The sequence below is a fragment of the Mesoplodon mirus genome (genome assembly GCF_964341445.2).
Source record: "Mesoplodon mirus genome assembly, chromosome: 7".
NCBI lineage: Eukaryota > Metazoa > Chordata > Mammalia > Artiodactyla > Ziphiidae > Mesoplodon > Mesoplodon mirus.
Window position 1 is genome coordinate 122116681 of NC_138983.1, and position 143330 is coordinate 122260010.

General features: G+C 47.1%; 3 protein-coding genes across 12 annotated transcripts in view; all 3 read left to right on the forward strand.

Moving 5' to 3' along the window:
* The window catches only part of NCAM1 (neural cell adhesion molecule 1), a 325922-nt gene extending 292600 nt beyond the window's left edge, over nucleotides 1–33322 (forward strand). For 2 of the 10 annotated variants that reach the window (XM_082626843.1, XM_082626840.1), the window contains 6 exons: nucleotides 14431–14555; nucleotides 17935–18112; nucleotides 27921–28128; nucleotides 29323–29439; nucleotides 30428–31234; nucleotides 32685–33322. In XM_082626843.1, coding sequence (XP_082482969.1) covers nucleotides 14431–14555; nucleotides 17935–18112; nucleotides 27921–28128; nucleotides 29323–29439; nucleotides 30428–31234; nucleotides 32685–32805 — 1556 coding nt within the window. In that variant the 3' untranslated portion in view covers nucleotides 32806–33322. Of the gene's footprint in view, nucleotides 1–834; nucleotides 883–2477; nucleotides 2520–14430; nucleotides 14556–17931; nucleotides 18113–19136; nucleotides 19218–20725; nucleotides 23075–27920; nucleotides 28129–29322; nucleotides 29440–30427; nucleotides 31235–32684 lie in introns of those variants that run through there. The other 8 variants (XM_082626844.1, XM_082626835.1, XM_082626842.1 and 5 more) reach the window with 8 other exon arrangements.
* Nucleotides 33323–60571: 27249 nt separating this feature from the next.
* Nucleotides 60572–109752, forward strand: TTC12 (tetratricopeptide repeat domain 12). Its single transcript, XM_082629285.1, has 22 exons — nucleotides 60572–60609; nucleotides 62483–62555; nucleotides 68417–68580; nucleotides 69145–69166; nucleotides 69793–69870; nucleotides 70721–70842; nucleotides 75372–75431; nucleotides 79702–79773; nucleotides 84714–84774; nucleotides 85205–85393; nucleotides 86601–86670; nucleotides 87418–87506; nucleotides 89620–89788; nucleotides 94468–94560; nucleotides 95620–95680; nucleotides 96469–96606; nucleotides 97071–97169; nucleotides 97642–97710; nucleotides 105749–105850; nucleotides 107406–107505; nucleotides 108366–108591; nucleotides 109617–109752. Exons 2-22 carry the CDS (start codon nucleotides 62498–62500, stop codon nucleotides 109690–109692), a joined length of 2118 nt encoding a protein of 705 aa, XP_082485411.1. The 5' UTR covers nucleotides 60572–60609; nucleotides 62483–62497; the 3' UTR covers nucleotides 109693–109752.
* An 18957-nt stretch (nucleotides 109753–128709) lies between these two features.
* Nucleotides 128710–142324, forward strand: ANKK1 (ankyrin repeat and kinase domain containing 1). Its single transcript, XM_082628177.1, has 8 exons — nucleotides 128710–128927; nucleotides 134905–135199; nucleotides 136586–136737; nucleotides 136989–137038; nucleotides 137658–137813; nucleotides 138532–138650; nucleotides 139288–139324; nucleotides 140235–142324. Exons 1-8 carry the CDS (start codon nucleotides 128746–128748, stop codon nucleotides 141446–141448), a joined length of 2205 nt encoding a protein of 734 aa, XP_082484303.1. The 5' UTR covers nucleotides 128710–128745; the 3' UTR covers nucleotides 141449–142324.
* The last annotated feature ends 1006 nt before the right edge of the window (nucleotides 142325–143330 follow it).

The window sequence follows — 143330 nt, forward strand, 5'->3', positions numbered from 1 at the left end:
GGCCAATGAAAAGCTAAAGATCCATTCAGTGTCCCAAATGTCTCAGATGCACCATTTTAAAGGTTCTCCATGCAGAAAGTTGGCTAGCATTACCTTGGTGAGTCCTGGCCCCTCGAACATTCCCTTTCTCTCGAGGGCAAGAATACCACTCGATGTTAATTTGCTTTGCCCTCTGTGCACACAGCAGCAGCCAGAGCATCACATTTCATAGGGTTTGGAGGGCAGCAGTGGCTGTCATACCCTCCAGATGCCAAGCCATCCCTACCTCGCCCAGTCACAAACATTAAGGAGGATAGTTGTTTCTGTTTCATTGGGACCTTGAAATCAGAGAGGGAGGCACACAGGTTCTGCTATAAATACGTGCCATCCACGTAGGTATATGCCTATATATATATACACATGAAGAGGTAGGTAATGGCAAAACCAAAGTGCTTTTCCCCTTTTCTGCTGGTTCACCTTAAGCTGGGGTCCAAGTTCCCTTCCCTCCTGACACCTGATCCTATGGAGACAGCTGGTCCTGCGGCACTGGCTCTCTGTTTTCAGGCAGGGTTGGAGGCCTCTGCAGCTGTTCCTGGCCCAGTCCCTTACCTGAACGGCAGGGCCTGGCAGGCGCACAGGCTCAGGGTTTGAAGTCAGAGAGGCCCTGCTCTCTGCTGGGCCGCCGGCCACCTGTTCTCACGCATGGGGTTCTCCTTCCCACTTATAACTTGCTTCAGCTTCTCTTACTGACACCCCCGGGTTGCCTCTTCCATTTTTCCCTTCAGTATCTGTGTGCCTCGATGATCTTTTTTTTTTTTTTATCTTTTTTTTTCACCTTCATTTTTCTTTCCTCAGCGGCTCCTGCTAGCTCTTCCACCCCTGTTCCATTGTCTCATCCGGATAGTGAGTATCATTTTCTTCATCCATCTCTCTGCAGGTTGCTTGCTCTCTGCCAGCCACAGTGGGTCTGCCTCACATTACCTCCCTTACCAGGTGATAATTCCACTCTGTTGGTGGAAAGCAGCACCGGGTTTTAGAGAAGCAGATGAGAAGTAGGCACAGGTCCCCTCAGATTCATGGGGGACAGCTCTCCCCACAAGAGGAGGCGAGTGGGAAGCGTGGCTCTGGACAGAAAACCCCGCAGACAGGCTCCCTGAGGCTGTGGCAGCCCCAGCCCTGTCCTCGGGATTCATAGTGGGCTGATTATTTGGAGAAGCCAAAGGAATTTCCCAAGAAAAATGTCTATTCTGCAGGGTCATTAGAAATGTTTGGGTCATTGTGTTTTCACCCTTCATTTTAACTGGCATAGTTGGATTCAGACATTGAAATTAGACAGTGAGGTCTGTAGCTTTTGCTTTCTCCATAAATGCATATATTTCTCGTAAATACTTGCGGGAAAAGAAACAGTGTCTGCTTGCAGATGTGCCTGGCCGTAGGCCCTTAGGCACATTATTGAGCCCTTTACCAGGGAGCCTTGTTTTTTCTTCTCTATAAAACGCGAGAAGTCATCATGCCCCCGCCCCCGGCAAATAACAACAAACCTGGCGTTTATCAAGCTGTTTGCCCACCTAGGAGCAGTGCCAGTAAGCCAGCCGTGGTGTCGCCAGTCTCAGGCTTTGTCACCCTGCCTGAGCCTCACTCGTTTACCACCTTATTTTATTCGGCTGCCCTGCCCTTTTGTTCCCCTGAGTCCCCGGGTGTAGGGAGAGCTCTGGGCCTCCCACTGTCCGGCGTTATGAACCCAGCACTCCAAAGGGAAAGAGCAGAGTGAGACAAGCTGCTGAGCGAGACCCGGGTGTCACGCCAGCATGTGCGCAGAGCAGCAGACAGTGCAGCCGGTGGGGCTGCCCGGCTGACCCTAGCCCCTTGGTGCCTCAGAAGCCCTGCACCTTGGGTGGAGCCTCGGGAGTGATTCAAGCCCCAAGCTCAGAGCCCTGTGTGGCATCTACTTGACTTGGAAGCAAGCCCTCCCACCCCACGCACTGCTTTCCAGGCAGTGGACTGTAGCAGCAGGAATTCAGGTTTGGGGACCAGGTTCAAATACCGCTCCACTACTCCTGTATGTAGCTCCATGACCTTGAATGAGTCACCCCACCTCTCCAAACCTCACACTTCTTATCTCCCAAAGGAAGGATAGATTCTACCTACTCTGTAGGTATTGATGATAATTAAAGATTAAGTATGAAAGACACAGAACACAGTGCCCAACACGTAGTAGCTGGAATTCATAGTAAGAACAACTGAGAGTTATGTTACTTCTTGCTGCGTGAGAATAATTTGTCAGCAAAATCACTGATGATCTCTTTAAAATACCTACATTCATATTGATAAATCAGGGACGAAGGAAATGAGAGAATACCTGCTTCACCATCTCTTTTTTTCTTTATAATAATGCCTTAATATATACACACACATATAGATATGTGTTTATGAATTTAATTTATCTCCGTTCCCTCTTTCACCTTTCTGTGCCCTTTCCATCCTTCATGTTTCCATAGCAACCTGGCCTCTTCCTACCCTTACCAGCACCAAACCATCTAGTGAGTACAGAGCTTAGCTGCCCAGGGCCAGACTGCTGCTTGTGGCAGAGCCGACTTCTGGGTCACAGTGCTGTCCCTGGTTCCCCCCCGAGTGCTCAAAGCAACAGTTGTGCATGCACGGAGGCTCCTTGCCTGGTGTGGGTCCCTAAGCATGCTGTCTGCCTGGCCAAGAGAGCAGACCCAGTGTCACCAAAAGACCCGGGGTGATTCTTGAAGAAAAACTCTGTGCACAAGGGGACTTTTCCAAATTTACCCACAAGTTAAAAAACCAGAAAATGATTAGAGAAATGCTGAGGAGACAAAAGGAGAGCATCTCGTCCCAGCTTTCATTGTCTCTCCCCCTCCGACACACACACACACACACACACACACACACACAGGCTAAAGTAGCATAGCTAAAAGACTGAGAACAAGGAGGGAAGGAATAGAAGCTGGCTGCCCCGGGGAAAGGGAGAGGGTGAGGAAGGAGGGAGCCCCTGCTCCCTGACAGCGCGCCCTCCTTTGCCTCCTGCAGAGTGTGGCAGTGTGTGCCCCGAGCACGCGGGGAAGGAGAGGGGCTTCTAGCCTCCCTCGTGCTAGAAAAATTATGGCCTCAAAAAGCATAACCAGGCTCTGTCAAGTTTGTGTGCTGAAAGTGTAGATGAAAGTTCTGGAATTCATCTCCTGATGGCCAAACTGTACCATCTTTCCCATCACGGAAAACGTTACACTTCATCACAATCTGTAACATGTTCCAAGCTAGTCTTTATAACGCTCTAATGACGTGGGCTTGTGTGTTAGGCCTTAAACTCCCTGACAAGTCAACCGGAACGTGTGTGTGTGTGTGTGTGTCCACAGCTGTGTGCGAGGTTTAGATTGTATAATACTTCTGAGTGCACAGGAAAAATGACGTGCGTCCCATTAAGGGTAGTCAGAGCAGAAGGCAGAAAGCAAGAATGCCAAGTACAGCTCCCGCTCTACTCCCTGGGCCAGGGTTTCTGATACATAATTGAACAGAGAAGAAAAGAGTTTCTGCGTGTTGCACGGAGTGGTTCCCTTTTCTACTTCAGAGCATAGCTGAGGCTCCTCTTTCTTGGTGTTCTCTGCGTGTGCGTGCTGCAGTGAATTTTAATTCCTGACGCTTTTGAGGTTACATTTTGTGAGCAGAGCAGGCGACAATGAGCTGCGCTCACATGGGTTTAATTCAGGTGATGGGTTTCTCTGCATTTGGAAAAGGAATGAAATTAACAGCACCCTTTCATCTGCTAACAACGCTGCTCTGGTCCTTTGCCGCTTGAGTGCAGTGTGTGTGCCGTGCAGAGCATAGCGGGAAAAGGCTACGTAATGCATTTGCACAACTTGGGTCATATTTAAGGTGTCTCACTGTAGGTTGTTCTTCTCTGGAAGGAAAACCATCTTGGATCCAGATTTTTCCTTAAGGGAGGAATTAGGTGTCTCTCCCCTGACATAGGTTTAATTTTTAAACATCAGGCATTTCTTCCCACAGGTAAAATGATGAGCAGTGACATCCAAAGAGAAGAAAGTTTGAGTCTTCTTTATTTTGAACCACTTGACTACTGACCCAAATTGTAGGTCCAAGTGGATCCTGGGATAAAGGAAAGACAGTCACGATTGGGCAGCAGCGTGTATTTAGCATGAACATATTTCTCAACTGTAAGGCAGAATGGAGCACGTGTGAATTGCAGTGAAACTAACAGCAGAGTAGCTGGAAGCATCCAAAAATCCATCAATCTTCTGTCAGTCAGGAGGGTTGAATATAAATGATGTCTTTTATTTTTGCTTCTGTGTGTGTGTATTGATTCATTTATAATTGTGAATGAATGAAGGTGGCCTAAGTCAAATCAAAGGAGAAACTGCTCAGTTGTCTATAATCCCTGTAGGCACCCTTGGTTGGAACGTGCCAGACCCTGTGCAGTGTTGGACAGTGAGAAGCAAACACTCTTATCAGCTCACAGTGGCAAGGGACTGTGTCACTTGGTTGAAGCATTTCTCTCGAATCAGTTTTAAACACTGGTGTGCTTTGGGCAGAAAGGTATCTTCACCTTCCTTCTTTGCCCTCCTTCTCTCTTAGCGGCAACGGGTAATAGCCAAAATGCCCCTTAGCCTGTGCAAGTTAAGGTGGGCAACCCAAAAGGCCTTTTGTTGAAGCAGAATCACCCAGTAACAAATCAGATGTAAATATAACATAGGACAAAAAGGAGTATAGGCAAATGCAAACAAGAAAGCTGTTTTTTTCATTGTAAAAATCAAACTCGTGTCTTATCCATTCACCACAAGTCTAAAGAGATAACTGTATCCACAAATGCCCGAACATGTGTTTAATGTCAAATTCTTAGCTCATTGAGCCAGGGGTTCAGTGTCTGCTGTTTAGTGTTGACAGAGCCATGGTCTCAACCTCCGGAAGGAAACCTATTCCCTTCTGCACTGGCCTCTTTTTTTTTTTATTATTTTGTTAGAATCTTTATTATACTACTTCATCGTTCTTTACTTAACTGTTTTTTTCATTGAAGTATAGTTGCTGTACAATATTATATAAGTTACAGGTATACAATATAGTGATTCACAATTTTTAAAGGTTATACTTCATTTATAGCTATTATAAAATATTGGCTATATTCCCTGTGTTGTATAATCTATCCTTGTAGCTTATTTTAAGCCAAATAGTTTGTACCTCTTCCCCACTGGTACCCATTGTGCTCAGTGAAATAAGTCAGACAGAGAAAGACAAATACTGTATGATGTCACTTATATGTGGAGTCTAAAAACTACAACAAACTAGTGAATCTAACAGAAAAGAAGCAGACTCACAGATGGAGAGAACAAAATGCTGGCCTCTTCTTTTATATGTGTCTTGATTGGGGTTATCTCATGGTGGCCCCTAGGATAACATGGGTAGACGAATACGGCAGTGAGATGAGATCCCTGGCCACCTCCTCTGCCTGCATCCTCCGACCCTCGCTCATCCCACACCTGCCTCCTCATTGCACCAAAGGAAACGTGAAATGACTCCTTAATGTAATGTAATATTTTGTTCTTCCAGGGCACACGGTCTGCGCCTTAAAAATCATGGGACTCTTCCTTCATGACCATGCTCTGTTTCATTGCCCTTGTTTTCCAAGGATGCCGAGACATTTCTGGAATCTGTGAAGAATAACTTGCCTTGTTCTTCTCCTTCAACAGTCTCCTGGATTGACTTTGGCATCTGGGTCCTGACAGAGACACCTCCCCATTTCAAAACAAGTTTCCATGCTCCTCCTTGACGTGGTATTAATATGCAGTGTTGCAGCTGTAGCTAATGCTTATTGGTGTTGTTAACCAAATGCTCTTTATGATTTGTTAGTCTTCTATTTCCGGGCAGTTTTACTGCCCTTCCAATGTTTCCTATATATGCTGCTAATTTAATTTAATTTCTCCTTTTATTTAGTCTGTGATTTTGTTGTTGATTTTTCTCCCTGCCCATTGTTTACATCAGTTTTTAATTTTTTTGTATTTTCCATGTGATCTCCTCCACTTTCCTTTCAACCAATCATGTGCGTGCGTATCATGTGACTTTGTCATGTGGCTTGCATGGTGCTGATGATGTCGTCCACGCTGGTGAACAGAAGGTAAAACTCTTTGTTCTGATTAGTGAAATAAATCTGGGACCACAGCCTGGCACATAGGGCCCACTCATTTCTTCCTGTCTCGGATTTCCTAAGCAAAGCCATTTGAGAGATTTCCTCTTGTTCTCAGTCAGTGCAAATCCAGAATTCATCATCTTCGTAGCCTTTACATGACAATTTGATACCATGACAGCCTTCAGTTTAATGGTTTGCTTCAAGAAATTTGGCTACAGTAAAATCACTTTAGCCATGGCAGAATTTGCACCTTTGAATTTTTACCAGATAGTTCATAAACATTATTTCCCAGAAAGCAATGTTGCAAGTGAGCTTTATAGCATTGTTGTTTAATTTTGTAGTTCTACAAACCACAGCTGCTCTAAAATGTCACATTTCCATAAAAACATAACATTGCTACAGAGAGAAACGTATCAATCCCAAAGGTTGTATTTGCTCAAAACCAATGAGAGAGTTTCATAAACTTCATGCAGATTGAGGACTTTCTGAAATGAGAGATTTAAGAATTTGGAATTAGAGCAGTTTGGCTGTGATGGCCGAGGTGTCACTTTTCAAGTGACCCACCTCCCACTCCGGGCAGGAGGGAAGAAAAATCAAAGCAAAGGTCACTTGACAATTACCAGGACTGGAGATCCATGTAATCCAGAAGCACACAATTGACCCTTGCAGCAAAGGCAAAAAAAATTATAGCCTAATTAAGCGCACAGGAGTGACAAAATAATAAGTTAATATTGTGACTGTCACCACCTTTTAAAAACATTTCTTATTTACCATGAAGAGTAAAGGAAGCCTCTGCTCACCACTTCCCCCAGTAAATTCAAACACCCATTCAAACCTACCCTGGGAGTCACATGCGTGACTAACTGAAAATTTGTAGTTCACGTCACAACCTGAGACACACACGGGCTAAACTGATCCCAAAAGCGAAACTAACACCAGTAACCCCCCCAGGGCGCCCGTGCATGCGAGGGGTCCCCGGTGACCTCGCTTCTCTGAGAGCTGATTGGGCCACATCCACACGAACGAAACCATCGGCCATTCGTCTCGCATGTGCTCTGTCCCTGGTCTGTCCTGTGTCCCGTGCACCCCACGTGTGTGAGCCCTGTTTGTGCCACCCCTCGCCCTCCGCATTGACCCCCTCTGAGGACTTCAGCTCTCTGGGTGTGGCCTCCGTGCCCCAGTTTAGTCCCATTTACAGCCAGACTCCTGGACAGGGTCTTGGATGGGAGGCATCCTTGTTCCCAAAAGGAGATGTTTAACATTTACATCGTATGAAATAAAGGAGGGATGTCCCCAAAGCAGGAAACCTCTATAGTGCTAAAAACTTGGACCCAGCTTAAAAAATTATCTTAATCTGTGAGTCTTAGGGCAGAAGAAAGAACATTGGGAACCTATGATTGTATAAACTCCAAGTCCCACACACACAAAAATGTGGTTTCATTATTTCCCTGAGGGAGACAAGCTCTTTTCAGACTTGGGGTGACTGCCCAGAGGCTGAACCTTTCCCCTGACAGCTGAAGTGTAAGCAGATATTGGGTTGAAACCCCTTAGTTTCTTCTGTAAAACCAAGTTGGGTCATTTCTGTGCAATGCTGTGATTCAGAATGAAGCGCAAGGTAGAAGCTCATTCACACCTCTGAGAAGAGATCTCTTGCAGACACTTTAAGCAAGGCTAGAAGTGTTTGAAGGTGTTTCCCACAGTTGCCCTAGAATCACGCCTTAGCAGTGGTCTTGGCTGTCAGTAGAAAATTTGGCCAGTACTAAAAAATCACCTCGGGTGCCTGTGGAATTCCGAAGCGTGATCAAACCACCCCTCTCCTGCCATTTGCAAGGGGGCAGGCAGAGGACGGTTACTCAGATGAGCAACAAGCAGCAGGAAATGGCCTTTAATAATAACATTGAAGAGAGTGGAGAGGCTGGAGCAAATAAAATTGACAGAGGAGAAAAATAAATCTTAGTTAGGGATGGCTCCTCTGGGCATTAGTAAGGGTTTCAGGTGAGCTAAGCCTCATGAAGAGGGTTTAAGTGAACAGTGGGTTGGTTGTATGCCCACAATAGATTAAATCCAGTGTCCACTACCCTCCGCCCTCCCCGCCCCCCCGCAAAATTGCCTACGATGTGATTGACGTATGCCAGGTGTCCGTGCACCTCCAGTTTCCATCCAGAAGAAGGGAGGTGAACACAGGCATTGAGCACCGCCCAGGGCCACCTGGTCCCTGAGCCCACAGAGCTCTGCAGGGAGGGGTCCATGGCAGGGAAGCTCAGACACCTGACCCAAGGGCACAGGCATGGGTTTGTTGGAAGTGTAAATTTGAGAGCCTGGTGCCAAAGTTTATTTCTGGTATCATGACATCACAAAGCTGCGGGTCCCGCTTCCTCCATGCCTCCATCAGCTACCGAGGACTCTGCATAAATGGGACGCCCTTCCCAGCAGCATGCATGTGATGAGATGCCCCCTGCACCCCCCTGTTCGTGTGCTGCATGTTTGAGCATGGATCCCTCCCCACCCATTTATAATGATCTTTTTTTCTTTAGCTACTGACACTGACTTGTACTAGGAAATGCTGATTCTGATGAACTAAACTCTTTAACACCCACTCTTCCTTCTTAGATCGAAAACATCACTAACCATCCCTTCCACCGCCCCCTCCTTTATTTTTTACAGCTGTGTGTCTGGATTGCCACGGTCTTTGGCAGGTCGACATAGACTTTTCACCAGGGGTTCTGCTCTAATTGCCTTTATTCCTAAGGATTCCCAGCACTGGTGGTTACCAGGATAGAAAGCTAGCGTGAAGAGACCAAGGCAGTGATGTATATCAGCCCGAATCCTGTGGGCAGGGACCGCGGGGTTCAGAAAGTGCCCATTTCCCTAGGGTTTACCAGTATGAGGGCTAAAACCTCCCAGGAGCCTCATACTTTTAATAACGAATCTCACGTTCATGAAATAGTGTTGGAGATGTTCACGCACCCACCTTGTGACCTCGGAGGCAGGAGCCAAGTTAATTGTTGGTGACGCCAGTTATTTCTGTCTTAACTTCCTCAGCCTGGATCAGCCCCCATAACCACAAGCCATACCTTCGTGGTCGTATTTTCTTTTTAGGATGATAAAACAAAGATAATTGATCAATGAACCTGTTGGTGTTTTCATGACACCCACGAGAAGGGAATTGGTACTTTTGTGGTTCGGTCTGTCGGAGTTCATTTGTTGCTGTTTAACTCATCCCCAGTGCTGCCAGGCCTCCCCCACCAGCATGCACTCCCATTCACAATTCCCAAGAAAACTCACGCTGGGAAGATTTGTGTACTGGATGCCTCCATGAGCCTGGCCACAGAGAGCCAAGCATCCTTTCTCTGTAGAAGTGGGGGACCTGGCCACGCCCATACCCGCTTGTTCTGTACCCCAGCACTCCCCAGAGCCAGGGACTAGGATGGCAAAAAGTCAGGTCATGCTAGCCCAGCAAATCCTTAACAGTTAAGAGACAAGTGCTCAGGAGAAAAAGAACGCTTTACTCCAAAGGCCTGATTTGGGGGAGCGATGCTCGAGACAAATGGATGCCAGTCCAAGCACTGCAGGCTGCTGTTTGGGAGTACTGGAAAACCACCTTAGACTAGAATAGCCAGGTAGGCTGCCAAAGCGGCATCAGGGAGATGTTGAGGGTCCAGGAGTGTGTGTGGCATAGGTCACATTCGTCTGTTTGACATTAGGGCTAAGAGGCTGGTCTGAGGAAGGAGAGTTGGTGGTCTAATAACTAAGTCCTGATTCCCTTTGGTAATTTGCTGATCCCATAAGGACCGATCAAGCTTCGAACTTCTTGATGTAATTTTAAATGTTCTTGAATTGGGAACATCAAACAAGCGTCATATCAGAACAGCTTAATCATACATTTTGGACTTTTTAGAACAGTTTCAAATTGCTTATAAGAAATAATCAGTAAAGGGGAACAGGCATTAGGAGAAACAGAACAAACAGTATTTTTAATGCCAGGCAATCCTTTTTGGTAGTAAAAGATTCTAATGCAGGCTCTACAACCATCATTGGGTTCTTCTCAGATGCACCAAACCCTGTGTGGGTCCTGATGGGAGAGAAAACAAAGTGGGTGAAGACAGAACCCAGGTCCAGCCTGTCTCAGCCTATTGGCCCCTCAGCATTTCATTCAGAACACACAACTCTTGGTCCTTGGGCTTTTTGAGTGAGAAGTAGAATATTGTTTTCCTTCCAGAATTCATAGTTGCTGTTCAAAGGCCCTGGGTTTGCTAGAATTTTTGTTGTGGAATTCAGATATCCAGCAGTAGTCTTCTGATCCCAGGGCTTCTGCTGACGAGGAGAAAGACATGAAGCTGACTCTGATTTTAGGGCCAGTAGCACCATAATTACAAAGAAGAACCTGCAATCTACATGGCCAGAAATACACATTTCAATTACGGTTTCTAAGGGGAATTTATAGGACCTGCCAGTAATACTTTTGACTGTATGCGGTCTCTCTGGTACATTCTTTTTTTTTTTTTCTTGCGTACACAATTTACATTCTTCTAGAAAATACCAGAACTGCCTGATATTTCATATTTGTTATTGACAAGGTTTATTTTTACGAATACCACTGTTTTAGTCTTTACATAAAATATTTAGGGGAAAAAATTTGACTCATGGCTGAAGCTAAACTCAGAAGGTATAATTAACCCTAGGGGTTTTCTTGAAGCCACCTGCCGATTGCTGCTGAATTGCAAACCAACATTTACAAATAATTACAATATTGGTTTTGCTGAAATTACCCACAATGATTTCAATCAGAGCAGCCATCTCAGAACAGAGTGTAGGCTGGGACCCTCTAAATAATTTCCTCTCTTAATGTGTTCAATAAAGCAGCAAGCCTCCTGAATGCCAGGCCCGTTTCTTTGGTGTCAGCCCCCTCCCTCCTCAGGCGTGACTGGAACATTCTTTCTGCAGAGAGCTTAGGAAATCGTTTCTTTAACCCCATTTCTAATCTTTAAAAAAATTGGCTGTCAATAAACATTTGAGTAAGACAATTGATTAAACAAATATTGCTCTTTCCACATCTGTATGTACTTAAAACAAGTTGCATGGCCATAACGTTGGTCCAGATCTCTATGATATTAGTTGAATAGGATCATCCTTTGGAAATACTGTCATAGGAAGTGTTAGATTTCTGTACAAGGGCCCCACCATGCAAAAAATTGAATAATACTTGAGTAACTAAGTTATTTCATTTGGCAAACAAAATCTTGTCTTAATCACCTTTGAAACTCGAAAGCCTAATGGACTACCCAGTACTTAGTATGTACTGAATGTGCATTTGATGAATACATTATCTTTAAAGTACTCTAAATGATATGATATAAAATACTCTAAATTCTATGAGAAAGCAATACACATCAGAGTTACGTGGTAGTCACTCAGCTAAAATGGTGGCAAATTATAGTGTTCTAACGTCTATAAATGTTAGAATTATGTTCGAACTATGGTATAATTTTTAGTGGTTGCTCTGTGATTCCCGCTATATTTTTTTTGAAACAAATCCAAAAATAGGACAGCACCTTCATCAGGGCTCTTGGTTTTTGCAGGGATTCCTTGGCTAGATTTTTGTTCATATGTCTTTGAAGACTCTTGGGGTCTGTTTTTCAAAGACAGGAATTTTTTGAGATAACTTTTTTTAAATTGTAGGAAAAAAATGGGCTTCTCTGTGCCTAAGTGCTATGGAATTGTTGATCTTGAGGTGCATCTCCCTAAAATTGACTGAACATCCTAGATTTGGGGTTCTGTGTTTTACAGCCTCATGAAAATAGCCAAGGTGTTCTTGACAGCTCATCCTAGCCCAGTAACTGTCACAGTGTCATGGTGATATCAGAGTGAGGAGAAGCCCTCGGGAGCATCTAGTATTTTGCAAATGTGGAGACTGAGGCAGTGACCTAGCCAAGGCACTAGACCCCCTGAGCTCCACTGTGGCATCCTTAGCATTCAGTTCTAAAGGGAGCTTCACAACATTGGAGAAAGCCCCTCTTCTAAGTAGACACTCCCCCCAAAGCAGGGTTCAGTGTTTTGCGGTATTGATTCAGCCTTGGAGAGCCATATGGCTCAAATCTGAGAGAAAATAGTAAGGAAGGTACAGACAGAGCAGCCCCGGTGGAATAATCTCTATCTCCCTTCCTAGGAGGCCTCTGGGGAAGGACAAGGTCCTTGCCTGGTGGGTGTATTGGAAGGACCGCGGATGCCACCTCCTTCCCTGCTTCTTAAGGCAAAGAGACCATTAATCCCAGAGTCAGTGTTGCAATTCTGAATACAGAAAGTTGTAATGATGAATGTAAGTCTTCATTCAGTCCAGGGTCACCAACATCCCGTTTCACCTGGGACTAAGGGTTTGTCCGTGGTAAAGGACTTGCAGTGCTAATGCCTGGAAAGTCACAGGCTAACCAGGACGAGGTGGTCACTCTAACTGAGCAAGAGAGTAGAATTTGTAAAGTTCTACTGCATCTCCTATTCCATTGTTCAGCATTGTTGAATCTACACAGACCTCCTTCCCTACTCTAAAATATACTCCACTTTGAATTTCTTTTTGGCACTGGATATCTCTAATGGTATAAGACATAATTGAAATATCATCTAAGACTTAGAGTGGTCCAAAAGAATTTGAGAAGCGTACGCACCTTGACATTATCTAAACCAAATCTCTAAGTATTTTCCACTGAATAGTTGGCGCTGGTGGCTAGATAGTGGCGTAAAAGCAGGACAGGTCTTCGCCTGAAGCCCATTTATCTTTTGTTTTTCTTTTTCCTTAATTACTGATTGAAGAAAACAAATAATAAGCACAAATTTTCCTAAATACTTTATCCCTCAGACATTAAGATTACACAGCCTCCCTGTTGTTGCTTTTATGTGTCCCCATGACTAGTACGTGTGCACCAAGATCGCCTTGCGATCCTGTTAATTGAGCTTGCAGGTGGTGTGTGTGCTGCCGACCCAGGCCGAGTAGCAGGGCTCTCGTTAGCTTTGTCTCTGGTTCCTCCTTGTCTCAAAGGGAAAAGTAGGACACTCGGCCACTGTAGGTTCTCAGAGTAGCTGAGTGAGGACGGTGGGCTGGACTGACCTTACCAGCAGCCTTCTCATTAAATTACCAAAGGTACACGGTGGGCGATGAGGCCCAAAGCCAGGTGACAAGCCTCCCCTGGCTCTCCTATCCCATGTCTGTGATTCTGTCTTCCAGAGAACAAGCGAGGACCATCCACCCAGAAGGTAACTGTTTTATAGGCTCTCCCAATTTTCTGCCTGAGGTCATGATATAGATACAGAGATGCTTTCCACAGGAAGTACAGGGTTCCCAAGTGTTTTAAATCTTCATTTTAACTTTTTATAACAGATGTTCTCTCATCTCATTGCTTTCAACATATACTAATGAAATAGTTTCTCTTAAAGTAAATCGGCATCTTCCTGAAGAACCATCCCAGCCCTGGTAGTTTGTCACATACAAGCTCATCTTTCTTGTCGACCTTGGATTCAGAGTTCTACTGCAAGGAAGAGAGAGAAACATTGACTTTTTTCTGCTGAGAAATGCTAAAGACATATTTCCCTCGCTCTTCTCACAAATAAAAAGACTTTAATGATCGTTCCATTAATACAAGGTACCAAGGATTATCACTCAGGCTGTTGAGCCGCAAATGCAGTATACTTACAAGAAATTTGCCTACAGCAACCCGTGCTTTACTTAATCACAACTGGAAACTCGTTATTTTTTTAATGAATCTAAGTAATAAAATTTAATTCATGCAAAGATGGTCACAAGAATGCAGCATCATTCCACCCCAGTTAGGGATTAGACCGCTGGGATGAATCGTATATCCAGGGAAAAATAACTGGGCTGCTTTGAAAAATTATTTGATGGGTGTAAGTTTTCTCCTTAAATGCTTACATTTTCCCATATTTCAGGCTGTTCCTCAAAATGTACCAGGTTCATAAAAGTTAAATCTACAGTTATAAGAGCAGCTAAAAGAACATACAAGCACGTGACAGAAAAAAAAAAAAAAAAACACTTCGCTCTAAAATGGTAAAAGAACTATGCTAGTAGGGAGGGCGGTTTCCCAGAACATTCCCAAAAGGCATTCTCAGTTTGGGCTAAGTCTGAGGCATCCAACTGGAATTCAGAGTTTTATATGTATTGCTTTTTAACTATTTGAATTGCTGAGAAAGCAAGAGGCCAGCCCCAGCCCATCACTACCTCCCATTCTGATGGATTGGATTTTCATTTTGTGGATGAAAATGTCATGTGAATTACGTGGCTGTTTCAGGGGAACCCAGTGCACCTAAGCTCGAAGGGCAGATGGGAGAGGATGGAAACTCTATTAAGGTGAACCTGATCAAGCAGGATGACGGCGGCTCCCCGATCCGACACTACCTGGTCAAGTACCGAGCGGTGAGTGGCCTCCTTCCCAGGCTTCATACCACCCCGCAACCCTGACACCTGCCTTCTTGGAGCAACAGCGTGCAAAGCTCAGGGGGGCAGGGGCGGCCTCTGTGCCTGGCAGGTGGCTCCTGGGTCCAGGTTAGGGTTTTACATTCCAAGATTGACTTGCAGCCTTTAGGTCATGTCTACACTGAAACCATTTTTTTTTCAGTCCCCTATTTTATATTTTTTAATTGAAATACAGTTGATTTACAGTGTTGTGTTCATTACTTCTGTACAGCAAAGTGACTGCAGTATACATATATGTACATTCTTTTTCTAATACTCTTTTCCATTATGGTTTATCATAGGATATTGAATATGGTCCTCTGTGCTACGTATAGCATGGATAAACACACTGAGACCATTTTAAAACCTCTAAAATGATTTTGGTGATGACAAATCCATACCATGACTGATTTTTCTGCTTCCTACATTTTTCTACAAAGTTATCTTACCATCACCCAGTACTTTTTGCAAATAACATACTGATATCTGATCATCACACTTGGATAAAGTGTGTATCATAGGCCAGGCATGCAGGCCCATGATCACATGCATTTTCTTCTCCCCAAGAACCCTACGAAGTTGGTCTTAATGATTATCCCCACTTTACAGAGGAAGTAAGTGAGGCTTATGCAGTCAGTGACGGCATGACTCATACAGCCAGGCAGCCACGGTTTGAATCCAGGTCTGTGTGCCTGAAGAGACGGGGTCCTTAGCCCCCGGCCTGGGCTGCCTCAGGTCCTAAAGCAGCTCCTTCCCTCACCCCACCCCCAGGGCTCGTGCAGCCCACCTGAGCTCTTGTCACCCTGCTGTCCGGCTACCAGTGAGCCTGGCCTTAAGCCTTTTCTTCTGGGTTTGCCCACCACCCATCTAAGATTTCTGACATTCCACCTGTCATCCCCGGCCCCCAAACTGAAAATCACCCCACTGTGTTTTTTTGGGTTTTTTTTGGTTTTAGAATGACCCTTGACCATTGCCTTCCACAACCAATTGCTGAGAGGTTTACAGGCAGCATCTGAGCATTGGAAATAGCCTCTTGCTAGGATTTCTTGCCCGTAGAAAATAATGAACTTGAGAGGAGTTTTCTTTGTTCAGATAGCCCCCAAAATAGGCTTTTCCCAGGAAGTTTGACTTACTCCCTCTCTGCCTTTTGATCAGCCCTGCTTGAAGTGCCGTGGGAGCCCTAACCCAGTTATGTTTACAGAGAGTCCGTACAGCACAGAGCCCTCCCGGGCACACGTCTCAGCCGCTGGGCAGCCTGTCAGTCCACTCAGCCCTCTCCTCCTTAACTGTGTAGTCAGGTGTGAGCCTGATGTTGGAGGAGGAGCCTCAGTTGACTTTCCTAAGGCCCAGCCCAGAGGCACCACCATCTGAGAGGTCCCTGTGGTTTCCTTGCTATGGAGTAGGATGCAGGGACTGGGCAGGTGGTCCCATGGAGCCCACTGGAAGTGGGCAGTGTGGGGGGAGGATATTATTATGTGTTGTTATGCTGATGTGGCCCAACAGACATGGGACCCAATTCCAGCTTTACCATTTAGCAGCGTGAGACCTGAATAGGTCACCCAGTCTTCCATAATCTCCATCTCTCCATCAATAAAATGGGGAGAGCCTATCGAGCTGTTGTAAAGATTAGTTATAACATAAGCAAAGAACCTGAAATGTGCCTGATACTTGGAAAACTCTGTACATGGTAACTGTGATAATCACTGGTATGATGCAGGCTGGGGCTGGAAGTATCTCCCTTAAGAGGCCACATCAGGTGTCAGTGTTCCAGCAGAGCCGTCCCAGCTGTGCCAGGCAGGCCTGCATTACAAAGACAACTGGGGCAAAACACTGGGATATGTTAGACTTCGACAACCTTAACTGTCCTCTCTCTTCCACCTCAAAATCCTAATATTTGCTGAGCATTACTATTATTATATATTATTAATATGTATTACGTAACATAATGTTTGCTTTATATTCTGGCTCTCTCTTTTGTAATGATGTTTGCCAAGGAAAGAAGCCTTTCATAGAAAGAGGACAAAAAGAGCTGAATTTCTTCATTTTAAATGAAAATGGGGCACATGCTGACACGCTCAGGAGCCAACTTAGAGCCATAGCCTGGCTTCCAGTTAGACTCTGAGGACATGATCACCCCCCTTCCACCATTTCCCCACACTGGTCATGGCCATGACACGAGTGCTATCCCATTCCTAAAGGTATCTCTTTGGCTGGTACAAAGCATTTTTCTGGGAAGACGGCTGGCTTTCCTGTAACGTAACTCTTCCTCCAGCCTCAGCCACGGGCTAGACCACCTTCCAGGTGACACTGCTAGCATGTTCTGCTCTTCCGGGGAGCAGCCCATCATCCAGTAGACATGTGTCAACGGCTCCCACCCAGAACAAACTCACTGGCAAACGTGTAGGAAAGAACTGGAAAGAACATTTGAGAAAAGAGGGGCACCGATAACTCCAGCTTCGTGCCTGAAATCATGCCCTGGGCAGTGTTCTGCTGAGCTGAGTGTACCTTGTAGGCACTCTGGGCACCTCAGCCCTGGACCTGACAGAAGAATTCACACCTGTGACACCTCCAGCTCCCGTCTCAGAGACCAGGTCACACTGCATGGAACAGGACAGTCCAGTTCAGTGCAGTAGATGTGTGTTGAGCTCCCTTCTATGAAAGGCTTTGGGCGCAGAGGCTCTTGGCCACAGCTCGACTGCCCATGTGGCTTGGGGAAGTCACCTGACCTCTCCCTCCCTTCCCCGTCATCAGCTTTAGTAAGGGCCTGGCAAAAGCGCTGGCAGGCTTGTTGTAGGGATGCAGTGAGAAAATGTGCAGAAAGCCTTTAGTCCAATGCCTGGCACGTAGTGGGTGCTCCATAAATGATAGTTTTTATTTTTAATAAAAGTAGAATCTGTGCCGTGTTCCCATGTCAGGAAGGTGAGTCACACACCTGAGTGTGACCAACATTCTGAAACAGGACAAGAAACACAGTTGTTGGATTACTCTTCTAGGTCATCCTTAGGCCATGGGCCAGCATTCCAGAGTGTAGCTTGGGTCCCTGCATGCTCTCAAGGTGATGCACAGAACATTGAAGAGTTGGCCCCATGCCACACTGGCGGTCTGCCGCTGTTTGAATTTGCAGGCACGCAAGGTTGACCTCCTGACCTGCGTGATCATTTACCTTTGGGTTTTTCAGGCTGGTTAAGAATAAAGCCCACGTCCTATCTTTGGTTTTTATTTCTGTTTTGCACCAATCGTTACTGACTCCCTTATGTTTCTTCTGTTAGCTGGTCTTAGCAGCTATTTCATCTAAAGCTTTCTGGTGTCTTGTATCTTTCTTGCCGATTTCTCCCAGAAGCTCTCCTCCGAATGGAAACCAGAGATCAGGCTCCCATCTGGCAGTGACCACGTCATGCTCAAGTCCCTGGACTGGAATGCCGAGTACGAGGTCTATGTGGTGGCTGAGAACCAGCAGGGAAAGTCCAAAGCAGCTCACTTTGTGTTCAGGACCTCGGCCCAGCCCACAGCCATCCCAGGTATGACGGCTTTGCTTTCTGTGAGTTTCCTGCTTTGAATTAATGCACAAGTGCCGCACCTCCTAATGTGCCTGAACAGCCCCTGACAACTCGCTTGCTTACAGCCATCCTCATGATCGGTTGCCCATGCAAAGCTTAGTTTTGCTTTGTACCTAGCTGTGCAGTAGGTTGAGATGGACTGGACCCCCAGGAAGGCTTGGCCAAGCCTCCTGAGTGCAGGTCCTGTGTCATTCAGCCTTGGAGGACTGATGATAAGCCAGTCCGTGGGACCCCTCAGATGGGAAAGACCCCAGCTCCAGCCAAGCTTTGGATGCTGGTGGAGGAAGGATCCTTTTTCGAGACCTTATCTGCTATCTACCATTTCATACAAGGACCACGTAACAGTTTTTAAGCACTTTCTATCTGATGCTTGCTTACCTGCACAACTGTGGTCCAAATCTCTTCTCTGTGGGAACCCCAAGAGAAGGAATATATGGTGCCCAGTTAGTTAGCTAAAAATCCTCTCTGCCAAGGGCCTCTCAATTGAAACAAAGATTAAATTGAGCCACTTGAAACAGAACAAGTGGAGAAAGTAGACGCTGGAAGCCCCCATCCATGAAAGGCAGTCCAGTCTGCTAGAGGCCGGGATGGGAGCAGCTCTCCCAGGAGATGCAGATCTGTCTCTAGGGATCCAGGACCAACTCAAGTGTGGGAATAAAGTGAGAGTTCTGCTTTCTGGCCCAGCTGCCTTGCTGCTGATGGCCATTCTCCTCAATGACCTCATTCCTCGGAGCAGAAAGAGATCTTCATCGTCCCTCTCTGCTTTTCCAGAGCAGCCATATGCCAACCACAGGCAGGAGAGGTGGGCATAGAACATACAGTTACAGCCTAGTGGAGGGGTCCCCATAAACGCTCTGCAGTGTCCAAGTATGGTAGGAAGATGCTCCAACCTCCCAGTGGCCTTCGTCTGGCCTCCATTGTGCCTGTCCTGTCTAGAGTGCTTGCCCCCAGCTCTCAGCTCAGTGATCATGATTGCTCTTTCCAGAGGGAGAGAGGCCAGCAAGGACATGGGCTACCGTGACACAGGGCTGTGTGTGTGGAAGTGCGTTGGTCGAGCAGCAACAAAGTAAGATCAGTGTGTGCTTCCTGATGGTTGGCTGTGCATGAGTGTGTGTGTGTCTGATAGATGTGTGCGGGCCCCCAGGGAGTCGGCGGCCATAGATGAGAACTGTCTGTGGTCCTCCCCTCTGCACTGACAGGGAGGCCCCTTAGCATAGGCTAAGATGGGTGTCTCTCTGCAGGCACTGGTCACGTGGTCAGTGATGAAGCCAAGGCATCTGGTTGTGGCTGTAAACAGTGTTCTCCTCACTGCTCTCCTCACAGCCTGTCCAAATAGAGGTGGCCCTCCCTATTCTCTGCCCCCTCTTTCTCTGCGTTCTGCCCCCTCTTTCTCTGCGTTCTTGGGTCAGTTTTTCCCTGAAATTGACAGTCTGGTGGGAGTGTCCAGATCTGCTCAGCTTTTATGGGGCACTTAGGTGATGGGGGAGTGAGAAGCCTTGAGTGATTCTTTTGCAGTGAGACAGATTTCTACTGGTATCTATTTCCTCGGGTGAGACTTCGTAGGTGGTGATTCCAACACACTGCGTTCCCAGGCTGGGTACTGCCAGCGGCATCAGCTTCTGGGGTTGGAGAAGTTGGGGCCACTGTGTGTCAGATACAGAAATTCTTGGAAGACCAGTCCCCCGAGTCCTGCCCACCGGAGTTGTCAGAGTCCTTCTGGCTAATCTCCCAGGCTCCCAGTTAAAGGGGAGGGTTGGAGGGGCCACTCACCTCCCCAAGAGGGCTTCGGGCTCTACTGCATAGATTTTAGAAGGAGGTTGCTTGGTTGGACTTCTCTGGGACCTGCGAATAAAACCTCTGAATTACGAGATGTACGTTCACGGTGGAATTCTGTGGTCAGTGGGTGGTGGAGGTGAGAGGTGTAGAACTAGATTCTCTTTAAGAGCACTGTGGGTGGGGGGATTGTACAATAGGAAGAAGAGTCCGATGTATTGCTGAAAAGGTGGCCCCCATCCTTGCATACAGTTTGCTGCACATACTGCGGTGATCAGATGCATCTCTCCCCCAACGTGTAAAACGCTCTAGAGGCTAGAAGGCTGTGGGGAGACTCCTGACTGCATCTTAGAGACCTCCCCTTATCAAAGGTAACACTTTCCTAATCAGACTCTTGTATTTGCCTGTGGAGGCTTCTGTTCTCTCACTTTAATTTCATTTGCTCGCTGACCCCTAACCCCTGAATTCACCCCGCTGTGCTGCTTCTGGCCTTGCTGAGCTTCGGAACTGGCCTTATGGTGATAATGCGGCACTGAACTCTTCTCTAACCTTTGTCAGTTTAATTTACAAAGTTGAATTAACCTTTGATTCCTGCATTTTCTATATTTGACCTATTTTTTTTTCTTTTTATCTATTTTTTTTCTCTGTTTCTGTCTCTTCCTTCTCTTTCCTCCTTCCCCCTCCCCTTCCTGTGTCTGTCGTCACACATATCACCTTGGACGTCACTGGGACATCCCCACGGCCACATTTGTTTTTAAACAACCACATTCTCTCTGGGGACCCATTGCTTGGCACCTGCAGCGACCTTGGGAGGCTCCACCACGTCCCCCACCTTTGTCTCATTGCTTTTCTCTGCAGTGACTCTTCTCTTGCTCTGTTAGGAACTTGAATGCCAAAAAACTAAGTTTGCCTAAAGGCCCAGTTCCTATGAGAATGATCAGTGCCCCCTTTGGAAGAATCTGTCAGGACTGTCATGGCCACAGCACCACGCTCTCTGTGGAAGAGGAAGGTTTGGCAATTGGAAAAAGCTGGACCTCCAGACTTATTACCCTTCACAGATACTTTTGTGCCACTTCATAAGGAGTTTGCCCCCTTTTTCATAGCAGTATAAAAATGTTTGGGAGGTCTTCTCTTTAAACTCTCTCTCTCTATATATATATATAAAAAAAACAGAAACCATTACACTAGGCTTACAGAAAAGTTTCTGCACATCTGCTACTGGTTGCATTTTTGGTTCTTACCTGAAAATGATGTAGCAGAGAAGCATTTCTAAGCACTCTCTAAAGCTTGCCTCAGATATTGAAATCACCCTGTGTCCCCATTGTAACCCTGTGCTCCTCTGCTGTCCTTCAATAAGTAGCTGGCTTCGCTTGCATTTCAGTGCCCCTGGTAAGTCCACTGCGATTCACCAGAGCATTTTGCTGGCATGATGGGCAAAGTAAGTCACCCTGTTGCCCATGCAGCGGAAGAACTCGGATTTGTTGAGTATTTTCTGGGGCTGATCCAACATCCTGGGAGCCGCTTTGGTCCTGGTAGTATAACCAGAACCCGACGCTGGCTCTGTGAACAGGGCCAACCTAGGATGTGCCCAGCACCTACGGGCTCTGGAAGGTGCATGTCTCCCAGTCAGGGTGATACCGGCTGCATGGCTACAGATCAGCCACAGACCTCGTGTCTTGGCAGATGTGGCCCAACGGTGACCCACGTTATCGCGTAAGCATCAGTCCCCCAGGTTGGAAGCATCCCCTGTGAGCCTGGCGCGAGTCGCGCCCCCTCCCCACACGTGCTCAGTAGAGCGCAAGGCAGGGCCAGCCCGGAGTGCCCATACGTTGGAACCCAGCCAGCCTGTCATACTGCCCGAGTGCCCTGACCCCCTGTCGGCCAGTGGCTTCAATGACATTTTAAAAATTCTGGTGGAAGCCAGCTGCCCCTCTGCTGTTGGGGGTACCCCCTGACATGCCCAGGAGAGGAGGTGAGGTGTGTTTGTTAAAGTTCCCCATAGAGACTCGGGCGAATCCTGCTCAGTGGCGTCAGTGTCTGAGCTCGGGGGTACCTTCTCCTGAATAAAAACTGCCCCCTCCGTTGTGGTCACATATCATTCCACATATCTCATCTCTGAGCATCTCCACAGAAGTTTGATTTGTGTTCATTTTGGTTTCTTTACTTTTTGGTTCTGTTGTTAGTTTTTAATGTTCAAAGACGAGCCTTTCTCTTTGGGAATCCAAATGATCCTGTGGTCTGCAGGGCAGAGCTGCCTGTGTCAGTGGGCACAGGCCCGTGTCCCCAGCGCTGGCAGTTTAGAGGGTCAGGTACACACACCAGAGGCCACAGGCTACCCACCAGCTCAGCCAGGCAGCGCCTCTCGCCCTAGTCCCATTGGCCTCCAGCCCCGCCATGAACCTCTCCGCCGGGATCCCCGATCTCCCGTCCCACCATGGCAGCAGGAGCAGACACGATGCTTAGGCACAAGACAGAGTATCAAGAAGAGGCCCATGGTGCCTCCGGGCCCGGCATAGAATCCCAGGGCCATTAGGAAGGCAAAGGAGGGAGAGATGGTCCTCACGCAGGTCACCCATCACTGTCCCCTGACTCCCGGCAGGCTCTTGGTATCATCTTCGGCAGAAGTTGCATATTCACCCAGGAGGGCCCATCTCAGAGGTCTGCCCCACCCTGGTCCCAGTGCCATAGGCAAGGGCCTATGTCTGTGTTTCTGAAGATCTGGCCCAGAGTGTGGGGAGGCCTGACATCCATGACCCTGTCCCCTCAGCTCATTCTGGGCCAGGCAGGCCTCAGCTGAAGCAACTTTGGGGTCATTGCATTGGCCCCATTCGGATAGGCCCGTGGTTTGTAAGGGATGCCCTTCGGGAGACAGCATTGAGGCACGCCCGCCCCCACTGGACACTGAGTTCTCTCATGGTGGCTGCAGCCCTCAGCCCCGCCGGGAACCCCTAAGACAGGCCCTGAAGGAGGGAACGCTCGCTGCCCCGCTCAGCCACCCTGCCCCCACACCCTGTCTCAGTGCTGCCTACTCTCGACACGCCACAGGGCTTCTCTGCTTGTTTTTTGGAATATTTATACAGCAGGTTTGGATGACGTTTTTCTACTAATAAGAATGCTAACATTCTTGTGTAGATAATCAGCGAGGCCTTGATGAAGTTTACACCTTTGCATTATTAAAGGAAATAACAGTTCATGTGAACTCACCAGCGTGTTTGGATTTTATTTGATAGTTGTGTATCCTACAAAGTGCCAAAATCCCTTTGCCTCCACCTCACAGGTACCTGGATTACTTTGATTGCCCCAGAGAGCCCTTTAAATTGGACCCCAGACTCGTAGCTTGCTGAGTGGAGTTCTAGCCAAAGGAATCGCTTTCCCTTCCTCATGAGGAGTGACGCAGTTTTCTCAGCTCTCCTAAGAGCTGCTGTGGGTCACCGCCTCCTTGGACTTTCCCCAGCAGACAGGGCGAGGGGAAAGTGCCTTTGCAGAGCCAGAAGGTGGTCACCTTGGGATCAGGGGCACACTCTGGGCCACCAGAACCACAACTCTGTTGCAAGTTCTCCCGATTGCACGGCTCCCTTCACGACTTCCTATCAGAGGCTTCTCAGAGTGACGTGGTGACAGAGAGAATCTAAGAGAAGGGTCTCATTGGCAAGCCCTATTCTGTTTATAATCACACTTAGTTGGATGCCTCCTGAAAGCCCCAAGACCAGCTGTCTATTCAGCAGGAACAAGCAGACGAGTGAACCAGAACCTCAGCTTAATGGTTCCGAGAGTCGGAGGCTGGAGGGGGCACTTCTGCACTGATGTCCCGTGACACAGTGACTTGGGCCCCCTCAACTGCAAGGTGGGAGATGTCTTCCCATTTTGAGGCATTTATGAGCATAGGCACTTGTCGGTCTCAGTCTTGGGCAAGCCAGGTGTTCAGTGCCAACACCTCCCAGACCAGGAACCACAGAGGATGGGCAGCCCCAGCTTCATAGCCCTACCGTTCAGCACAGCGCTAAGCCCAGAGGTTGTGGAGGAACTGCTCCCAAGAAGCACTCTATGTATGCAGGTGTGCAGATGGGGTAGCCAGGAGAGGTCAGGGGAAGGTCATGCAAAGATAGACCCCAAAGTTGTTTTCTTTTCCTTTTGTAAAATGTTAAGCAGGATGCAGGAGATAACCTTTGTCCTTCTAGTTTCCTGGACTAAACAATTCTGTAACAGCCACCAAGAGGTAATGAATGTTGGCTTGACTTGGATACCCTTTCATGTGCATCCGGTGTTTCCTTTATTTACAGTTTTTTGTAAAAGCTTCACACATCCTTTCTCCAGCTTGAGGGGTACCTCACTTCCTCTGGAAGTCTAGACTCTTCATGGTGAACTGGGTGGTCCCTTGGGGATAAGTCTTTGCTCTCTCTCCACCCATCAAGTACATCAGTTAGGTCAGGGCCACCAGGTTGGACTGCACAGCTCAACCTTGGGTGGGGAGTCATAGGAACAGCTGTTATTCATTGTAATGTAGGCAGAAAACTTAGAAACAGTGGTCCTCAAAGTCTGGGGTGCATAAGAATCACTGGGGTGCTCCATCAAATTCTGAGCCTCACCCCCAGAGATTCTGACTTGATAGAATGGGGAAACCCCAGAATCTGAATTCTTAACAAAGCACCCCAGGAATTCTGCTGCAGGTGGAGAAACATTATGCTAAAAGGTATTTATTTTTCAACTAAAGATAAAATCATAAGAATCAATGAATAAAGATGGGACCTACCAACTGTCTTGCAGGAAAAGGTCCTGCTCGGTACACACTGTGGAGGACATGGACGTTAGGGAATCTGTACCCTGTGCTGGGGACTGTAGGACATCTAACATGCAATGACAGGCTCTTAGAGTTGAAGAGGACCTGAAGACATCCTCTATCCTAAGCTCTGCCCAGTGCAGGAACCTCATCCAGAGCATTACGGTATCCCGGCCAAGGGATTTTCCAGCCTCTGCTTGAATGCCTCTGGCAACAGGGAGCTCTTCCAAGGCAGCTCACACCACACTTAAATAGCTCTTTGTGTGTTAGTTCTGTCTCATGTGAGCTCAGGTTTGCCTCCTAACCCCATAGTTGCCATCCACTAGGGACACTGAATAAGACTACTTCCTTCTCATGACACACGTTTAAGTATTTGGAGACAGTGTTCTCATCTCCAAGGCTAAATACTGTTCCTTTGTTCAACAAATATCCTTTGAACATTTCTTATAAGTTGGGTTGTCCTAGATGCTGGGGAGACAAGAGACAGACAGGGTACCTGCCAGGATATTCTAGAGGGCGGGGCAGCCAGATAAAAAGCATGTCAATGAACAGAAAATGGCAGGTAGTAGTAAGAAGAGAATAAAACAGGGTAATGTGGTAGGTACTGGGTAGACATGCCTGAGTAGATAAGAGATCGGGGCAGGGGAGGGGGGAACCTCTGCAAGAAGGTGACATTTGAGCTGAACCTGCAGGAAAACAAAGAGCCACCACAGGGTGACGGGGCTGGAGGGTTCCAGGCAAGGCATCAGCCAGGCACTATGACAGGAACGGGCTGGGCATGGTGAGCAGATAGAATGGAGTCCCTCCCGGCTAGAGCACAGGGATGGGAGGCAGGACTCAGTGCCCTGAGTTATGATGGACAGAGGAGTGGGAGAGTCCACAGCACGTGTAGCACCTTTTAGACCAAGGGCAAGAATTTGAATTTTATATCAAATGAGAGAGAAGACCATTGCCCTACCTTCTGTTTTATATCAGTCTCGTTGCCCTCCTGGCCCTTGGAGGTGTTGGCCTTGGCCTTCAGAGCAGTGCAGCCCTCTGATGGGTCTGCTGAGCCCAGAGCACAGGTGGATAACGGCTGCTTCTCCCACACGGAGCAGCTTTGCAGTGGTTTGTTTTTCTTCCTTAGAGACCTGACTAGTTCCCTAAAACCATATTTATGTGTAAACCTCAAAACGTGGTGTTAGCGCCTTTGAGTCCAAACATACAGACATTCTTTCCCCACAAAAGTACCTTAGGCTCCTTCTGCAGGAAGGAGACACTTAACACCTATTGGGTATGGGTGTCAGGTGGCCTCCAGCCCTGAGTCATGGGATGGGAAGGAAGCCCAAGGCCGTATTTCTTCCCTGTTCAGGGAAGCAGCTTTGGTATTCTGAAGACCAGGAAGGCCTGCATGTCTTTCTTTGCTTTTGTGTGTGGATGTGTGAGCACCACGGGGAAGCAGAGTGGACGGTGTGCTACTAGGGAGATGACCGGCTCTAGCTGACCGCAGGGACCCGTGGCCGGTTTCCTGCTGCCAAAGCCCAGAGACAGAGTGGCCAGAGCTGGGTCCTCTGAGCATGGAGCCCGTTGCCAGACTCAGGTCTTCCTGGGGAACAGGCTGTGTCTTCAGTGTGGGGTTGAAAGGGACCAGTGGGGGAGCCTGAGGAGGGGCTGGGAAGCAAAAACAAGGTCCCAAGGAGCCAAAAATATTCAAGATCCTAGGAGGCTCCTCCTGCGCAGGCTCAGCTGAGCCCTGGGTGCCAGGAATTAGGTTGTGAGTGGTCGTCTCTTATGTGCTGGCCACTGGCCTATACCCTGCATTGAAGTTAGAAATCAGGGCCATCAGAATAGGACAGCAGTTGAAGGAGCCCTGCCACGCCTGAGCAGGGCCCCTGGGACACACAGAGGGCCTCCCAGGAGCACAGACCACATGGAGACAGAGTGTGTGGCCCATCTGTGTCACCTTGGGTTACCTGTTCTTTCGATTATTTGGCACGTGATGTGGCCAGAGGCTCCTGGGCCTGGCCCAGATTCAGCAAAGGCCCAGTGAGACCCAGGTTGTGTTGGCCACAGTTCCTGCCTCCAGTCAACAGGCCTGGGTGACCCAAGTGGGCCCGGAGGACACAGGAAGCTTCAGACAAGGTCTGGTGGTACGATGGGGCTGCCCCTTCTGGAACCCTGTCCTCCCAGAAGAAGAAAAATGAAGCAGGGTACCCACTTTTCAGCCTGGGGTCATGGTTTCCACACTGGCTTCCACAGAGCTCCGCATGGGTCCTTGCTTCCCCCAGCACAGCTTTCCGCGTCCCAGATGCTGGTGGGAATCACCAAGTGGTCAGGGGTCCACCGCAGGCACCTAGCACCAATCACGAGAGGGCCCTATGGAGCCGAGCCTGGGGTCCTCCTGTGATACCATCAGTAGCCCAGGGCCCCCAGGGGATTCTGGATGGACACCAGGGAGTAAGACACAGAGGTTGAGTCATTCAAGTGAGTCCAGCTAGAGCGGGGATGCTGGGTGCTGCTCAAAGATGAGAATGTGTGTCCGTCTGTGGTGGGCACGTGTCCTGTGTGAGTGAGCCTGTCGTGGGTGGGTGCATCTCTGGGTGAGTCGGCTGGGTTTCCTGAAATCTGATCCAAGCGTGCCTGGCTCCCAGATGGTGAGTATTCCCAGACCTTCCACCTTGCCCTCTGGGCCTAGCGAGGCCCCCGTATCTCCAGAGTAAGTGAGCCTCATTCGTCTTCCTGCTGCAATGAAGAAGGATATGGTCCAAAGTCGGGATCCTCCGGAGTGGCGCCTAAAGAGGGGGAAGGAAGCACGGACGTGCACGGGGCATCTTGTGCCTGACGTCACCACAAGCCCAAAGGAAGCCTGGGAACCCTCTGTCGCCCCATCTGGGACCCTGTCCCTGGCAGCTCCCAGGGCTCATGGGGAGACCAGCTGAGTGTGGGTTGAGAGCAGGGATGGAGACACATTGCCCAGTCTCCTCCTGACTTGTGGGTGCCTTGTGCCCTTGTCCCCTGGTCTGTGAGAGGAGGCTGCCATCCCTCCCTCCTGAAGATAGAAAGAGACCCTGTTGTCTCAACACTTGGGGGTAGAAAGGCCCCAGGGACAGTGTCACTCTGAACACAGATGCCACAGCCGTCCTGTGAGCTGTACTCCACCCCCAGGGCTGTTGCTCGGCAGGTCCAAGTCTGCAACTCAGTGTACTAACCAACACCATCCCTCTCTCCCTCCCCCCCAAGCCAACGGCAGCCCCACCTCAGGCCTGAGCACAGGCGCCATTGTGGGCATCCTCGTCGTCACCTTCGTCCTGCTCCTGGTGGCCGTGGACGTCACCTGCTACTTCCTGAACAAGTGTGGCCTGCTTATGTGCATCGCCGTCAACCTGTGCGGAAAAGCCGGGCCTGGAGCCAAGGGCAAGGACATGGAGGAGGGCAAAGCCGCCTTCTCGTGAGTGCAGACCCGCCCACTGCTGCGACGCGCTAGACTCTGCCCCGGCCTGGGGCCCAGCGAGGGAGACACCTTAGCTTCCCCATTGGAAACCCCGAGGGGGGCAGAACATTAGAGAACTGTCTCTCAAAGCATGGTCTTCAGGGGTACCTGTTTTAAAAGCAGACAGCTGGACCCAACCCCACATCTAGAATCGCATAGATGTTTGAAATCCCTCCGTAGGTTAAAATGAGGGGAGTTGTCAGAGCTAAGCCTGAAGGGGAACTACCATGGAGGGGTCAGCATTTGGGAGACACACTTGCCTTGCTGCCATTCACGCATCCATCATTCAACAAATATTTATGGTGCAGCCGCTATGGGTACGGCACCATCCCCAGGTGTTAGGGGACAGCAGTGAACAAAGCAGATGAAAATACCTGTCCTCCTGGAGGACGATCCAGCATCCTCCTGCAGGATGTGCTCCAGCATCTCTGGAGAAACAGATCCTGAGCCAAATAGCAGGAACCTTCACAGACTGTCACTGGGTGGGGCTGAGGTGGAGCAAGGCGAGAAGGGACGGAGCAAGGAAATAAGTTGTTAGCACCACCCCGTGCCAGGCACTGTATATACACACACATACATCATATACTTATACATGTAGGTACATGCATATACACATACGTATACGTGTTTTACTTACATATACGTATAGCTATACTTATACATGTATGTACTTTCATATACGTATACACTTATACATACATCGATACTTACACATATACATACTTACACATACGTACACGTATACTTATATATACATCATATACTTATCCGTGTTCGTACTTACGTATACATATACACATATGTGTACATACTTACGTGTATACAAATATAGATGACTTGAGCACTGGACTGTGCCAGGCACTGTGCTAAGCACTTTATATCCATAACTCAGTTAATGTTCATAACGTCTAGGCAAGGTAGAAACTGTTATTTGCCCCATTTTCCAGGTGAGGAAACAGAGGTATGAGTGAGCAGGTCACACAGCTAGCAAGAGCGGGGGCTGAGATGCCGCACTTGACTCTGGTACTGGATCCCAACCACCCCCCCCCAGCCTCGAGCGAGGCACAGGTTCCTGAGCTGTAGCTGGCTTCCCTGGGAGCCCCCTGCATCCCCCAGCTCCCTGGGATGTAACCAGCAGAGCTGTCTCCACAGGAAAGATGAGTCCAAGGAACCGATCGTGGAGGTGCGAACTGAGGAGGAGCGGACCCCAAACCACGATGGAGGGAAACACACAGAGCCCAACGAGACCACGCCGCTGACGGAGCCCGAGTACGTGGGCGGGTCGGGCTGCCACCTCCTCGGCAGAGTCTCACAGCCACCACATCACCCTACGCACAGCTCCATGCTTCCCACCCACGGCTCCCCGCCGAGCATGGCAGGCCAGGATTCTGGAGTGCTGGGCCAGGAACGCCTGACCCCACTCTCTCCCTAGAGAGGAGGCATTCTTGATTCTACCTGGGTGGCTGTGGATGCCTTAAAGGCTCCATGCATACATGGGATCCCTAGACCCTGTGCCCAGGTCACACACACATTCTGGAAATGGCTTACAGAGACAAAACTTCATTGAGAGAGGCTGAGCTTAGCAGATTCTGTTTAGGGTTTCCAAGAATTCTAGGGTTTTCTGCCTTCTTCCTAAAAGGGCAAGGGAAGCTCGGGCCCTGGTAAAAGCTCCCTAGTTCTCCTGGTCTCAGAAGCCTTGGGGACCCTCGGTCAGAAGCCACATCCTGCTGTGATGGTAATGACCACGTGGGTATCGTGGGTCCTGTGGGTTTGAAGGAAATGGAGTTGAATGGAAGCACAAAATCTCTGGACCACCCACAGCCCTGAGGGATCACGCAGAACCCTCTTCGTCTCCGGGGCAGGTGGGCCCAATTCCCCAGGGACCTATGTATGATGCCTGCGGTGGTGGACGCTGAGCTCCAGCTGGCCTCTCCCTGAGTCGAGATGCAGGCAGGGGTCCGAAAGGGCCGCCAGGACTGTAGGGAAGGGAGCCCCGTGCAGATCGGGAGGGGAGTCAGCAGGGAGGAAGGCGACAGGCCCTGTTAGACTGCCGAGTTCTCTGTTGTCTCCTGTGTCCTCTTCTGCCCGCCTGGGCGTGTGCTTCCTCTCGCGTCCTCCTCTCTCTGTGGGCCTGTGTCCATGCCTGTGCGTCCCCGCATGCCAGCCCCCGGCCCCCGCCTTGGCCTCCGCCCTTCCCGGCTTCTCTGTCCGTCTCAGCTTCATCGTCTATCTCTTCTACTTCCTGTCCTCCCCACAGGCTACCTGCTGACACCACAGCCACTGTGGAGGACATGCTGCCTTCTGTCACCACCGTCACCGCTAACTCTGACACTATCACCGAAACCTTTGCCACTGCTCAGAACAGCCCCACCAGTGAGACCACCACCCTCACCTCCAGTATCGCCCCCCTGGCCACGGCCACCCCTGATTCAAACTCTGTGCCCGCCGGCCAGGCCACCCCTTCCAAGGGGCCCGGCGTCGCCGCCACCTCCCCGCCCCCAGCCTCAGCCCCCAAGGTCGCCCCCCTCGTTGACCTGAGCGACACCCCGACCTCAGCCCCCGCCGCCAGCAGCCTGTCCTCTAACGTCCTGGCAAACCAGGGGGGTGTGCTCAGCCCCAGCGCCCCTGCCAGTGCGGGCGAGGCCCCCAAGGCCCCTCCGGCCAGCAAGCCGGTCCCCCCCCCAGCCGGGGCAGCCGGTCCCCTAGCAGTGGCACCGACGACCCCCACCCCAGAAGCCCCCCAGGCCAAGCAGGAGGCTCCCGGCACCAAAGGTCCGGACCCTGAGCCCACCCAGCCCGGCGCCGCGAAGAGCCCGGCCGAGGCAGCCAGGGCCCTCGCCAGCCCGAAGAGCGAGGCGGCCTCCATCAGCACCACAAACCCTGCCCAGGGCGAGGACTTTAAAATGGACGAAGGGAACTTCAAGACCCCAGATATTGACCTTGCAAAGGATGTTTTTGCAGCCCTGGGCTCTCCTGCTCCCGCGGCTGGGGCCAGTGGACAAGCCCCTGAGCTTGCTCCTTCCACTGCCGACGGCTCTGTTCCTCCTGCACCAGCCAAGACCGAGTACGGCCTCTCTCTGTCCATTGTCGTCGGGTGGTGTCCCGTGGTGGTGGTGTGCGTTTGTGCCGTGTCCTCCCTGTTAGATGTGTCTTCAGCCTACTCCAGAGCTTCTCGGAGGCGACTGTCAGCCAGGGGCTGGGCCAAGGCAGAGAGCGGGGACAGGCAGCAGGCCCGGCAGGCAGCCGCCTGCTGACTAATTAGGCCACGTTAATTAGGTTTTATCATTATCGTCCTAGCAGTGGCGTCTGTGGTCCCTGGAGGAGCCTTTGCATTCGGGCCACTGATGAGCATAGCTTGGGAAGTGAGCTAAGGAGGTCAAGGTGCCCTGATCGGCGACCCTGGGGCCCACAGACAGTGTGTCATCCAGGGCAACGCCGAGTCCCCACCAGAATGGCATGGGTATTTGGGAAGTAAAGAGGCAGACCCTGAGGCTCGTGTGGGGAGAGGATCTGTGTGGTCCAGAAGGCCCCGTCACACTCCACCCGACACACCTACCCACCCACCCTTGCTTCTCCTGCCCTTGAGGGACTGGGAGGATGCAGAGCTGCCAAGCACTGAATGACTGCTGGGTCTTCCAGGTTCAAGGCCAGGTCCTTCAGCTTACAGGTTTCTTCAGTGTGAGGCCACAATGCAGGGGCATCAGCTGGGGCTGGGGTCTGAGTCTGCTCTGGTGCGTCCTTAAGCCAGATTCTCACTCTTGGGACTGATAGAGGCAGAGGCAGACAGAGGTTTTTATAGAGGCTCCTGTGGCTGCTCCCAGATAAGCAGAGGTGCTGCCCCCAAGAGCAGCAAGGGGATCCTCACCAGGAGCCCCGAATCTGTCAGAAAATAAAAGGACAGCCCCGCCCACTCAACCCCACTCAGCTCCCCTGCAGCCCGGCAGCCCACTCTGGCCTCCCACCAGACTCCCATGGAAAGCTGCCTCAGTAACAAAGAGCATTTTCTTACCGTGCCCTGGCAAGCCATAGAGGCACCGCCAGGAAAGGCAGAGCACAGAGGGGTGGGGGTGAGGCCAGGCAAGCACAGGTGGTTTGCAGAAGGCCCCCTGGAATCAGTACCAGGGAGCCCAACATACATGGTTTATACCAAGCTGGGCTGCTGCAGCCATGCAGGGTGAGGAAAAGGCTGCGCCTGCACCACCCCAGGTAAAGCTGGAGCCCCTGGCATCAGATTAGGGCTGGAAGGGCCCCTTCCGCTGATTCAGTGGCTCTCCACTTTGGCTGCAAGTTAGAACCACTTGGGTGCTTTTAAAAGTCACCACATTCAGACCAATTCAATCAGGATTTCTGGGGACACGGCCCAGGCATCAGTGATTTTTAGAGACTCCAGGTGATCCTGACGTGCAGCTGAGTTTGGAGACCAGTGCTCTCACTGGAGCCCCCTTTGAGGAACTGGCCAGAGGGTGCGTTACTGCAGACCGTGGTCTCAGTGCTGTTTTCCCGATTCTCCGCAGGAAGGGTCCTGTAGAAGCAAAGCCGGAGTGCCAGGAGACAGAAACGAAGCCAGCGCCAGCCGAAGTCAAGACGGTCCCCAACGATGCCACACAAACAAAGGAGAACGAGAGCAAAGCATGATGGGTGACGAAACACCAGCAAAGATCAAAATAAAAAGTGACACAACAGCTTCACCAGAGCATCTCCAATATCTCATACACACACACACACACACACACACACACACACACACACATCTCATTCCTCTAGTGTCTTTTGCCTTTAAAAAAAAAAAACTAAGCAGATCAACGTGGGATCTCCTTTTTGTAGATTTATAGAAAGGGTTCCTTTGTTGCGCACTCACTTGTAAGAAAATGAGACAAAAAGGTGAAACCCACAGCCAAACTAGGACTCTCCGTTCCCTGAAACCATTTAAAAATCAAACAAAAGGACCCCAAATTAAGAATCTAGGAAGCTCAGAAAAATAAAAAATCTAGGTTCAGGAAGACCGCACTTGGCGTTGCCCAACTGGCACAGACCAGGTTCAGAGAAATACTTCCAGACACTAAGACTAACCGAATGAACAAAGTCCAAGTTTATTTTTATACTTTCAGTCGAGTTTGAACTCTGTAAAACCTCATAAATAAGTTATAATTTCTGTTCACTTTGTATTTGTTCAGTATGCAAAGTGTGTCGCCCTTTCTAGCTGAATTCAATTCCCACATAGACTCTTGTTTTGTAGGAAGAATGCCAAATTGCAGCTTCTGGGGGTAGATCTCAATTTGCAGTATTCGGATTTCTTTTCCTTTCCTTTTCTTTTTCCTTCTTTTTTTTTTACCTTTCTGCCAACTTTGCTTTCCAGTGTTTACAAGTTGACAAATGTTTGACTTCAGTTGTGTTTCAATGTCCATGTAAAATAGCTGCCTTTTTTTTAAGTTACAAGTACTGCTTAGGGGTGTAGGATCATCACAGGACAGCTTCACGAAATCTGATTGTTTACAGTGGCTCTTCCCCCCTTTCTGATTTGAAATTTTTGCCTGTGTGCGACTCAGGTGAAAATCCATCTCGTTCTGGAATGGTTTTGCTTTCGGGTTTTCAGTTCTTTTTTGTTTCCTAGGGGGTTAGACCACTTCTGATTAGCTACCACCTGCCTGTATCTGTGAAAAGGATCTGCTCCCCAGGCATCCCTGTCCTTCCTTTTGAAGGACTCTTAGGCTTTGTTGAATGAAGCAGAGAAGATTGTATAGTTGGGGCTGGTCTTGGTGAACACACATTTTTACCCCAAACATCCCCTTTTTTGTAGAAAGCCAAATAAAATATATACATACGATTTCCTTTTGAGCCCAGAATCTAGATTTGAGCGGAAGAGCATGTGTGCTTCAGGGAATTAGTGTCTTTTTTTGGAAGTCTGTTGAAGTAAAATAACATCGGCCTTCTGTTCATTTAGGCAGCATTTGTAGAAACAAAAGAGAGAAAAAAAAAAAAACCAACCTGCTGTCTGGAGTCATAACACAACTTTCCTGGATTGGAAACCAAGTGGGGGAAAGAAAAATACAGAAACTTTAAGGGGGATGGGAGGGGGGAGAAGGGAAAAGCCAGCCCTTTGTATAGAAATTTTGCTTTTTTTTCCTCATTCTACTTTAGAACTGCAAGCTTGTGCACTGTGGATGCGTGAATATTTTAGTGTGAAACGTGTTTTTGTCATAGTATTGAAATAAAACTTCAACATAGTCTGGTTGTGGAAGGTATAGCAGATAGTTCAGAAAAAAATATTCAGGAAACAAAAATAAATCTTAAAAGGAATTGAAGCCTTTAAACAAAGAAAATGAAGTAAAAGCGATTGTGGTAATGAAGATGATGCTAAGTCAACAGAAATCAGCACTCTGCAGGTACCTTTCGCAAGGTACAAAACAGCAAGAGGTTAGAGTAGCAAGACTTCCCCTGAGTCTGTTCTGTGGGCCACACTCCCCAGTGTTCTGACACTTCTGCAGACTAATCAGTGGCGCTATGCTAGATAATCATAATCAAACTGTGAAAAATAATGGTCTTGTCATTTGCTCAATGTGGGGTTATTTTGCATTTTCTCAGCTCCTGGGGATGGAAATGGAGGATCCCAGTCTACACAGCTCTGGCCCTTTGATGTTAGGGCTTGCACAAATCTATGGTTCGAATGCACAGGCCCTCAGGAACAAGTCAGGTGAAGACAGTTGTTAGAGCACACAGAGTACACAGCAGATGGGAGCTCCTGGGCGTCTGAGACAGACGGGGAGGACCCAGTGGGGAGTGGTAGGCTCTTCCGGTTCCCCAGGTTGTCAGTGGAATCAGTTCCTCATCTTGTGATGTTAATGGCTTTGACTACCTAGGCCAAGCCCACACTATACCTCGTCAAGACTGTGCATCTCACTCCAAGGGGTTGTGGTCAAATAAACTGATTTTGGGTTCCGGTGGTTAGGAAGAGAAAGAGGTATGGTCAACCCTCAGATAACCTGGCCCAGGGCAGCTGACTCCCCTGCCCACTCCCTAAACCCTGGCTCTGCCATTGGCTGGAACCCAAAACTCTGCCAACCTTTTGTTTTGCCTCTCTCCCATCGTACATAGATTTGTCTCTGCATGCGTGAGCTTTCTTTTCTTTAAAAAAAAGAAAAAGAAACAGAGCAATGCTTTCTTTAAAATCAAAGAGGGAGTCACTTTATTTTCAAGACGTTCTATCTTTTATGTTAAAGGATAAAAGCTTATAGTTTTCCTTTTTTGAATTTTTTGAAGGAGGGATCACTCTACCGGTTTCCAGTGGCTATGTGTCTATATGTGTATGTGCCATACATACGTATTCACATAAATACCGGCATGGCCAGGTTCTGCTGGAGGGGCACTCAAGTGCCATGCACGGGGCCTCGGAACCCTGAAGGGCCGTAGTATATATAGTGCAGCTTTGAAGTGGAACGCTACTTTCACACTTTTCTATGGAGCCTTCCAAGTCCCAGGTTTTCACTGTAGGCTGTCTGTCTGGATGGTGGTTATCAGATATCCATTAACATCTCTACCCAGCATTCCCGACTTCGGGGGCCTTCTCTCTTGTTACAAACTTTTTACCAAGTGAAACATCGATACCACCTTTGTTTCCATTCTCACTGGTGTAAATACTGAGTACTAACTGAGAATTTTGACTTTGCATTCTGTCAGAATACTTGTGTTCAATAAAAATTGAAAGAAAAAAAAAAAGCTATTATGGTCCAACTGGGATTTATTTCAAATCCGTGGAAGTCTGGCATGTGAATCAAATGTGGAAATGCCTCTGGTATTTTTTTTTTTTTTACCTCATTTAAACCCAGGGTCTTGAGTTCATGTTGCCTGAATGATAGTTTTTAGTCTTTTCTCTCAGGTTGATAGAGGAGTCCTCGTCGAGAAGGGCCAGGCGTCGGATTCAGAAAGACTGCGTTCAAATCCTGGTTCTGCCACTTCCCTGTTGACCTTGGAAGAGTTACCTAATCTCCTCCAGACTCAGTTTCCTCTTTTGACAAACAGGAAATACCAAGCTGTTAGAGTTGGGGTGCTGGGTAATGAATGAAGCAGCGTATAGGAAAGCCGTGGCACATAGTAGGTGCTCAACGAATGGGAGTACAGCTGTTGCCTCCCTGGTGTGTGATAACATCACACCCACCTGGAATAACGGTGTACACCTGAGCTCCAAGGTGCCAACGCCGAGGTGGATGCCTGAGGCTATTCTAGAATACGTGATCCCCCTCATTACTTTGTCATCCCGCTCAACACGTGGAACCTTAATTCAACTCCTGGGATTTACTGAAACCTCTGATCTAGACAGAGAGTGAAGAAAACTTTGCCTCAGCTTAGAATTCTCTTGCACACGCTGCTGTCTGGCTGTGTTGGGAAGAAGCAGCCAGTAGAGTTAGGATCATCTATTAGACTATGGACTCAGGAGTTCCTGGGGAAGAGACCAGGACGAGGGTAAGGCAAGCAAGGAGCTCAGGGAGCAAAATGTAACTCCTTCTCAGGGCCAACCCTGCACCTGCACGAATCTGAGTGACACCATCTTTCGGGTCTATGGCCCTTGCCCTGGTTTCAGCCTGGGTCAGTGGAGCCTTCTCCTGGGGTGGTATCTGCAGCCACTCCCAGAGTTTGTCCTTTCACCGGCCCTAGGGCCTGTTTAAATGGCACAGAACGACATGCATCTGTGTGACTTCCTGTGCCACAGATTTCCAGCTGCATATGGCGGGGTGAGGGGCTCTAATAGCACATTGCTTTTCAAGATTTGGATAACCCTCTCCATTGATCCATGAGGGCTTGCTTCCAGAGCCTTCCTCCTTCAGGCTAGTCTCCTCTCTGATTCACTAAGTATTTCTTGAGTGTCTCAAGGTGCTCCAAGAGACAGCAGTGAACAAAACACTCTCTGGTGGAATGTTTGTTCAGCGTGGGGCTGAGGATTCTAGACAAGAACCTAGTGCACTGTGGAGTCATTGGGCTGTTCACCTGCATTCCAGCTCTCCCCCCACTTCCCAGCACGTGACAGGGTTACACTTCTCTCTTCACTTACAGTAGATGTGGCCACGTGGCTTGCTTCCCACAAAGATATAAGAGCAGGGGAGTGCATGTCCCTTCTAGGTGGAGCCTTTGAAAGCCAGTGGGTCTCTTCCCCTGCCACAGCAGTCAGCAACACTGCACGTGGTAGAAGTGCCATCACCTGGGCCCAGAGTGAGGGGTGTGAACAGAGGACCCATGATGGGCATAGCATGTGCATGTGGAATCAACCCAGTGAATGTTTTAACAACCAGCTCTCCAGAGAAGGAGGGGAGGGGTGGGTATATAAGTACGGGGTGTGTGGTGTGTGTGTATGTTTATTAGAAACTTTGCTGATATAAAGAATGCAATTTACAAATAGTAAAACAAACTATTTTACACTGAAATGCCATGTACCCAATCAATACAGATGCTTTGGTTCATTTTTGCTGAAGTCTTGTATCCATAATCAACCTATGGCTGCAATTGATGGATGAGCGTACTTCCAACATGAATGTTGCCTGATATATTCATTTATGTTAATAAGTAAGACGAAAGTGACACGATGAAGACCTCTGGGTCAGAACTTCACTCATTCATCAGTGGTGAGCAACCTCTTTGCCAAATCAGGTGTAAGTTTTTGAATACTGCTTCAGTTTTTGCTATTCACGGTGTAATGGCTGCAGACGTGACACACTTTGAAGTTTAATCTGCATCATAAGTATTTTCCCCATCACTTTTTTAAGTCTAGACAAACATACACAGAGAGACACAAAAACAATCAAACCCTGATCTGTAGCTTTACTGATTTCAGAGGTATGTAAATATTCCCAATATGGCTGATTTCTACATGTCATCACTGCATGAGGAGTTAGGTAGAAATGCACAGTAGCACATATTATATATTAGTATTTCCACAATACAAATAAAAAAGACATAGATAACCCCAAGCACAGAGGTCATAATAATATGGAGTAATAATAATAAACTTCATATACATTAATAATAATAGTAAAATGTTGTAAAACAATGGAGATCTGATGTGTTTTGAGTACGTACTGCCCTCATTTTTAATGTTTGTTAATTGGAAGTTTATGTAATTTAACTTTTAATAATGACCGTGCTTAACACTGACTTAAATTTCCTGAAAATTTAACAATTGGGTCTTCTGATCCAGTACAAGCTGGCTTCAGCATACCACTGGATAACCCTTTATGTTATAAGCCACTTCACCTTGGGATCTGTTACCATAACGTTATTCAGCCTATCATGGCTAAATCAGGGAGTGGTCAGTCCTATGGACAACAATAAGTCCAGGTGAGGGGGGAGGTCAGAGTAGTCTTCTCTGAAATGATGACATTGGGCAGTGACCTGAAAGAAGTGAGCTACTGAACTATGCAAGTATCTGAACGAAGGTATCTCAGGCAGCGAGAACAGCAAGTGCAAAGGTCCTGAGGTAAGGACTTGCCTGGTGTGTTTGATAAAGAGCAAGGAGGGCAGTGTGGCCAGAGCAGAGAGCAAGGGATGGTGTAGGACAGAGGCTGAAGAGGTAGGAGATAAGTCAGTGGTATCCACAGCTAGATCACATAGGGTCTGTAGACTATAGTTAGAATTTTGGCTTTTTCTTCAACTAAGATGGAAAGCCAATAGCAGAAGACTGACATGACTTTTAAGTTTTAAAATTGTCACTCCGGCTGCTGGGTAGAGAATAGACCACAGCAGGGGAAGAGAGGCAGTCAGGGTACCAGTTAGGAGGCAATGATGTAGATGAGACAAGATGGAGTGTGTGGGGCAAGCTGGATCCAGCGAAAGCAGATAGTGGCCAGATTCTGGCTCTGCTGAAGGTCAAACCGTCAAAAATGGATAACAGATTGGATGTGGATTTGAGAGTGGGGTCAAGGAGGACTTCCAGATTTGGGGGCCGAAACAATTGAAAAGATGGAATTGCCATTGACTCCCTAAAAGGAGTAAAGAAGAAGCAGAGTTTGGGGATGCAGACTCTGGTTCTGGACACTTTAAGTCTGAGATCCATGTGAACACCCTAGTGAAGATTTTGAATAGACTGAAGCTCAAGAGTCTGGAGACACAGGTAGGAGCTGTCAGCACAGAGCTTGGGTTTAAAACCCTGGCACTTGGTGAGGTCACCCAGGAACAAATATAGATGAAGAAGAGGGGAGAACCAAGCATGGAACCCGGAAAAGAAAATTCACAGGCAGCTCTATGTCAAGGAAGAAACTGCATGACTCTTTATCCGGCACTTAGACCAATGGCATGTACGCAGGGGGTCGGCGGAGGGACAAGCTCTCACCGACAAGGTGAAAGACCACCTGATTCCATCTGATTCCAGGCTGCGCCTGCCACGTGCAGTCTCCTGACTACGCCTCTCATATGTCAAAGCCTTGACGTTTGCTCATGCTCTTCCTCTCTCCTGAAGCTCCTCCATCGCCCTGGCTGACTTCAGCGCTTTATGCAGACAGCCCTTCCAACACACAGCTTGACCTCTTCATCTCCATTCCCTGGTCCAGCACGTCAACCACTCATTCCCCAAAATCCAACACTCCTTTGCCTCGAGGTTCTCACTTTGTGTCTCTCTTGTAAAACTCCAGCCCATCTGGCTGCCGGCTCTTTGCTCACCCCTGGACAGCTGGCCGCCTTTGGAGAGAAACCAGGTCATCAGTCACAATAGTTCCAATAGATAAGTCCCTCTCAACTAGACTCTGACACTAGCACTGCTTGACAATCTTACGGATGTTTCTCAACAACTCGTTGATGGGCTACAAAACGTCTTCACTTTCCCCAAACCAGCCCCTCCCTCAGCTACGCCTACCATCTCAGCTTATAGTCTTGCTTCCTTCTCCTAAAGGAAATGTACAGCTGGCAGGAAGGAACAACCTCAATCACCCACACAAAACCTACAACCCCTCTGTCCCCTTCCCCTCCCCCCCACCATCTCTGGGCTCCCGTATGAGGAAGCAGCATTTCCCCTTCCTAAAGGCTATCTCCATCCCTGGGTGCTGGCCCCTCTCTGCGCCTTTCATGGGGTCTTTCTTCATCCATTCAAGATCCATTCAACAAACATCATTGAGCACTGGCCCCAAGGCCATGACTGTTCTAGATGCTGGGGAAACAATGACCCCCCTCTCCTGGAGCTTACACCTAAATAAATATATATCATGAGTCCAGGCTGAGTGCGGTAAGAAATATGCAGTGAGGAAAGGACGCTAGCAGGTCACGAAGGAGGAATGGCTGTTTGATATGGAGGAATCGGCAAAGACTTCTCTGAGGATCTGGCATTAAGCAGAGACCTCAAAACACGAAGCAGCACGTGTTCCATGCACTCAGAGCCTTTCTCAGCTGGCAGGCTTGCGTGGTGGGTCAGACTCTCGAATGAATATGAAATGAAATTTTTTTTCTAACGTTGAACTTAATTTCTCCTTCAATGTGCCATGCCATGGGGTGGTAGAAATGTAACCTCCATCCAACTAAGCCCTCAGCCCTCTCAGTGTTGCTGACACGACCCCTAATCGTGTTCATCTCCAAGCCTATCGCAGTGATTTTCCCTTCATACTCCATGTGCCAGAGTTAGTGGGAAAAATTGTATTTCCTTAATTATGCCAGGCTCTTCCTCACTTACGGGTCCTGGTATGTCCAAGCGTTTCTTACTTTCTCTGGAATCCTCTCCGGCACCCGCAATACCCACTAATCCTTTACTCTTACTTCATCCTCAGGTCTCGGCTTAAATATCTCCTGATCAGGTAAGCCTCTCCTGACACCTGATCCAGGTTGCATTCTCCCCTGTTCGATGTTCTCTCCAGGGCCAGTATACAGCTGGCACTCGTAAGTACAGTTGTATCAGGTTGTTAAAATATTGAAACGCTTCCTCACTGTTGTGAGCAGCTGCTGTCGCCCGCCCCTCACACAGGACCTTTCAGATGCCCCCAAGACCTCACAACCGACAGGGTTGCACCTGACCCTGAAGAGGGTCTTCAGGGTTCTATTCTCGTGCTTTAGCTGGTGTCCATAGCTAACATAACCCCACACTTTTTTTTTTACATTTTTATTGGAGTATAATTGCTTTACAATGGTGTGTGAGTTTCTGCTTTATAACAAAGTGAATCAGTTATACATAAACATCTGTTCCCATATGCCTTCCCTCTTGCGTCTCCCTTCCTCCCACCCTCCCTATCCCACCCCTCCAGGCGGTCACAAAGCACCGAGCTGATCTCCCTGTGCTATGCGGCTGCTTCCCACTATCTATCTACCTTACGTTTGGTAGTGTGTATATGTCCATGTCTCTCTCTCGCTTCTCACACTTTTTTTAATCTCTAATTTAATGCTTCTCTTTCCCTCTGATTCTAAACTTCTCCAGGGAAGGTTCTGTGTCTATCTCATTCACTACTTTATCTTGGTGCCTCATAAAGCACCTGCCACAAAGTAGGAGGTTGGTATTTACCTGCTTTATGAATCATGGAGTGAATGAATGCATGAATGAAGTGAACATATCTATATGGACACAAGCCATGGTTACCTGCCCATGTTCACGTTTATGTGTGTATGTGTGTGTATGTGTTTATGTGAGTGTGTGTGTGTGTGTGTGTGTGTGTGTGTGTGTGTGTAAGTGCAAACAGGGTCTGTACCTGGCCAGGGAAGATGCCTTTGAACTTGAATCACACAGCAGTGCTACTCAGTCTTGAAGAAGTCCACCCTAGGGGCCAGGGAAGTGTCTGGTCACAGGGCTCACATGTGGCTGGAAAGGGTCTTCTCTGCCTGTCCCAGTCCCTGATCACCTTCCTCCAGGCTGGTAACAAAGTCCAGCCAGTGAGCAGCCCCTCCACGATGGAGGCAGGCTGGGAAGACTCGGGTTAGGGGACCATGAAAAGCAAGAACATCGCAGCTGGGTCGACCCCATCCTGTTACTCAAACCCATGGTTATCTGATGGGCAGGACTGACCAAGCTAGCCCAGGAACCTCCTTCTGTGGAGTTGCCTCTAAGGGGAAAATCTCTGTGCTGGGAAGCTGGGAAGAGCAAACAGAAGGCAGGAGAACAGGCTGCTGTGGTCTGTGAAGGCCTCCCGGTCCCCAGGTCCAGGTGCCGGTGTGTTGCCCTGCCGGGGACAGCACCGTGAAGTTGCCTCTTCCTAAGCAGGTGAGCCCAGGTGCTTGGCTGTCAAGCCCAGCCCAGAACAAGGAAACCCACAGGGTCTGTCTGTTTAGGGTGCTTCTTGTCATGATGGCCATCAGCAGCCTGCTGGAAACGCGACAGTGAACATGAGGAAGAAGCTTTGATGAGCTCTTGGGCTGAGAGGGGGTGAAAGTTCTCAGGGATCCAGACTTTGGAGCCCAGGGATCCAGCCCACAAGTCCTGCCATACTCCGTGTCCTAATGCTGAAGGAGGAAAGAAAGTGGGTCCTTAGAGACAAGGAGAGGGTCTCCCACGGGCAGCCACCCCCGTCCCACCCCGCCCAGGCTGGGAGGTCAGTGGCGGCACTTGTCCGCAGCCACACTTGGCCGAGCTCCTCCACCATCCCCTTGGCCAGCCTTCTGGGTCTCCTGAGACACCGTATAAACTGCACATTCCTGGATCCCAGATCCTGAGGCTGCGGGTCTGGGGGGATTCCATTGTAGCTGGCCCTGAGACCGCAGGTGGAGAAAGGCTGGAAGGCGGGTGTCTGGGGACCATCTCGCTTCAACATCCCCGCCGCGGGCGCCTGGCCTGAGGGCCCAGCCCGTCCCGCTAAGGGCAGTGGGGGGGGCTTCTTCAGGAGGCTCTGGGGTACCGCAGGGACAGACAGGAAGGGCTGCCGACACTGTCGGGTGTCTGGAGTCAGCAAGACACTGCCCACGGCTCAGCACACTTCACCACACACACTGGAAGGCAGAGTTAGCATCCCAGCAAGCCAGCCATTTGAGACAAGGAGCAACCAAGATGATGGCATGTCCGAGGAATAGATGTGAACTCCTGCACACTCCCTGAAATCCATCTGCTGAAGCATGTGCTGACAGGATGGGGCTTAGCAGCAGAGCCTGTGTTTTGAAAAAGAAAGAAAAAGAAAAAAAAGATATTGGATTTTTAATTGGCTATAATGTCAGTATGAGAGGTGATGCAGTGTAGACATTCAAGAATACTTGTGATATTGACACTGACTGTTGTATTTATTTTTGCCTCACACTTCTCGAATACTATGTCAGCCGCTGTTCTAATTAAGTTAAACATTTACTGTTAGTCTTTATAATAATTCTATGAAGTAGATATTATTGTTATAAACCCATTTTACAAATGGAGAAACTGAGGCACAGGGAGGTTTCCTAACTTGCCCAAAGTCACACAGCCAGTAAAAAGCAGAGCCAGAATTTGAACCCAGTCATAAGGTACCCATAGCGAGGAACACGTCAGCCAACACTCCACCCGGCCCTGGGCAGACGACACTTGTGGTACAGCTTTCATACCACAAGATCCCACATCACATCCAAGAAGAAGCACAGGCCAGTGGGGTGTGTCTAGGGCAGAACACTGGAGGGGGAAGGAACGCAAATCCACGTCTGAAGAGGAGCATGGGGAGGAGGTGTGTATGTTTCACTTGAGGAAGAAAACCTGGGAGCAAGTGGGAGGGCGTGGGACTGAATACAGGAGAGTTCAAGTGGCTGCCTTCATGTACACGTGGCCCCCATCTCCAGCACAAGGGAGAGTCTCAAGCAGGAGGTTTGAGAAGGGCTGGGGACCCTGAGTTTCCCGGGGAAGCCCAGATGAGCAGGCTAGTCAAACTGGGATGGTGCTGGGACGGGAGCAGTATGGGCTAAGGCTGCCACCAAGTGGCCATCCTGAGAACCACAGGAGGGCCAGCCTTCCCTCCAACCCCGCTGCCCAGACAGAAAACCCCACCTCCCCTGGGGCATGGGAAAGGAACCCTTCTCCTCCCCTCCGCTCCTGAACTGTCTAAACCCACGGACTCTGAAGGAGATAATGACATCCAACATTGGTTTGGTACCCTGAAGTGTGCAACATGCTTTCACACAGCAATAATAATTACATGACAATATTATTGTCATAGTAGCCATCACAACTGAGGGCTTACTATATGTCATAAACTTTAAAATATCATCTCTCGATCCTCACAACAAATCTGTAGCGAACAAGTGTATCTGCCCAGCTGGCTTTCATTTTCCTTCCTTCTCTCAACAGCACCCTTTTTGGCATGGGGGCCGGAGTCACAGGGAGGATTCCCTTCCTGCTCTCAGAACTTTCATTGAAACTACTGGCAAAAAGAAACTCTATTCTCACTGAACCCAGGAGGAAAGGTACCACCTGAGGAGAAAGCTTGCCCGAGATGGAAACCAAAGCACAAGAAGCAGAGCAAATCTCAGTGACATGTGAGCACCCTGGATCCAGCCGTACCTGAAAAAGTCCTGGACTTTTCCAATCCACAAACCAATATATTCCACTTTACTTAAGTCTAAGTAAACATTTTTTTTTACTCTAAACCAAAAGAATTCTATTAATTCATATTTAATAAAAGAAATCAGCATGTGGAAGTAGGGTGTTGTAACAGATCCAAAAATAAGGAATTGTCAAAGCGAGAGAGAGGCATGGACATATATACGCTACCAAACGTAAGGTAGATAGATAGTGGGAAGCAGCCGCAGAGCACAGGGAGATCAGCTCGGTGCTTTGTGACCGCCTGGAGGGGTGGGATGGGGAGGGTGGGGGGGAGGGAGATGCATGAGGGAAGGGATATGGGAACATATGTATATGTATAACTGATTCACTTTGTTATAAAGCAGAAACTAACACACCATTGTAAAGCAATTATACTCTAATAAAGATGTAAAAAAATACGGAATTGTCAAAGGCAAGGTAGTGAGGGACATTTATTCAACTCCATGTGCTACTCTGTTCTAGGTCTTGGATATCAAGTAGGCACCGGGACAGATAAGATCCATGCTCTCCTGAGCTAACTTTCTAGTGGGGAACTCCACAATAAACAAATTAGACAACAGCAGCTGGCAATACATGCCACCCAGAGAATTATAATGGGGTGATGTGACAGAGTAGGACCAGGTGAGAACTTTAGATTAGACCGTCAGAGGATGTCGTGACGGAAATGCTTTCTGTCCACTTGGTTACTATTTCCCAGAACTCCCTTCTATCTATAGTTCCAATTAGAGTTGGCCAAAAGAAGAACTTGTATGCGATTTGAAGGCAGAAGTGATGCAGTGCTCATTGCTTTATTGAGGACTTTTTGCCATCAGCTGCAGGGATGGGCAAACGCAGAGAGGCTGGGCGAGTTCATCACGTCTTTGCTCTCCTCCACTCAAGTCCAGCTGACCTTCGGTGTCCTTCTGGTCAACCACAGCCTCAAGCCCATTGCCAGACACTTGGCTGTAGAATACACAAAGGTAATAGCCTCCCCTTGACCTCTCTATGAACACCTCCTTCACAGACCCACAGACGTGGTGGCTTGTATTAGAGAGGTGGTAGAAGTAATGGAAAGTGAACGGTTTAACATCTGCTCCGGAGGTGGACTTGCCAGGACTTGCTGGTGGAGAGAAAGAGAGGAATCAGGATGACTCCTAGGCTTTTGCCTTAAGCAAGAGGGTGGATGTTTGGGGCCATTTTCTGAGATAGGAGGGAGCATATCTAAGGAAATAAGAGTTCTATTTTGGACATTGTGGTACACTGAAAAAAAAACCAGCCATGATATTTTATTTGATTGAAAAAAATGGCCACCAAAAAATGGCTGCAGATTCTCCCAATCATAATCACAAACTTACATAGAAGTTACAAAGAACTTTCTTTTTACTGTACCATTTGAAGATAAGTTTCTGACCCGTGCCCCATTAGCTGCACGTAGTTTACTTTTTCTGACAATCAAGGACTTTTCCTCCCTTACCTTACCACAATCAAAATAGAAATCAAGAAACGAATATTTATACAATACTACTATTTAATCTGCAGTCTTTATTCAAATTTCCCCAGTTGTTTCAATAATGATCTTTATGGCAAAAAAATAATGATAATTTTGGCGTGTCTACCATTCACTCCAGAAACACACATCTCATTTAGTTTCCTGCTTCTCTAGTCTCCTTCAATCCAGAATATTCAACCTTTATTGTTTGCCATGATCTTGACATTGTTTTAAATATAAATTTATTTACTTATTTATTTATGGCTGCGTTGGGACCTCGTTGCTGTACACGGGCTTTCTCTAGTTGCGGCAAGCGGGGGCTACTCTTTGTTGCAGTGCGTGGGCTTCTCATTGCGGTGGCTTCTCTTGTTGCGGAGCATGGGCTCTAGGCACACGGGCTTCAGTAGTTGCAGCACACAGGCTCAGTAGTTGTGGCTTGCGGGCTTTAAGGAGTGCAGGCTTCAGTAGTTGTGGCGTGTGGGCTCAGTAGTTGTGGCTCACGGGCTCTAGAGTGCAGGCTCAGTAGTTGTGGCGCACGGGCTTAATTGCTCTGCGGCATGTGGGATCTTCCCGGACCAGGGTTCGAACTTGTGTCCCCTGCATTAGCAGGTGGATTCTTAACCACTGCACCTCCAGGGAAGTCCGATCTTGACATTTTTGAAGAGTACAGTCCATTTCTTTTGCAGAATGTCTCCTGATTTTGGTTTGTCTGAAATTTTCTCACAATTAAATCCAGGCAGTCCCTCTGACAGGCACATCACAGAGGAGGTAATTGGTTTTCTCATTGTACCTATAAGGTGACACAGAATCTCCATTCTCCTGTGTCTGAGGGTATCCACTTTGATCACTGGATAAAGAGGGTGTCTGCCAGGCTTCTCCACTGCAAAGTTCCTCTTCTCCCCTTGGTAATTGATAAACATCTGCTCATCCTTGAGGTAAATGTCATTAATTGAGGGCTTAATATGTGGAGAGGTACTTTAAAAATTTGTAAGTATCCCATGCCCCATCAAACTTTCTATAGGTTTATCCTTTAACTGTATCCATGTAGACTAATGGTTTTCTTTTTTTTTTTTTTCAGCAAATTGTTGCTCTCATTATTTATTCTGATGCTCCCTTTTCTGGGAGTGCATTCAAGCTAGCTTCTGTATCATTGTTTACAAGATCCCATCATATTTTGAGTACTTCATTGCTTTCTGGAAAAAAAAAAAACGTTCCAGGATCGTTTTGTACTTTCTCCACCTGAGAATGGGAAGCAGCCATTTCTCCAGGGAACCCTGGTTCCAAGGTCTGTAAGCAAGAGGTGCTGCTGTTCCCAGGCCTTCTCAGTGGACACACGCACATGCTCGCGTACACACATGCACCCAGATGCCTTCCTCTCACTTCTCCAGCGCCACCTCCCCATGTGGACATCCTCCTCATCCTACCTGGACTGTAACGTCCCACACCAGGCCACGCTGCTCCCCACCACACCCTCTTCACTCGGCACAAGCTCTGATACCCTGCACTGGCCCATTCCTCTGCCAGATGCCCTTGACCTCACTTAGGCTCTGACACCCCAGGCCAGGCCACTTCCCCCAAGCAGCAGGGACCCTACTTCTCCATCCGACTTCTGCTCTCACACTGTGTCAGGTCATCCCCCGACATGGGGTGGGTGCCCTTTGCGTGCCACTGGTGCCATACCTTCTTTATTCAAAGGCTGATTCCCTACTTCTGGCTGCTTCTTCCCAGGAATACATTTCTCACAACTGCTGGGGCTCAGACACCTGTCTCTGAGCCACTGCAATGGGTCTACCTCTAATGGCTTCAGCAATGAAGCATTCAGGAAGGGAGGGGAAAGGGTAAAAACCCTTTTGAAGTTTCCAGAAGGTCGCTTTGCTAGAGAAATTTCAAGTCCAGAAAAATAAAGGCTTGTGATTGCTGAAGCCCTAGGCCAATTCTAGATTCCCCAGCCCCAGCCCCAGCCCCATCCCTGCCCCACTGTACAAATGGCAAATGAGCTGCTAATGTGCACAGATCCCAGGAAGGAAAAGTCCTCTGATGCCCTTCCTAGATGAGGTCAAAGAGCACAGTTGACAAGGGACAGTTTTCCAGGGTGTGTGACTGGGGGCTTGTTGAGGAATGTACTCCATTCCCCAGGAAGGGATGACGTCACATTCCCGAACTGCAGGGTGGGATATAGTGTATGGACCAGTGACCACAGTGGGGTCACACATTATTGATGAGGATTTTCAGTTGCAGTTACCCGCTGACTTTCCGATCACTCTGACACACCGGGCACACAGGGCTGATGACATTTATTATTTAGCTACAAGTTGTGGGACCATGAGGACTCACACCTGAACCTGACCAAAGGTGCACACATCACTCAGAGAGCCCTGACCTGGGGCTAAACCCAGAAGTAGATGGCTTTGGACCATCTTCCTTTGGGCAGAAGTGAATGAGTTGGTGTCTAGTGGTATACGGGGGAGCATTTTTAAAATTACTACTTGGGAAGAAAGATGTGTAGAGTGCTGGGTAGACAAATGATGAACTCTAGTGGAATTGATTTTCCTGCTCAGCATCTCTTTCCCTTTCTTATCACAACACCACCCTGGTTTCCTTTGGGGGAATTCACCCTTCCTCACTTTCTGTCTGTATGGATTGGGTAGGGCGGACCGTGGCTCTGGGAATGGCCATGTAACCCTGGCCTGGCCAGTCAGCATGGTCCATTCCTGATTGGACCATGATTATCCAGGTGTGGACAAGTTACCCAATCAAGCCACTGAGAGACAATTCTGGGTTTTGTGGGTTGTTTTGTTTTTCTGGAATGATGCCAATGGAGAAAAGCAAGGCCAAAATGGGAACATAACCTAAGCCTTAATGATGTCATTTGAGACCTAGAATCTTATCATGACCAAAGACAGAGTTTTCATTTATGAGCCAGTAAATTCCTTATTTAATTTGAGTTCTAAATGGATTTCTGTTACTTTCATTAACAGAGTCCTAAAAAAAAAAAAAGAGTCCTAAGGCAAATTCTTTGGGGAGCAATTTTTACAGTATTTTACAGATGAGGAAACTGAGACCCAGAGAAGCTGAGTATTTGCCACAGGTCACACAGATGATGTGATGGTTAGTCTTATGTGTCAACTTGGCTGGGCCACAGTGCCCAGTTAACCTAATGCTAATCTAGGTGTGGCTCTGAAGGTATTTTGTAGATGTGGTTAACATCTATATTCAGTTGGCTTTTAGTAAAGGAGAGTCCCTTCATCCCATCAGTTGAAAGGCCTTTGAGCAAAAACAGAAGTTTCCTCAAGAAGAAAAATTTCTGCTCCAAAATGGCAGCATCCACTTCTACATGAATTTTCAGCCTGCCGGCCTGGACTTGGACTTGCAAACCCCCAGTTGTGTGAACCAATTCCTTAAAGCAATACCTATCTATCTATCTATCATCTATCTATCTAATCTATAATCATATCTATATTTATATCTATATCTACCTCCTATTGGTTCTGTTTCTCTGGAGAGCCCTGATACAGATGGTAAGTGGCAGAACTGGAACTTGAATCCAGATCCATCTGACTCTAATTCCAGTGCTCTTTACTTCTTACAATTAAAGCTGCTTAAGAAAAACAGTCATGTGGGAATGTAGATCGATACAGCCACTATGGAGAACAGTATGCAGGTTCCTTAAAAAACTAAAAATAAAACTACCATATGACCTAGCAATCCCACTACTGGGAATATACCCAGAGAAAACCATAATTCAAGAAGACACAGGCGGGGCTTCCCTGGTGGCGCAGTGGTTGGGAGTCTGCCTGCCAATGCAGGGGACGCGGGTTCGTGCCCTGGTCCAGGAGGATCCCGCATGCCACAGAGCGGCTGGGCCTGTGAGCCATGGCCGCTGGGCCTGCGTGTCCGGAGCCTGTGCTCCGCAATGGGAGAGGCCAAAACAGTGAGAGGCCCGCGTACTGGAAAAAAAAAAAAAGACACAGGCACCCCAGTGTTCACTGCAGCACTATTTACAATAGTCAGGTCATGGAAGCAACCTAAAGGCCCATCGACAGATGAATGGATAAAGGAGATGTGGTACATATATACAATGGAATATTAGTTGGCCATAAAAAGGAACCAAATTGGGTCATTTGTAGAGACGTGGATGGATCGAGAGACTGTCATACAGAGTGAAGTAAGTCAGAAAGAGAAGAACAGATATCGTATATTAACACATATAGGTAGAATCTAGAAAAATGGTACAGGTGAACCAGTTTACAGGGCAGAAATAGAGACACAGAAGTAGAGAACAAACGTATGGACACCAAGGGGGGAAAGGGGTGTGTGTGTGATGAATTGGGAGATTGGGATTGACATGTATACACTGATATGTATAAAATAGATAACTAATAAGAACCTGCTGTATAAAAAATAAATAAATAAATAAAATTCAAAAAACAAAAAGAAAAACAGTCCTACATATGCATATGGATACCTACATGCAACCTATTGATACAGGATGCTGAAAGTATGCTAATAATCTCGCATCTATCTCCATCCCAAACTTTTCTTCCAGAGCTCACATGTGAATAGACAACTCTTTTCCCCAGCACCCTGAACTCAACCCATCAAAGCTCCTTGTTATGTCTTCCTTCATCTCTCCTCCTCCTCCTCTTCCTCTGTTCCCACTTGCAGAGGAGGACATGGTCATCCGCTCGCTTCCCTAAGTTCCACAGCTGGCATCATCCCCAAGTCCTTCCTCCTCTCCCTTCCTACTTCCAATGAGTCAATATTCTCTACTGATTTGCCCTACTGAACATCTCTTGTATGCATTTTCTCCTCTCCATCCATACAACCACAGACCTAGTTAGGCCCTCATCACCTCCCGAATATGCTTCTGCAATTGTACGGGCTTCCTTCCCCACAAGCAAAGGCCTGGAGGCTCAGCACCGGCTGCAGGACTAAGTCGGGCGGTGAGAGTTGAGTAAAGGACATGAGGGTGCGTCTACGGAGTCATCTCCACGGGAAAGCTTCCAATCTGAGGCTCTGGATATGCTCTGAGATAGCAAGGCAGAGAAGGACAGTGAGGGTGTGCAGGCCACGAGGCCCAGAGCCAGCCAGAGGATAGACTCAGGAGGAAGAACCCAGGGCTGAAGAGCCTGGGTCATTTCTCTGCCCACAGTGAGGGAGCCGCACCTCGGTCCGATCCTTCCTGCATAGTAACAACTACCTTTCTCCAGCACAGACCTGGGACTGACTTGCTCAGAACATGCCAGTTGTTCCCCTCCACCTACAGGATAAAAGCTAAGTCCTTAGACTGGTTGCATCTGACCTCCCTCCCTCTCTGCCTTCACAGAGAACAACCCACCCTTGCACTGCACGCTCCTGCAAGACTGAAGTGCTCGTGGTTTCCGGGTGACGCCACACTCTCACACGTCTACCCTTCACAGCTGCTCTCCACTCTGCCCACAGTGCCTGGTTCACCCGGCACATTTCTGCTTCTCTTTCCTCCCCTGCGCTTGTGTTGCACACTGTGCAAATCTCCACTGAATCATCCGTCCCACTGCACCTTAACTGTCTGCGGGTCTTGGAGGTTTGTGTGAAAGACTACAAGCTCCTGTCCTCACATCATTGTCTTCACACCCCTGCCCAATCCCCATGCCAGAGAGGCTGTTCAGTGTGCGTTTGTTGAATGGATGAATGAATGGATGGGTGAGCTAGAAACTGGGAGGAGAGACTGGTTTGGGCTAGTTCTATAAATTAGATTTACAGAACAATTGCAAAGATAGTACAGAGAATTCCTGTAAACCAGAGTAGGTTTACCAAAACTAGAGAATTAGCATTGGTACGATGTTACTAACTAAATTACAGCCTTCATGTTTGTTTGTTTGGTTTTTGTTTTGTTTTGTTTTGTTTGTTTGGACAGCAAATTGGTAGTATTTAGTCAAATTATAAATACAGATATCAGTTCCACTCCTGGTTCTTAATCCCAAAGAATTCTCATATAAAGGCCCACAAATGAGGATGTACACTGAAACATTCTTTGTCATGCCAAGACAGAGACAGGCTTCATTTAGATTACACCGGGTTTTCTACCAACATCCTTTTTCAGCACTAAGATCTCATCCAGGGACCATCTTACACTTAGCCATTATATCTCCTTAGTCTCCTCCAGTCTGGGCAGTTTCTCAGTCTTTCATTATTTTTCAGAACCTTGACATTTAAAAAGTACCTTTTGGTTATTTTGTAGAATGTCCCTGAATTTGGGTTGTCTGTTGTTTCCTCATGGTTAGACCAGGGTTATGGATTTGGGGCGAAGAATGTCACAGAGATAAAGTGACTTTCTCATCGCATCAGGAGTGCACAACATCTGACTTATCTACTGGTCGTGTTGACATTGGTCGGGTGGGTAAGGTGGTGTCTACAGGCTTCTCCACTGTGGAGTCACTATTTTCCCTTTCCTGGTGCTGTTGTTTAGAAGTGAATCACTTAGTCCAGTGGATACTCAAGGGGAAAGGAATTGAGTTCTATCCCTGGAGGGGTAGTCTTTACATTTATTATTTAGAATTCTTCTATAATGAAGATTTGTAGGACAGGAACTTTAAACTTTATTTTTGCTATGACACCACTGTTAGTCAAGCGAAGCCTACAGACTCCTTCTCAGAATAGCATTTTTAAATTTAACATTTTTACTTTAAAAATAAAACATACAGCATTACAAAGGAAAAGAATTATACTGAAATACAACTATCAAAATATTTTGTAAATGAGTGTGTGGTATGTTAATAGATGTGTTTGTTTATTAACACATCAAAACACAAGTTCTAGGGCCTCCCTGGTGGCGCAGTGGTTGAGAGTCCGCCTGCCGATGCAGGGGATACGGGTTCGTGTCCCGGTCCGGGAGGATCCCATATGCCGCGGAGCGGCTGGGCCCGTGAGCCATGGCCGTTGAGCCTGCGCGTCCGGAGCGTGTGCTCAGCAACGGGAGAGGCCACAACAGTGAGAGGCCCGCGTACCGCAAAAAAAAAAAAAAAAAAAAAAAAAAAAAAAAAAAAACACAAGTTCTAGCAACATTGTCTAATAACTAATTTCAAATTGTTGCTGAGCATAAATGATGACACAACTACTGCTAATATCACTGAGATTTGCTGCCTATGTTAACAATGAAAGGGGTACTACTTCAGTGACAGGTGTGCAAAACTAAAGGTAAAATTATTTCCCAGACAAGTTCACAGGCCCCAGAATTCTATCCATGGACCCCGGACCCTAGGTTTAAAACTCCTGGTTTAGGAGGGTCCAAGACCTCAGAGATTTCTTGGACTGTGCAAAACGAGGTAGAAAGGACCTGTGCAGGTGGTAAAAAGTAAAAATGGCTTCACCTTCTCTGATAATAAATGACAGGCAAAACAATCCATTTATCACAGATTTATTTATCAAACCATTTATCATCTTTTAGATTGGAAAAAATTAACACTCAGTGCTGGTGAGGATGTTGCAGAACTGGCACTCTCCTACATTACCGATGGTAGGGCTAATGTGTACAAATTTGCCCAATCTCACTGAGAAGCAATTTGTAAATACCAACAGCCATGAAAAGATTCAACATGTTGATGGAGAAACCCACTTCTGAGAAGCTACCCTAAGAAATTCATCCTAGCTATGTAAAAAGATGATTTAGAGATGCATGTTGCAGCAAAGTTTACATCAGCAAACAATATTAGCAGCAAGTAAAGATCTAAAATGGTGGCAAGTAGATAGGTGAAGTGCAGTGCATGGATAAGTGGAACGCACTGCAGAGATTAAATGATCGTTACTAAAACAATGCATAACATGGGACAGCCTTATGAGAGGCAAGAGCTATATGGATCCCCTCTGAGCCTCAGTTGTCTTTTCTATTAAAGGGGGATAATAATACCGTCTCCTAAGATTGTTATATGGGTTCATGAGATGACACTTAAAGCCCCTAATACAGGGCTTAGGACATCATGGGTGATCAGAATGTATCAGCTATTATGATGATGATGATATTGTGCTATATCAATAAAGTGAAATACATAATCATATGCAAGCATGGTTACATCGATGCCAAAAAATACAGAAAAAAATTAAAAAGGAAATATATCAAAATGTTAATAGTGATGGTGTCAGGATAAAGAGATCATGAATGATTTTCTGTTTTTGTCTACTTTCTGTTTCTATGGTATGCTTTTAATATGCTATTAAACTGTTAAGACAAAAAGAAGCAAAGTTGTTTGCTAGAAATACATATTCGCCTTTCATAACAATCAAGATAGAGTAAGTCACTCTGGAGCCCTATATTTCTCTGCATCCTCTTGTCTCCAAAACCTTGGAGGCAAAGAAAATTGCCCTGCACAAATCGGGTGTATCTACAAGTTCTGAGTGGTGCAAATCAGCCCTAGATGAAAGTGCCCCAAATAAATGATGAATAAATGTTAAACATTCACTACAGCCTAAATCGTTGACATCATTTAATTTCCTACCCAGAGAAGGAGCCTCCCCACGGCAGGAGCGGTAGCAGCAATAGAAGGAGCCTAGCCGAGTATGTGGCAATATTAGGTGCTCAACAAACATCAAATAAATGCCTGAACAGGGGCTGACTGCTCGGGAGTTCCCCTGCTTTCTCTAACACCGCGTTTGTCCAGGCGAAGCCAGTCTGTCCACACGGTGGCAGTGCCGCTCCACACTAGGTAGAGACGGGCGGACACACTTTCCATCTGGCACTCATCTCCCCTTCCCTTTTCAGGCAGAGACGTCCCACGAGCCACAGAAAAGGTTCCAAAGAAGGACACTGTTGGAGCCACCCTCTCTTTCTTAATGGAGTGGGAGACATGGCCCTCTGGCTACAGGAAAAATGCATCCATCACCTGTGGAGGGTTGGACCAGCCTGTGAAGCACCTGGAGCACCCTGTACTGAGGTTTATACACCCATGAGGCAGAGCTAGGGCCTGAGGCTTCTGGGGTGGTCCTTGATGATACAAGTTTAAAACAGCTCTCCAGGGACTTCCCTGGGGGTCCAGTGGTTAGGACTCTGTGCTTCCACTGCTGGGGGTATGGGTCCGGTCCCTGGCCAGGGAACTAAGATCCTGCAAACGGCATAGCGCCGCCAAAAAAAACCCCCCAAAAATTCAGCTCTCCAGGGGAGGCTGATACCTGGGAATGTAGTGAGACGGGATAGTATGAGCTAGGGGGCCACTCAGACCAGGTTTCACATCTTGGCTCAGCCTCTGGCAAACCACACAACCTCCCTGGCTGCATTTCTTGTCTGTGAAATGGAAATAGGAATTGTATGGCTATTGAGAGATTGAAGTTCGATAATGCCTACAAAGGATTGAGTGAGATGCCTGGCACATTGCAGCTCAGCGAGCGTTAGTTACCATCGTCACTGTTGTCATTGCTGTTGTTAGTAACTGTGATGTCATTAATTGTGCATAGAAATCCCAAGGAAGACTCTTGTCCCCTATGGGCACACAGACTAAATCTGTGCCTAGATCCTGAAATGATTTCTTCATCTATAATAAGGTGGGAACTGAGAGAGCAAAGGGTGTCCAAGAGGCAAGAATTTTAGCTGTTTTTCAAATAAAGGACATAAGTTTGGGGGGAAAAATCAAATGTGATTTTTGAATTCTCTTTAGGGAGGGAGGAGACAGTACTGAATTCCTCCAGTTTCCCTCCCCTTCAAATCTTGAAGCCAAAGTAACCAAGTGAATTGTAGTCCCAGCACCCATGGTGAAGGGGTTGCCCAACAGACATCTTTGTGGTCTGTCTGGCTTCTGGCTCCTGGCTCCAGGCTGACCTTGTCTGCAACTTTTCCATCCAGCGGGCAAATGTACGATTCCTTTTATTCCTCACGCAGTTGTCCTCAGGAAAAAAATTTTTTTTTCTTCATTTCTCCTAAGTTTATAAATTATGATTGATGAGAAAAGGCAAACAGCTAGAATTGTTTACACAAAAGGAGAGCAGAGTAAAAGAGAGGAGAAACAGCTTAAATGATCTCCAAGTCCAGGTTTATTATACAGTGGAAAGTGACCAAATGTTCTCCAACTTTTTACTGAGGACATAAAGAAAAAGTAAAATTTAAGTACCGCACAAGGGATTTAGGTAGGATGAAAATAGCAGGTTCTCTAGGGGGAATATATTTGAAATGTGTCACACACATTTTAAGTCTGTTTTCCTGAATATTGGCAGACATTGACACTTAAAATATAAATCACAGGGATCATAATCTATGTACATTCATGCACAAGGTCCCTAGATTTTGTCATTGTAGCAAGTGAAGAACAATGGTCTGAGTGGGCATATTAGACATGAAGGGCTACGTTATGCTGTGTAACAAGCAGGTCCAAAATGTTTGCCAATCACAAGAAAAGTCTATTGCTCACTTGGGCTGCGTGTCCATCAAAGGTAGATGGGCAACTCTGGTCCATGTCCTTTCACTCAGGGACTCAGGCAGACACAGACTCCACCAGACACAGACTCCACCCTCTAGTTGTGGGACAGGGGGAAGGGCTGGCTATGTATGGTGAGTCTCACTCTGGCCCCTAAAGGCTTCTGCCCATTTCATTTCTTCCCACCATGGCACTGAACAGAGCAAGTCACCTGGCCACAGGGAGGTGAGATCCTACTGTGTGCCCGAAAGGAGGAAAACTGCTATCTTCGTGGACAGTTTATCACCACCCAGCCTTACTAGGACTTCTAACTTTAAAGTGATCAATCTGTCAAATATGAAATTTACCCTAAGATGTATTTTGTGACTGCCACAATGTTTGTCCTCTGGATGGACTTCTCTGGGAAGCCTGGGGTAGGGAAACTATAAGCACTCGTAATCTTTTTCCATCTAGAATAACTTAGATTTGAACCTTCCTCCATGCAGGGCAAGAGATTAACTCACTTCCACAACACATCTTTTCTTTTAGGCTCCAACTAAGTGCCAGGTGCTGGGGAAATTAAGACAAGATAAAACAAAATCCCTTCTCTCAAGAGATTCATAGTCTAGTTATCCTGTTGGATTTATCAGGATGGGGCTTAGAGTGAAGTGTGGGCTTGACAGACATCCATGTAGGAGTCATCAGGATGGAAGTGACTTCGAAGATGCCACAAGTGTCTGTGCCTGCTGAGTCCTGTTATTCCAGCCTGACCTTAGAGCACACACATCTGCCCCCTCTCTTGTATCCCTCCTGCTCAGGTACCTCGCCCTGAGCCTGGGTTCTTCCCTTGTCTCTTCCCTGCTTCACACTCTTCCTGTGGCTTCCCTCCTTGATACCCTGTGCCCTGCCCACATCGCTGGGCTCATCTCTTACCACTCCCGCCTTGAACTTTTCTATTTTCTCACACACAGCACAACGTTTCCTGACTCTAAACTTCTGCTCAGTCTGTTCCCTGTGCCTGGAGCATTCTGCACACTCTCAGCTTCCACATTAACTGTGTCAATTCCTATTTCTAAGGGAACTTGCCTGACACCGTTTCCTCCTCCTTCCTTCTTCCGTAAGCGCTAGACTGTCACTGTCCTTATCACATGGTTCTATAAGAATTTGTTTATGGATAAACAACAGGGTCCTACTGCATATCACAGAGAACTACATTCAATATCCTATGATAAGCCATAATGGAAAAGAGTATATAAAAAAAGAATGTATCTATGTATAACTGAAACACTTTGCTGTGCAGCAGAAATTAACACAACACTGTAAATCAACTATACTTCAATTAAAAAATATTGAAAAAAAAAGAATTTGTTTATGCATCTATCTTCCTCATTGGGCTGTGTAAGGACTGATGCTGGGCCCCTGACTTATAGTATGGTATCTGGTTAAAGCAAATACTCCAACAATATTTGTTGATATTACTGTGGCAGAGAATTATGATGAGATGATCATCGAAAGACATTCAGGCATAAAAACCTCCTATATTAGGATAGTATTCTGAGTGTGGGTGTGTGTGTGTGGGCGTTATAAAATGGAAATATGACTGAAGAGAAAAAAATAACTTCTAACTACAAAAATAACTTCTAACATAAAACATTATTCACGTGCTTTTTAATTGTGTGATCTCAGTGTCAAATTTCTCTGGTGTTTAGAGTCCTTTGGACAAAAGTTATTTACAATTGACATGTTTATTTTAAAATATCAATATTTCTATTTTTATGCATAACATCATTTGGACTATCTGGAAGGACTTATCACCAAAAAAATTGATGTCAACTTTAAAACAGTTAGTTGAATAAATGAATAGCGTCTTCCATATCAATTAACGTTAGGTTTGGCTGGGAGTGACCGAAAACCCAACATAACAGTGACTCTAACAAGATAGAAGTTTTTAGATTCCCAGAACCTGATGTATTGTTGGGGTTAAACGCTTTCCTATATAGAAATATGGAGTTAGGTAGTCCAAAACTCAGTATGGTAACTCCATGATCATTAGAACACAGGCTCCTTCTACCTGTGGATTTCCATCCTCAATATACTGCTTCTACTTCATGGTCCAAAATGGCTGAGCCAGCTCCAGCCATTGTGTCCACATTCCAACCAACAAGAAATAAAGGTAAGAAGAAGGGAATCCTTTTTTAGGACACTTCCTAGAAGTAGCACCCACCACTTCTGCTTATATTTAATTGAACTGTCATGTGTAAGGAAATAGTCATGTGTAAGGAAAGCTGGGAAATACAGTCTATTCTAGGTGCCTGTGCTTTGCTAAAAATTGGAAAATCTGAAGAAGAGGAGAGTAACTATTAAAGAACAATTCGTTTATTCAACATCTCCACTTGAATAACTCACAGGCATCTTGAACTGAATATAAATCTGAACTCATCACCTTTCTCCACACCTGGTTCTCCTCCAATATTCTCCATCTCAGCCAACGGAGAGCCCTATTCTGGCTCAAGCCAGAAACCTAATGTCATTGTTAATATTTCCCTGCTGTCAATTCCCTCTCCAAAATACATGGCAAATTCATCTAATCCTCTCTATTCCCTCTACCAATACACGCTGTGGACAGTCTCTAACTTGTCTCCCAGTGTCCCTCTGGCCTCGTTCCAGATCATTCTCCACATTGCAGCCAGAATGATTTTCTAAAAAGAAAAATCTGAGCATGTCACTCCTCTCCTAGAACCCCTCAAAAGCTGCCTGTGGAACTTAGGAGAGAGCCCCAGAACTTTTCAAAGGCCCTGTGTGATCTGGGCCTGGCTTCACCTTGCACTACTTACTTTTGCTCTCTAGGCCGCAGCCAAGCTTGGCCTCCTGTTGGTTCCTTGTCCTTGCCAGGCTCCTTCCTGACTGCCCATCCTGCCCCCTCTGCTTCCACCTCCCTCTCCAGCTGGTCAGTGCCCACTCATCCCCTAAGTCTCAGTGTAAACGCCACGTCCTCAGGGAATATCTCCAAGGTTTGAGACTCAGCTTTCATGGTACCCTTTGCTACTTTTGTTTTTCACCCTTTACATCTTATAGCACTTACCACAGTGAGAATTTACGTGATTATTTGTTTACTGAGCTTTAACCCCCTTACATGACAAACTCTTTGGGTCTGGTGACTGGCTACTCGTGATGGTTAATTTTATGGATCACTGGCCCAAAGGGGGCTCAGATATTTGTTTAAATATTATTCTGGGTTTGTCTGTGTGTCTGGATGAGATTAACATTTGAATCCATAGCCTGAGTAAAGCAGATCTGTCTCCCCACTGTGGGTGGGCCTCATCCAATCAGGTGAAGGCCTGAATAGAATTCTTTCTCTCTGCCTGACTGTAGTAGCAGGAACATTGGTCTTCTCCTGCTTTTTCACTCAGACTTGGACTGGAACTTACACCATCGTCAGCTCTCCTGGTTCTCAGGCCCTTGGACTTGGACTGGAACTCACACTATGGGCTCCTTGGGTCTCCAGCTTGCCAACTGCAGATGGTGCACTTCTCAGCCTCCATAATCATGCGAGCCAACTCCTTACGATAAATCTCTCTCTCTCTCTGTGAATGTGTCCATTGTCTCATTCTGCTCGAAATACTATGATTCCCTGGATAATAACCATCACTTACCCCCACTGACTAGGTGCCTGGCACCTTAACCGTAAATCTTATGAGAAAGTGCCATTTCTCCATTTTTTATATAAAGGAGAACTCTGAAGATCAGAGAGATCACATAACTCTCCTCTCCGAAGGTCTCGCGTATACTAATAAGTAAAATCGGATTCACACCCAAGCCTGCCTCTCCCAAGTACGCTGCAGACCTTCCCTCTTTGGGGCCAGGGATATTAAGCTAATGCCAGTGACACACCCTCCAACCCCAGAAAACAAAGAAGCCAAAACCTGGCGCTGATTTAGGGATCAGCGCAGGTCACTCCGGCTTCTTTGGCTCCCCGCAGCTTCCCCGGTCCCCAGCTGGCTGCCCACGCGCCAGCTTGGCCTTGAACTTGGCTCGCGCTCCGGAACTAAAACGCAGAGCGCGTCAGAGCACGGGGCCACGTCCGCCCCTGGCCCTTTGGCGCCGCCCCGCCTCAGCCTAGGTCGGTTACCGCCCGCCCACAGCCGCCATTTCCTGTCCAGCTCTGGGCGCGTCAGGTCAGTGCAGCGGGGTGGCCCGGGGTCTGCCCTGGTCCTGGTCCTGATCTGGCCGTCAGAGCCAAGCAGAGGACGCTGGTTTGGGCCCGGCGGATGGGACGGTATCAGCTGAGGGCCGCCGGGACCTCCACGGCGGGCACTCGGCCGGTGGACGCTCTGGAGCGGTTGCCCGGGCAACGGTGCCGCCGGCCCCGCCCCTCTGCGCCGGCTGGGGAGGGGCATTTGGGGCGAGCCGGTCTTCTGGCTCCAGGCGGGGCTCAGGCTCCTTCCCGTTGAAGTGGATACCGTTGGACGCCTTGGGCGTCACCGTGCCCTGGCCTTCTCGTCCCGTCGTGCGTTCGCTGCCCAGGCATGGCGCGCCCCTGGCCTGGGAGCGGAGGGGTTGGCGCCTGCCCGGGGGAGTTCTAAGCCTGCCTTCTGCCTCTCCTAACCTTGGTCAAGTCAACTCACTTGACTAGGCCTCAGTTCCACGGGAGCCTGAATTGTTAAGAGCTGGAAAGAAACCTAGTGATCGTTTAGTTAAGCCAGAGGTCCCCAGCCCTGTTTCATAGATAAGGATGTCTTGCAGTAACCACTCATTGCCAACCTGGTGCTTTAAATTAATCCCCAGATAGCCCTCTGTTTTTTTAAAATCTATTCATTTATTTATTTTTGGCTGTGTTGGGTCTTCGTTTCTGTGCGAGGGCTCTCTCTAGTTGTGGCAAGCGGGGGCCACTCTTCATCGCGGTGCGCGGGCCTCTCACTATCGCGGCCTCTCTTGTTGCGGAGCACAAGCTCCAGACGCGCAGGCTCAGTAACTGTGGCTCACGGACCCAGTTGCTCCGCGGCATGTGGGATCTTCCCAGACCAGGGCTCAAACCCCCGTCCCCTGCATTGGCAGGCAGATTCTCAACCACTGCGCCACCAGGGAAGCCCCAGCCCTCTGTTTGTATTATAGTTTCCATAGAATGAATGAGGCCTCTGAGGGTCAGAGAGGTTGTGACTTTAGCTGAGGTAGCACAGCTTATAACTGGTGGAGGCTTGTTCCTGGCAGATTTCAAATTTCCAGTTAAAGGTGACTTATTTGTTATTAAACCTAGCTGTAAATCAGAATCACCTGGAGAGTGTTTAAAACTATACATTCCTGGGTACTCTCTCAGGCTTACTAACTGAGGGGCTCTGGGCTAAGGCTGAAGAATCTTATGCTAAACCAGTTTTTGGATGATTCTTACGGTCTGTGGGTGGACCTTTGAGAACCACTGGCTGTAGCATGAGGCCTTTCACTCAAAAACAACTGAGTGGTGATCCAACTAAAGAACCTGGAGAGGAGAAGAGAGGCTGGCGTGCAGGGCTGTCAAGTTCTAATCCCTCCATGCAATTTGTAGCTTCTCTTCACTCCTCAGAAATAAGCCAGAGGCTTATAGTTTAAATAGTTTGGACATTTAGATGTAAATTGTCCCATTTTTGGTTACCTGTCACACAGCCAGCTCCAAAGCTTCTGGCTGGGCCAGCCTGTCATGATCAAAGTCAAGCATTAGTGTCCTCCTCCATCTCTGGTGGCCTGTCAACTGCTCTCCACCTGGCCGCCTTCAAGCCAGGTCCCTGACACAGCAGCTGATGGTGGCTTTGTAGGGACATTTTGCAGAGCCCTTTCCCCATTGGAGGGAGGCTGGCAGCTTTCCAGAAATATCGCCACACGTCATGAGGGTCCCTTGGCCTTAACAGCAGTCAGAGTGAAATAGATCACCCTGCTTGTTATTCATGACTTTTATAAACACAAATCCATCTTAAAAATAATTACCTGGCTCTTAGTTTTAGAAGGCTCATCAGCCTGACAAATTCTGTTGAGAGTTTTATTATTATTAATTTTCATCATTTATGCTGCCTTCCTCAGGGATTCTGGTTCACCATGGCTGACTCTCAAGAGGAAGACTTGCAGAAATTTCTTAAAAATGTAGATGAAATCAGTAAGTACCAGTAAATCATAGACTAATTAAATTTTACTTTAGGGAGGTGGAGTGGTTAAAGAGAGATGATTACTCTAAGTTAGTTCCTGGGTTGCCTGACAGGTTTATGACTCTTAAGGAAAAAACGTTCTTGAGATTAAACAGAAGGGGTATTGAGAAGCAAGTAATATTGGAGCCTGGGGGTAATATTTTTTGGCTGTTAATTGGTATCAGAGAAGCTGCTAACATTCTGATTGAATTCAGGCTGACAGCTCTTCCTTGTATTTTCTCCCCTTCTGTGTAGAATCAGGTCAAAAGGAGCTTCTATTCCCCCATCACCAGTGAGCCTACTGTTCCCTTGGAGAAGATCATTCAGGAACCCCACTGATCAGTCTGAAATCCCTCTTGTTTTAGGGGAGAGCCTTTCCTGGTTTTGAGCTGCAGAGGCAAAGGTCAAAAGGCTTTCCCTCAGGGTCCATCACATTACACAGATGGCTGTTGGTTGTCATATTCCTGTCTCTCTTCCTCTAGGCAGGAAGACCCTTCCCCAACTTAGACTGGGGGAATCTCAAAGGACATATTCTGACCACACAGATCACATGCAGTAGATTCCAAAACACTCAGTCCCTGCTCAGACTTCAGGGAGCTTGTTTGAGGATGGAGACAAGAAAACCAGCAGTGAAACCAACCTTACATATCAAATAGAAATATATTGAAGTTGCTGCTTCTCACAGGCTATATGCGTCCAAAGAATAAAATGGTTTTAAAAATAGTTCAGGCAACTTCATAGACAGTACATCCTTAGGGTGTTCTTTGGGTTTGTCATGGGCTTCTTCTCGGCCCATCCCCCAAATGTTGTTCTGGCGTGGGCCGCTGCTCACCTTTCTCTTCAGGTGATCTAGCCCAAGCACGTGGTTTTAGCTACCACCCTTGTGATGACCCCACATCTCAATTGCTACCAGCCACTTTTTTTGAGCCTCAGCCTCTATGCCAACTGTCACACCCATTGTATCCCTCAAGCACCATGAACTTAATGTGTCCGAAGGTTAGTTGATCATCTCTTTCTCTGTCGCCCCCAGTGCCAAATAAAACCTGCTTCTCCTACTCTCCCATTCGTTCTAGTCTCACTTGGTGGCACTGCTGTCCCCAGATTTACAAGTCACATTGGCCTCCTCTCACCTCTCAGTCCCTAATTTAATCAGCCCTCAGGTTTGCCTTCTGCCTCCAGCTCCCACCTCTCTAACCTCCCTTTGTTCTGGTTCTCTTATCCAGACGATTTCAACAACCCCCTGATTGTTCCCCCCCCCCACCGCCTCCAGGCTTACACTCCCCACAGGGTAATGTATCTGAAATGCAAATCTGACCCAGCCACTTCTCTGCTTGCATTCTCCCCGCAGTCCCAATAAATGTCATGCTCTCATCAGGACCTAAGTCCTCCCGTGACCTTGGCCTTACCTCTGGCCTCCCCCTACCTTACACTTGAGCTACAGACTGCTTCCGGTTCCCCACACACCCCCTGAGCATTCATCCTCTGCCTGCTGCCTTTGTCCTTCCCTCTGCCTCCCGGTCTTTCTTTACCTGGCTAACATTCATTCGTACCCCAAGTTCATTTCCATATCATTTATATCAGTGCCATCTGATGGAACTTTCTGTGATGATAGACATGTTCTATAATCTACACTGTCCACTGTGGTCACCAGTGACCACAAGTGGCTATCGAGGGTTTGAAATGTGGCTAGTGCTACTAAAGAAGTGAATGTCTCTATTTCGTTTATAAGTAATTTAAATTTATATAGCCACATGTGTGTAGATTCTATACATTCATTTCTTGGGCTCTTGCTGTGTACTGAGCATCGCTAGACCCTGGAGAGTACAGTAACAATGAATAAGAATTACTTTCCTTCATGGTACCTACAGTCTGGTGGGGAAAACAGATATTAAACAAGTAATTTCAAGGGTGATGTATGCTACAAAGAGAGATTGGTAAAATGCAAGAGACTCTAACTCAGATGAGGGAGTTGTCTGATGGGCTGCTGTAACAAAATATTCACACACTGAGGGGCTTAGGCAACAGAAATTAATTTTTGTCACAGTTCTGGAGATCAGAAGTCCAAGATCAAGGTGTTAGGTTTAATTTCTCCTGAGCCCTCTCTCCCTGGCTTGCAGACAACCCCCTTCTTACTGTGTCCTCCCATGGTCTTTTCTCTGTGTGTGCACATCCCTGGTGTCTCTTCCTCCTCTTATACGGACGTCAATCCAATTGGTTTAGGGCCCCACCCTTATGACCTCATTTATCCTTCATGACCTCTTTAAAAGCCCTGTCTCCAAATACAGTCACACTGAGGGGATTAGGGCTCCAACATATGAATTGGGGCAGAGGGGCACAATTCAGCCCACAAATAAAGGCTTCCCTAAAGGATGAGTTTTAAGCACAAATCTGAAGTCTGACTAGGAGTTGGCCACTGGAGAGAGGGTAGGGGAGTATTCTAAATGGCGAGAAAGTACGTAGGAAAGATGGAAGTTAAGAGCAAGTGTGGTACTTTGGAGAAACTGAAAGATTAAAAAGCTCAGTATAGCTGGAGAGAATAGATCAAGGAGAGAAGGGTCCCATCTGAGTCCAGAAAGGCCAGATCAGGAAAGACCTTGGAAGCCACGGTAAGGAATTCGTGTTTATCCTGAGAGCAATGGGAATCCTTTGGAGGGTTTACTTGGAGCAGAAACATGGTCAGATTTACACCTTAGAAAAGTCACTCTGGCAGTGGTAGACTGGAGGGGAGAAGCAAACAGGTGCTGAGAGCCAGCTAGGAGGCTGTTACAGTGCTCCAGGGAGAAGAGACTGTGGCTGGAATGGACACAAGTAGACAGATTGGAGAGATAATTCAGAGCTTACTTGACAGGCTTTAGTGTTGATGGCTGTGAAGGTGGAGGGAGAACAAAGCCTTAAGGATGAGCCTGAGAGTCTTGATTGAATGACAAGTGGGTAGTTGGACCATCTGCTGAGATAGAGGCATTTGAAGGAGGAACAGTCTGGGGAGAAAGAGGATAGGCAGATGAGTAAGGCATTCCAGTGAAGATGTTCAGAAGGCAGTTGGCTTTGTGAGTCTGAGCCTAAGAAAGAGAGAGTAGCTGGGGAGGTCAACTTAGGAGACACTGGCATCTGCATGGTATTTGGAACCATAGGAGGGAACAGGAATTCCTGGGAAAGGTGTAGAAAAAGAGAAGAGGGCTCAGGCAGAGAGCCTACAGAGAAAAATTCAAAAAAATCTATAAATAAATTATCAAAGTAAAGAAGGAAATCGAGCAAGGTTTTTGGATACGAGATTAATGTATAAAATTCAGTTGCATTCTTATATACTTCCTGTATACCAGCAACACTTCATTTACAATACCAAAATAAATCCCTCAAAATATATGCAAGACCTTTATGGGGAAGGTTATAAAATTTAATTGAAAGAGCTCCCAGTGGTCAAAACTAGAACAATTTGAGCAAGAAAGCAAACACAGTATTGGATTATAGCCCAAAGTATAAAATAAATATCCATGAGTCTATATGGATATAAATAAACGATGAATAGTTAAATAAGTAAATAAATATGTAAGGCAAATCTCCCATACAGAAGAATTTCAAACAATTTATGTAGATATTCCTGCCTCTAGAAGGTAGAGCATAACTCTCCACCCCTGAAAGTGAGATACATTTACTGACTTGCTTCCAAAGAGTATAGTACAGGAAAAGAGGGGGAAAAGTAACTTTAAGATGGAAAAAGCTGACAAACTCTACCTTAGGTGGTCAAAGTTAACAGCATGATAAATCATATTGATAACGTGTACCCTTAATATGTGCTATGGTCTTCCTCCCAAAATCTTGAGAACCTCAGTCTGACTGTGACAATAACATCAGGTAAACCCAAAATGAACACTATTCTACAAAAAATACCTGACCAGAAATTCTCAAAACTGTCAAGGAAAACAAGGAAGATCTGAGAAATTGTCATGGCTCAGAGAATTATAAGGAGACATGACTAAATGTAGTGTGATATCCTAGATGATATCCTGGAATGGAAAAAGGATATTACAAAGAGATTAATGAAATTAGAATAAAGTTCAGAGTTTAGTGAATAAAATTTTTAATTAAAAGACATAAATGTGCTATGTATGTGTTTATTTACATCTAAATAAGTGGAGACATTTTATCATGGATGGGAAGACACATTTGTTAAGGAAATCTGTTCTTCTCAAATTATTCTCTACATTCAACACGATTTAGATCAAAATCCCAAAAATGTTTTGTTTAGAATTCAACAAGCTGATTCCAGAGTTCACACAGAAGAGCAAAGGGCCAAGAATCCAGAAAATTTTGCAGAAAAATAAGAAAGTGGGATCTCCCTATCAGATGTTCAAGACTCATTATAAAGCTGTAGTAATTATGCACGGAAGTTTTGGTGCTGAAGAAGATACCATCCAGTAGAATGGAATAAAGTGCCTAGAGCAGGTTCACGCATGTGACAGGGATGACACAACACATTGGTGAGAAGGCAGGGAGTCTTCAACAAACGGGTGCTCGTGCCCTATGCAAAGTCAGCTCCAGGGGACTTCCCTGGTGGTCCAGTGGCTAAGACTCTGCACTTCCACTGCAGGGGGCACGGTTGCAATCCCTGGTCTGGGAATTAAGATCCCACATGCCAGGTGGTGCGGCAAAAAACAAAAAAGTCAGTTCCAGGTGGATTAAATACCCTAATGAGAAAAACAGAACATTAAAACATACAGAAGACATATAAGAGTATATTTGTAAACCTAATATACACAAAAGGCATAAAGCATAACGGGAAATATTGGTACATTTAACACATAGAAAATTTCTTTAACAAAAGCTTCCATAAAAACAGATAAAAAGATAAACTGTACACAAGGAGATGTTCACAAATACATATCAGTCCAGAATATATAAAGAAATCATAATAAGAAAAAGACAAACAACCCAATAGAAAATCGGCCAAGGATAGGAGCAGGCAGTTGACAGAAAAGGAAATCCAAATGGCCTACAAACCAATGAAAAGATGCTCAATCCCAATCATGTTCAGGAAAATGCAAATGAAAACATTGAGGAGATAAATCCATTATAGTGGCAACAACTTAAAAGTTTGACAACAAGCTTTAACTAGGATGTGGAGGCATGGGAACTCTTGTCACAACTCATAGGAATAAACCTCGATACAGCCGTAAGCTGAGGAATATGTCACATGTGTGCATGGGAAAATATGTACACAGATATTCGATTCGTCATTTATTCACTAGCAAAAAATTTAAAAACACCTGGATGTCCATCAATAAGAGAATGGATTACCTATGGTATATACAGTGATTAAAATAAATCAACTGCAACCATTAGTATCAAGAACAAATCTCTAAAGCATATTAGGAGAAAAAACGAGGTTGCAAAAGAATGCACATTTTTTAAAAACCATTTATTTAAGATGTTTCAACTTAAACACTCATATACACAAATTCTCTAGTAGGTGAATAGGTTCTGGGGATCTAATATACAGCATGGTGACTATTAACAGTACTGTACTATACACTTTAAAGTTGCTGAGAGACTAGATCTTAAATGTTCTCACCACACACACAAAAAATGAAATTATATGAGGATATGGGTGTGTTAACTAACCTTGGTGTGGGAATCATTTCTCAGTGTATACATGTATCAAATCACCATGTTGTACACCTTAAACTTACACAATGTCATGTGTCAATTATATCTCAATAAAGCTGGAAAAATAAAAGTCCTTCCCCATGAAATTTTCTACACCACCTTTTTAGTGAGTGGAGTCTTTCTTTTTGAAGACCTTGCTTGAATGATTCACCTCTGATTTCTCCTCTAGCCAATTTAATTCAGGAGATGAATTCTGATGACCCAGTCGTACAAGAGAAAGCTGTCCTCGAGACAGAAAAGAGACTGAAGTTTACAGAGGAAGACCAAGAGGAGGACGAGTGCAGGACCACCGTGAACAAGACCATGATCAGTCCTCCACAAGCTCCCACAAAGGTGCCCTTTCCCTATGGTGGAGTTATCTATGTAGACAGAGTGAGAAGGTCTGCATAAAGCAGAGGAAGTAGTGGTTTAATCTCAACTGCCTGGTGAGGCTGAAAGAGCCTTTTGATCTTTAGATTCACTTAGATTTATTTTCCACAAGGAAGTATAAACTCTGATTTCTTTTCTTGATCTTTCTGGGTCATCCTTAAACAACCCTTTGGGTGTGTTTTAATGAAAATTTGGCCTCTGTACCCACTGAGCTTGTGACCATTTTTAAGCCGTTAAGGTAATATATTCTACTAACTCATATTTCCAACTCATACAGCCGCAGCGGCGGTCCCTTGACCTGCTCGCCATTGTTTCTGCAGATGTAGCCCCATAACAATTGTGCCCATAACTAGATCTCCTGATTAACGCAAGCCCCCTGAATTTTGAGCCTTTCAGTATCGATGGTTAAAGGAAATGACCCTACTCCCCACTTGTAATTGATCTGCCTTCTTGCTTTGTATATGTATAAATGAGGGAGTGGTTTTTGAAATTTGTGTCTTTGTTTTTATGATAACCTGTGCCCTGCAGAATACAGATGAAATAAACACAGGTAAGGACAGCATCTCTCTTTCCAATGTGTATTATTCCTTTAGGATCAGTGTTTATTGATTGTAGCTTCCAGACCCTTAAATTACAGCCTCTGGGCTTACAAACAACCCATGAACAAAAACCTACTGATCATTCAATTCTGTTACTAGTAGTCAGAGGGGACAGTACTCAGAGGGTTTTTCCTACGTTCTCCTGGCCAGTCTTTTGTAAACTGAATTCAGTTATTCTGTTTCATCCAATTTACTCTTAGCTGCTTAAAGGGATCCAGAGAGTTTCTCAGTTGCTCAGCTCAGAAGCTCATTATGCTAAGTGGAACAAAAAAGTCTGTCTTCAAAGAAGAACTCTTTTAAAAGGCATAATTCAAATTTGAAGCACAGACATAGTCACCATGTATAATAATACATCACACAGATTACCATTTACTGTCAAATTAAGAAAATGTCATTTTACTTGTCTCCGAATCTGTGTGTGTGTGTGTGTGTGCGCGCGCGTACACGTGCCTACATGTGAATGCATGAAAAGTGTGGCTCTAAAACTCTAAAGTACCTTTTTTCTGAATTTGAGCTGAAGAACTGATTATAGTATTTGGATTTTTCTTTTTAATATTTGAAATTACGCTGTTGTCAGAGGCCTTCTTGGCATCTATGGAGAAGGATGCAAAAGAACGTGCCAAAAGAAGAAGGGAAAACAAAGTCTTGGCAGATGGTAATTGTCAGTCTTTTCACTTTTCAATACCCAGGGTGATTTGTGCTAGAAAGAGCAAGGAAGTCTCTATGCTAATGTTTGAGGACATCAAGATTCCCAGTGGGTGGGTTCATGATGGGCCTGAGGCAGTGGGACCTGGCCAGGCAGAAACTAGTCTGTTTCCTGTTCCCACAGCAACAAGCAGGGAGTCAGACACAGCCCTGAGTCAGCCTCCACAGTCAGACCTTTCTAAAGCACATGGATGGATTTAGCAGCACTAAGTGATGCTTGGAAAGTAGGGAGGGATGGGAGTGAGGTACTACTGTCCAGCCTGAGGCACAGATGAAGAAATGAAAAAGAAAAATGAAACAAGCAAACAAAGCTGGGAAAAGGGAGAGGGGAAATAAAGGAAAAGAAAGAACTGGGGTTGTGTGTGTGGTGAGGAAGATACACATGACAGAAGAATGCTTTCATCACTTACTTTATACCACTCAGTGATATGTGCGCTGCAGATCTGAACGATTCCATATTTGCTAGAAAATTAGTTGTTTGAATCTCTTTTTAAGACATTTGAATCTCTTTATGAGACATCTGAATGTGTAGACTTGCTCTTTGTGGCAAGTTTGGGGTGTTCTGAGCCTTGAGGCAGAAACATTTACTTTTTCTGAGAAGCTACTTAGAAGACTTCAGGTAGATTGAGAGAACAGGAACCGACCTGGAATTATCTGCAGAGAGAAGTAAGTGACAGGCCCCCTTTGGATGCATGGAAGCTCTGACCTTCAAAGTAGAGTTGGAAAATCAGGGCAATGAAGTCTGAAAGAATTTTCCTGTGTGTGGGGAGAGCTCACCTGTATAACTTCTATTCTCACAGCCCTAAAAGAAAAGGGGAATGAAGCATTTGTCAAAGGTGATTATGAAACAGCCATCCTGTGCTACAGTGAGGGTTTGGAGAAGCTGAAGGACATGAAAGTACTGTACACCAACCGAGCCCAGGTGAGTGATCCAAGGATGTGTCCACGGGCTTTCCTCAGGGAACAGTAGCCACTAACCTTGTGAAAGCAGAGAAAGATGAGACCAGGTGGCGCCAGTGTTGTGCTGTGTAATGGCTGGCTCTGGTCGGGTTGGGAGTGGGGGCTGATTTGTATGGAGCACTTGCCAGTTTCCATGGTGTAGATACTTACACTGTGGTTCAATTTCAAGCTACCAACTTGGAATCATTGAAGGAGAACTTGGGAACAGCTACACATAATCAGTTCTCTCCATAGTGGAAGTCAGCTCCAGCACATCAGTGGTGGTACCCAGGCACTTTCCCTCATGTAGAGACAAGAAGTCTAGTGGAATGAGACAGTCTATGAGACCTTGGAATTCTGCCACCACTGAAGTTGTTCAGCTTCTTTTTTTGATGCCAGTCTACACTCCTAACGGTTACTCTCCTGTTAATTTCTTACCCATCATATCAATCCCTCCTTGATTAAGCTTCTGTGACTGGGATATACTGGAGAGCTAATGGGCCTAGAGCCAATTTCTCAGAAATTTTGAGTTTCTGAAATCTCTCATACCTCCGTTTTATATCACAGACAAGCTCAGATTCCTGGAACACCAGGTAAAAACCATCACCCAGATGTTTATTATCTACTACCTAATGAAGGGCAACATTAATAGTTCTCAGTTGAAACAAAAATGTCATCTGTGACCTTATCTTTGAAAAGTACTTGAGTTTGTGTATGGAAGAGCTGTCTGCTGCTCAGACCTGAAAAATTGGCAGATTCGTGGACATGATTATCCAATGATCAGGATATGTCAGCAGGACCTGGGTGAGATGAACTTGACGCCATGTCATTTACAAGAGGGAGAGATTCATCAGCTCCAATTTCTATAACTCAAGATTAAGAAGATCCTGCTGTGGTATGTTGAGGAAGAGTGCAAGAAACAGGATGTTAGCAGTCCAGAAAGTCTGGGCAGTGACAGTGATTTAATGATAAATAAATCCAAGCACAACATAAGCTCATTAGTTCAGCAGTTTGGATAAATCAGACTCGAGTTGAGGTGTCATTTACCTAGCCCCATTTGTGGAGAAAAATTGTAATAAAGAAGAGAATCAGTAAATAAAATGGCCAGAGGTTGATTTTGCCATGTACTTCTTAGCCCCCCAACAAGATTATAAACTTTGTGAAGGTAAAAACTGCCATATACTTTTCCCCCTAACGCTTTACTTATAACAGATGTTCAATAAATCCTTGTTAAGTTACATAACACTGGGTGGAGGCACAATAAGTCCATTTAAGGGAATGGCATTTCTGTTGACACATCAAAAGAAACATTTAAATGCAAACAATTAATAGAATAATCATAGTTCCTTTTTATTTGTCACCAGATTTGGTCTCCAGAACATTTACCTACTGATGCTTATTCAGTCTTGATACTCTGAAGCTATTTGAAAGCTGTAAAATTGAATTGCCTTTAAAATGTTATGTAATTCAGACTTATACTAATTCAGATGGTCTATACCCTGATTCATCTAAATTAGTTACATTTTTACTGTACTCAAGTTTAAGCAGCACTTTGATTAGTTCTGGAGAATCACATTAAGAATGACTGTGGATAAAAATAAGTAAGTGCAATGAAAAGCTTTGGGAAGGCAATTCCTCCCACTTTTCCCAAAGAGAAAGCTTATTCAGAGACAAATAAATGCAAAATGTGCTGCCTGGTGTTAAGAATCATTTGAACCATTGACTATTTTTAAAATGCCTCCCTGTTTGCACGCAGTGTTAGAAAACACTTAATAAGGACCCTGTGCATTGAGAGTCGCTGCTTGCTGGAGAGAAAACCTACCCTTTCATCGCCGTGTTTTTCTCCTGGAGCTAATGTTATGATCAATAAATTGCTGGTGTAATTTAGATAAATCAGGAGTTTAATTGCCATTTGGAAAAGTCATTCTTTTTAAAGTGTGGAAAAACAAAAGAGAACAGGGAATTTATAGGGTGTTGGGTCCAAGCTTTAAAAAAAGAAAAAGAAAGAAAAGTGAAAGGCTCTGTAGAGAAATTGTTGAAGCCCATATAGAATTTTTCAGTCTGTATCCTGAATAACAGTGTCGTGAAATTATGACCACGGTTGTCTAGAAGGATGTTAGTTTCTTCCTCACATCCTCTGACTTTCTAATGAAACCCCACACCTGGAGGAAAGGGTGGTGCTTTATAGAACAGAAGGCTCAAAGTGTCCTTGTCTTCAACTAGTACTGAAGCCCTGTTAATGAAAGCACTGCAGAGCAGCTTCCTATCTATTGGTGTGAAGAGCTGCCCGGCAGAAATCCCATTAGCTTGGCTCTTGCCTGCTCACTCCTCACTTTGGTTGAATGCTTAGATTTCTCATAAATTATAACACTAACCTCATATTTGGCCTGTCCATGTAAATATCTCATCAGGTTTATTGTTCAGAATGTCACAGCGCCCTGCTACAGTTTTGATCATGGGCAAACCTCCATGGAGTATTGAGTCTATTATTGGTGACTGATGGGACCCTGGTGCCTGGTTTTCCTTTCTTCCAACAGGGTGATCATTGCTGCTTCTTAGGGAACTTTCCAAAAGAAGAGCCCTTAACGTCTACTTTGTGCAACTTGATAAGAATTTATTAAGCACCTTTCATGTCCAGTAATTAAATACAGAGGGTATAGTAGCCATGGTGCTTGCTGTTAAATGACTTCCATTTGTTTATAGATCACACCTCTTTGAAACTATAAATGAACTAGATTCTTAATTCGGTTTAGTTTGAGTGGATCACAGAATTCTGAGTTAATTCTTGATTTTTAAGATTTTCCCCAATTCCAGGAGATCCCAGAAGACAGCCCCAAGGCATTTGAAACCGAGGGCTCCTGGGGGTGGTCTGACTCTTAAATGTCAGCTCATTTCCTATACCTCTTCCTTCTTGCCGCACTCATGAGGAGAGAAGGGGAACTTTTTCTTAAGCATATTTCCATAACAGCTTTATTGAGATACAATTGATATAACCTACAATCACCCATTGAAAATGTACAATTCAGTGGTTTTTGGTGTATTCACAGGGTTGTGCAACCCTCGCCACAGCCAATTTTAGAACAGTTTCATCATCCCCCAAAGAACCCCGTACCCTTTAAGCAGTCACTCCCCAGTCCTCCCCTCCCCCACCCCAGCCGTAGGCCACCACTAATCTACTTTCTGTCTCTATACATCTGCCAATTCAGAACTCTTCATATAAATGACATCATATAATATTTCTCCTTATGTGTCTGGCTTCTTCCACTTACCAGTGGTTTCAGGGTCCATCCACGTTGTAGTATGCATCAGTACTCCATTCCTGTTTATTGCCAAATAATATTTCATTGCCTGGATCTACCCCATTTTGTCTATCCATTCAAAAACTGATGGACATTTGAGTCATTTCTGCTTTTTGGCTCTTATAAATAATTCTGCTATGAACACTGGGGTGCAACTTTTTGCGTGGACATATGTTTATAGTCTTCTCGGCTATCTACCCAGGAGTGGAACTGCTGGATCCTATGGTACCTCTGTGTTTTACCTTTTCAGGAAGTGTCAGACTGTCTTTCAAAACCATTTTACATTCCCACCAGCAGTGTATGAGTGTTCTGATTTCCTGCATTCTCACCAACACTTGTTATTACCTGTCTTTTTGATTCCCTTTTTCATCTGGTTTCCTTCTGGAACATTCACAGCAGGGTAGCCTCCAGAAGCTAGCTCTTCCTTTGTAGGGGTGGTCAGTGTGCTGGGTACTGTCTGTTTGCCCCTCCAGATCCTTCTCTGCCCTGCTCTGTGCCCTGGGGGATTGACCTCTGTGGACTGCCCTCTTGGCTTCCCAGCTTTCTAACTGCCATTTGGGTTCAGCCAACGAGATGAGAAGGAAGGAGGAAAGCGAACTGCGGCTTTATTCTCCCAGCTTCTGCTCTACTAAAGGCCTCAGCTCCTGTTGAGCAGCGCTCTTCACAAAGCGACCCTCTCCTGTTTTGTTCATTGCTACTCCTTCTTTTTTTGTTGTTTTTTGTTTTTGTTTTTGTTTTTGCGGTACGCGGGCCTCTCACTGTTGTGGCCTCTCCTGTTGCGGAGCAAAGGCTCCGGACGCGCAGGCTCAGCGGCCATGGCTCACGGGCCCAGCCACTCTGCGGCACACGGGATCCTCCCGGACCGGGACAAGAACCCGTGTCCCCTGCATCGGCAGGCGGACTGTCAACCACTGCACCACCAGGGAAGCCCGTCATTGCTACTCCTTCTGCCTCTTCAGGTCTGGCAGTGGTGATGGCTGTCCAGTGCTGCTCTCCCTCCACCCTGCCCTCACCCTGTGAATAGTCCCTTTATTAAACTCTCCCCAGTTACCCCGTGTGAGTGGCATCTGTTTCCTGCTGGGACCCTGACTGGCACAGGTAGGGACGAGTTACTTCTCATCACCACTCTCCTGCCCAACTACTCTTTCTGTGTTGACTGAAGACTGCCGGCTACAGAGCTGTGTATGATTAGCAGCTGTTTGTGTCCTTACAGGCTTATATCAAACTTGGGGACTACCAGAAGGCACTGGTGGATTGCGACTGGGCTCTGAAGGTAAGAAGATTGTTTCCTCTTCCACATGATGGAGCTGGGCTTGCTGGGGCCAGATGTCTCAGTCCTGAAGTGAATAGAGGGGAGCTGCCAGTGTATCATGGCAGGAAAGGGTGTAGGCTCTGCAGTCAGAGTCTCAGTTTCCTCATCTGTAAAATGGGAACAAATAGAATTGTCGTGAGGGTTATGGTAATGCACGCGGTGCCTTGCCCGTGGGAAGTACTCTGGAGAAGCTGTTGTTAATATTGGTTTTTCAGGGTTTTATCGCAATGGCTCACCCTTCACTGTTGTGTTATCAGGTGCTTTGCTCCACGTGGTAGTGGAGACGCCTCCTTCTCTTTCCAGAGCTGACCTCGGGGGCTTGTTTCCACAGTGTTGCCATTCTTCCTCTGATAATTTGGAAATGTATCATAGCACCCCCTCTTTGTAGAGGAATAATCAGAAGAAAGAATTCCTGTCGTTCAGCTTGGATACTAGTCAGGCCTCAGGCTGATAGCCTAATACTGTGCATGGTATTTCCTCTGAAACCTGACAGAATAGATAATCAAAGGTGGAGAGAAGGAAGGACTGTTGGTAGAAATATTAGAAGGGTTTTAAAAGAGAAATGTCATGATCACTTCATAGGAGCATTATTTCAGATGACTAAATATTTAAATAACCCTTAATCCACATTCCCCCAAGTTACTCTGTCACAGGGGCTTAACTAAATAACCAAAACCAGTGCTTCTCGGCCTTCCTTGCTGAAGTGCTAACAGAACAAACATGAGCCCCTGGAGGGTCTAGAAGCAGAGAGCATGAAATTTCTTTTTAGACACATGTTTTATCTTAAAAATCCTTGCAAATTTTGCATTGCATGCCATAAAATGTTATCTATTTGTCTTAATGTAGCCATGTTATTTTAAATAATTTATAATCAAGTAAAATTGAAGTGCCAGGAGAATATGCCAGGTTTATCCTATGGCATAGATTCCCCTGGTCCAGCACTGCCTACCCCAGCTTCATGAGCGTGGCCCCCAGACAAGAGCACATCTCAACAGCAGCACATTGGCCACACCAGCTTCCTTACTTTTTATTGAAAGGGTAAGCAAGAAAACAGGTGAATTCAAAACTTACCTTTACTAACAACGGTTTATAAAACACGAGCATCCCACCAAAATGGATATCTGGAGTGCCTGATTTCTTTACCCCCTAGAAGATACGGTGTGGGGGACACCTTGTCCCATTGCATCGTGACAGTCTTTAGTGATGAAAACTGCCCCAAACTGGTGCCATTAGGTTCTGCACAGCTCCAGTAGAGACCCATTAGCCTGCTTTGTCACCTTATATGATTGTGACTTTTTTCTACTATCATCTGTAAGAGAAGAAAGAGGCAAGGGCGTTTTCCTCTGATGTTTCCGCAATAACAGCAAAAGCTGCCGTTTGCTGCACGCTGGCCGCGAGCTGTCTCATTGGAGCCTCACAGCCTTCTTTTCTGTTCTGGTCAATACCACAGTTATCCTCATCTTTCTGACAAGGAAACAGAGCCTCAGAGTTCACTAAGTAAACTGTGTGGGATCGCATAGCTAACATTGGCCTAACTGTAGGCTGGTGCCCTGAATTGTGGACTATAAACAGCTTCTCCACAGAGTCCAGGAAACCCCATCATCCCTGGGTGTGGCTTTCATTCCTTCTGTGGCAGAAACAAGATCTCCTTGTGGGGCTTCCAGGAGCATCTTTTCTGATCTGAAAAGGACCAAAGAGGGCGTCGCAGCCTCGTGCTGATTCAGGACGACACACTGGCCCATTCCCAAATGTTCACTGAAGCATGATGCCATTAACGGTGAAACTGAGGCAAAGCGGGCCCAGCACAGCTGACATTAAAAAATGCTGACACCCAGCAGCCAGCCTTGTTAAACGCCCAGCAAGGCTCCCGTTGAAGACGACTGGGTAAACACTTGGAGGGATGGGGAAAAAATGTATAAGGAATTCCAAAAACTAACAATCATTGGCTCTACGTGGAAGCTGTGAATTAAAAGAAAAAGTTTCACTCTTTTTAAATATCAGCAGTGAATGGCAGCGGCCCTCCATTATTCGCAGTATTAGTACTTTCATGCCGGTTTAATATTTTTGACACTTGTGAATTGGCAGAGACAAGCCCATGTGATGACATTTCAAGACTGATCTTCCTAGTCAGGGAAGATAAGGCAGCGAAGCTGGTTTTAATTCGGATCAGAATCATTTCTTTCTTGGCAGAACTCTTCCTGCACAATAAACTGCATCTTCCTCTGAAGGCAGGATTCCTTTTGAGGGGACCTGGGGTTCAACTGAGAGAATCCTGGTGAGGGTTGGTACCTCATCGAAGGAGAAAGGGCCTATTAGTGAGAAAATCCATTAGTGGCCCTTTGTGTTAGTGTCTGAGGAAGTGTGGTCACAATGCACCCCTCGCGGTGGCACAGTGGGACGTGGACGCGATCTGGGTTCCTTTTCCCCCGTTGGAACCCTGACGTCCTGCCGGTGAAGGTGCTGTGAACAGGTGGCTTCTGCGAGCTGCGGTGCCGGAGTTTCCGTTCCCTTTGACAGTTCCCTTCCCGCTTCCTCAGTTCCATCCTCTGTGGGTTCTCCAGGGTTCACTCCACAGCTCCCTGCCTTTCTTCCTCCTACAGTTTCTCCCTCAAAGCTCTCGTCTCCTCTGGTGGCTTCAACTGTCACTCTTGCCAATGGCTGTCACATCTGTATTTCAGCTGCCCCCCACCCCGCAGGTTTCCGCGTGATTGTCTTTGCATCCTCTGAAACACAGTATGTCTCTGTTAGACTATATGTCTTCAGAGTGGATTTCCTTCTACTCAACTGCTGTAGCACTTTTCTGAAGGAGATCTGGTGTAATGTTTAAGCCTTTGGGTCCTGGAGTCAAATGGCTAGATTTTAATCCCAGCTCTTCCACTTAGTTATCTATGTGACCTTGAACCTCTCCAACCCCTAGTTTCCTCATATGTGACATGGGGTTAATAATTGTCTCTACTTCATAGAGTTGTTAGAAAGTTTACCTGAGATAATTCATATGAACCATATGGTCAGGACTGAACAATAATGCACTAATATTATTACTGTCATTCACTTAGCAACGAATCAGGAAATGATATTCATGAAAATGCATCTATAAAGGCCTCTCCAACTATAACAGTTCTTGTTACCCCTTCTATTATTCTTCTGCTTTTCTTTAAATTTTCCTTTTTGCCCTGAAATGGATCGCTTTTTCTGTAACTGTAACAACAGCGGCTAATCCTCTATTACCTGGTACCACAGTGTTTTACACACGTTCCCTCCTCACAATAGACCAAGAGAGACACTGTTACGATCTCCACTTTGTAGATGAGGAAAATGAGCCTCCGAAAAGCTGGGTGGCCTGGCCAGCGTGCCACTTCTGGTGAGAGGCAGACAGGGCTCCACCCAGGACTTTCTAGACGCCTGAGCTTGGACCCTTAACCTCTTTACATCTATACCCTTGATGGCATCCAACCAGGCACAATGCCTGGCACATAAAAGGGGGTCAATGAATTAACTGGATGCTTTAAATTATAGTTTATGTCTTTGTGCCACATCATTCCCTCTGGAGTTATAATAATTCGAAGCAGGCAGGTGCAGGGCCCCCTGTGCAAGCGGTATCATTTCAGCCATAAGTTTCATAAGTTTTGAAGGGGGCATCCCTCCTGATCGTAAGGGATAGGAATGCAAGTTCTTAGTATTTATGTTGTGGTTTATTTCAAGGAAGGAACGTAAATATATAATAGTAACCTCAGCTGTTTACCCAGCGTAAAATTTCCTACTTTTTAATAAACCAGGGGTTCTCAAACATGGTTGCACACTTATATCACCTGGAGAGTTTAACAAATTATTGATGCCTCGGTCCTACCCACTAGTATAATTTAATTGATGTGAGTTTCAGCTGGGCCATCAGGATTTTTACAAGCACCTGGGTGATTCTAATGTTCAGCCAAGGTCAAGAGCTCTTCTAAGCTAAGGGTTTCTGGTTTGTTTCCTGGTTGTCTCATTAAATGGAAATGAAAACTGGCAAGTATCGTGAATTAATTTAATAGAGAGCTTACTTGTGCATCCAGGTTCCTTGCAGGCATCAATTAGTTTGGTTACAGATGCACAGAAAAGTCTTAATTGTCAACTCTGGTGGCTGTCCTGAGAATCAAAGCACTGCCCTAACCCTATCAGCTGGGCAGTTTGGGGAGGGGCTGATAACTTCAAATCTTCTGGAACATCTGATCAGTGGTTCTCTTTTATGCAGTGTGATGAAAAATGCACAAAAGCATATTTCCACATGGGAAAAGCCCACCTAGCCCTAAAGAACTACAGAGTGGTAAGTGCTAGAGGAACCTTAAGTGGCATGTCTGATCTCGGAGCAGTGCTTCAGATTGTCTCAGAGAAGAACCACATTCCTCCAAGTTGATGAGATATTAATCCGCTTCTTAGCATTTTCCAGGGTAAATCTTAAGATCTTAGAGCTGGGAAGGATGTTGAGTGTCATCTGATAACAGCCCCACCTGCTGTAGGAATCTCTTCTGCAGCATCTTCTACCAGTGTCCGTCCAGTCCCGGGAGGAGCGTCTCTGGAGAGAAAAGACATAAGCAAAAAGATGAAAAAACAAAATTCACTTGTAATCTCATCACCTGAAAGTAACCATGCAGAGAGATATACACACTAAGATATTGGATATTGTTAATAGCAGCTTTATTGAGATATAGTTCACATATCAAACAATTCCCCTATGGAAAGTATACAATTCAGTAGTTTATAGTGTATTCACAGAGTTGCACAACCATCACCACAATCAACTTTAGAACATTTTTGTCACTTCGTCAAAACACCTATACCCATTAGCAGTCACTCCCCTCCACCCCGCCCTCAACCCTAGACAACTACTGATCTACTTCTGTCTCTATACATTCGCCTATTCTAGACCATTCATATAAATAGAATTATACAATATGTGGTCTTTAGTGACTGGCTTCATTCACTTAGCATAGTGTTTGCAAGTTTCATCCATGTTGTAGTATGTACAGTACTTCATTTTTTTTAATTGCTGAACAATATTCTATTGTATGGATATACCACATGATATTTATCCATTTGTCAGTTGATGAACATTCAAGTTGTTTCCACTTTTGGTTATTATGAACATCCACGTACAAGTTTTTGTGTGGACACATGTTTACAGTCCACTTGGCTATACACATAGGAGTGGAGCTGCTGAGTCGTGATAACTCTATGTTTAACCTTTGGAAGAACTGCCATCTTGTCTTCCAAAGTAGCTGCTCCATCTGACATTCCTGCCAGTAGTGTATGGTTCCAGTTTCTCCACATCGTGAACAATTCTGGTTATTTATTTTTCTTTTCTATTATACCCATCCTGATGAGTATGAAGTGGTATTTCATAATTTTGACTTGCATTTCTCTGATGGCTAATAATGTTGAGCATCTTTTCATGTGCTTATTGGCCATTTGTGTATCTTCTTTGGAGAAATGTCTCTTCCGATCCTTTGTCCATTTGTTCATTAGGTTATTTGTCTTTTTATATTGAGTATAAATATATTCAATATAATATAAATTGAATATTTATATATTCAATATAAAGTAATATAAATATTATATACAGTAATATAATATTCAATATAAATTCTGGATACAAGTCCCTTATCAAATAAATGATTTGAAAATATTTTCTCCCATTCTCTGTGTTGTCTTTTCACATCATAGCACAAAAAATTTTAATTTTGATGAAGTCTTAGTTACCTATTTTTTTCTTTGGCCGCTTATGCTTTTGATATCAAATCTAAGAAACCATTGCCTAATCCAAGATTTAAGAGTTTTATGGCTTTAGCTCTTTCATTTAGATCTCTGATCCACTTTGAGTTAATTCTTGTATATAGTGTAAGGAAGGGATCCAGCTTCATTCTTCTGCATGTGGATATCCAGTTGTCCCAGCACCATTTGTTGAGAAGACTGTCTTGTCTCCCATTGAATGATTTTGGCACCCTTGTCAAAGATCAATTGATCATAAATGCATAGGTTTATTTCTGGACTCTCAATTTTATTCCATTTGTTTATGTCTACTCTTATACCTATGCCACATTGTCTTGATTCTTACAGCTTTGTAGTAAATTTTGAAATTGGGAAGTGTGAGTTTTCTAACTTTGTTCTGCTTTTTCAAGATTGTTTTAGCTATTCTGAATTACTGGAATTACCATACAGATTTCAGGATCTGCTTTGTCAATTTCTGCAAAGAAGCCAGGTGGAATTTTTTTTAATTGAAGTATAGTCGATTTACAATGTTGTGTTAGTTTCAGGTGTACAGCTAAGTGATTCAGTTATACATATATATATATATACATATATATATATATATGTATATATATATATACCTATTTTTTCAGATTCTTTTCCCTTATAGGTTGTTACAAAATATTGAGTAGTTCCCTGTGCTATACAGTAGGTCCTTGTTGGTTATCCATTTTATATATAGTAGTGAGTATATGTTAATCCCAAACTCCTAATGTATCCCTCTTCCCCCTTTCCCCTTTGGTAACCATAAGTTTGTTTTCTGTGTCTTTGGATCTATTTCTGTTTTGTATATAAGTTCATTTGTATCATTTTTTTAGGTTCTACATATAAGCAATATCATATGATATTTGTCTTTCTCTGTCTGGCTTACTTCACTTAGTATGATAATCTCTAGGTCCATCCATGTTGCTGCAAATGGAATTATTTCATTCTTTTTTATGGCTGAGTAATATAAATAATAAATGCTGGAGAAGGTGTGGAGAAAAAAGGAACCATCCTACACTGTTGGATGTAAATTGGACAACAGTATGGAGGCTCCTTAAAATAACTAAAAATAGAGCTACCATATAATCCAGCAATCCCACTCCTAGGTATATATCCAGAAAAAACTCTAATTCAAAAAGATACATGCACCCCAATGTTCATTGCAGCACTATTCACCATAGCCAAGACATGGAAGCAACCTAAATGTCCATTGACAGATGAATGGATAAAGAAGATGTGGTATATTTATACAATGGAATATTACTCAGCCAGATGGAATTTTGGTGGAGATTGCATTGAATCTGTAGATCAACCTGGGGATTATTGCCATCTTAACAATATTAAGACTTCCAGTCCATGAACATGAGATGTCTTTCGATTTACAAGATATATTATTTTTAAAAAGAAATTGCCCCCACTGTACATTTTAAAAAATTATTCTTTGTTGGATTTTAATTCTAAAAGTAATACAGACTTATTGTAATAAGGTCAAATAATAGAGAAGTAAAAAGGAAAATATTAATCTCCCCCCTCCACCAAGTTCCATTTACTTATTCATTCATTCAGTTAATTAATTCACTTAGCACATATTTCATGCATGCTTCTATGTTCCAAGCACTCTCCTAGGCAACAGGAATACAGTAGCAAACAAGACAAAATCCTTGACTTAAGGGAACTCACATTCTGTGGTAGGGGTGACTTGTCCCAAGACAGAAACCAAATAAGTAGATGTGTAGTATGCTAGGTAGCAATAAGTGTTACTGAGAAAACTAAATCAGGAAGTGGTGAAGGTGAGATTGGTTTTACAGAGAGTGGTCAGGGAGGGCTTCTCTGGAGGAAGGGAAGGAGTGAAGTGAGCAAGCCATGTGGATATATTATACAGTGGAAGAGTGGTCCAGATAGAGGGCTAGCTAGAATGGAGCAAGCAAGGAGGGGAGTGAGAGGAGATGAGGTGAGCCGGTGGTGGTGGGGATACGTGGGGGACTGATCCCCTAGGGCACTACAGGTTTTTGGAGGGACCTTGGCTTTTACTTTGAGTGAGCTGGGAGCCATCAGAGGGTTTTGAGTAAAGGAGAGAAATGATCTGACTCAGGATCACTCTGCTGTATTGAGAATATATCTTGACATGTAAGAAAAGAAGAGAGAACCAGTCAGAAGGCTATTGCAACAAATTATCCAAGTGAGAGATGATGATGGCTTGGACCAGGTTGGTGATGATGAAGGTGGTGAGAAGTGCTGTGGTTCTGCTTATATACTGACAGTGAAGCCAACAAGAATTGCTGATAGATTAGAGCTAGGGTTAAAAAGAAGTTGGATACAGGGTTAGTCTCTTAGACCTTTTGGGCTGCTATAACGTAATACCATAGATCGGGTAGTTTATACAACAAAGGTTTATTTCTCCAGGTTCTGGAGGCTAGGAAATCCAAGATCAAGATGCCAGCAAATTCAGTGTCTGGTGAGGACCTGCTTCCTAGTTCATAGACAGCCAGCAGGGGTGAGGGGGCTCTCTGGGGTCTCTTTAATAGGGCACTAATCAACTCATGAGGGCTCTACCCTCATGACTTAATCACCTCCCAAAGGCCCCACCTCCAGATACATCACATTGGGGGTTAGCTTTCGACATCTGAATTTTGGGGGAACGCAAACATTCGGTCTATTACAGTTACCATGTTTGATATCCTGCAACACTATTCTCTGTTTTAATGTGATGCTTTTTCTTCAGTTCATTTCTTAATCCTAATCTTCTAGATGAGCCTTGAGCTTTTAAGATATCTCAGAACGTTTCTTTGTTTTTCGTTTTTTGGTTTTTTGGGGTTTTCTTCTGAGCCTTTTCTTTCAGTGACTGGTCGCATTGATAGCCCTGAGGACTGTACTGCCCTAAACCCACCATCATGCCCCACTAACAGAATCTTTCTTTTCCAGAAACTTCCTATCTAACAGTGTTCTCAATGAGCCTCTCACTCTCAAGTGTTCTAGTTGACTCTTCCATGGCCAGTGAACAGACCCCTTACCAGCTCTTTGCAGCCTGTACGTTTAAATAGGCAGTTCTCGCTTCCTGTTCCCAAGTCTCTGTCAACAGTGTTTCTAGCTTCATTTATTTCCTTATTCCCTGTGAGCATATCTCACAGTATCCTCCTGTTCTTTCTCAGTGCAAATATCATATCTGAATTTTGCATTTACCTTATGATTATTCTTATCCCAGCCAGACATGAGCCACGAGAATTTAGGACTGGATATTTTCCATCACAGGCTGTATCTGACAACACTATTTTTTAAAATAAAATCTGAAATAATACCTGTTGCCCCACAGAACCAAAGAAGCCTAAACAAAATGTCAAATGCATGCTGCGTTCCCCATGCCCGCCTCCGACACGGGTAGCGGGGGAGGCTGGGAGGAGATAACGATACCCTGTGCCTTTCTTATAATCACCGTTCCCCCCAACCACTCTTCAAGACCTTGTTTCTTTCTTCCAGTCTAGAGAGTGTTATCAGAAGATCTTAGAAATAAACCCCCAGCTGCAGACACAGGTGACAGGTGAGACTTCTTGTCGACGTCCTTGTTCAAATTGCACCTCCCTTCTGTGCTCCGGTCCTGGGGTGCCCTCCATGCCTTCTCCGCACTTGGCCGCAAGCACAGCCGCACCCAGCCCTGCACAATCAAATCCTCTCATTAGCAGCCCTGCCTTGCTCCTCTTCCTCTGTTCTTGGCCTTCCTCCTTTTCTCCACCATCCTCCCTCCAAGCCTTCTAGACAAGGAACAATGTTTTCCTTGAATAATTCCCAAGATGTTTTAAGATTCCTGGTAGAAACTGTACATGCCTCCTAAAATTTTCCTTGCTGAAGATGAGTCTGAATTATTTTAATGCTTTCTGCCTTTCAGCCTCCCATCCTCAAAAACAGGTTGCTCCATGTGTGGACATGTTGATTGTTAGGGTTTTGTTGTGTTTTCCTTCTTGTTTTGCTAGACTACCTGAATCAGGTAGATCTTCGGGAGAAAGCAGACCTTCAAGAGAAGGAAGCCCAGGAAGCACTGGATTCAGGAATGAACACAGCCGTGACGACCAAGAATCTTCTGGAGATTCTTTCCAAGCCTGATCAGATCCCCTTGTTCTATGCAGGGGGGATTGAAACCCTGACTGACATGATGAAGGATTGTAAGCCAGCGATGTGTGTGATCTCATGAATGTTGTCAGTATAAAGGGACAGAGTTTAGAGGTCTGTCCTCATGAGGCAAAGAATCCCTTCCTCCCTTGCTTCCACCAATACTGATTGAAGGTCTACTGTAATGTCTGTGCTAGAGGCAGGGCTTAAGAAACATAACCCATCCCAGATCCATCCTGTCCTCAGAGCATGCTGACACATGACACACATGCTGTAAACACCACACAGTACGACACAAAACACACAGACGGCATGAACTCCATATATACTCACAACGCATACACACACACACACACAGCATGTGCTCACTATCATGTATACTTATATCACATACATCACACACACACACAACATGCGTGTGGGACAAACATACCATATATGCTTATATCACAAGCACACCACACACATTCACCCCTCCCGGGTGTTCCCCACATGCTTCATGTACCCACACACCCTTTACATACCCCACACAGACCCCATATACACCCCCAACACCCTGTACCAGCCCCACAAATTTCCCCCCAACCGTAGAGGAATGGAAGACAGAATTTTGTAGGATAAGCTGTAACATTCATCCCAGTTACACTTAATGGCTGCTTAGGATGTGGAAATAGTTTCAGAGCCAACATCGGCTGTCCTCCTGCTAACGAGAGCCACGGTGCTCTGTTTTAGAAGTTTCTGTAATTACTGATCCCAGGGCTGAAACCAGTGTTGTTACTCAGTGTCAGAATGATGTCTGTACAAATGGATGGAGTCTGATTTCCTTTAGTGTACAGTGGAGGGTGCTCAAACACCCCTGCAGTATTTTCTTGGAGATTATAGGTTCCTCTCTAGAGCCTGGGAACAGCTTCGAAATAAACATTTGTTAAGAACAGATGGATATGCCAGTTCTTCTAGGAGGTTAAGTGGCTCCTGGAGGCTCTCTAGAGATTACAGAATGATGAGTTGTCACATCACTCTTGGGGCCCCCCGGGCTCAGCTCTCCTTCTCTGAACAGGGCGTCCCTCTCACGGTGGCCCCAAGTGGCTGGTGACAGCCTTAGGTTTCAGAATCAGAGGGATTTGTTTCTGCCCAAACTGTGGATTTGGTGATCTAGACATTCCATATTGGGTTTCTGTTATCATCTGGCTCTGTGACAGCTAGACGTCAGCCAGACAGTTCAGGAGTCTGACGACCCGGTTTTCTCTGAACTTGTTTCAGGCACGGAACGAACTTTATTCAGAACACACAATGGATTCAGTATCATCAGTGAGAATGAGGTCATAAGAAGGTACGGATGTTTGTAAAGACAGCCTGGCCTCAAAGCAAGGAAAGACAACCATTTCTCATGAAATCAGACACTCATCACACAGGCAGCATGATCACTGGATGGTACTACCTTCAGTCAATACTGGGTTAGGAAAACTTGCCAGGGTTCCTCCAAGCACTTCAGAGTCAGAGAAATGACCGTTCTTGCTGGTTTCCCACCAGTTTTTGCAAGATTGGTCTTTGTTCTTGTCCGCTTTTGGACTTCACTGATCATAAGAGGGAAAGAGATCAGCTGGTTCCTGGCTTATCTCATTTATCATTGTATCTGAAGAAAGACCCCTATGGCAGGAGGTCATTTGCTAAATTTATTTTATTTTGTATTTCAATTGTTCTGGTGCAGTTCCCATGGCTTAGGACACTGGTGTGGGTTGGAGTCACCGGCACACGTTTGTGTGTGTGATGAGGCTCACGCACCCTGAGTGGTCTGCTGGCCCACCACAGTGCCTTGGTCCTGCTGCAGCCAACGCCCTGGCCCCTGGCTCACCACCCTCCCTCTGTACAGACCCAGCTTCCTCGGCTGCATCCTTGTCCTGGAGCTCTCAGCTGAGGTCCTAGCAATCCCTTTTGGTCCTGGTGACCTGCGGCTCTGGATTAAGAAGTGACTTTCTTAAACCCACATTTGAGGAGTCTGGAGGTGAAATGAAACCAACTGAAAGGAAGATCAAGACTGATCTGCAGTTTTAATATGGCTCTCCCTTGCCCACTGTAGGTGCTTTTCCACAGCAGGAAAAGATGCAGTGGAAGAGACAGTATGCATGTCTGTGCTCAGGCTCTGGCACGCGGTGTGCAGTGAGAACGGTAAGCCAGGGAATAACCATCAATCATCGTTAATGCACTGGTAATGGGAGGGCTACAGGGCGGGGGTGTGGGCGTGCAGGATTGTTCCTCTAGGACAGGCCCTGGAGATGGTGGTCTAGACACTCCCCTGGAAAAGCATATGGATCAGATGCGAGACCTGCGCTGCAGTCGTGTCTCTGGCAACCCCGCAGCCGCCTCCGCAGTGGGCAAGGTCACGGTCAGCATCATGCGTGGTCTCATCACCTGGGCACTTGCCCTGGCTCTTTGGAGACTAGTGATTTCAGCTCGTGCACTGGCAGTGAGGCGGGCAGAGTTTTTCCTTTTCTGTCTGCTGAGAAATAGTGCTCCTTTCTTGCTGACCACAGTACCGGTTTCAGCATCATGAGATTTACAACCATCCCTGCCGGCCTCTTGTGACACTGATTAATTAGTGCATAATATTGGGACAGTAACATGCTATGGGGAGTTATTTACCATAACTCTTCCTTTTTTGCATGTTAGCCTCTTCTGGGGTTCACCGAGTTTTTGTACAATCTTACCACTTTAGTGACCTCAATAAAAATTTTAGGTATTTCCCTCATTTTGTAAAACAATTGTATTTTTTTTTAATGAGGGGAAAATGTTTGACTTTGGACACAAAACAGTGAAAATGGGAATAGTGACAGCTGTGTATGCCATGCACAGGCTTCTGTGGGGAGCTGTCGAGAGAGCTTGTAAATGCAGCTTGTAAATGATTAAATGCTGAATATGAGGTAATATGATTTTTTTCTTGATTTAGTAGGGTGGAGGAATCATGTTAAATTCTAGAATTCTTAAGTTCTAGAGAATCAGGGGGACTCCTCCCTGCAGGGAATTACGTTCAGACTAATATCCTAATCAAGGTGCCCTGCTACTTGTAGAACACTGCACCGGCTCCGAGCAGTGTTTTTGCAAATCGTCCTCCCTGCCCAAGGGTTAGGGAGGCAGGCTTGGTGACCGGGTGTTTCCTCAGTGTGAATTGGACATGCTTCCCGCCGTGAAGCCCAACTTCCTCGCCCTGCAGCCCACTTTGGTTTCTGTGAACCTTGGGGTCACATCTTTCTTTAGTATCTGGAAAAATACTGTCGGACACAGCCTGTGACGTACATGCTGTATCTCAGATCAATGAAATCTTGGTACATCCAATTCAATAAATACAGAGCAGTTTTTATAAAGGACAAAGGAATGCTTAAAAGTAAAGATGTGGAAATATGTCTGTGATATAGCGCTGACTGAGAGAGAAAAGCTTGTTTCAGGGTAGGATGTATCATATTTTAACATTGTTCATAAGAAGGGTGAATACTAGCCCCCTTAGGGAGAGGGCTTACCTGGAGGGGACGAGAGAAGAGGACTTTCATTTTCAGCCGTATACACGTTGCGTCATTTGAATTGTTTGCACTGAGCTACTTTTCATTTTTATGTAAACTCAACAAACTCTGCTCTGTTTCATAGCTTAGCCTCATACCCCAGCCTGTACCTCTGCCTGCTCTCAAATTCACGTACCTCGTTAGAAAATGCACCAGGCGAAAGCGGGATGTGGGCAAATCTGATGCCACCACCCTGGAAATAGCTCATGGTCTAGGAAGGGGAGCCTGCTTTATTAATTAATGTTCTCATGTGATCGTTCTAGTTTTCTAGGAAAAACGCAAATAGTTGCTCTGGCCATTATATGAAAATCGATGGTCTAAAGCTCTTCCGCCATTAAGCTGATTTCTTTTCCTTTCCTCACATTTCTGAGTACCGTACACCGAGAGGCCTCTGGCCAGAATAGTGATAATAGCTAATGTATGTGTGCCAGTCCCTGTTCTCCGCACCATCACGTATTAACTCACTTGATCCTCACAACGACTCTGTTATGTTGGTTGTCTTCCTCGTTCCACAGATGAGGGGCACAGGGGCTGATAACTCAGCCAAGGTCGTTTCTTGGTCATTCAGACCCCGCAGTCTGGTTCTAGAACCCGTGTTCCTACCCTTCATTATCCTGCCTCTCAAATGCATGGGGAAGAGTTGGGTTTCCCGTTGATCTGTGGGGAGACAGAACTGGTGTGACTGCTGTCATGGTCGGCACTAGACGGACGTGCCCTGTGTCTTGCAGAGGAGAACCAGCGCCTCCTGGTGCTGCGCCCCAACATGGGCCAGCTGCTGCCCTCCCTCTTGGCCTCCAGGGTCCCGAACATCCGGCAGCAGACCCTGGCCCTGCTGCTGCAGCTCGCCCAGACGGAGAATGGACGGAGCCTGATCATGGGCCACCTTGACCTGACCGGGTAAGGCTCTGCGCTGTGGGTGGGAGCTTCCCGGCAGCATCTCGGACCTTACCTGCCACATTAACACCTGCCCGGCTCCTGTCTCACATCTCTGACGTGAGAGGTGCCAGCCTACCCAATGAAGGATCAAAAACAAAGAGCCTTTGAGAAGAACACTCCCTCATGAGGACCTTCAGGGCACTCCTGTCTGAACTTGGTACCATGGACAGTGTCACTTCTCCTGAGCCTGTTTCCATCTCACAGACATTGCAGACCTTGTAAATATGGCAGCACTTCCAAAACCAGCAATTGGGAACCCAACAGGCTATTTGTTTCTGCCCTTTTAGCCTCAGTCCTGGCTCTACCCTGTTCCTGTCCTTACTTTTCTTCATTTATTCCTGTTTCAGGTAATACTATCCGATTTTGCATATCCTTAAACTCTTTCTGGAGTAAGGTAGGGTATAAGTAAATAAAACACATTTCAAATACTGTTACATGTAGGTCTTTCCAAAGCTCAAGGTGATAGGAATGGAATGCTCCTCTTTCCTAAGTAAACTTTTTTTTAAAATGACTGAAGCGGGCTTCCCTGGTGGCGCAGTGGTTGAGAGTCCGCCTGCCGACGCAGGGGGCGCGGGTTCGTGCCCCGGTCCGGGAAGATCCCACATGCCGCGGAGCGGCTGGGCCCGTGAGCCATGGCCGCTGGGCCTGCGTGTCTGGAGCCTGTGCTCCACAGCGGGAGAGGCCACAACAGTGAGAGGCCCGCGTACCGCAAAAAAAAAAAAAAAAAAGACTGAAGCACGGTGATTCGGACCAGTGCTTTTCCTTCTAAAGATTATTAGTTTGAATATGTGAAATTGCCACTTTTTATGTCACAAAAGGCTGCATGTTGGCAATTTCATGTGGTTCAACCTAAAAGAAATAGTAGCAGTGATTTTACCTTTGCTTTATAAATGCTTCCCATGTAATCTAAAAACAGAAGTTGGCTTCCGATTCTGTTCACTGTCATCTCATTGGGAGGAGGCCAGATAAGTGTCATTTACCCCATTTCGCAGATGGGGCAGGAGAAAGTGCAGCTAGTGACTCAGGGCACCTCAGCCAGCTGTCTCCCAGGCCTTGGAGCCTCTCTCCTACTCTCTGTTCCCCAAAAGGAAAGCAGTCAAATATGAAGCTGTGTCAGACCTTCTTGGACCACAGCGAGACCTCTGGGGCTGGTCCCACGTCAGTGAGGAAGTCTATGTGTGCTGAGGACAGGATAAGCCTTGGCTGTGACTCTCCCCTTCTCAGCCCAGCTCAGCAGCCCTATGGCTCACAGGAAAGGCCTTGGCAGCCCCCGAAGCTCCACCTACACAGGCAGACGGATCGTTAGCAGAGTTAAATCCTCAAAAGCGCATTTCGCATTTCAAATGACTCTGCAGTCATTTCTTCAATACCTTCATCATATGTTTTTTCATTTGGTTTTGGTCTCTTTGAGTAAATGTAGCTATAGTTATCATAAGCTTTCTCCCCAGCTGTCTTTGAATTGCTTGAGTTTCATCTGAATTTTTCCAGTGTCTTGGCATTTGTGATCATCTTGTGTAGTCCTGCCTACTTTCCTTAGACAAAGAAACCTCAGTCTGTTACCTGTGTGCCCCCTCTTCTCGTTAATGTCCATCTCCAGTTAAACCAGAAAGAGATGGAACATGTTCTCTGAAATGAAATGAGACAGTCTGAAACAGGACAGGGCTGCACACAGGTTCCATGACCCTCACATTCCTCCCCAAATGAGAAAGTGAAGGGACAAATGTGCATGGACAGGAGCCGAGCGAGGGCCAGTATCCCTTTGTGCAAAGCTCTGGGGTTTTAGATTCAAGCAGTCAGGAGCCCAAATCCTCTGCTTGTCTCTTTCTACTTGTGTGACCCAGGAAAGCTGCTTAGCATTGATGTGCCTGGTATCTCATCTGTATCACAGACTTATGGTGAAACTTCAGAGACATGATACCCGTATGCTAGGTAAAATTTTTTCTGCTGCATTTGACGGATTACTTGGCCAAGAGAACTGGTCTTGTTTTTCTCACATAACAAAAAGACTAAAGATGGTAACAGCTGGTTTGGTGTTTTAACGATGGCAGGGTCAAGGTCTCTGTCCTTCTCTTGACCTTTCCCTCATGGTCACACAAGGCTGCTGCAACTCCAAGCATCACATCCCTCTTTAAGACAGGTTAGCACCAACTGGGTCTGTCCCTTTTATCAAGAGGAGCTACTGCTTTTGTTTCTCTTTGGTCAGAATTGTGTCACATGCCATCCTGGGAGGGCGGAAAGATGGTTCCAGCTTCTGTAGTAGAGGCAGGCAGGATAGAACGCAACTCTCCCACATCCCAGTGTTTGACGTGTCTGAAGACATTGATGTTTTCCAGGTCAAGCATCCTGGTTTCCTCAACCGTTCCTCAGGTGGTTCGACTTCCAGACCCCTCCCAGAACAAGCTGCTAAATAAACCCAGTACCATAAGTGTGGGTGACTGGAGGCCGTACTCCTGAATCTAAGAGCCCAGTTTGATGGGCTCTTTTCTGTCTTTATCTCCTGTTACAGCCTGATAGCATCTGGTCCTAATGATATCATTCTTCCTGGCCCTACTCCCACTCCCTGCTTTCCTTCTCGGCTCCCTTTGCAGGCCCCCTTTATGCTGTCATCTTTCCAAGTCAGGGACCTCAAGATCCTACCCTTGGCCCTCTTCTTGTCCATGGCCCTAATTATCATGTCTAAGTCTCTCTCTCAAATGTTACAAGGAAACCTCCTTCTGCAACTGGGCAACGTCACAAGTATCATAAACTTAGTGTTTCAAAAGCGGTTCCTCAAACCAGAGCCTCTAGCTGAATTTTCTGTCTTCATAGATAGCATTTCCATCCACCCCGTCGCCTAGGCCAGAATCCTGAGAGCTCCCTGGTTGGCTCCTGCCCACATCCCTGAGAAAATGGTGCTTGTCAGTCCTATCTCCTCCGCACCTCCTGGATTCATTTCCTCTGGCTCTCCTGCACCATCTCCCATCATTACTTCTAGGTCATTGCGAGGCCTCTTTCTTCTCAACTGTGTGTCTTACTCTGCCCCGTCTCAGCTCAGGCCCTTAACCTTTATTGTCTGGAAAACCCCGGTTCTCCCCCTGTTGGATTCCCTGGCTCCTGTACTACCTGCTCTGACCCACCTGCAGCAAACCACCAAAGGGGTTTGTCCCAAATGCACACCTGTCCTGTTACTCTCCTGCTTAAAATGCCAAAATTACTCTACTGCCTCTAAGACTAGTTCTTGAATTTCTGAGAAATAGAGCGCTTAGGAGTCACCTGGGGGCTTTATTAGAATACAGCTTCCTGGGGCCTCCTCTAGCTCAGAGACGGAGAGGGGCTCAAGAGCCTTCAGCCCGCCCCATACACCCCCACCAAGCAAGTCGTCCACTGCCCACACTCGGGACACAGGCTAACAGGGGAAAGTACACACATTCCAGAAGGCCCGCCGTGACCCAGGCTGGCTCTGCCCAGCTCCCCAGCCTCGCTGCTCTCTGTCTTCCCCACCCCCTAAGCACTAGCTGTGAGGAACCGCTAGCTGTCCCCAAGTGTGCCTCTGCGATTTTATGCCTCATCGTCTTTGAGACTGCTGTGTGCTGTGCCTCAGAGGCTCTCCTCCTGTCCCCACGTGCCTGACACTGGCCTACAAGCTCCTTGGAGCTGGGGCCTTGTCTCGTTTCATCCCTGTGGCTCCAGAACCTACCACATCACCTGGCACATAATGCCAGTAAGTGGCGTTGACTGAACGGACAAAGGGACAAGTAGCCAACGCTGCACTTTCAAGTGATGCGGAAATGTCATCCTCATCTCCATCCTCCCACAGCTCTCGCCAGGTGGACTCTGTGCCCACTTGACATGTGTCTGTTTCTAAGCTATCATCTGACACACGTCCCTGTAGGAGACAGGAGCTCAGTGCTGTGTCCCAGCACTGAGCACGACACTCAGCACGCTGTAGGTGCTTGGTATGGGTTTGCTGGATGGACAAATGACTTCTACTCTCATTGTCCTGGTGCCGGTCAGTCTGTTAAGGCAGCCTGAGACTGCATTAGCTTTTCGGCAGCTGCACCAGACTGTTTGCTCATATACCAGGTTTGCCACTGGCTAAAAATGTGTAAGTTTTTTTTCACATGAGTCAGGTATAAACCAGGTCTCCCAATTCTGTTACTTAAACAGAATTTCCAGCTCTAACTGAAAGACTTTGAGTTTAACTCTCTGAAATTTCATCTGATATATTCAGCAACCTGTCAAAATCTTGTTAAATCTTGATTCCACCCCCCACTTCATTAGGGGGCCTTCCCACTTAGTCATCAGCAGATTAGTAAGCATGCCATTTAGATGTCATTTGTGTGATTCAACTTGGCCAAGCAGAGTCCCAGGGCAGAGGCATCAGAGATTCCTTCCAAGTCAGCATCTGATAATCAGTGAACTTTGGTTAAAACTGTTAATTCCCCTGGGCCCTCACGTTAAGTCGTAGAGCCATTCCCACGGGAGAGTGTCTGCCTCATTGGGGTGGGCACGGGCTGGGCTTCCTGGTGGGCATGGTAAGGCCCTTTCAGCTTATTTCACTCAGGTGCTGACTCCTTCCTGGCCTCCATGCGAAGCCTCCTTGTTGCGGATGCTGTCAGCTGGAGGTCAGCCCACCCTGAGGGTGTTATGGATTTTTGCAGGTTGTTGGAAGCCCTCCTGGCGTTTCTTGATTTCTCAGATAAAAAGGCCAACGCAGCCATGGGACTGCTCACAGACTTGGCTCTGGAAGAAAGGTAATTTTTATTTCCAGAAATTGACATTCCTTCTTCAACCTTTGTTGAACTGTCTGATCTTCTAAAACGTGCAGCACACGGGAGGCTAGACCAACTGAGCATCACAAGATTCACTGCGTAGGGCAGCTGATGTCTTTAGGGGCTGTGGTCAGCCACTCCCGTTCCAGTCCCTCTAGGTGCAGGGGACAACCCGGCCCTCAATGAGCTTGGAAGCAGTAACATACTTAGAACAGTAACTCTCCCAGCAAGCAAATCTGCTATGCGGTGAGGCTTCTTTCCCTAATAGGAACTGCCTGGCAGACGTGTTGATTAAATGAGAGAGAAAGAGAGGTAGAGAGGGAGAGAGGGAGGGGGAGGGAGGAGAAACACAGTAACAAAGTAGAGCCCTCCCAGCTGCCAGTGGCAGTATGGGTAACCATCCCCCGCGCTTTTTTTTTTTTCTTTGTTTAGCTGCTGCTGGGGAAGACAGTAAAAGTCTTAGATTTTCATAACTTTTCAGTTTTTTAAAAACTGCATCTTGTTTTGTTCTTAATTTCCTCATCAACTTTAGGGCGTCTTACTTAGGAACGGTCATACAATGAGAGAGAGCTGTTTGTGCTGGCAGCCGGCCATCAGCACGGGCTGGGAGGGTGTACTCGCCTCTCTAGCTGGTGGAGGTGTGTGTGCCTCGGGGCCCTCCTCATGGCTGTGACACGTAAACATGCTTACACCGTGTCTCCTGTTTGCACGGCACACAGCGTGTAGACTCAAAGCAAGGGGAGGGCAGGGGTGGTGCTAAGTCAGTTCGGCAGAAACCTAGGGATTCTAGCAGCTTCTGCATGAGAGGGCCGCCCTCTGAGATCTTTTGTTTAACATCAAAGGCAAGTCTCCAGGCTAAGAAAAAGTAAAGCCACATTACCTGCCCAGTGACGACCTTTTTTGGTTCCGAATGAATCATCCACGCAGGGGCAAATCACACGGGCCCAGGGTTGGACGGTCTGCTCCATCACCCAAGATGCTGTATTTATGTTTTAGTTTGCACGGGGAAGAAATAAATCATGGCTGATGTTCTCTCGACAGATTCAAAGTCTGGTTCCAGGCCAGCCTTCCAGATGTTCTCCTGGCACTGACGGGCGTGCTGGTGAGTAAGCCCTCATTTTATCACCTGTGACAGACCCTTTTGGGAGCATGAACGGGGCTGTTTCAACACAGTTTGCCCCCCAGAACTCCTGTTGCCTCTCAGGTTGATTAATCATTTATTCACAACTGGAATTTATACAAGTCTTGGTTGTTGAAACAGCAGCAGTGGGGGCAGGTGGAGATGGCATACAGGCAGAGCTGGTTACAGGGGAGGAAAGCCTGCCTGGGGACTGCAGTAGGCAAAGGTGGAGAGTTTGTTGGTCTCCATCAGTCTTCTTCTGAGCCAAGTCCCGTCATAAGTACCACATGCAACCCTGTCCCCTGAATGGCAGTCATCTCGGTCAGGAGGACAGGTGTGGTGGTTGGAGCTGATGAGGGAGAAAATTCCCAGGCCAGGAGTCCTCCAGGAGAGCGTGCTGTGACTAGACCTGTCCCCAGTGAGACATAGAAGTTTCAGGGGACCTTAGAGGGCATACTGACACCCCAGTATTTCACAGATGTGGAAATGGAAGGTCTGAAAAGGGACAGGACTTGTCCCAGTGCCCCCAGCTAGTTGATGGAGCAACTGGGATTAAGCCCTAGGCCTCCCTATTCCAGGCCAAGGTGATTTGGGGTCTCCCCCTCTGTGTGCCTCCTTCCTTTCTGCCAGCATGACCCCACTGATGTCCCCATGTGGCATAATGCTATCTGGTTCCCAGACATTTTGGTGAGTGAGGCATGCCCCTAGAGATTATTCTGGCATCATTTGCCTGCTCTCTGCAGATTTACTTTCTCTTCATCACCTTTTAGAAGAAAGATCCCAAAGTCACCAACACCTCAGCTCTCTGCCAGTGTATTGCCATTATGGGAAACCTCAGCGCTGAGGCTGCCACCCGACGACAGATGTCTGCCTCTGAAGAATTCAGGGATGCCTGCTTGGGCCTCATGGTATTTCAGCTTTTCTAGTCAAAATTGGTCTTTTACCTGCTTTGAGGTCATTGGCTTCTTCTTCATTATCTGGCTTTTCCAAAAATTCTGTTTGAGGGTGCTGGGGCCAGTGGCTTACCCCCTCTGTAACAGTAGGTTTGATGGGCAGCTGGCCTTACAGAGTCCTCCAGATCAAGTCTCTTCCACCCCGGAGATGTTCAAAGGGTTTTCTGTGGAGCTGGCTTGAGCACCCATTTCAGCAGCTCCATCTGCAGTTGGAACCCAGGGCATACAACATATGACACACGACATGAGGCGCCACACACTCTGTGCTGTAAACTAGTCTCAGACCTTCCCACATCACTTAGGTTCATGACACTGACAATTTTAGGGAGTGTGAATGATACTGAGACCATCGCCAAGGGGAACAGATGACCATGACAAGCTGCAGGAAGATCATTGATCACCTTGTTTTATTTCCAAAGGCCAAGTGTGAGGAGGATGTGGAACTGTTCAGAGAGGTCATATATACCCTCCTGGGACTCATGATGAACTTGTGTCTTCAGTCCCCCTTTGTCTCTGAGGTACCGCATTCTTCTCTCCCTACCTTAACCCATCCTGTTGCATAGAACTGTTCTCATTTCTGCAAAGACGATAGAAGCACGGCAGTGATTCTACACTGGCAGTGGGAATGGGGAATGCTGGGTGGACGCTGTGTCCCTGCACTGCCGAGGGATGGATGAGTTGCTCTGTCAGGTATTGATTCTGAAAACCAGTTGAGTATCCAGGGCGCTGAGCACGGTGCTAGGTTCTGCACTTACAAAGTCAAGTACGATGTGGTCCCTGCTCTCAAGGTGTCACCCTGTAGTTAGGGGAGTTGGACGTGGGAAGAAATGAGAGCGATAGAAGATGTTGTGAAGGAAATGTGGACAGATGTGGTGGTGGCGAGAGGGAGGGAGTGGAGAGGGGTCGGTTCTACTTGAGCGCTCAGCAGGAAGAGGCAGAGAACCATGACCAGGACAGGCAAACTCCGTCTCCCGCTCCCTGTTGTTGTAGGTTTGGGCCATGGAGGTGAGCCGGAAGTGCCTCTCTCTACTGAACAGCCAGGATGGAGGAATCCTCACAGTAAGCTTCTCCCAGGGAAATCCAGAAACAGCTTCCTTTGTTGTTCTCCTTTTGTTTAGTTTTGTTTTGAAGTCACCACACCTTTCAGATTCCACTGATTCCCTGAGATGTGGGGCAGATTATATACTCCTCAAAACGATGCCCATAGCACATAAATACCAAATTTGCCTATGGTTTCAGGGGATTTGGTGACACCCCCCACCAGTGCCCATCTGTGGAGGCCCTAGAGTCCAGGAACCCCAGTTAAGAATCCCTTTTCTGTAAACTGTGGCACTTAACAACTTATCCAAGGTCATCTGTCTGATTTGTCCTATATCAAGCCATCTCTGTGAAAACTGGACAGGCCAAATGATTTTATTTGGATTCTTTCTTCCATAGTCAAAAAAGCCAGACACATATTTTGAAGCCAGTGATTCTGGAGGTTGTTTATGCATAATGGTTTTAGCCCCCTTGGAGATATATGCTGGAATGGCTTTCTTCTGTTTCTGACATTTCGCTAAGAAAATTAAGAAGGCCTATGGTTAGCACAGTGTATCAGGAGGAGAATGTTGATATGATTCAAGAGGCTGTTTACCATTATCCTGGGATGTGTTCTTCACTCGCATTAGGAATCACCCCAACTTCTATGCCTATTAGGTCAGGGCCCTAAACCTAGAGAAACAATTGGCGTCACATCTAGGACAGGTCTGGGAAACCAGCCCTTCAAGAATCACAGCCTGGGCACAAGCCTCTTAGATAGTCTCATCCACCAGAGAGCAGACAGCAGAAGCAAGAAGAACTACAGTTCTGCAGCCTGTGGAATGAAAACCACATTCACAGAAAGATAGACAAGATGAAAAGGCAGAGGACTATGTACCAGATGAAGGAACGAAATGAAACCCCAGAAAAACAACTAAATGAAGTGGAGATAGGCAACCTTCCAGAAAATGAATTCAGAATGATGATAGTGAGGATGATCCAGGACCTTGCAAAAAGAATGGAGGCAAAGATCAAAAGATGCAAGAAATGTTAAACAAAGACCTAGAAGAATTAAGGAACAAACACCAGAAGAATTAAAGAACAAACAGAGATGAACAATACAATAACTGAAATGAAAAATACACTAGAAGGAATCAATAGCAGAATAACTGAGGCAGAAGAACGGATAAGTGACCTGGAAGACAGAATGGTGGAATTCACTGCCATGGAACAAAATAAAGAAACAAGAATGAAAAGAAATGAAGACATCCTAGGAGACCTCTGGGACAACATTCAGCACACCAACATTCGCATTATAGGGGTCCCAGTAGGAGAAGAGAGAGAGAAAGGACCTAAGAAAATATTTGAAGAGATTATAGTCGAAAACTTCCCTAACATGGGAAAAGAAATAGCCACCCAAGTCCAGGAAGCACAGAGAGTCCCAGGTAGGATAAACCCAAGGAGAAACACATCGAGACACATAGTAATCAAATTGCCAAAAATTAAAGACACAGAAAAACAATTGAAAGCAACAAGGGAAAAATGACAAATAACATACAAGGGAACTCCCATAAAATTCACAGCTGATTTCTCAGCAGAAACTCTACAGCCAGAAGGGAGTAGCATGATATATTTAAAGTGATGAAACGGAAGAACCTAGAACCAAGATTACCCGGCAAGGATCTCATTCAGATTTCATGGAGAAATCAAAAGCTTTACAGACAAGCAAAAGCTAAGAGAATTCAGCACCGCCAAACCAGCTCTACAACAAATGCTAAAGGAACTTCTCTAAGTGGGAAACACAAGAGAAAAAAAAGACCTACAAAAATAACCCCATAACAATTAACAAAATGGTCATAGGAACATACATATCGATAATTACCTTAAACGTGAATGGATTAAATGCTCCAACCAAGAGACACAGGCTCACTGAATGGATACAAAAACAAGAGCCATATATATGCTGTCTACAAGAGACCCACTTCAGACCTAGGGACACATACAGACTGAAAGTGAGGGGATGGAAAAAGATATTCCATGCAAATGGAAATCAAAAGAAAGCTGGAGTAGCAATACTCATATCAGATAAAATAGATTTTAAAATAAAGACTACTAGAAGAGACAAAGAAGGACACTACATAATGATCAAGGGATCGATCCAAGAAGAAGATATAACAATTATATATACACCCAACATAGGAGCACCTCAATACCTAAGGCAACTGCTAACAGCTATAAAAGAGGAAATCAACACTAACACAGTAATAGTGGGGGACATTAACACCCTACTTACACCAATGGACAGATCATCCAGACAGAAAATTAATAAGGAAACACAGTTTTAAATGAAACAATAGACCAGATACATTTAATTAATATTTATAGGATATTCCATCCAAAAACCGGAGATTACACTTTGTTCTCAAGTGCACACAGAACATTCTCCAGGATAGATCACATCTTGGGTCACAAATCAAGCCTCAGTAAATTTAAGAAAATTGAAATCACATCAAGCATCTTTTCCGAACACAACACTATGAGATTAGAAATCAGTTACAGTGAAAGAAACATAAAAAACACAAACACATGGATGCTAAAAAATATGTTACTACATACCAAGAGATCACTGAAGAAATCAAAGAGGAAATCAAAAAATACCTAGAGACAAATTACAATGAAAACACAACAATCCAAAACCTATGGGATGCAGCAAAAGCAGTTCTAAGAGGGAAGTTTATAGCAATACAATGCTACCTCAAGAAACATTTCAAATAAACAATCTAACCTTACACCTAAAGGAACTAGAGAAAGAAGAACAATCGAAACCCAAACTTAGTAGAAGGAAAGAAATCATAAAGATCAGAGCAGAAATAAATGAAATAGAAACAAAGAAAACAATAGCAAAGATCAATAAAACTAAAAGCTTGTTCTTTGAGAAGATAAACAAAATTGATAAACCTTTAGCCAGACTCATCAAGAAAAAGAGGGAGAGGACTCAAATCAATAAAATTAGAAATGAAAAAAGGAGAAGTTACAGCAGACACTGCAGAAATACAAAGCATCCTAAGAGACTACTACAAGCCACTCTATGCCAATAAAATGGACAACCTGGAAGAAATGGGCAAATTCTTAGAAAGGTATAACCTTCCAAGACTGAACCAGGAAGAAATAGAAAATATGAACAGACCAATCACAAGTAATGAAATTGAAACTGATTAAAAATCTTCCAACAGTGGGCTTCCCTGGTGGCGCAGTGGTTGAGAGTCTGCCTGCCGATGTAGGGGACACGGGTTCGTGCCCCAGTCCGGGAAGATCCCACATGCCGTGGAGCGGCTGGGCCTGTGAGCCATGGCCACTGAGCCTGCGCGTCCAGAGCCTGTGCTCCACAACGGGAGAGGCCACAACAGTGAGAGGCCCGCGTACCACAAAAAAAAAAAAAAAAAAGAAATCTTCCAACAAAAAGAGTCCAGGACCAGATGGCTTCACAGGTGAATTCTATAAAACATTTAGAGAAGAGCTAACACCCATCCTTCTCATACTCTTCCAAAAATTGCAGAGGAAGGAACACTCCCAAACTCATTCTACGAGGCCACCATCACCCTGATACTAAAACCAGACAGAGATACTATGAAAAAAAAAATTAGAGACCAATATCACTGCTGAATATAGATGCAAAAATCCTCAACAAAATGCTGGCAAACGGAATCCAACAACACATTTAAAGGATCATACACCATGATCAAGAGGGATTTATCCCAGGTATACAAGGATTCATCAATATATGCAAATCAATCAATGTGATACACCATATTAACAAACTGAAGAGTAAAAACCATATGATCATCTCAGTAGATGCAGAAAAAGCTTTTGACAAAATCAACACCCATTTATGAGAAAAACTCTCCAGAAAGTGGGCATAGAGAGAACCTACCTCAACACAATAAAGGCCATATAAGACAAACCCACAGCAAACATCATTCTCAATGGTGAAAAAGTGAAACCATTTCCTCTAAGATCAGGAATAAGACAAGGATATCCACTCTCGCCACTATTATTCAACATAGTTTTGGAAGTCCTAGCCACGGCAATCAGAGAAGAAAAAGAAATAAAAGGAATACAAATTGGAAAACAAGAAGAAAAACTGTCACTGTTTGCAGATGACATGATACTATACATAAAGAATCCTAAAGATGCCACCAGGAAACTACTAGAGCTAATCAATTAATTTGGGAAAGTTGCAGGATACAAAATTAATGCACAGAAATCTCTTGCATTCCTATACACTAACAATGAAAGATCAGAAAGAGAAATTAAGGAAACAATCCCATTCACCATTGCAACAAAAAGAATAAAATACCTAGCAATAAACCTACCTAAGGAGGTAAAAGACCTGTACGCAGAACACTATAAGACACTGATGAAATAAATCAAAGATGACACAAACAGATGGAGAGATATACCATATTCTTGGATTGGAAGAATCAATATTTTGAAAATGACTATACTACCCAAAGCAATCTACAGATTCAATGCAATCCCTATCAAATTACCAGTGGCATTTTTTACAGAACTAGAACAAAAAATCTTAAAATTTTTATGGAGACACAAAAGACCCCGAGTAGCCAAAGCAGGCTTGAGGGAAAAAAACGGAGTTGGAGGAATCAGAGTCCGTGACTTCAGGTTATACTACAGAGCTACAGTAGTCAAGACAATATGGTACCGGCACAGAAACAGAAATATAGATCAACGGTACAGGATTGAAAGTCCAGAGATAAACCCATATACCTATGGTCACCTCATTTATGACAAAGGAGGCAAGAATATACGGTGGAAAAAAGACAGTCTCTTCAATAAGTGGTGCTGGCAAAACTGGACAGCTACATGTAAAAGAAGGAAATTAGAACACTCCCTAACACCCTACACAAAAATAAACTCAAAATGGATTAAAGACATAAATGTAAGACTGGACACTGTAAAACTCTTAGAGGAAAACATAGGAAGAACACTCTTTGACCTAAATCACAGCAAGATCTTTTTTGACCCACCTCCTAGAGCAATGGAAATAAAATCAAAAGTAAACAAATGGGACCTAATAGGACCTAATAAAAGCTTTTGCACATCAAAGGAAACTATAAACAAAACGAAAAGACAGCCCTCAGAATCGGAGAAAATATTTGCAAACTAATCAACAGACAAAGGATTAATCTCAAAAAAATATCAACAGCTCATGCAGCTCAATATTAAAAAAACAAACAACCCAATCAACAAATGGGCAGAAGACGTAAATAGACACTTCACCAAAGAAGACATACAGATGGCCAAGAAGCACATGAAAAGCTGCTCAACATCACTAATTATTAGAGAAATGCAAATCAAAACTACAATGAGGCATCACCTCACACTGGTTAGAATGAGCATCATCAGAAAATCTACAAGCAACAAATGCTGGAGAGGGTGTGGAGAAAAGGGAACCCTCTTGCACTGTTGGTGGGAATGTAAATTGATACAGCCACTATGGAGAACAGTATGGAGGTTCCTTAAAAAACTAAAAATAGAATTACCATATGACCCAGCAATCCCACCGCTGGGCATATACCCTGAGAAAACCATAATTCAAAAAGACACGTGCACCCCAATGTTCATTGCAGCACTATTTACAATAGCCAGGTCATGGAAGCAACCTAAATGCCCATCGACAGAAGAATGGATAAAGGAGATGTGATACATGTATACAGTGGAATATTACTCAGCCATAAAAAGGGATGAAATTGGGTCATTTGTAGAGACGTGGATGGATCTAGAGACTGTCATACAAAGTGAAGTAAGTCAGAAAGAGAAAAACAAATATCGTATATTAACGCATATATGTGGAATCTAGAAAAATGGTACAGGTGAACCGGTTTGCAAGGCAGAAATTGAGACACAGATGTAGAGAACAAATGTATGGACATCAAGGCGGGGACATAAAGGGGAGATGGTGGTGGGCTGAACTGGGAAATTGGGATTGACATATATATACTAATATGTATAAAATAGATAACTAATGAGAACCTGCTGTATTAAAAAAATTTTTTTTTGAAAAAAAAAAAGGATCATAGCCAGGGGACTGGTTCCAGGGTTGTAAAAACCTTCCAAGTAGATCCAGCATATCCTGTTTTTGGCCAGCAAGCCCACAGCTTCCCTGAAGTCAATCCAGACTTACAGGGCAAAGCTGTTTAACCTGGGCTCCAGGAAGATGTGGTAGGTCTTCAGGTTCCCTGGAACCCCCAGCAATTGTATAGAAAATTCTGAGTGTATGTGCATTTTCGTGGGACTGAAGAGCACCACAGCTTTCATCAGATCCTCAAAAATGATACACGACCCCAAAAGTGGTAAGCACCACTGTTCTTGGGTACTTGGGATTTTCTGGCTGGTGGGTCTAAAGCTGGGCCCGCACTAGTTCCACACTGGCCCTTCAAGGACTCTGGGGCAGATGTCCCCAGGACTCTGCTTGGCCACAGCTAGGTGGGTGCTGACCAGCTTGTTGAGCAGGGCAGTAGCCTTAGCAGGGAAGCCGGTCCTTTAATACAGTGCTCTCTCTACTGCCTTGGGCCTGAAAAGAGAGCTGTACTGTCAACTGTAGTCACATCCTAGCCCTAGTAGGAAGTAGATTAGGGAAACAAGATAGGTAATATGATAATACACAAGCTTGTCCATTCTTGCTCTGGAGACTTCATTAAAATGAGACTAAAGACATTAGGGAAAAAAAGGCAGAAACCCACACCGACAAAGTGAACAGGCAAGAGGTCACCAAAGGGTAAGTTATTTTAGCTAGTTTCTGGAAGATGGAGAACAGCTGCCAGACTGGTGATTAATGCGGCAGGGCCAAAGAAGCCTTCGTGTAGAGGACAGATGAGGGGAGCCCAGCTGGGAGGTAGTGGGTCTGTCTTGCAGTTCCATGGAGAAGATCGAGAATTCAAACTGCCAGCTACAGCAGAGGCCACAAGTAAGAGATGGGGGGACTGCCTTTGGCAGCTAGGCATCTATTCCTCAGGCATAAAATGAGCATTTTTTTCCTAAAGGAATCGAAAGACCAGAGAAAAAAGTTTTGCTTTCTAGTATTTGAGAGTGCCACCTTTCCACCTGTCAGTGGATAAACGTCCCATAAACATAGTGTACCCAGACATACTGCTTTTTTCATACATGTGACTGTAGAGCTAAGGGTAGATCTCACCAGGCATGTCAGGAAAGCCATACAAATAAATAGACAAAGCAAGGTAAGCAGAAAATTTGACTCTCAAAAAATAGAGATGAAGTAGAAAACAGAAGAAAAAATGAATAACTATCACTCGTATCTTCAGAAAGATTCAAGATAGTGTTATGGCCATAAAATAGTAACAGAACTATTTTTTAAAAAATCAGAACTGGAAAATAAAATCAGTGAAGTCTCCCAGAAAATAGAATAAAAAGACAAAGATTTAGAAAAGATAAAGGAAAAGCTAAAAGTCCCAGAGGATCCATCCAGGAAGTCCACCATCTAATAAGGGCCCTGTTGGTATCAAAGCCCCACGGGTGATACAGGGCAGGACTTTCTTGCCAAGGGTTGAACGCTGGTCCTGTGTGAAGCTGGAATAAGCTGGGCCTCTGTGCACCCGGGGGCAATGTTGGCAGCCCTTAGAATTGCCTACCCAGCAGCTTTATTATAAAGAACAGTACTTGACTTGCTGTCAATTCCTTGGCCATTGTATTTTTAAAGTCAAGGTATTATTTTGCACCTAATACTAATGATTGTTTCTGCCTCACCAAACTACTTGTTGACTTTAAAAGGTCATCAGCATTTTAAGAAAAAAATTTCTATTGAGGTATAGTGGGTGTACAATATTATATGTTTCAGGTGTACAGCACAGTGATTCATGATTTTTAAAGGTTATGCTCCATTTATAGTTATGATAAAATATTGGCTATATTCCCTATGCTGTACAATATATCCTTGTAGCTTATTTATTGTATACATAGTAGTTTGTGGCCTTAACCCCCTACCCCTTTCTTGCCCCCCCCCACTTAGGAACGTTTAATCAGCCTTTCTTTCTGCTTCACTCAGAGAGCTGCTGGTGTTCTTAGCCGCACCCTTGCTTCCTCTCTGAAAATTGTTGAGGAGGCCCTCAGAGCAGGAGTGGTGAAGAAAATGATTAAATTCCTGAAGGTAAAATAACTTCATTGGTTACAACCTCCTGAATTTCCGGAGTGTCATATTTTATTGGGGGAACAGAATTAAGGAGGGCTTTGTTCAGTTAAGGTTCTTCTATTTCCCCCCTGCTGGCTTCTAACCTTCTCGAATGGAGATTCCCTTCTGCCTGTCCACCCAGACTCTGCTCTGACCAGCAATGTAAGATTGTTGAACAAACAATTGTTCATTAGATACATCCATAAAAACCGCTTACTACTTAAACCTAACTTTAAAAATGTATGGCCTCTGTCCTCGAAAAAGATGGTCTGAGTGGCTTCAACAAGGTTTCTCAGGTCCTGGTTTTGTTCATGGTTTCCTGCTCATGATGCTTTATCCAATTACCTGGAGAAGGTTGGAGATAACTCCATTTATGAGATATGTAGGCTGCAGAGTATCTGTGTGGCTTTTAAAAGGATGTTCTGACTTTCCCCGCAATATGAGTGCAGTGAATCTATGTGAGTTAGTACAAGAGTTAACTAGATTCTCCTGAAGTGGGAGGTGAGTTATTAGGTCACATCTCTGGGTCCCGCCAGCGATGCATGTGCCCAGTGAGGTTCACTCCCCCACGTTACTGTGGTGACCCCACGGGAGACTTACTCATAAAGCCCAGGCTGAGTGGCACCAGGAAGTGTGCTCTGTCCGGGGGCTGCTTTTGGGGCAGGGGCGATATTGAGGGGGCAGGGTGGTGGGTGTGAGTTCAGGCAGCCACGTGGATGATGACCGTCATTCACTCTGTATAACTCTTGCACACCCACCGGAGCCTGCTGGTTGCATGCACACACATATGCATTATGCATGCCTTCACACACACATGCTTTTTTTTTTTTTTTTTTTTTTGCGGTATGCGGGCCTCTCACTGTTGTGGCCTCTCCCGTTGCGGAGCACAGGCTCCGGACACGCAGGCTCAGTGGCCATGGCTCACGGGCCCAGCCGCTCCGCCGCATGTGGGATCTTCCTGGACCGGGGCACGAACCCATGTCCCCTGCATCGGCAGGTGGACTCTGAACCACTGCGCCACCAGGGAAGCCCCACACACATGCATTTTAAAGACCCCACATAGGGTGATTTTAAGGGTTATGATTCGACAGTTGTCACCTCTTAAAATGACCTAGGTTCATAATGTTCTCCATGCAGGCCTGTCAGCCTGACAGCCTTCTCAAGTCAACCCTCATGCTCAAGTGGTGAAATGACATGGGAGGGCCTTTTCCTCCCTTTTTGGTACATCTGCCAGTAGACGACACCATTCTGTTCTCAGCCACTCACTCCTAAGCCTTGCACAGGTAATTACTCAGGTGTACATGACAGGCCTACATTCATAGCAGGGGTGAGGGCCACGTTAGGGAGGATGTGAGTGACACTGCATCTCAGCAGGGACCAGGCCCACTTGCCAGGAGGCACACGTGATTGTCAGCAGAGCTCTCTCTCAGAAGTCTAGGAAGCCACGAGCACAATCACAGCTGCTCACTGTAGTTTCTGGCCGAGAACAACCATGGCATTGATTGTCTTTTCCTAATTTCACTCTGAAATCTAGGCAGGAGGCCAGACTGCACCACGTTATGCGGTAAAGATACTTGCCATCTGCACTAATGGTTATCACGAAGCACGAGAAGAGCTGATAAGACTGGATAAAAGTAAGTGATAGTTTCTTTAAGTGGAGCCCACATTAACCCAGAGGTTAATCAAGCCGTGAAGCTGCAAAGGGAACTGCCGGTGAGGAGGGAGGAAAGACTGAGGATGATGCGCCACCCCCTCCCCGGATTCAGGCAGTGTGTATGAAGATGACGTCGCCTCACCTCCAGCTCTGAAAGCTCTTAATTAGCATTCAGCCACGCACAGGTACCACATCCTTGCTGGAAGACTCAGCTGGGAAACAGCTCAAAGATAACAGAATCAAAGCTGGGAGCTACCTCCCCACTCCAAGTAAACTGAGATTGTTTGTAAAGCATTCTGCTTAGACTGACCTAACACGGGTCCTCTTCCTTCCCAGGGGAAACACCTTAGTGACCAAGGAGAATGGGAGAGGCTGAGCCTGGCTTTAGTCTAGTCACTGCCCTGTCATGCGGGGCAGGGGTCCTGCTAACGCTCTCCTTCCCACCTCCTCTGGGCAGCACAGGCGTGAACTGAGGGGTTCCCCACTGAGTCGGGGGCAGGAACCTTTCCTGTGGAACCTGTTCCTGGCCCCGCAGGTACAGGGTGCCAGCCCATGGCCTCCCACTCAGGCAGGGGCTGTTGGGTGGAGCTGAGAGGTGCAGATTGGGGATGTAGAGAGAACGGACCTGTCTGATGCAAAGCCTGCATTCCCGGGACAACTGGGTCCTGCCAGGCTCTGCCCCGGGCTCCTGAGGTCCCTCAGAGACACAGCCAGGAGCCAGAGAGCTTCAGAGCACTCAATAGGGATTTGCCGAGTAGGTGACATGTCCATCCACTGCCACCTCCCTGTGCCCCCCATGTTCCACTGCCAGCCTCCTGCTTGTTCTCCTCCACCCTGTAGAGCTTGGTGTCCTGATGCAGCTGCTGGACTCGGAGGATGAGATTCTGGTGGGCAACGCCACCCTCTGCCTGGGGAACTGCGTGGAGGTGTCACACGTGGCCTCGTCCCTGCTGACCACGGACATCGTGCCGGTCTTGCTGAAGCTCGCAGGCGGCGATGCTCAGAAGACGGCCGTGCAGCTGAACGCGGGCATCGCCTTGGGGAAGCTATGCACGGCTGAGCCCAGGTGCATGGCGCGGCAGGGAGCCCAGCTGCTTCTCTGGAGGATGCCCCCCACCCCCAGGGCACTGGGGAGAGCTCAGACTGCAGCCGGAGAGGGAACATGCTTATGGGACAGGGATCTTTCTGGGCACCAACGGCCGTCGTCTTCTGTCTGCTCCATTCCCGCAGGCTCCTCCAGCCTCTCCTCTCTCTACCCCTCCTCCCTCTCACACCATCTCCCCTTCTCTCTGTCTCCGTTCTCTCTCCTCTGCTTTTCCAGAACAGACCTCCCCCGCTTCATTTTTTTTTTTTTTTTTTTTTTTTTTTGCTTGGGACCTGAGCGTATGGGAGAATGTCCTGTAGGGTAAATTCTTGCGCTGGAGAAAACAGACGAGGTTGGGGAGCGGCATGATTAAGACCACCCAACAAGCTCGGACAGGAGCCTGCGCTTGACCTGGGTATTGTGCCTCTCTCAGCACAGGCTTCCGCCCTGCTCTGCCCTGATCTGAGGCGCTGGAATGCCTGGTCCTCATGTTCCTGGAAGGTGCCCACCTGTGGCTGAGCGTGGTGCCCTGGCACAGGAGGGGGTGCCTTCCATGGTGGGGAGGGCCTCTGGCCTGCCTGCTTCCTTCTCGCACAGCCTTCCCCTCCCACCCCTCCTCTGGAGAATGAGAGGGTGGGCCTGGATGACGTCTAAGGTCTTTTCGAGTTCTGTCTGATTGTTCAAATGGAAGGAATGGATAAAATCTTTCTTCTACAGAAAGCAAAGCACATCAGCTAGGATGGGCTCGCTGTGGCTACCTGCTGGGGAGCTCCCGAGAGCAGGTCCTGCAGGTCCCTGTCACATCTGCCACTCACACAGCGAGTGTCGCCGTGTTTTGTGGGCCTCCTGAGGGTCTCCCCACTTTCACCTTTAGGGCTCCCCAGGGCAACAGCAGCTGCCCGGTCCTGCCTTCCCAGCCAGCTTCTGCCTGAGGGGAGATGCCTCTGGGGGCCAGGTGTCTGCACCCTGGCATTTATGTCCTGGAGTTTGTGTTCTGATTATGACAGGTTTGCTGCTCTACTGAGAGAGCTTCACGGGATGGAGATTCTCAACTCTACCATGAAGTACATGGACAATTCTTGAGAGACGTGGTGTCCGTGTGAGCTCTGGCTTGTTCCTGTGCCAATAAAGACTTTCTGAATATCCACCCCAGACCTGAATACTGATCTTCAGAGTGCTTACCTGTTGGTTTCACTGGTCACAAGACTTTTCCAGACTCTCTGGGAAGCAGCGGTTCTAGATAGGAACTCGGTTCTGCCTAACACCCCACCTGCCCCTCTTGCTGTTTTCTGCTGGCAACACGCTAGAAGCATCAGGTTTTTCAGGAGTGGCATTTTGGCCTCTGTTTTCCAGCTCTGAAGTGCCAAGACACAGCTGCAGCGGTGTCTGCATGGTGACCCTCCTCAGGCCTGGCTGTGGCGCACGGTCTTGAATTCAGTGGGTTGAGTGGTGGGTGTGGTTCCCCAGCAGGGAGTTCTGTAAGGTCCAGGGGAGTCAGTCCTGGAAGCACCACCCCTGCCTTCCTCCGCCCCATGCAAGGATGTTGTGACCCCCCCCTTCCCTTAAATTGTCTTCTGCTTCCAGTGCCAGTGCAGAGGGGGACCTGTTTCTTTCCTGAACTCTCACAAATACAGACATAATCTATTTCTCTAACCCACCTTGCTCTTCCACCCCATCCCCAAAAGGCACTGCTCCCTTACAGTTGCCCTCCGTCCACTCTGAAACTGACAGGGTCACCTTTGGACCCCAAGACCCTAAGCAAAAAGTCCAATAAGTGCCACCACTCTTCCACTTCTCGGTACCATCACTTGACTGTTTTAGGGTAGGAGGCAGGACCTGCACGGTAGAGTGAATGCCAAGTGTCCCTGACCAAAATTCCAAAGGCCTGTGGTCCTACTTACCCTGCTACCTGGCAGCTGTGTGACTTTGGGCAAGACACTCAACCTCTCTGAGCTTTGGTTGCTACTTTTGGAAAAGCTAGAGTAATACCTGTCCAACCTATCTCCAACATTACTGTGAAGATGGAATGAAGTTTTGGAGGTAAAGCCACGAGGAATTGCAAAATGCTACACAAATATAAGAGGTTTCTAGGCTCCATCTTGAGATTGAGGGGGTTGACTTTGATGTCATCTGAGTTAAATTTAAGGGGGCTGGGAAAAGGTAAGCACACGTCCTTTAAGGAATCAGAACTGGATGTTTTTGGACCGCGTAAGAAAGGAAATCCTCCTGAGAGATTTTTTTCCACACACCCAAACAAATGGGCCTTCACAAGTGAGATAGCCCTTGGAAACCAAGGGAGAGAACTGTCACTTTGGGGGGCTGGAAGGAAATCAGTAGCCCCGAGAGTCTCACTCTGGGATCAGGCTCACTGGAGTACTCTGTGTTGGTGCCCTACTGTCCCTGGGTGGCAGGCAAGTGACAGGCCACATTAGGCTGGGACTTGCCCACTCAGTCCCATCATGCAAACAAACACACTTCAAGAGGCTACTGAATTGCAGAGGGAGATGGCTTGGTGCTAAATAGAGCACAGAGAAGAAAATTAGAGGCTGCAAAATTTGCTGGTTTTGGAGAGATTCAGTGGAGCTTTAAAAATGGAAAAGCCTGCCTGTATAGGTAACCAGCAGACTTATCTCCTCTGATTTGAAGTTCAGACCCCTCCTTCTCCCTCACTTTGGCTGCATTCCTCCTCCCCGGCTCAGGAAAATGGCTATTATACCTGCAATCTCTTCCCCGAAGTGTGGGGAAAGTTAAATGATATTATTATCTTTGCCTCGGAGAGCCTGCCAAGAGCAGCCATCCCTCTGCTTTGGAGGAAGATCTGGCTGCACCTGAGGAGTGCCCTCCTCTTGCAGGTGGAGAGAGATGTTTTACACACTGGTGTCTCCGTCTCATTGCGGAGCCAATGCGCCCTAGCCTCGTCACCTCTAACACGTGCTACCATACAGGGCTCCCAGGCAGCCTGGAAGGAACTACCTACGTGTTGAAGAAGGGGCTCCTCTCCTCGTGACTGGAGCCCCCACACCTCCTAACCAGCCTCAGGATTGTGGCTTATTCCGAGAAGACAGTCTGTTGGTTCCATGGGCAGTGGGATTGTCCATCCTAAAGAGACGTGACCGAGATGGAATTTAATAACCATCCTGAAGCCACAGCAGAGGTGTCAGGTCATGGATGGTGAACACCTGTCCTAGATTAGGTGACACCGGCTCTTCTACAGGGCAGCAAGGCAGGATTGAGTTTAGATAACTGGGAGGAAATGATAGGAAAGGGTAGGACATACTATTGTAGGCACTTTCCTGAGGATCTGTTAGGACAAGACCTTCGTGGCTTGGAGAACCGAAGGAAGAGAGTACCACCTGAAGTATCCTGAGGCCAGGTGACGTTTACTCCTCCATGACTTTTTATCAGCAAAAGTTGTTATTTTCTAAATGCCTTGAAAATCCGGGCTCTTCAGAGGGCCCAGTAGGCGGAGAGAGTATTTGGAGGTGAGGAAAACATTTACAAGTCACTCCCGTTCCCAAGGCGAGAGGCTTTTGGTCCTCCTGGGCGGCGACCGGCCAGCCTGCCCTGCACCAGGCTCTGTAACAAGTGCCTGAAGATCCAGCCCATATAAGCCTCACGAAGACCCAGTGAGGTGGGCATTAGCTCCACTTCATGGGTAAAGAAACTAAAATGTGAAGACAGTAAGTATTTCTTACCCAGGACCACCTAGCAGGTAGGTTAGGGAGTCAGAGTTTGACCCCAGCCCGGATTTTAACACCTTCTACATTAAAAACATACCTCCACTTACTCAACGTGGTTGGAAAGAAAATTATCTACTTTCTCCAAACCTCAGTTTCCTCTCTGTCAAATGGGAGGAACGGTCCCTACTTACAGAGTTCTTGAGTTTGGATATAACATATATGCAGTGCCTGGCACAGGTGACTGGAAAAGCGAAGGCATTTCCTTAAGAGTGACTATTATTTTGAAGCCTGAAATTACCGTGATCACATTATCTGCTGCCTTCCACCCTCACCAATCTACTCATCCTCCTAGGTACTTATCTCAAGGCAGGCAAGCAGCTGTGTGACACTTAGGTTTGCTCTTCTCTCCCTCCTATGCCTGACGGCAAACATGAGGATCCCTCAAGACTCGGCTGCCGACCTGCCTTCTTATACTACCTCAGGGGCAGGGAGGTCTGAAAGCCCCAAGCCTGGGCAGGGTGGGGTTCTGAGTAGAGATCTGCCGCAGCTCAGCGGTGCTCCTTGTCAGCAGCAGTGTGACTGAGGCCTTCCAAGACCTGGGGCCAGGCTGCATTCACACCAGCAGGACCCAGTGTACAGTGGGCTGGGAGCCCTATGCAGGAAGGGCCATAGGTGCTGGGGTCAGTGCCCCAAAGTCCCCTCCCCAAACAGATGCTCCCTGTCACTTGCTATTTGACCTCAGTTTAGAATCAAGAAAACCTATTGATTCCAAGGACTGTGCCTGCAGTCCCCACTCATCAGGATATTGATAGTTCTTTTTCCCTCAAGCCCAAGCCCTGAGTGCCCTGGAAAGGAGGTGTGGGTCACAGAAGGACCCCCAGGGGACAGCTCCCACTCTTGTTGCTGCTGCCATGTGCCAGTGAAGAGCTGGGCTTCTGTGATCTGAAGCCTGCTGCATGACGTTCTATTTTAACAAGACCTCAAATTTGATCTCCATTTCAAGAAGGGGAAATGAAGAATGGGCTCTCGCTGGAGCCAGTCTGCCCCTTGGTCTGATTTGGCCCTGAGGCCAGGATCCCACTTCTCTGGCAGCTCTCTGGTCTCAGCTCTGGCAGGGGGTGGGGAGAGGGCCTTGGGCGCCAGCTGAGCGTGGGAGCAGTGACTGCTGATGCGCCCTGACAGCCACCCCAGCCTCAGGTCAGCCCAGTTGCGGAGAGGGACTCCCATCCCCGCATGAGTGTGGCTGTCTGCCAGCTGTGCCTGATTGCGCTCAGCCTGAACATCCCTCCCCGGTCACATGTCTGTCGGTCTCCAGCTTCACATTTGCACTTTTAATCTTTAGCAGCTTTATCTGCTCATTTAGGTCCCTCACGTCCCCTCAAGCCACAAGTCCACCCAGACACATGCACACACAGGCAGACTTCATCTCTCTGCAGCCAAGAGATGAACTTCCATGTAAAAATGGATGAGTTCACACGCAATGGGGATTTAGGCTAGATCAAAGGCATGGCAAGAGAGTGAGAAATGTTGGAATGAGTGATGAGGACAAAGGCCCTAGAATGTCCAAGCTGAAAATAATTCAGGGACCACCTACTCCACTATCAGCTTATTGGAAGCCATCTGATTTCAATTGCTAAATACAATTCACTGCTCAAAAATGTGTCACCCAGGCCACCCTCCCCCATTTTACAAATAAGGAAATCAAGATTCCAAAAGGCCAGGTGAGCCATCCCCCATGTATGAGAGGCCTCTGAACCAAGGTGCAGAGAAGGGCAGGGACCCAAGGGGGCCACTGGGAAGCAGTAAATGCAGTGGCTGGAGTGAGTGCAAATGCCCCACATCTTGATGCCTGGGTTCGAAGCCCAGCTTCACCTCTTACAATTTCATACCTTCAATTGCCTTGTCTGTAAAAAGTGGGGGAGGTATGATAGTTATTTCATGGGTTTATGGTAAGGACTCAATGAGATGATTTCTGTAAAGTTCTCAGCACCATGCCGGGCACACAGTAAGCCCTCGGGAAATAGCAGCTACTATTGTTATCATTATATTGGATTCAGCTGCCTCTGTAGATGCCCCCTATCTGTGCATGTGTGTATATGAATAAAGGGGGAAGAAGAATGCTTTTCAATTTTCTGAAATTTTGCCGATAAAGCATTCACATTATTTCACTTAAACTAAGATTTATATACATTCCTTATACTGGATATGAGTAAGAGCCATGATTCATAAGTTTTAGGTATAATTTAAAATAAGCATATCTATTATTACCCCTTAAATATTACCAAAATTACACATGGCCGTAGCACATGACCCATCCAGTGTGATCTCACTGAGTCTTGGAGTTGGCTTAGTTTTAGGGTCATATTCTGGTACTGTTACCAAACCAAACTTGGGTCCACTCACCTGCGCACAGTAAAGTCAATCACCACTGGGTTGTGGTGAAGGAAAGTGCAGCGTTTATCGCAGGTGCCAAGCAAGGAGTCCAGGCTGCTCATACTCAAAAGATCCAAACTCTCCAGTGGTTTTCAGGGAAAGGTTTTTAAAGACAGGGTGAGGAAGGGGGGGTGTTGTGAGGTTCATGACCAACTCATGGACATTCTTCTGATTGGTTGGTGGTGAGGTAATCGGAGTCAACATCATCAACCTTCTGGTTCCAACTGGTCTGGGGTCTACCTGCTTGTGGTCAGCATGCAGTTAACGTCTTCCATCTGGAAGGGATTTCAGTCCCTGTAAAACAGCTCAAAGGATATGGCTCAGAATATGGCCTCAGAGGAGGAACTAAAGGTCCTTGACTTTGTTTAATGGCTAAACTATTATTATTTTGTCTTGCTTGACTGTTTTCTTTTCTGCATTTTCTCACTTTTCTGATTAAATTTATTCTTTGGAAATCAGGGAAGGCCTAGGAGGCTAAAGTTTTTCTACAGACAAGAGGCAGGCAGAGGACATGGGGCGGGGGTCTTTCCCAGGAAGGTCCCATAGGGTCCTGCTGGGTTACAGTACTGACCCTGGCTCCCACGTCTTTGTGGTTCATCATGGTGCTCCAGCACCTCCAGGAAGCCTGAGGAAGACTTGCTGAGTGGCAGTGCCCCCACCATGCCCTCTTTTCTCTTAGGCCAGCTCCCCAGTGTGTTTTGTCTGCATATATTCTGCTCATTCCCATCCTCTTGATTCTGCTTATGCTGTTCCCCCAACTCAAAAGACCTTCTTCCCTTTCCTTAAATCTTACACATCCTCAAAGCCCTGACGTAATAAAAATGGCAGGTACCTTTCATTAAATACTTACTAGGTTTCAGATTCTGGCTAATGAGGTGGGTACTATAATTATTCTCTCTTTACAGGGAGGAAACTAAGGCATGGAGGGGTGAAGCAACTTGTGGAAGATCGGTCCCTGAAACTGAGTCCCCCTAAGTCTGAGTTCCTCTCCTGAGTTTATGATTAACCTTTCTATCCAAAACTTTACTCTCTTTCTTTTCCTGAATCTGTTCCCCTCAAGACTGAGGAGTATCAAAGAAAAGGGGGGATTGAACAAACCCCTGTGTCCCTGTCCTCTGAAGTTAAAGGCTTTTGATTTAGTCTCCCAGGCCTCCCTTGAGTCTCAAAAGGCTGGCTCATGAGTTAATGATTAGGAAATGTGAAGATGTAGAAACAAAGGGCAGCTGTTGGGCTGGGAAACTGGTAACAATTTAGACTATAAATCTGCCACACAGCAGAACCACTGAACTCCCAGTTCCCTGAAAGATACAGACAAAGGCCTGACACATGTTCCTAAGTTGTTTTTACAGGAAGCAGACCCCACCAGATGGAAACTGCTAACTGCAGGCACATAGACCCCAGACTGGTTGAAACCAGAAGGTTGATGATGCTTGAAACTTCACCTTGATGCCAAACAATCCGGGAATTGTGCATAAGCTGATCGCTCACCCCGCAGCCTCCTCCCTCACACTGCCTTTAAAACCCCTTCTCTGAAATCCATCAGGGAGTTTGGGTTTTTGAGCATGAGCTACCCATTCTCCTTGCTTGGTGCCTTGCAATAAACTCTGTACTTTCCTTCACTACAATCCAATTGTCAGTAGATTCACACTCAGGTGAGTGGACCCAAGTTTGTTTTGGTAACACCCTGGGTCCTTCCAGGCACTCATACATTTGCGCCAAGCCCTTTCCAGCCCACACTTTTTTGTCCTTCCTCTGAATTCCTGTCCCAGTGTGCTGCACTTTTAAATACTTCGATGTGAAATTCTTTTCTGTGTCTTTATTTTTTCTCTACAACTAGAATGTAAATTCTAGTTGGAGGACCTGGAAGAGTTCTCCCATGAGAAGTCTTGTGAACGGGAAAAAGAGAGTTAGGCATAAACAGAAGGAGTTTAATAACCTTATTCAAAGGCTATGCCATCTGGAGGGCACATCCTTGAGTATGTGCTTGGCTCTGTCCTCAAGAGCATGTGGGTGAACCACCAGTAGTGACAGTGGCTTCCCTCTCAGTCATGACATTATCTTGTCTGGATCCCCAGCCACTGGGTCCCCCACTCCTCAGAGGAGTATGTGGTTGCTGCCCATTTCTTCGTCATTATATCCACAGGACATGGAATGAGACGGTCCCCTTTTGTGCTTCCTCTTGTTACCAAGTCCAAGCTCATACTCCTCTCCACATGACAGGCCAATAAATTGAGAGATGAGGTGTTGGGGCAAGGAATAGGGACTTTATTTGGAAAGCCAGCAGACTGAGAAGGCGGTGGACTACTGTCCCAAAGAACCATTTTGCCCAGCTTTGGATGTTAGTTTCTTATATGGAACAAAGAGGAGGAGGCGAGGAAGTAAAGGTTAAAAGGCAGAAAGTTGTTGCCATTGTTTCCTGGTTCCAGTCAGACTCCGGTGGGGGGGGGTGTTAATTTCTTCTTTCCTGCAGCCATTCCTGGGTGGGCCTGGTCAGGATGTTCCCTGTGAACTAAACAAAGGTATTTTAGCTCAATGCTCAGGCATGGGAGGCAGGGTTCCCAGAGATTACGTATACTTTAAGTTATTGGCAACATCCCTTTAGTGGTTACCTTGTCTCAAAAGCAATAGAATACAAAGGTTAAACTAAAAGGAACAGATCCAATATGGAGTCAGATATGTTCTTCCCTGTTACACTCTGGGCAAATGTAAGCCAAAGAGCCTTATTCAAAAGTCCCACCCAACAGTCCTGGTGTCTCAGGCAGAAGCTTCAGCCCTGCAGTCTGTTTCCTGTGGCAGGAAGATAATAGCCTCACACAGGGAAGTACTTTTAACTTCTTTAAAGGGCTTTCACGTCACTGCTCTCATTTCATGTGTACAATACCCCTGTCAGGTAGGTATTATTATTTCCCATTTGAAGCTAAGGAAAGAGAAGCCCAGAAATTCAATGTCTTGTCCAGAATTTCCCGAGGAAATCATGGCTGGGCCAGAACCAGAATCTGGCCTTTCCCTTGAACCTTGTTGCCCACCACCCAGCCCTGCCTCCCCTCTCACTCATTGTCGGTCCCAAACTACAGTAACAGTGAAGCAGCAGTTCTTCCCCCTGAGCATGGGGGGAAAATGAAACTCTAATCCCTTTAAGGTTTTATCTGAAAGCCTTTCTAATCCATCAGCAGTCTGTTAGATAGCAGCTTAAATCTTCCCACCACTAAGGAGTACCCTCCCAATGGATTCCCAAACACATCAGAGGAGGTGTGAGGTGGCATGAGCACAGAAGCTGGGGCACTTTCTTTGAGAAATGGAGGTGCTCAGATTTCCAGACACTGCTGTCCTCCCCTCAGACAGAGTGGGGGAGCCCAGGGTATGTCCAAGCAACTCCTCAGCCAAGGTCACTTAAATGACAGATTGATCCTGAAAAGCTCCTCAGTGATCCTGAATAAGCTCCTTATTCATTCAGTAAGCACCTACTATGTGCCAAGCACTGTGCTGGATACTGTAAAATGACTCTGGGTGAAATGGATGATATTTCCTCATCCACTGCTATGATAATTATAGCAGGGCATTATCAGGGTGACAAACAAATCAGACACAAGCAAAAACTCTCCTTGGAGCTAATGTGATCTTGGCCTCTGATCCATTCACCTGACCTCAAGGATTAGAGGAACATCCACTGAGGGCAAGTCTCCTCCAATCCAGCCCTTGGATTACAGGGGTTCTCACTCCCAAGTCCAGGTATGGCAAGGTGCCTGGTGTCCTTCAAGCAAAAGGAAACATGTCGAAGACTTCAGACTTCTGTGGGAGTGCTGCCAGTATTACAGTTTGTAAATGGAAGGATCATATGTCTGATGAAACAGATCCTCTCCTATATGGGCTTTATTCCTACTGAACTCAGCTGTGACTTTTTCTCCCAAGGGCAGTTTAGAAGTGCATCAGGAGAAATGTGGTCTGCCCTCTTTACCCAATCAGTGGAAGGCATGACCCCCTCTGAGCACCAGTGAATAAACTCTGATAACTAGAGCTAGACTTGGTCTCATCTTTCCCTTAGACGTTTGCTGGGGACAACCTCCTCCATGAAAGTGCTATGTGTTTAGGATCTCTAGTCCTTGTTGGACCACACATCTGAGGCTCTGGATCATTAAAAATGCAATTTAAACAAAAAGTGCCTTTTTTTTTTTTTTTCTTCTCAGAACTGGCGGAATCAAATTCAGGTCAGGAACTGAAGCAGGAATGGCGTTTTTGAAATAAAGACTTTCAAATAGTTGGGCTGTTTGCTGCTGTAACCAGAGTCATTGAGAAAAGAAGATCAGCATCTACAGGGGTGGCCAGGGAACACTGTGTGTTCAGCAGCAGGAGGCCAAACAAGGTGGCCCCAGTGGGTTCTTTCTGAAGGCACTCTGGGACCAGCATGGACCAAGAGCCTGAGGTCCAGCTCTGCCCTAGTCATGTTTATGACCTCAGACTGACCAGCTCACTTCTCTGGGTCAGGACCTTTGACTTGCTATTTCCTTGTAGACTGGACAGTTGATTTGCTTGCCCAGCACCCATTCCCCCTGTTGTACAAGTGACACCTCAGTCTTCCTTGGGGAACCACGCCTCCCCATGAGTGGACCACATGATTTAGATGGAGCTGATTTTAACCCTGGTTCCAGAGATGGGTATGGGATGTAAGCGAATCATAGCATTGTACATCCCTTTCATCATAGTGATCGGTTCAGAGGTGGTCATGTGACCTGAAGAGGGCCGATCAGAGCTCAGCCCAGACATGGAGAACAAAGGAAAGAGAGGAGCACTTACTTTCACTGAGGTTGCTCGGAGGACTAGGACCTGAGTTTGGAGCTGTGCTGGTGGAGATTTTACCATCCTTGAGAAGGCCTTCACTGAGAATGGAGTCATCATAGAGGAAAGCAGAACCAACAGATGGAGTTAAAGGGAGCCCTGACATCATTGTTGGAGCCCCCAGATCCAGCTGTGCCTGAGGTTATCATTGGGCCTCCCAGTTATGTGAGATAACAGGTCCCCCTTTTGCTTCAGCCAGCTTGAATTGTCACTGTTACCAAAAGCCCTTATCGATACCCTCCACCTGATTCCCCTTGTCCCCTTTACCTTGCTTAAGATCTACTTACCCTAAAAGTGTCAGTGTAAATGTTATGTGCTCCTGTAGCTTGGCCCTGGGATGTGGGCAGAAGTGGAAACTGTAACAGGAGGAGGAACTCCCTGGGAAAAGAGAGGACCCTGGAGGAATGTCGGAGGGACCCCAAAAGTCAGCCTCTACCCCTGAGCTTCACCTTTCCATTTCTTCATTCCTTCCTTCACTATCAGATATGACTTGAGCCCCCTCCAAGCTATATGCCATGTGCTGAGAACACAGAAGTGAACAAGACACACCACAATTCCCGTCCAGGAGCCTACATTCTACTAGTCTATTTGAGGTTTGACTTTCAAGAGTGTGTTCTTCACAATCACCTAAACCAATTGGTGAACGAACAAACAAACAAACAAAATCTTTTTTTGGTTTCTTTTAGTGTGCTCAAAGTAGTCTAATTTTCCAAACCTTAAAAAAAAAGAAGAAAAAAAGGAAGAAAGAGCTTTACTAAACAGCAAGGTAAACAAAAAAGAAACACAATACAAGAAGCATGAAATCAGTCACATCTTAGAAGTCCTTCTCTTGTCCTTCAGAGCCAGCAAGCTTCCAACACTTCCTATTGTACTGTTACCTACCTGGGTTCTTGGACTTTTTTTTTTTTTTTTTTTTTTTGTGGTACGCGGACCTCTCACTGTTGTGGCCTCTCCCCTTGTGGAGCACAGGCTCTGGACGCGCAGGCTCAGCGGTCATGGCTCACGGGCCCAGTCACTCCGCGGCATGTGGGGTCTTCCCAGACCGGGGCACGAATCCGTGTCCCCTGCATCGGCAGGCGGACTCTCAACCACTGCGCCACCAGGGAAGCCCTTGGACTCTTTATTTAATCAAGAGGAATTGATAAGAGGCCACATGAGGTATTCAGGCAAGGCTTTACTGGGGCCCCTGCTGCAGCATGAGAGAGCGAGAACAAGCAACAGGTGCCCTACCTAGCTCGATCCCTCAAACAGGGTGAGGGTAGAGATGGATCTGTGTGTCAGGCGGGAGGCATGGCTCAAGTGGTCTGCCCACCCCCTTGGTGGTGCCGTGTGCAGGGATCATGCGCAGTACCCTGCTTTTGCTCCCGGCACCTCAGAAGTGGCAGTTGGGTTTTGGTCTTTCTGTATCTTGTTCATAATTTGCCCCAGCTGCACATGCATGCAGTTATTTTAGTCCCTTATAGTTTCTTTGTATTCTGTTGCTCGAGGAGATGTTTATCCAGGTGCAAGCGCTGCAGCAAAGGCCCCAGGTCCCAGGTCCCAGCCTGTCTTGGTATAACCTGAGAAAGCCACCTTTTAGCAATTGGGTCTCTCTCTGGTCCCGCTCCTCCTGGCTGCCGCCAACCCTGGAAGGGCCCAGAGGAAAGAGGAGGCTGGCTGATGCCCAGGCAGACAATCCAGCCCCGACCATTCTCAAGGTTGACTTCTGGGAGGTATTTTCCCTCCAGGGTCCCTGTTAAAGGGAGTCTCAGTTTCTTTCTTCACATCTCCCTGCCTGACTTGTTACTAAATTAAAAGCATTCATATTTAAATTCAAAGCCCCTTTGTCACTCCTGGAGAAGGTATTGACCATGATCTCTTGGATCCAGTGTAGGGCCCTAAGCCTGAGGAGGCCCAGTGTAAGCCCTGGCCATGGCCAAGCATTTCTTCTAAGCTGATTGAGGTGGCAGGGTTCTTGGGACATTTGTTTCTTATTTTGATATGGACCCAACCAGGATCACAAGCCCCCAAGGCTACAAAGAACCTGTGGTCTTAATTATGACAATGAGAACTGTCTTTCCTGAAACACAGGGTTTCCATTTCTGCCTCCTTGACACTTAACATAGTTTTTATCAAAAGCCGTTCTAAGGGGAGCCTGGTGTTTTCTATCAGGGGAAAAGAATGGATATCCTGCCAAATCCAGAAATGCTTGTACTCCATCCTTGGTTTATCCCATTCTCACTCCTGCTTCTGTACTCATTTTGGTTCTAAGAGGGGCTCTTCTTCTGAAGAAATAAGACCATCAACCTGGGTAGAAACAAACCCAGCAGACATATATGTCAGCCCCTCACCGTCGGGCCCTCCTGACTAGCAGCAGGCCAGGTGGGGACATCCTGTGGCCCCCATGAAGCCATGCCGGTGCCCCTGGCTTTGCAGCCCAGCCCACACCTGATGCCTGCACATCTCAACTGCTGGACCACAATCTCACAAGCCTCGGTGAGGTATGCTGAATAGAGAGCACTGAAATAATTCTGAGAATGGTAAGTAGATCTTTTTTCTGGCTTTCTCTGAATGACTATTTCAAATGTGGTTTATCAGATGTAATTCTGATTTTATCCAGAAGTACCAGCTTACCTGACCAAATCACCTGGGTGAGAGTACTGAGTTTGAGAAGGAACTGGATGGCTTCCTCCCACCATCCTCTCCTGCCTCAGACATTTTAACACAGTGGCCTTTGCTCTCCCTCTTTAGGGCTTCTGTGTGTCCATGGGGGCCCAGGTATTTTCCAGGCTTTCCGTGGTAAATGTTAGATTACTCACTCTCTTTCCGCTGTAATGGAAAGATTTTTCTTCTGAGAATGAATGTTGCCTGGAAATAACAAGGAGAAAAAGGAGGAGGAGGGGGAGGAGGAGGAGAGAGGGGGAGGAGGGGGAGGGGAGGGGGACTAAAAGGAGGAGGAAAGGAAGAGGGGGAGGAGGGGGAGGGGAAATGGGAGGAGGATGAAGAAGATAGAGGGAAATTAGAGGACGAGATGGAGGCAGAGGGCTTTACAGGCCCTGTTAAAACTTTTTGTTTTGAGATAATTATAGATAAACATGCAATTGTAAGAAATAATGCAGAGATCCCTTGCACCTTTCACCAAGCGAATGGTAACACCTTACATAACTATAGCACAATAGCACAACCAGGAAATCGACAATGATACAATCCACAAATCTTATTCAAAATTTCACCAGTTTTAATGCACTCGTGTGTGTGCGTGTGTGTGTGTGTGTTGAGTTCATTGCAGTTTTATCACCTGTGTAATTCTTCTGACCACCACTACTGTCAAGATACAGACAGTACCTCGTGCTGCCCTTTTATAGCCACGTCCACTCCACCCCCCACCTCTGACAACCACTAATCTGTTCTCTATCTCTAGAAATTTGTCATTCCAAAAATCTAATATAAATGTAATCTTTTGAGATTGGCTTTTTTCACTCAACAGAATTCCCTGGAGATTCATCATGTTGTTATGTGCATCGCTAGTTCCTTCTTTTTTATTGCTGAGTAGTGTTCCACAGTATCCATATCCCAGTTTGTTTAACATTTACCTGTTGAAGGATATCTAGGCTGTTTTCAGATTTCAGCTACTACGAATAAATTTGCTATGAAAATTGAGGTTAATTGTGTGAACATATGTTTTCGTTTCTCTAGGACAGATGCCCAACGTGCTTTTGCTAGGTTGTATGGTAACTGTATGTTTAGTTTTATAAGAAACTTCTAGAGTGGCGGTACAATTTTCCATTCCCACCAGCAACATGTCAGTGATCCTCACTTGCATTTGGTGATGTCTTTTTTTAATTTGAGTCAGTCTCATAGGTGTGTAGTGATGCAGTTTGCATTTCCTTAATGGCTAATGTTAACATCGTTTCATGCACTTATTAGCCATTGTTACTGAATGCAAGTTCATGCACCCGACACACAGTGAGGCTAAACAAACCAAAACATCGAAAGGTGGAGCAGAGAAAGGTTTATTGGAGGGCCACACAAGGAGATGGGTGGCTGATGCCAAAAAAAAACCCAAACTCCCTGAAAGTTTTCAGCAAAGCATTTTTTTTTACATCTTTGCTGGAGTGTAATTGCTTTACAATGTTGTAATGTTTGTGCTGGTTTCTGCTGTATAACAAAGTGAATCAGCTATACGTATACATATATCCCCATATCCCTTCCCTCTTGCATCTCCCTCCCACCCTCCCTATCCCACCCCTCTAGGTGGTCACAAAGCACCAAGCTGATCTCCCTGTGCTATGCAGCTGCTTCCCACTAGCTATTTTACATTTGGTAGTATATATATGTCCATGCCACTCTCTCACTTACCCTTCCCCCTCCCAGTGTCCTCAAGTCCATTCTCTACATCTGCATCTTTATTCCTGTCCTGCCCCTGCCCCTAGGTTCTTCAGAACCTTTTTTTTTTTTAGATTCCATATATATGTGTTAGCATACGGTATTTGTTTTTCTCTTTCTGACTTACTTCACTCTGTATGACGGACTCTAGGTCCATCCACCTCACTACAAATAACTCAATTTCATTTCTTTTTATGGCTGAGTAATATTCCATTGTACATATATGCCACAACTTCTTTATCCATTCTTCTGTTGATGGACACATAGGTTGCTTCCATGTCCTGGCTATTGTAAATAGTCAGCAAAGCATTTTTAAAGGCCAGATGAAGGAGGGGCATGCATACTTCTTGGTGTAGGAATCCTTTGTTCTTGCAGCTGTCCACCTAGGTCAGGTCACAATGTTCCTGTAAACATCCAACAAGACAAATGTTATTCTCTGTTCTGCAATTCTTACCTCTATTTGAATGGAAAAGTGTTATACCCTTAAATGTCACAGACTTGAGAATGCGCTATCCTGTATATTTCAGTCTACAGGCAACATTCTAAACTTGAAGCAAAAGCAATAGAATACTAACGTTACAAGGAAAGAAACAGACCTGATATGGAGTCTGGTTTGTTCTTCCCTATTACACCATCTGTATATCCTCTTCATTGAAATGTCTGTTCATGTCTTTTCTCCATTTTCTAATGGGATAGCTTTTTTGTTTGCTTGTTTTTACTGTTGCATTTGGAGGGTTCCTTAGATATCTAGAAAATTAGCACTTAGTCAAATATGTGCTTTGCAAATATTTTCTCTTCATCTGCAGTTTGACTTTTCATCCTCATCCCAGGATCTTTCACACTGTGAAACTTTTTATTTGAGTAAGTTCAATTTCTCAACTCTTCCTTTTGTGGGTTCTGTTTTTGGTGTTAAGCCTAAGAACTTTTTGCCTAACCCTAGGTTCAGAATATTTTCACCTATTCTTTTTTCTAAAAGTTTTATAGTTTTACATTTTACATTTAAGTCAATGATCCATTCTGAGATAATTTTTTGATAATGTGAGGTTGAGGTTGGTTCATATTTTTGCCTAGGGTGTCCTTTTAGGTATCTTTTTAAAAGGTTAATCTTTTCAGCAACCATCTGAAATGAGTATTGTATTATATTATCCCATTTCACAGATGGAGGAACCTAGAGAGATTTGGTAATGTGACCAAGACCCGACGGCTGACAGGTGGTAGGAAAAAAGCCATGGTTTGAAAGCAGGTCTACCTGACTCACATGCTCTTGCAGTTAAGCCTTGTTGCCACCGCCTCATTCCTTCCCTTTCTTTCTGGGAGAGTCTTCCTTCCTGGGCAGGTGTCCCGGTTTCTTGAACACATTCCTTCATCTTGACTAACCTTGCCCTCACCTCGGTTCATGGGCTACCAGACGTTGGAGCCTGCCACAACTCATCCAGGCGTCCTTCTGTGACATGTTTGCAGGGTGGAGAATGGGGACAGATTGGGGAACTTCCCTGTATGCAAAGAGCTTGTCATTCTGGTCTGGGGAAAGGCTCCTACTGGATTTTAGCATCTTTCAAAGTATTGCAGAGCCGCACTACCAACTCACTGGTCTGGGGGTGGCAGGCCCTCCCCCAGAACAATCAGACACCAAAATTCATTTAATAATTCTGAGTCCAGAAAATGTTCATCCCTGATCTGCCAAAGTAAAATATATTGACAGAGTCAACAGGAAGGACTCGGAGCATCTTGGAGCAAAATTCCTATGGTTAGAACACGTTTCTTGCTCTTTCTGGTGGGACTGGATCATGGTCAGACTACCCTAGTAGTTCATTTCCATTCATCACACCCATCCCCGTTCATGGGTAGGAGGGCAGTGAAGGTGGAGCTTTCCTCTCCAGCTCTCTGCTCTCCACGCACTGGCTGTGGACTTCCTAGGCAGGCAGGACCTAGGAACTTCTGCATTCAGACCACTGGGGAAAAAGTCAGCAGTCTATAGATTGACCTTGTTCTTTCCCAGAACCCTAAGTATCACCCTACCTACTAATGAGGGAACTCTTTGCCTCTGTGACTTTACATTCAGAAAGAGCCCCTCTCCTTACTTCTCTCAGAGTTTTTCCAAAGACTACTAGGCTTTTGTCCTGGCCCACTTTAGAGAGCCCAGCTACAGGTATATATCTATTTTGTAGTTATAGGTATATGCACATATCTCTTCTGCCAGATTCTTCAGAAGCCTCGGGGGTGCCTGATCCCTCAGCTTGGCAGTTTCAACAGATAGGTCAACAGTAACACATGCCAGGTCCTTTGTGTCCTTCCACCCACCCTGTAAAGAAATGAAGAAGAGTTTTATTCGGGATTCTGACACCTGCCTTGAGCCCTGGGTATCTCCTCCCACAGGGATGATTCTCCAGCACTCCTGTGATGGTCTCTGCAGAGGACCGAGGGCAGCTTCTGGTTTCTTGCTCTCCCTAGAGAGCCACTTCAAGTGTAACTGGTCCAAGGGGAATTTCCTTAATGGATTCAGGCCATTTGACCCTGGTATTTCCCCCAGTGGCCTAGATAGATCATGCTGAGGGTCACAGATCAGAGTCAACCTTCCTTAGGTCCAGTGGGCCACCTTCCCAATCTCCATGCTCACCCACCCAGCAGAAGCTGAGAAGCATTCTCCTTGGTCTCCTGATCTCCTTGACAATAATATCCTCTGTCATCTCCCAAGCTTCCCTGGGGGAGGGTTTGAGACTTGTCAGGAGTAGGCAGGGCTGCTCCAGGGGCAGTAAGTTCTGTCGGGTCCTGTCTTGCTCCAACCAAAGCAAGCCAGGGCCTCCCTCTGACATTGTCTTTGGGGGTATGTCTCCTGCTCTGGAACAGTTTCCATCGCCTCCACCCTCTTCCAGGGAGCATGACCCCCTTCCCTCCTTTTCCCCCATAGCCTTTAAAGGCTCCTGTTATGCCCAACCCTTTCCACAGGGACCAAACTGACCTGGGTTTGAATCTCAACTCCCACTTACTAGTTATGTGGCCATTCACTACTTACTGTCTTCAAGCCTGGTTCCCCCATCCCTCACAGGTGGGGAGATATTAACCTCATGCTGTTGTTGTGGATTTAAACAAGATCCTATCTATAAAGTTTGTACAGCAGGTAAAGGAACTACTGATCTTGGAACAAAGTTAAGGCTCAATAGTGGCACTGTCCCTGGGCCAGTCTTCAGTTTTCACTCTGCTCACCAGAATTCATCCTGGGGAAGGTGGGTAAATTGTTATGGGAAGAGCAAGTGCCCCAACTCCCACCTGGGGTCCCTGCTCACCTATCATGGCCATGCTGCTCCCCAGGAGTCTGGTAGGAGTCAGGAGGTAGGGCTCTACAGGTTAGGGCCAAAGGCAAAGCATGTCCTCCTCTGGTAGGCAGGCTCCTCAAACTTGAGGATGGTCACCTGGGGGTTCCCTGTGGACTTTGGCTCACTTGCCCAGCTGCAGGTGATAAGTGACCTACCCTCCACTGCTCTGTGACAGTTCCTTTAGCAGCACCTGCCCTGGAATGGCCCTGGGAAAGCCACCTGTTCAAGCACTTATAATTTTCTCTGTTCTGGGGGTCTCTCAGGTGAGAGGGCAAGTCCATGGACCCAAAACCCAGAGACACCCCGCGCCCCGCCCAGGTTCAGCACCAGGAAACTTTCCTGTATCCTCACTTGTATCCCCAGACAAGGACCAAGGGACCTCCCACGGTGGATGCCAGGAAAGAGGAAGGAAGTAGGGAGTTCAGAGAAAGGAAGGGGAGGCCACCCAGATGTGCTTCCGTAGGACACCTCCCTTCCCTCTGCCATTGGCTAACTTTACCCACCAGGACAGCTTCACATCTGTCCAGAAGCCACGTTTGCCTCTGCAGGTGCATTTTCTCCCCTCCTGCCCCAAGTCTCTGCACTGAGCCCTTGACCAGATTCCTCCACAGCCCCACCCTGCTCTGTGTTTGTCTCCTCCCAGGCTGCCCCAGTCATGCTCCAGCTGTTCCCTGAGCCTCATCTCTGGCCCCTGGCAACAAGCTACCCCAGTAACTGGGCTAAGGAGTTCACCTCCCCCATGGTCAGCCCCAGACCCAGCACTCATCCCTCTCAGGTTGGGGCCAAAAGCAGTGCCAAGAAGGAGAGCTCCCTGCAAACAGAGGTCCAGCCTCTCACCCCATGGATCCTGCTGACTCCTCCTTGGTGGCCTTTTGCATGCAGAGACCCACTGGCAAACAAACAAACAAAAAGCCATCAACAACAAAGGAAGCGTTAAGTCAGCCAAGCCAACTGATTCAGACCAGAAAATCCCCATTACAACTTTTTACTCCAGACTTGCTATGGAGGGGTGGGTTCCAGGCCCCTAGCTCTACAATGGAGACCCCTGGCAGAGCCCTGACCTTTTATAAACCCTCAGGACTTAGAAGTTGAATGAATAAATGAATCTACTTCCGTGTAGAGCTAGGTCTAAATCAAAGGGGGCTAACTGCTCTGGCCAGACTCCTGTTTCTAACTTCAGGACACCTTCCACTCCCAGCACCTACCCAGGATCAAGCTGGGGGGAAAAAGTCACAGGCCGAGACTGAGGAAGGATACTGGGGCGGGGCGGGGTCTTTTGAGGTGCTGTGCAGGTCCGAGCCCCCATCGCTGCCCGGAGCTTCAGGGCTCAGGCTGGCTTTCCCCGCCCTCGCAGGGCTGAACCAGTTCCACCTCGATCGCAAGGGGAAGGAGGGAGGGCCGCCCGCCTCCCCGTCCCCACCCTCCTGGAACCTGCCTAGCAGGAAGCGGCGGGTGCAGCGCGGCCGGCCGGGAGCGCGCGGGGCTTGGAGGGCCCGGGCCGTGCCGACCCCATGGCCGCGGGCGTGGAGCAGCGGCTGGGCGGCCTCCCCGTCTTCACCCGCGACGACTTCGAGGGCACCTGGCGCCCAGTGGCGAGCGGCGACTTCAGCCAGGTGTTCCAGGCGCGGCACAAGCGCTGGCGGACCGAGTACGCCATCAAGTGCTCCCGCTGCCTCCAGCCTGACACCATCAGGTACCCGCCTGCCTCCCCTCTCCTTTTGCAGAGGGAAACCCGAGGCCCGGGGAGCTCCCGAGGGAGGGGCGGCCGGGTTGAGGCTGAGGATTGTCCGCTCCCCTTTTCTAAACTCTGTCCTGTGGCCTGAGCTCCCCAGGCACAGCCCTGTCTGTTTCCGGCTCTGAAATAAACTTGGCTCTGTTTGTGGAATCAAACCAATGTGTGAAATCCACAGAGGTCAAAGGTGAGCAGGAACTACCCTCCAAATATGCCTTTGTCCCATCCAACCTCCCAAACTGGTCCCGCCTCCTTCTTTCCAGCCTCACCTTCCTTCCAGGTGTCAGCTTGGTGATGACTGCTCTGGATGACCCTCTGCCACCCTCCTACCCACCCCCTAACTCGCAGCGCAGGCAGGGCTGGGCTTGCTCAGAGCCTGTGGCACTTGCCTCAGTGATGCCCAGTGACCTGGGGGGAATCACAGGTTCCACACCAGGGGCAACTCCTGTCTGGTGTGGCCCCAGCCCAGCCCGTGCAGGCTGATGGGGGCTTGGGGGGTGGAGGCTGCCCAGCCTGCTGGCCTGAGAGCCTGTCCAGGCCACTCCCTTGCCGGCCCTCACACCGGCACTGCCAGCAGGTCAAGCCTGGAATGCTGCCGTCGCCGTCCTTGTTTTTGTCTCTGGCTTCTCCCAGGTCCCATTACACGTACTATGACCACTCCCTGGCAGGCCTCCTTTTCCCTCTTACTACCTCTTTCCCATTGCTTCCACCCATCTCTGCCTTCCCATTGCTTCAACCCATCTTTGCTGGTACTGGCTGTGCCCTCGCCCCTCGTGCAGCCATGGAGACTCTTGGATCTGAAGTCTGAGATGATAACCATGTCTTCCTCCCAAGCCTCCTGGGACATCACCTAGAGCGCCTTGGGGGTGCAGGGAGCAACTCCTATTGGCATCTTTTCTGGTCATTCTCTGTGGTCACTATGCAAGCTCCCAAGACACAGTCTCCGGTCCCACACACCCAAGTCCCTTCTCTCACTCCCAGACCCCCGCCTGCTTAATGAATAAGGGCAAAGTGAGATCGCCCCAGACTCACCCACCTTCCTCCCTCAACATCCTGGCTTGGGAGTAGAGTCAGGTTATTCTAGGATCTATTCAAGTCATTTACAGCCTTGGAAGCAAAGAACAACAGGAAACGGATGGCATTGACGAGACTACTCATGAGACATTGACAGTAACTCCCATCTCAATTCCCTTCCCAATTCCAGGAATCCTTGGGCGGAAAGGACTAAGGGATTTACGGTAATCAAGGCCTGCCACGTGTGGAGTGCTATAGGAGGAGTCTCATGAGGATGACTTCACTGAATCCTCCTTCCATCATCTCATTCATTTGTCCTCCTGATGAATGTTTATTGCTCACCTACTATGTGCCAAGCTCTGTGCTGGACCCTGAGATATAATGATGAATGCCACAGATATAGCCCTGGAGATATTCTCCTAGAGCTTGCAGATAGGGGAGAAAAGACATTAATCAATGACCCCCACGTGTAAATGTAAGTGTGCCGCTGTGAGAGGTGCAAGAACGGAGAGAGTTGGGGTTCCATGAAGGCTTATTATTGGAGTTTGAGATCAGAAGAGGCTTCCCTGAGGAAGTTACACTTGAGCTGAAATATGAAAGATGAGTCTGAGTTAAGTGGGTGAAGAGAGGAAAGCTTTCCATGTTGGGTTTAAGGTGCCTTTAAACAACCAAGAAGAATTGTCAAGTAGACTTCAGAGTAAAGCTCTGAGCTAACAGTATTAAAATTTGTGAGTCATTTGTTATTGGGGTATTTGAAGCTAGGACATGGACGACGTTCACTCATTCTAAGCACTAAGTGAACAAAACAAAGTCTCTGCCCTTGTGGAGTTTATAATCTAATGAAGGAAGACAGAAAACAAACAAACAAACAAATAGTTTTATCTATATCCCTTACAAACCACCTGACGTTTTCTTTGATTAAAATACCTAAGGAGAGTTGAGTAGTCTGATCTTCCAAAAAAAAATTTTGATCTTCCAAAAAATAGTCATTTGTGGGCTTTTTTGCCCAGAATGTTAAGATTTTCTTTACCACGCTTCTTTGTTGTACAGGAAGTAAAAATGCTGTTACAATCTCAGTGTAAGTGGTAGCCACACATGGTTGACTTACCAATCGCAGCCCTCCACCCTACCGCAAGGGTCTTACATGAAACTCTGACAATGCTTATAATTTTGTTGTTGCTTATAAATTTGTTATAATGCTTGGTGGTAGATTTCCGAGAGGGACTAAATGGATGAAGGCAGAATGTCACAGGAGCTCTTCTTTGGTTCTTTGCGTGGGTGGGTGTCCTAGGGTTTGTATCACAGCTACCTTAAAAAAAAGCTACCAACTCCATTTGAGCAGTCCAGTCAATACAGAACTCAAGAACAAATAAAGCAAGGTAGGTTTTTGGTGCAGGTTATTTGGAGTCTTTCTTTCAGCTTCCTATTTTTCCCCCCCTTCATCCTCATCCTCATTGTCTTCATCTGATCACCTTCTCCATCACATCCAAATTCTCCCCTCCCTTCACTTCATCTTCAGCCCCTCCCCTTCTGCATCTTCCTGTTCATCATCAGACTCTCCCTGCTCACCGTTTTTCTCCTCTTCCTGTGTGCATCTTCTCCTCCTTCATGCTCCTCTTCTGGGGGGATCAGGATTGATGGAGTAGGGTTGCTATTTTCTATAGGCTTGAAATCCTTACTAATTAAGTACTATTTCAGAATAGAGATCTGAAGCAAAGAAAGAGCAAACCATGTGGCTCTCTCAGGCTCTCCTAGTGTTCTAGGCAGAGGGACGAGCAAGTGCAAAGGTCCTGAGGAAGGAACAAGCTTGACATGGTGGAGCAGGTCGCAGAGGGCTTTGTAGGCCATTGTAAGAACTTTAACTTTTATTATGAATGAGAAGAGAGCCACTGGACAGTCCTGAGCAGAGCAGTGACATGCTCTGACTGACATTTTAAAAACACCACTCTGGCTGCTGGTGGAGGGGAAGAGAGAGAAGCAAAGGCACCAGTTAGGAGGCTTGGGCCAAGATGCCAATGGATAGAGGTGGTCAGCAGGGGTCAGATTCTTGCTCTATTTTGAAGGTAGAGCTGACGGAATTTGCTGAGGGGCAGCCTGTGGGAAGGAGAGGAAGAGAGGAGTCAAGGATAAGCAAGATCTTTGAGGACTAGAGGGATGGAAGCCCCGTTCACTGAGATAGGGAAGGCTGAGTGGGGAGCGGGCTTGAGGGGAGATTCAAGAGTTCAGCTTTAGACACGTAAAGTGTCGAATACCCAGTTGGAGATGCTGAGATTGCCTAGAGACAGAGGACGGAATGAGAAGAGGAAAGAAGAGGGCCTGGGACTGGGCCTAATGGTCAGGTAACACAATAGGAGCCTGCAAAATAGGCACTGACCCTACACGGAGAACGAGAAAGTTGCTTGTAGGCTACAGCAACATGGGGGTCATCGGTGACTAGCAGCAGCCTGTCAGTGAGGTATTAAGACCAGAAACCAGATGAAAGGGGATGGGGGGAGATGAAGAAAAGAGAAAGACAACAGGTGTAGCAAACACTTTCAAGAAGTCGGGGTGTCCAGGGGAGTTGTGCAAGTTACTATTGTTCCCATTTTACAGTTAAGAAACTGAGGCCCAGAGAGTTTGCTTGTTCAAGGTCATACAGAGAATAAGGTGAAATTGGGATTTGAAAGCAGGGCAATGCGATCCCAGATCCCTTGCTTTTTCCACTTCATGACAGATGTCTTCTCAGTTCTTGTGACTTCAAAAGTACAAGAGGAGACAGATAAAAAAAAAAAATATATATATATATATATATATATATATATATATATTGCAGAGGTGGAGGGGAGAGTCCTTGAACAGTAGAGAAGTAAAGACAAGAACGGCAGAAACCAGGACTAGCCAACCTGTCCAGATGCGAGGGAGAGCAGGTGCTTCTTCCTGGAGCGGAGGAGTCTCTGGCTGGCTTCCCAGGGAGGCCCTGTGAGCACATTTCCAGCGGCCTCTGACTGCAGTGCCAATGCAGCTTTGCAAATACTCTGCTTTTTAAAGATGTCATTTCTCCTTAATCTTCATCCCTGCAATCCCAGAACAATTTATAACGATTTGCATATTTGCCGTTTTGTGGCACGTACAGTGAAAGGAGTGAAAGGTTTGCAAATGCTTATTTTGTAAGGCTTTCCCTTAAGTATTGACTTCTGTTCAGTTCAACAAAGATGCCTTGTGCTGTACGTGGCCATATGCTGTGGGGAGTACCAAGATGAAAACGTATACTTCATCTCCAAAATGGAATCCCATGCAGCCATTACCGAGCTTGCTTTGAGAGAATAACGATGCAGGAAGTGCTCCACTACACCAACAGGGAAAAGCAGATCACAAAACAGCCCACACTGTGTGATGGCAAGACGGAGTGGAGGAGAAAGGAGCGACAGGGAGGGAGAGAAGGAGAGAGGTTCCTTGAAATGTATTGTAAAAGGATACGCGAAATTATTAACAGAGGCCAACTCTGGAAGGTTGGGTTACTGATGATTTAATTATTATTACTATTATTATTATTTTTTTTTTTTTTTGGCTGTGCCATGAGGCTTGCAGGATCTTAGTTCCCCACCTAGGGATTGAACCCAGGTCCCACAGTGAAAGCACTGAGTCCTAACCACTGGACCGCCAGGGAATTCCCTAATTTTCTTTTCTATTCCCTAGATGTTCTACAAGGTATATATATTACTTTCACCATCAAAAAGTCAATAAATGATATATTTTTTCAATATTTTTTATTGAGATATAGTTGATGTACAATGTTGTGTTAATTTCTGCTGTACAGCAAAGTGATTCAGTTATACACACACATATATATATATATACATTATTTTTTAAATATTCTTTTCCATTATGGTTTATCATAGGATATTGAATATAGTTCTCTGTGCTATACAGTAAGACCTGGTTGTTTATCCATTCTATATATAAAAGCTTACATCTGCTAACCCCACCTCCCACTCCATCCCTCCCCCAACTCCCTGCCCATTGGCAATCGCCAGTCTGTTCTCTGTGTCCTTGATTCTGTTACATAGATAGGTTCATTTGTGTCATATTTTAGATTCCACATATAAATGATATCATATGGTATTTGTCTTTCTCTTTCTGACTTACTTCACTTAGTATGATAATCTCTAGTTTTATCCATTTCGCTACACATGGCATTATTTTGTTCTTTTGTATGGCTGAGTAGTATTCCATTGCATATATGTTCCACATCTTCTTTATCCATTCATCTGTCGATGGACATTTAGGTTGTTTCCATGTCTTGGCTACTGTGAATGGTGCTGCTATGAACATAGGGGTACATGTATCTTTTTGAGTTATAGTTTTGTCTGGGTATATGCCGAGGAGTGGGATTGCTGGATCACACAGTAGCTCTATTTTTAGTTTTCTGTTTTCCATAGTGGCTGCACCAATTTACATTCCCATCAAATGTGTAGGAGAGTTCCCTTTTCTCCACATCCTCTGCAGGATTTGTTATTTGTAGACTTTTTAATGATGGCCATTCTGACCATTGTGAGGTGGTTCCTCAATAAATCATATTTTAAAAGAGAAGCAGGAGGCATAATTTTGGTCCTCCATGGGCTTGCGATCTCCTAGGGGAGGTAGACATATAGGAGTGGCCAGAATTAATGGCAGGATTTTTGTGGCCACCTCTGTAGAATGGGCTGGCTCCTAAATTAGCAGACCCCTTTACTTCCTGTCTTGTTGCTGGAGTCATCTGGACCCTAATCTATGCATCCACTGGGCATCCTCTTGGGTCTCTCTTTCCCCCTCCATTACCTTGCAAGCTCCCAAGGCATCTCTGGGTCTGCACAGCTTGGTATCAAGTCTAGTCTGTGTGCCCTGCTAGTTGCTCTTGTAATTAAAGGGTCAGCTCCTTCCATCTCTCGCTCCTGCCCCTCCATAGCTCTGATGTGAATTGCCTCATTGAAGAAGCAACCAAAATGGAGAAGATCAAGTTTCAGCACATCGTGTCCATCTACGGGGTATGCGAGCAGCCCCTGGGTATTGTGATGGAGTTCATGGCCAACGGCTCCCTGGAGAAGATGCTGCCCACCCACAGCCTCTGCTGGCAGCTCAAGTTCCGCATCATCCATGAGACCGGCTTGGCCGTGAACTTCCTCCACAGCATTGACCCACCACTGCTCCACCTGGACCTCAAGCCAGGCAACATCCTCCTGGACAGCCATATGAATGTCAAGGTAAGGACCCTAGTGAACCCCTCTGCCCCCTTTCTCTCCAGAGCCTTCTCCAGGTGAACAGGATTATTTACTGCCTGACTGGCCTGTCAGGAGTTTTTGTTGTTGTTGCTGTTTTTAATATTTATTTATTTGGCTGCACCAGATCTTCACTGCGGCATGGGGGATCTTTAGTTGCGGCATGCGGGATCTTTTTAGTTGCGGCATGCATGTGGGATCTAGTTCCCTGACCAGGGATCAAACCCGGGCTCCCTGCATTGGGAGTGTGGAGTCTTAGCCACTGGACCGCCAGGGAAGTCCCCTGTCAGGGGTTTTAAGCAGCTCCCTTCATGGACAAATACCGAAGGCAGGGATCACACCTAAAACAGATAGATGCACAATGAAATTTGGTACATGAAACTGGGTATCAGGATGTCTGCAAAACCCCTCTTTGGATGTCAGTCTTCCATTTCTAATGTGGGTAGAATAACCTCTATCTCATTCTTTGCTTCAAGTGAGAATGTGTGTAAATGAGATGTTCTTAAGAAAGGTCATGATGGCCATTTTTTCAGTTCCTAAAACAAGCCCTGCTGTCATTTCTGCCCCAGGACCTTTGCACATGCTGTTTCCACTGCCAGGAACAGTATTCCCCCACTCCCTCTTTATCCAGCAAAGACCCCTACACATCTTTCAGGTCTCAGCTTAAACAACACCTCCTCAGGGAGGTTTCCCCTGATCCACCCCCGTGGGACCCTGTTATATACCCTCACTGTACCTCTCTTTTTATACTGCTAACCCCAATTGTAAGTATATAGTCATTTTTAGTGACTATACCCCCTATTTGAATAAGCACTTAGGAGAGTAATGGGTGTGAGGGTTTCATCATTCTTATCTGCTTCCTGATCCTCAGTATCCAGCCTAGTTGGCACTCAGTGAATTGTCAATTTATTAATGTATGAATGAATCAATGGATGGAAGCAAAGTCAGAGATAAATATACATGGTGTCAATGCTTTAGGGCCCATGAAAGTGGGATGAACAGAGAAGCTCACCAAAGATGTCACTTTATCCACAGTCCCTTTGGGTAATGGCCACACCTACCAAGTACTTACCATGCGCCAGGCACTGTTCTAAGTGCCTTTTGCATATTTCCTTATTTAATGCTCATAATAGCACTGTGAGTTAAGTACTTGTCTTGTTTCCCTTTTATTGATGAGGAAATGGAGGCTCTGAGAAGAAAAGTAACGTGTTCAAGGTCATCCTGTGGTATATGGCAGTGCTGGGAGAGAGCTTATGGTCTCAGCGGCTACACTACACTGTCAGTGAAGATAGCGGGAGAGATGAGAAACTCAGGCAGTTTTCTAGAGGCAAGACTGTATTGCTCCCCATCCCCATCCGGGCTTCCTCCCAGGTTTCGGACTTCAGCCTGTCCAAGTGGATGGAACAGTCAGCCCGGATGCAGTACATAAAGAGGTCAGCTCTGCAGGGCACCCTCAGCTACATCCCCCCTGAGACGTTCCTGGACAGCAACAAGGGCCCAGGGCCCAAACACGATGTGTACAGGTGAGATGGAGGCTGGGCTCCAGGCCACATACCCAGCGCGTAGCTTGTTGTCAACGCCCTGCCTGGACCCCAAGGCCCAAAGGGCAGGGCAGGACAAGGATGAGGTCTGGTGCCTCCCTGCCCACGTGGGAGGAGGAGGGATGCCGGGGGATTCTGGCTGGAGAGGCATTGCCTGGGTTTGTGTGGTCCATGGGGCCCCCCTGCTGGGTATCCGAGAAAGCCACTCAGGGGGCACTTTCCCCCGTCTGCAGCTTCGGGATTGTCATCTGGGAGATCCTTACTCAGAAGAAACCGTATTCAGGTAGCACGCGACAGTGGCACCGTCAGATGGGGTCCCGGAAGGGACTGGGAGGCTGGGGGTGCGTGGGGGCAGGGGCAGGCGGCAGGTTTTTGTTGGGGACCGTACTGCTCTTTAAGGGTTCCTGTTCTCACCCTCCTTCCTTCCTCCCCCTACTTTCTAGAGCTCACATGACCGTGAAAGAAAGGGTAACCCTCAGCCCAGACCACACTTTGTGCCTCTAGTTCCTTTGCTTCAGAGTGTTCTTTCCTGTCTCTCTCACCCCCAACCCTGCCACCCGGGTGTCAGGTAAATAGATTGCCAGGGAATTTGGATCATCCAGCAGAGTTCCAAATCAGAGCCCGTAACTAGGCCTGCTGGTCAGTCCTGCCGTCTTTGGACAGCAAAAGCCCACAGTGAGGGGCCATGGCTGGTCGGCCTGGGAGGGGTTGGAGCTGGACCAGAGACCCAGCTGCTCAAATCTGAGCCTCAAGTCAGCCTTCAATCTAGTTATTAACTCACTGTGCATTTATGGGGCCCCTGCTGTGTGCACCGCCCTGTCAGGATCCTCAGAGCCCCCATCCCCTTCCCAGCCCCTCTGGCCTTGCCTCAGTACCCACAGAGCCTGGGCCCCCTCTCACAGGCTTCAACATGATGACCATTATGGTGCGAGTGGCCGCAGGCCTGCGGCCCTCCCTGCAGCCTGTCTCTGATGAGTGGCCGGCTGAGGCCCAGCAGATGGTGGACCTGATGAGGCGCTGTTGGGACCAGGACCCCAAGAAGAGGCCCTGCTTTCCAGGTTCTCATCAGCCTGACGTACACAAGGATGAGGGAGATGGGTGGGGCTGGGGGGCCTGCGGGCCAGGAGCAGTGGTTGAAGCTCCGGGCCACTCCTGAGAGCTCTGCAGGGAGGGCCCTGTGTGGCACTAGGGCAGACTCTGTGCCACAGTGCAGTGTTGGCAGGGGGTGGGAGGGTGAGAGGGTGGATGGCAGAGGGCCAGTGGCAGCTGAGGACTGAGGTCTGGTCTCTTTGGGTTAATGTGTAACCCTATGGGAGATAGAATAGAAAACCTTCATTGCTGGAAGGCATCTGGGCCCGGCTCTGTTGCTTCTGAGACTCCAGTTAGCCTGCGTCCTCTCAGGCTGCAGTGTCCTCCTTTGTAAAATGTTCCCAGACCATGAGATCACAGGCATGATGGATCCTGTGGTCATCCACTCCTTTAGGGACTATGCAAATGTATGCATGTGTGTAAGCGTGAGCATCTTAGCGATCGCCTAGTCCTGCCCCCTTGCTTTATGGAACAGGTCTGACCCTCCAAAAGGGTCAGAGACTTGCCAAATGTGGCCCCACTGAGCCAAGGTGGGACCCTAGCTTGCCTGCCTTCTGGTGTGCATGTGTGGATGCCCCTGAGCCCAGGGATGGGTTTTGGGAGGGGGGAATGGGACATATTAGGGTATTTAAAATGGGGAAGAACTGCAGGCCAGCGTGTCACTTTCTTTTGCATTTTTTGGAGCAGACATCACAGTGGAGACAGACATGCTGCTGTCCCTGCTCCAGAGTCCTGTGGCTGACCCAGAAAGTGAGGCCCTGACCAGGAAGGTGTCCTTCACAGCGTGTCTGCGCCGGCCCCGGGAGGTGAGTGCGTGTGGGGTCGGCCTGGTCTTCGGCAGACACTGAGGATGCGCGCACAGGTCCCTCCTCACGAGGCTGCCTGGCTGAGGGGCAGGTGGGGCCCGAAGCCGGTGCACGCTCTGCTGGCCAAGCCAGGCAGCCACTCGGGGACACCTTTTCTTAACTTGCTCGAAGATGCTCTGAGGGCTGGTGGTAGCCGTGGCTCAGAGCCTCTGAGAAGGACGTGCCGTCCCTCACATGTGTGACATTAAACAGAGCCTGTCCTGCAGAGGGAGACCTTGGCTCTCCCAGGCTCTCACACCCTACGGGTCAGCGTCATCCCGGCTCTGCTGTCCTTTCCCTCACCTGGGAACCAGCTGTGGGCTTCCGTGGGGCTCCTGGCTGAACCCACAGGGCCGCCCTGCCTTCCCTGTGGCCCAAGGGGAAGTCAAGGCCCTGGGCCACCTCTTTCTGGCAGGGCCTCCTCTGCTCGGGGACTTCCCCTAGACACAGCTGGTGTCAGGGATGAGAGAGGCGGGGGTCTCCTAAGACAGGGTGGCATGTGAGTCCTGACAGGTGAAGGGAGGAGTGGAGGCCGGCATAGGCCAGAACTGCCCTGATCATCTGATCCGCCCCGTGTCTTCTGGTTCCCCCTCCCCAGGTCAGTGAGGAGATCAGCCAGGAGCTAACAGACAGCGGTGAGTCCAGAGTGCGCAGCTGGAACCACAGAACCCACAGCGGAGGAGAAAGTGGACTCAGACCATATCCTGTCCCCATCCTCCCTGGCCCACCCTCCTCCCCAGGCCTGTCACAAATCAGGAGTCCGTGTTCCCTTTCCTGGCACCCGGCCCTGTGCTCCAGAAATGCACATCCCCCGGGGTCCTGGCTTTGCTTCCCCTTCAAGTCTGTGTCCTTTTGAGGCCGGACTCCTCCCTTCCTGGCTGGGGAGGTGCATCACTTTTCAACTCCGGTTACATATTAGAATTACTTGGGGAATGAAAAAGTATACGATGCCTGAGCCACCCTAGAATAATTTAATCAGAATCTCTGGGGATTTGGCCTGAGCAGTGATTTTCATTTGTTTGTTTTTTTTGTTTTGGAAATTGTTGCTTTTAATTCTAATACACCACTGGGTAGAGCAGGAGGGAGTGGGTCCTTAATGGCTCAGGAGGAGTTCAGATCTCAGAGCTCAGCTGCAAATTTATCTCCAATTTGCATGTATTTACTTTGTGCCAAGCACTGCTGGGGGAGTTCTTACCTACGTGATATGATTTGTCCTCCCAGTGGTAGCATGAGGTTGGGCATTGTTCGTGTCCCCTTACGGATCAGGAGCTGGAAACTCAAAGAGGCAGAGAGCACGTGATGCTAAGACGTAGAGTCAGGATTTGCACCCCGGCCTCTTTCTGCCTCACCCTTACGGGAAGAACTGCCAGAGTCAGTTCTCTAGGGCAGTGGAGCCTGCGTAGAGATCCGGGGCACCGGGAAAGACGTTGCCCTCACTTCTATGTCTCTGCTCCTGGCTGGTACTTCCAGGAGGCAGGGGAATGGCCAAGATGACCTCTGGACAGGTCAGAGGTCCTCTTCTCAATCTCACCTTCCTCCCAGCAGACTCAGGAGACTACTTGAAGCGGGTCCTGACTCTCTCAGACAGCGAGAGCCTGGTCCTGAGCCATGAGCAGCTGAGCCTCCGTGAGAACAAGGTCACTGCCCTCCACTTCCTAGTGGCTCAGGGCCGCCTGGAGCAGGTGAGGCTTCTGCTGGCCCAGGAGGTCGATGTGGACTGCCAGACGGCCTGTGGCTACACTCCCCTCCTCGTCGCCACCCAGGACCAGCATCCCGACCTCTGTGCCCTGCTCCTGAAGCACGGTGCCGACGCCAACCTGGTGGATGCAGACGGCTGGGCCCCGCTGCACTTCGCAGCCCAGAATGGGGACGACCGCACTTCCCGCCTCCTTCTGGACCACGGGGCCCGTGTGGATGCCCAGGAGCACGAGGGGTGGACCCCGCTCCACATGGCTGCGCAGAACAACTTTGAGAATGTGGTACGGCTTCTGATCTCCCGTCAAGCTGACCCCAACTTGCAGGAGGCTGAGGGCAAGACCCCTCTCCACGTGGCCGCCTACTTTGGCCATGTCAGCTTGGTCAAGCTGCTGACAGGCCAGGGGGCCAAGTTGGATGCTCGGCAGAGAAACCTGAGGACACCACTGCACCTGGCGGTGGAGCGAGGCAAAGTGAGGGCCATCCAACACCTATTAAAGAGTGGGGCGGCTGCTGATGCCCTTGACCAGAGAGGCTACAGCCCACTGCACATCGCCACTGCGAGGGGCAAGTACCTTATCGGCAAGATGCTGCTCAGGTACGGCGCCAGCCTCGAGCTGCCGACCCACCAGGGCTGGACACCCCTGCATCTAGCAGCCTACAAGGGCCACCTGGAGATCATCCACCTGCTGGCTGAGAGCCACGCAGATGTGGGGGCTCCCGGAGGCATGAACTGGACCCCCCTGCACCTGGCTGCCCGTCATGGGGCAGAGGTGGTGGTGTCCACACTGCTGCAGTGTGGGGCTGACCCCAATGCTCCCGAGCAGTCAGGCTGGACGCCCCTCCACCTGGCAGTCCAGAGGGGGGCCTTCCTGAGCGTCATCAACCTCCTGGAGCACCATGCAGATGTCCATGCCCGCAACAAGGTGGGCTGGACGCCTGCCCACCTGGCCGCCCTCAAGGGCAACATGGCCATCCTCAGAGTGCTGGTCGAGGCCGGTGCCCAGCTGGACACCCAGGACGGGGTAGGCTGCACACCCCTGCAGCTGGCCCTCTGGAGCTAAAAGCAGGGCTTTGTCGCCTTCCTAGAGGGCAAGGAGCCCTCACTGGCCATTCTGGCCTGGGCTGAGCCTGGAGCCCAGACGGAAGTTTAGACAACCTGCGGTCTCCTTACCTGTAAGGAAGAGTGGTTGGTGGAAGTGAAGCTGGGCTTCTGGCAGGGCCCCTTCCCTGTCCTTGCCAGGTGCCCCTTGGACCTTGAGAGGAGACGGGAACCTGGTCCCCTGGGTGGTGGAGGGATGGGGAGAGGAACACTGAGGTTGTAGCTGGGGAAGGGGCCGCTGGCTCAGAGATCTCCTTTCAGCCCTTCCTCCATGTGTGTCTCTAGTCAACTCTCAGCCTCCTCCTCCTGTACCTGGACTCAAGCCCCCAAAGTGAGCTCCCTCTTTATTCCTAAGGTTCCTGCCACCTTTAACCACTTGCCCCTGAGTCCACAGGGGCCCTTGCATCCTAGAACTCTCTCTGAAGAAGGAGGGAGGCACAGAGGAGAGGGAAGTGTTCCCGCCCAGCTCACGTCTGTGTGACTTGGCCCCTTTCTTTGGGCGCGGTCAGGACAACCAGACACCCGTGCTTTGTGCAAGGGCAGGAGCTGAAAGTTCAGAGGAATTTTCCACTTCCAGTTGAAAGCCCCAGCCAAGAGCCTGTTGCTGCACTGACCACCTTCCTGGTGGCTCTGGTCCCAGGGCCCAGGTCTGCCGTACAACCTCTTGCGGGGAAGGAAGGGTCTGCTCCAACTGCCCACGAGTGACCCTACATGGGACGCTTGGTCCCTGGTCCCCCTGTCTCACCCTTCTCCCTTTGCTGTGTCCAGTTATATGGCCGGTTTCAAATCTGACTCTCATAAAGCTGTGGATCTGAGTCCCCGCCTTAGAGGTGGACTGACCCGTGGCGCCAGGCTGGCTATGGGGGCTGGTCTGGCGTATGCGTGTGCACATGTGCGGTGTGGTGTGTATATGATCGTGTGTGAGTTCCCGCTGGGGAAGAGGTGGGGGCAGACGTGGGGAGGTGGATGGTGGTGATGTCACCTGGAGGGGAGGTGTCTGGGCTTGGTGTGGAGCTTGCCGGGCAGGCACTTCCTCCTTGGCAGCGGCTCAGGGAGCTCTGTCCTGCCCCCATCAGCTGGCCTGGCCTGGTCTTCGAGTTGCAGGACAGGTTGGGGCAGGCCTGCAATTGCTCAGACTAGCCTTGTGTGACCAGTCCCGGGCTCAGCGGCCAGCAGCTTCTCCTTCCTCTCTGGCTGTGCCAGGGCTGGCCCGCCGTTGGGAGGGGACGGGGCGGGGCTGCAGGTGGGAGCAGTCCAGGTGCCCTAGGGGTCCTCTCCGGCTCGTCTCTCCCTCTTCACACTGCTAGAGCAGCCCCTCCAACTCAAGGATGTTGTGTAATTGTCAGAGAAGAGGAATCTTCTGCCCCAGTCACTGGCCAGCTCCAACCCCAGCCAACCCGCAGGCTTGCCTCTGAGTGTCACCCTCACGGGCTGAGTACGGGGCCACCGGTCACAAGCGTCACGTGGGCGTGGGGTAAGAGAGGCGGAGCGAAGACACCTGTCGCCCCACGGACATGCTGAGTGCAAGAGTCCATTCTAGCAGAGCTGGTGGCACAGGTCTCCCATCCTGTGGTCTCTGGGCTGTGGTGCCAGCCTCATGGACACTTCACCCCACCAAGCCACGGACTACAGCTACCACAGAGAGTCCTGGGAGCAGCTTTGAATGGGGTTGTGCCCTAGAACAAAGGCTGTAAATCAAGCCTGCACATTAAGATCTCCTGGGTGAGGTGTGGCAGGGAGGGGAGGGATGGAAGGGTTTTTAAAGTACCCGGCCCTACCCTTGGCCAGTTAAACCAGAATCACCAGGGCAGGATCCTGGTATTAGCCGGAGAGCAGCCAGGGCT

Coding starts and splice junctions, on each gene's coding strand:
- TTC12 (XM_082629285.1), top strand. CDS start 62,498: ATGGCTGACTCTCAAGAGGAAGACTTGCAGAAATTTCTTAAAAATGTA. Junction 97,170..97,641: donor AGTCCCCCTTTGTCTCTGAG/GTACCGCATTCT, acceptor CTGTTGTTGTAG/GTTTGGGCCATGGAGGTGAG. Junction 108,592..109,616: donor CTATGCACGGCTGAGCCCAG/GTGCATGGCGCG, acceptor TGATTATGACAG/GTTTGCTGCTCTACTGAGAG.
- ANKK1 (XM_082628177.1), top strand. CDS start 128,746: ATGGCCGCGGGCGTGGAGCAGCGGCTGGGCGGCCTCCCCGTCTTCACC. Junction 135,200..136,585: donor ACAGCCATATGAATGTCAAG/GTAAGGACCCTA, acceptor GCTTCCTCCCAG/GTTTCGGACTTCAGCCTGTC. Junction 137,039..137,657: donor TCAGAAGAAACCGTATTCAG/GTAGCACGCGAC, acceptor CCCCTCTCACAG/GCTTCAACATGATGACCATT.